General features: G+C 33.1%; 5 protein-coding genes and 2 pseudogenes across 6 annotated transcripts in view; 4 read left to right on the top strand and 3 right to left on the bottom strand.

Moving 5' to 3' along the window:
• LOC115961999 (TMV resistance protein N-like) overlaps window positions 1–1,121 on the top strand; it is a 3,487-nt gene extending 2,366 nt beyond the window's left edge. The window contains exons 4-6 of the mRNA XM_031080876.1: window positions 1–312; window positions 484–816; window positions 1,029–1,121. The exon at window positions 1–312 is cut by the window's left edge and continues 270 nt beyond it. Of these exons, the coding sequence (XP_030936736.1) occupies window positions 1–312; window positions 484–816; window positions 1,029–1,121 (738 nt within the window). The remainder of the gene's footprint in view (window positions 313–483; window positions 817–1,028) is intronic.
• An 8,869-nt stretch (window positions 1,122–9,990) lies between these two features.
• LOC115962000 lies at window positions 9,991–12,237 on the top strand (annotated as a pseudogene).
• A 15,973-nt stretch (window positions 12,238–28,210) lies between these two features.
• Window positions 28,211–33,298, top strand: LOC115962001 (annotated as a pseudogene).
• An 18,756-nt stretch (window positions 33,299–52,054) lies between these two features.
• LOC115962002 (ejaculatory bulb-specific protein 1-like) lies at window positions 52,055–53,204 on the top strand. Its single transcript, XM_031080879.1, has 2 exons — window positions 52,055–52,065; window positions 52,697–53,204. Exons 1-2 carry the CDS (start codon window positions 52,055–52,057, stop codon window positions 53,202–53,204), a joined length of 519 nt encoding a protein of 172 aa, XP_030936739.1.
• Window positions 53,205–56,925: 3,721 nt separating this feature from the next.
• On the bottom strand, window positions 56,926–62,947 carry LOC115961022 (E3 ubiquitin-protein ligase RNF4-like). The gene is made up of 6 exons (XM_031080073.1): window positions 62,833–62,947; window positions 61,210–61,469; window positions 61,041–61,095; window positions 59,926–60,038; window positions 58,707–58,959; window positions 56,926–57,362 (listed from the first exon to the last, which is right to left on the bottom strand). Exons 2-5 carry the CDS (start codon window positions 61,450–61,452, stop codon window positions 58,726–58,728), a joined length of 645 nt encoding a protein of 214 aa, XP_030935933.1. The 5' UTR covers window positions 61,453–61,469; window positions 62,833–62,947; the 3' UTR covers window positions 56,926–57,362; window positions 58,707–58,725.
• Window positions 62,948–66,229: 3,282 nt separating this feature from the next.
• LOC115959127 (cell division control protein 45 homolog) lies at window positions 66,230–69,111 on the bottom strand. Its single transcript, XM_031077433.1, has 2 exons — window positions 68,980–69,111; window positions 66,230–68,475 (listed from the first exon to the last, which is right to left on the bottom strand). The coding sequence occupies exon 2, from the start codon at window positions 68,269–68,271 to the stop codon at window positions 66,493–66,495; it is 1,779 nt and encodes a 592-aa protein (XP_030933293.1). The 5' UTR covers window positions 68,272–68,475; window positions 68,980–69,111; the 3' UTR covers window positions 66,230–66,492.
• Window positions 69,112–83,351: 14,240 nt separating this feature from the next.
• On the bottom strand, window positions 83,352–89,727 carry LOC115960712 (RPM1-interacting protein 4-like). Of its 2 annotated transcripts, XM_031079687.1 has the most exons (5): window positions 89,414–89,727; window positions 86,083–86,177; window positions 84,467–85,042; window positions 83,806–83,994; window positions 83,352–83,694 (listed from the first exon to the last, which is right to left on the bottom strand). In XM_031079687.1, the coding sequence occupies exons 2-5, from the start codon at window positions 86,092–86,094 to the stop codon at window positions 83,662–83,664; spliced, it is 810 nt and encodes a 269-aa protein (XP_030935547.1). In that variant the 5' UTR covers window positions 86,095–86,177; window positions 89,414–89,727; the 3' UTR covers window positions 83,352–83,661. The 2 variants fall into 2 exon arrangements, with proteins under 2 accessions (XP_030935547.1, XP_030935548.1); XM_031079688.1 differs by lacking the exon at window positions 86,083–86,177 and having other exon boundaries at window positions 89,414–89,724.
• Window positions 89,728–118,119: the final 28,392 nt, after the last annotated feature.

Genomic DNA, 118,119 nt, shown 5'->3' on the forward strand with positions numbered 1-118,119 from the left:
GAAATTTTTGGATATATGCCACGTTTGTCAAAACTTTGTTTGAGCGGGACTGCTATAAAAGATTTATCATTATCAACAGAGTATTTAACTGGACTTATTAAATTGGATCTAAGAGACTGCAAAAACCTTTCAAGTCTTTCAAATGCCTGTTGTTGTTCGATGTCTCTAAAAATTCTCACTTTATCTGGGTGCTCAAAACTTAATGAACTACCAGAGAATTTGGGGAATATCAAAGGTCTTGAGGAGCTAGATGTGAGTGAAACTGCTATAACAGAATTACCTTCTTCGTTTGTTCTCTTAAAAAATCTCAAAGTACTATCTCTTCGTGGATGTAAGGGCTTATCATCTATATCGTCAAATAAACTTATCAGCTTTCCTTTAATGCGAAAAAGAAGAGTAGAATATCCCATGGGCATGTTAGGGCATTCTTTTTCTAATTTATGGTCTTTGACGAAATTGAATCTAAGTTATTGCAATCTTCAGGCAATCCCTGATGGTCTTGGTTGTTTGTCCTCTTTAACAAAATTAGATCTTAGGGGAAATAATTTTGTTTGCCTTCCTGAGAGTACCACTCAACTATCTAATATGGAGACTCTTCTTCTGAGTGGTTGCACACATCTTCGATCTTTGCCAGAGCTTCCATTAAATATTAAGGGTATTGATGCAGATGGTTGTACCTCACTAGAAATATTACCATTAAGACTTGAAGAAGGTCCTTGTCCAATACTCTGTCTTCTCAATTGTGTTAAATTGATTAACAATGAAGACTACGATGACATGTTATTAACAACGCTTAGACATCACATTCAATTTAAGGTCTCTCTCTATTTCCCTCTCTCTCTCTCTTGCTTGTGAGGTTCTAAATATAACGATTTTGTAATTTTGTAAGTTTCAGGGAGATGAACCCATTTATCATATTATAATTCCTGGAAGAGAAATTCCAAAATGGTTTAGGCATCAAAGTGTGGGGACTTCAATGAATTTGCAAGTGCCTTTAGATAAATTGAAGGGGTTTGTTGTGTGTGCAGTTTTTGTACTCCGCCAACATCATCCACTTCACCAACGTTGTTCATATGATAATGGTAGTTATAGATTTACGCATTGGCTTGGGTGGTACTTGAAAGCCAATGGGTATAAAAGCCAACTCTCTGAGTTTCCTTTTTCAGAACAATTTGGAAAGATTGAATCGTATCATCTTTACCTAGATTACTATTGAATCGTATCATCTTTACCTAGATTACTATCCCCATAAATATTTCAATCAGAAATTGAATAGATATTGGAGTCAAATAGATGCTAATGGATTGGGTCAAATTAAGATTGGATTTCAAACCAAAGGTCCAGGACTAGAGGTTACAAAATGTGGGGCCCGTTGGGTATACGAGCAAGAAATTGAAGATCTAAACCAAACTGTGCGTGGGTGTAGCAACAGCAGCAGCTGTAGCATCACTCCTTATGAGGATGATTTGGAAGATTCAGCAAAAGATACCAAAACTAAGTGAAAGCCACAATGAGTATGATAGGGGTGAGAATGGAACTAGTGGAGAAGGTACTTCTAATCTAATTGAAAGACACGTTTGGGAAATTGGATTGGGAATTTAAGCACACAAGGACAATGTAACTTTGGTTGAAAGGAAGAGAAATCCCAGTGAAAGTGGTGGCTTTGATGAATTTGTAAAGTTGATAATCTTTTTCCTCTGAATTTTTTGTAAGTCACTGATATCTTTCTCCCTTTTATAGATCTTTTTCTGTAGCTATTTATTTCTTTTTTAAATTCATTGGCATATGCTTTCATTTGAGTTCAATAATACTGGTGAGCAGAAACTGTCGCATTGCCAGGATTGGAGAAATATGTGCAATAGGTATTATGCTCATCATTTTTTGTTCACTTATGTAGTGGGAAAAAGAAATCACATGGCTGGCCTGAGAAAAGGATGTCCTCTCAGGTGAAAAATGTCCCAAATTACTTCTTTCCATTTGATTTTACAACAATACTAGAATTGGAAAAATGTAGTAAATGCCATAAAGAGAAAACTCACCCCATTTAATTCATTTTGATTTTTTATTTTTTAATGAATAAGAATAATGTTACGATGCGAATGCTCTTAACTCTTAAGCCATATTAGTGGAAAGATTTTGTGGACGAGGGTGTTCTTGTATGAGGAAGAGGAAGTGGAGGAACACATTGACTGAAGTTGGAGACAGTAAGAGGGACGAGGTGGCCATAGAGGCCAAGAATGAGGCAGCCTAAGAGGAAGGATTCAGTGCAGAGAAGAGTGGAGGGGTCAGGGGAGAGAGTTGGGTTGGTGTTGGGGAGGAAATTGGTGGGGTAGAGGCTGAAGTCCATGAAGATAAGGTCGGTGATAGTGGTGTCAAGTGGAGGAGAGGCTAGTGAGGGTGGTGGAGGAGTGGTGGTGATGAGGAAGAGTGAAGTGGTGGAGAGGAGGAGGGAGAGGCGGGTGATTATGGGGTTGAGGTGGAAAGGAGGAGGAGAGTGGTGGTTGTGGTGGGGGTAGGGGTGGGAGAGGAGGAGATGGGATTGGGGTGTTAAAGAGCGGGCCATGATGGTGGAGTGAACATGTTGTTTTTTGTTTGTGGATGGGAATCATGATGGGTGGGAGGGAGGGAGGAAGGGAGGGTGAGATTGGTTTTTGTTGGAGGCTTGGGGTCTACTCATTTACAATTTGGATAGAATATGAGTTGTTCTAAACTTCTAAAAATTACACTTTTTTACTATTCAAGTGTGGCATTGTTATAATTTTTGGTTTAATTTTTGTCTATAAAATCTGATTCTGTTTTCAAAATATTCTTTTTGTCCATATCAGTAACTAGTATAGCTTAAGAGTTAAGAGCATTCGCATTGTGGTTCCAAAATTTTTTGTCCATCTAAAGAACCCTTGTTTTATTTTTATGTTTGTTGTATTAAGAAATATATAGCCTAAGGTATTTCTTGTTGACAGTTTGGAATTTGAAACTTTTCATCGTTTTACTTGTCTGTCACTAGGAAACTAATGTCATGTTTTTCCATCTAGGTGAATGGATGTGGCTGTCCTATATATCATATATATGGTGTGCATCACTTTCAGATTGGTTGAATCAATGCAGTTGCATTGAAGCCTTCAATTGCTAGCATTTGCCCAAGCTTTGCAGTAAAGAAGTGTGGGCTTTGTCTCATAAGTCATAACAGAATGATGATATGCAAAGTTCTAGCAAACAGTAAGGCACTACATGGCTTCTTTATCTTACAATTGGGGTCTCATTTATTATTTTATAATTCACATTAGGGAAAGAAATAAGCAAAACTACAATGGTGTAATAAGACCCAGTAGAACTAGAAGTTGTAATTGAGAATTATAACCTGAAAGATTGAAGATATTCGTTGATCCCATGCTTAGGGGAAAAGGGAAAACAAGAATAATTTTGCCTCTACTTTCACTGCTTCCTTTGTGACTTTTGAGATATTCTTAAGTTAATGGTATGTCATCCACCTCCTAGTCTTCTGTCAATAGATTTATTTAAAAGAGTTTTTTTTTTTTTTTTTTTTTGAGTAGAATGGTAAGATTTTACATCTCTTTTATGTGACATGCTACAAACAAAAAACTGGTTGTTGTATCTTTTCCAAACATGACTAGAAGACCAAGACATCCACTTGGGCTCCTTAAATATGTTGGATGTCCTTTTGGGTATCATTTGTAGTATTCTTCTAAAGAAGAGGGAGGTCTTATCTCTATTTTATCTTTTGGCCCGAGGACTATTCATAGAAATCGGAGATATCCACTACGTGTTGGCACTCATTAATTTGTCATCAGCAAATAAAAGATGTGAAATTGTCAGTCCACCCCAACATGTATTGATATCATGAATCCTTTCCTCTGTCTTCACCTCCCTCAATAGGACTGACATCCCTTCTACACATAGGAGCAATAAGTATGGTTGTATAAATACTTTGGGCTCACGCACTCCATAGTGAGCGCTATCTACCCTATCAAAACCTGGCTTGTGCATGAATTTCTCCAGAAAGCCCTATTCCATCCAGTTATAGGCCTTCCTCATATTAAGCTTCAACGCCACCTATCCCTATTTCCTTATTGTTTTTGTTCTCAAGCTATTCAACACTTCAAAAGCTACAGTTATGTTATTAGTAATCAATCTCCCTAGTACAAATGCACTTTGGGAGTGAACAATGAATGGAAGAACAAACTTTAAGATCACTTATTATTACATTACATATGCTAACAGGTCTAAAATCCGCTTCTAGTTGTGGATTTTAGACCTGTTTTTAGGAATTGGGACTATATGAGTGTAGTTTATCTTTTTTAAGCATATGGCTTGAGTTTATTATGGATAACACAGCCTCTACAACATCATCTCCTACAATATGCCAAAAATTGTGGTAAAAGAAATTTGACATATCATATGGGTCTAGTGCATTGGATGAGTGCATCTGAATAATGCTAGTTTGATCCCTGTTGTAGTAAATGTTTAGTGTATTCTCCTATTCATCTCATCCCTGACTACCCTCTCTGCTGCCTCCATAGTTGAATCAATTCTCTGTGGATTTGATGTTAGGAGCAGTTCCTTGAAGTACTTATCTGTTATATACTTCAGCTAGTCCTCTTCTTGCACCACCCCCCTTCCCCCCCCCCCCCCCCCCAAGAGCTTATTCTTCCTCCTCTAATTCACTTTCTGGTGGAAAAATTTTGTATTCTTGTCTTCAGCCTTCAGCCTTCAGCCATACTGCTCTCAACCTTTGTCTCCAATGCACCTCTTCAGGTAACAGAAGGTTATTAATTTCTATTTTTAAGGCTGACATTTTCTACCCATGACGCCCATTAATTTGTGATTATCATGCCGTAGGGATTCTAGTGACACTAGTTTCTCCTTTGTTTGGCTTTGCGTAGCCCCAAAAGTTTGTTGGCTCCACTTTCCTAATGCCTTTCAGCAAGTTTTGATCTACTTAGCACATACATCAGACTCCCCCAGCATGCCATTTGCTTTCATGTTTCCCCCATAATCTTTTTACATTCATGATGCCCCATCTACTTCTCTTAATGCCATTATACTCTCTTCACATTTGGTTTGCATATCTAGTTATTGTGGTGCTGATCAAAAAAGGAGTGTGGGATTTGTATGACCTACTCTCATTAAACCATGCCATTCATGATAGAGTAGCTAGGGCCTTGTCAAGTCTCTCTTGGATGTTCTCCACCCCTTCTTGGTTATTATTCCACTTAAATTCCACCCCTTTGAAACCTAGGACCACAACCTGACATCGGTTAATTACTTCTTGAAAATCCATCATCATCTTCAATGGTCTCACATGTGTACCTTGTGAGAAAAGTTTTATATGCATAGCCAAGGAGTAGAACCCATCCTGCTAAGACAATTTAGTGGGGCCCAAGAGTCCCCTCTCTGTTGATGTTCGGGGTGATAGAATTTCATTAGCCTCCCTTTCTCTGATATTACCATTGAGTATTTAGTGCTATGAGTAGTATTGGATTTCAAATCTGGTTTCCTCCTTCCACAACAATGCTAAACCCCCACTCCTCCCAATACTTGGCACCATAAATAGTCTTTCCATCCTACTTCCATCTAGTTTTGTCTCTATAGAAAGCAAAACTCTGGGATTGTGCATCTTCACTAAGTTGTGATTAGATTAAATATAACTTTCCATCCCATGAATAACTTCAATGCACATTAGCATTGCCTCTTAAAAAAAATAAATAAATAAAATTTGAAGGATGAATACCTTCTTTTTTTTTTTTTTTTTTTTTTTGGTTAAAGAAGGATGAATATTTTAACAGTTAGCAAAAATTATTATAACCAAATTGATGTCTTTTCTCTATTTAACTTTCTTGTCAATCAAATTTTCCCAAGTCCGAATCCTACATGATCTTGGACTTAGTTTTCATTGGTTGATTTCTTATGTGTCATTTTAATTTAGAAGAAGTGGTTCTGGCTGGGTCAATATGCATTTGAATTTAGATCAATCTAAACTTGATGATTGTGATTAGATAAGTCCATTTGTAGACCCACTTTTGTCTGTTAATTTGTGTTATTTCTTTCTGCTAGTTTGCAATAGGGAGGACCAAAGTTGGAGCAGTTATTGGTGTTGCTGGCAAGGACTGTCATTGGATTGATAGGATGTAAGCAAAACATTGTCATTGATTAAGAACTTATACTTCTTCCTTTAATAATCTAACTGGTTCTATTGGAATATATTGTGATGTAATTTGTATTTTTCTACTGTTTGCTGTCAAATTCATTCTAATTGTGTAATCAGATGTAAGAAGATATGTGCAACAGATAGCACGCTCATCATTATTTTGGGTTTAAAATAGATACTCTTGTTGCTCTTTTGGTATTCACTACAAATTTCCAACTCCAGTGTTATTGTAAAATCAAACGAAAGGAAAGAAAATTTGTAACATTTTCATCAAAGAGGTTGCCTTCTCTCAGGCCAGCCATGTGTTTGTGTTATTTTTCCCTCACTTCATCAATCATTTCAAAGGTAGATTCAAGAGATTCTTCCTTTTGCTTCGTCTAGTTAATTTTTATAGCACTAGGTGGGGGCTTTAGGGGGTTTAAATTGTAAAAAAAAAGGTGATGAAATTATTTGCAAAGTTTTCTTGTTGAATGCAATAGACCTTGAATTTCATTATGCTGTTATATTTGAATACATATGTCAAGTAAAGACACAATTAATTCATTAGTTAAACTAATGCAAATTTTTTTTTATGAAAAAGAATAATTTATTACGAAACAGGAGGAAGGGACCCAACTTTTTTGTTTGATTTATTTTTATGTTTATTGTATTAAGAAAAATAGAGCCTATGGTATTCTTGTTGAAATTTTGGAATTAGAAACTTTTCATTGTCTTATATGTTTGTCACTTGGAAATGAATATTGTAAAGTTGTGATTTGAGCTTTCAAATATCATGTTGTTCCATCTAGGTGAATGGATGTGGCAGTTACATTGAAGCTGTAAGTTGCAAGATGTTGCTTGAGCTTGGTAGTGCAGAAGTGTGGGCTTTGTCACATGACAGCATGATAATATGTAGAGTTCAAGCAAACAGTAAGGCACTACATGGCTTCTTTAGTAATTGATGATTGATAGTATTAGGGATAGAAATAGGCAAAATTGTAATTGAAAAGATTACACGTGTAAATATAACATTAGGCTATAGATTTTTGAACTAATATACCATTTTCCACACCATAGCATTACAGCCCTTATTCTTAGTTCATTAGCCCCATCATATCAGGACAACCAATTTGGGTTTATTGCAGTTGGCCTCGCATGTTGGCTTACTGGGAGTCTTTCAATAAACTCAGCCCCACTTCCAGAATTTGCTGCAATGACGTCTGCATTTGGCAAATCTTTGTTAGGGCTAGAAAGCAAAATTCTAATAAAATATGAAGTATGTAGAATTTTTTTTGGTTCTTCGAAAATTTGATGGACAAATACTTTTAACAGTTACCAAAAACTTATCATACCCAAATTGATGTATTTTCTCTATTTAACTTTCTTTTCAATCAATTTTTCCAAAGTCTACATACTATCCTTAGTATCCTTTATTACCTTGGACTAAACATTAGTTGATTTCATATGTATGTCACTTTCATTAAGAAGTGGTTCTGGCTGAGTCAATATGCATTTGAGTTTTTATTCAATCTAAACTTGATGTTTGTAATTAGATATAAGTCCATTTCTAGACCCACTTTTGTATATTAACTTGTGTTATTTCTTTTTGCTGGTTTGCAATAGGGAGGATTGAAGTTGGAGCAGTTATTGGTGTTGCTAGAAAGGACTGTCATTGGATTGATAGGACGCACGGAAAGCATTGTCATTGATTATGAACAATTTACTTCTTCCCTTGTAATCAAATTTGTTGGGATGGACCTTGATAAGTTTAGCGTGATGTAATTTGTTTTTTTCTTCTATTTGTTGTCAAATGCATGCTAATTATGTAATCACATGAAAGAGTTGTATAATACTAATACTATAATCTATCTTGGACAAATATTTCCTACCCTTTACCACATTGAAGTTATACATTATTGTAATTAGAAGAATAGAGAGTATTTTAATGTAAAATTAAACTGAATTTTATTTTCTCTAGCAAAATTTAGTTTTGCTCAGGTGATTTAAAGTTCCACTCCAACAAAGGACAAGCAAACTTTCTGGAAAGACCTTGCTTGAGTGAGAGATAAGTGAGACTTTTAGTCTAAATTTTTTTTTCTGTTATTGAAGAATTTACTCAAGTAAGAAGGGTCGTTCACTCAAGAAACAACTGCAAAAAAAAAAAAAACAAGTTTACTAGAAAAATTTGTAGAAGAACAAGAGAGCTTTGGCAACATTTTAGAGTGTTTGTTTCAGCATAAGTGACCTTTCAAATGTGTATTTTCTTTGGCAATGAAGGCATAAGTCACCTTTCAAATGTGTTCTTTTTATTATTATTACAACTCTTCATTGCTTATAAATAAACAAACCATATTTAGGGGTTCAAAATTTGTTCTCCATATAATGAAATTCACAAAATTCCCCAATTTTGTTATTTGTAGAATCTTGTTGTCTCGAAATGCTAGGATGCATGATACATAACACTTAGACATGCTAATATGCTATAAATATCTTGGTCTCCTAAGAGAAGTTAAGGGAGTTATAAGGCTTTTGGTCCTATATATACCATATAACTAAAGACAAACTACTCATATTTTTCATAATTTCATGATAGTAAGTTAGAAACAGCAACTTTGATAAGATGATTTTGCAGAAAATTAGATTACAAAAATGAGAGAGAGAATACAATAAGCATCATCAAAACAACTATTTCCTTGTATCTCCATCTACTCATCAGAAGGCTCTTTGATGCTATGAGAGGTATGGTGCCCGATGGTACCTATGAGAGGTAGGGTGCCCAATCAGTTCAAAATCGTCATTTCAAGTTCTTAGTCTTAATTTTTTTTTTAATATTTATAAAGATGTGATAAAAATTAAAACATTTGAAAATATATTATACCCTCAAAATATATATATATATATATACACACACACACCAAAGATGTTTCTCTTATCAAAGGAATAAGTCTGGTGGCATAGATTTTCAAGTATTTTTGCATTCTACACTTGGATACCGATAGGTCCAAGCAAAGAATCTACCATAATCACTTCTTCCATTGATGCAAGTGAGTTCATTCTTTTCAATTGTTTAATTACATTATCTTTCATTTTTTGTTCTTTCTATTTACATTTGTTGTATTAAATCACGAACACCCTTTTAACTGATACATAACCAAACCTCAGACTAGTAACATTTATCTCACAGGAAAAATTAGTAAACAAAATTATGATATCTGTTCCAGAAAACTGAAAGAGAAGATATAGTGGGTATCAACTAGAACAACATTGAGGTGGACTAACTAAAATTTCAATAACAGTGGACCAAAAAAGAAACCTATTCCATATCCACTTTTCCCAATGGCAGGGCCGAATAAATAAAGACCATTTCCTTGAAACAAGGGACTTTTCATCAACGTCACTAGTGACCAAAATTAACTGCCAAGACTAAACCTTGGTGTCTTTTAGAATTAAGTCCTATCTATATCCCATAGCCTGTGTCTGAAGATTTTGGTTGTCTTCTAATAGACGGTCGTATTCAAAAAGGACGTAGGTCTGCGGCTTGTTTTTGCCGCAACGGCAAAATTTGGTATTTAGACTGTTTTCAGAAAAAAAATTTGTGAACAGCATGCGCTTCAAACTATTTAGTAAGTTGGACTGATTTTGCCAAACTCGAGTTCCGGCCCAAAATTCAAACTATAGTGGCGTTTTTTTTTTACAAACGCCACTATATGCACCCTATAGTGGCGTGCTATAGTGGCGTTTTATATAAACGCTACTATAGGTACAAAAAACGCCACTATAGGGTAGCCCAAAATCGAGTTTGGCAAACTCGAGATCCAAAAAAGTCCAACTAACTTATTCAACTCTCTTATCTTTCTCTTCAGATTCTAGCTTCACCTTCTTCAAATTCTCTGATACACAACCTATTTCTTCTTGCACCCGCTTTATCTCCTTGGAAGCTCTGTTCACCTTCTTCAAATTCTTTGATAGGCGACATTGAAGCTGCCCGAAAAGTATTTGGTGTATTGCCTGAAAGAGGCATAGATGCATGGAATGCCATGATAATAGCCTATTCACGTAGAGAGTATCCAGATGAAGTTCTAAATCTATTTTGTCAGATGATCTTGGAAGGTGTTAGAACTGATAACGATATCTTGACTTTCATGGTGGCCCTCATGGCATGTACGAGGTTGTCAGATTTGAAAACGGGGGAGGAAATTTGGTGTACAGTAATGGATTGTGGGTTTGAGTTTCATGCGTTAGTTGGGTCTTCAGTTTTGAATTTGTATGCAAAGTGTCAGAAGGGATCTTTTTTGTTGGACAACTATGATAAGTGGGTTTGCAAAGAGTGGGATGCCAATAGAAGCGTTTAATATGTATAGGCAAATGCAAAAGGGGGGAATGTAAGGAGATGGGGTTGTGGTGGTGGGGTTGACACAGGCTTGTACAAATCTTGGGGACTTAAAAACTGGGCCTTTCTGTTCATGGGAATTTGATTCAGAAAGATCATTCTATGGATGTTGAAGTTCAAACTAGCTTGTGGAAATGTATGCCAGAAATGGACATTTGAAGCTTGCTTGTCATGTTTTCAAGAAGATGCCTTATAAGAATGTCATATTTTGAGGTGCATTGATTTCTGGCTTTGCTCAAAATGTTTTTGCAAGGAATGCACTTGATTTATTGAATGAGATGCAGGGTTGTGGATACAGACCAGATTTAGTGTCTCTTGTGAGTGCACTTCTAGCATGTTCCCAAGTTGGGTATTTGAAATTGGGTAAATCTATACATGGATATATTGTGAGTAGGTCTAATTTTGATAGAGTTTTAGGTACTGCAGTGATTGAAATGTCTTCAAAATGTGGAGCCCTTTCTTGGGCACGCAATCTCTTTGTCAGATAAATTCCAAAGACCTAATCTCTTGGAATGCAATGATTACCAGCTATGGAATTCATGGGCATGGAAAAGAAGCTGTCACTCTTCCTAGAGATGAAAAAAACAAATCTAAAACCAGATCATGCTATTCTTCCCTTCTCTCGGCCTTCAGTCACTCAGGTCTGGTGGAAGAAAGTTGATACTGGTTTAATTGCACGGTTAGTGAATATAAGGTCCCTCCAACTGAAAAGCATTATGTTTGTATGGCTGATCTTTTAGCTCGTGCAGGTCCAGTTGTAGAGGCTTGTGAGCTAATAGATTCCATTAATGCTGAATCAGGGCTTGCTATTTGGGTTGCTTTCCTTGCAAAATGGCAAGTTGTTGATTGGAGAGGTGGCCGCAAAGAAGGTTCCTGAGTTAAATCCAGATGATTTGGGAACTTATACTTTGATCTAAAACTACTATGCAAAGGCGAGGGGATGATGTAGCACTAGTGTTAGAAAAAAGACGGCCATGAAGAAAGTGCCAAGGTACAGTGTAGTGGAAGTGAATGGAAATCTTCATGCTTTTCTTATGGAGGATAAGAGCCGTTATCAATATGAGAATATGATGCAAATTTTGGATAAGTTGAATCATGAAATGAGAGCTGTTGGATATGTCCCAAAGACTGAATTTGTGTTGCTATTGCTTTTGGTCTCTTAAACACACGGGCTGGAACCAGATTACTGATCATAAAGAACCTTAGGGTGTCTGGGGATTGCCATGAAGCAACCAAGTTCATTACGAAAATTGTGAACAGGGAGATTGTTATGAGGGATGTAAAGCGATTTCATCACTTCAAGGATGGGATCTGCTCATGTGGTGACTATTGGTGAAGCTAATGTGCTTAGATTTCCTTTCTCTTTGCTGGATTTGTCACAGCTGAGGTGTTGAAATATCAGGGTAGGATCTGACATCTCTGTAGGAAAGCAAGTTGCTAATATTACAATGGGGTAATGGAAGAGACATCAGACAAGCAAGCTAACAACTCAATTGCATACTTCAATCTTTAAGGAGTGTATAGATGCAGCATGGCAACCAGTACAATGCTTCCAGATGGTCCCGTCCAACATATCCATATGCAGCTGGGTTGCTGGCAGAAATTGGGTGTTGATATACATCCGCTACTTTATCAATTTCCCCATTATCCTATATACTTTAGCCAAGTTCAATGAGCTTTTGTCAAAAATGATACACTTTCTTTATTGCTCACGACAGAAGCAGATTGTTCGAAAGGATTTAATTATGATTGAAATGCCAAAGAAAAGGACTTGGGCGATATTTTTTTAATCCAAATGTCTTCCAGCATGCTTTGCATCAGCACACCTGATTTGCTTCTAACAGCTCCGGTATTTAATGTGCTTGAACCTTCTTCGTTTTTCCCTTCTCTTGCTCCTAGCATCAAAGGCGACACACTTTTTTGTTTCATTTCATAATATGGTGGGTTTTATTTCTGCTGCATGAATATCCATAATTTTTGAGGATATTATTTGGTTTGACATTTAAAACATGGATTCTCTGACAAAAGCAAAATTGGGAGTATAAACACAACTTAGGGTGTTTCATATGTTTATTATTTCTGAATACAGTTCACATCCTCTAGTATCTACTTGAGAATATAGACCATAATAGAATGGTCTGAAGAGCAGCCCTTTTCCAATTGTGTCTGGTAACCCATTTTAGTACATCACTTGTCATACTTTGGCTACATATATACAAACACATATAATTGTATAATTGATTGTAGTTGCTAATTGATGTTGTGAGCTCTTCAGATGAAGATTCTGTGTATTTTCTTCCCTGTTCTGAGGAAGAATGCCAGAGTTCTGAGCTTCTGCAGAGGGTACAATTCCCATCTCTTCTTGTAGTTATGGACTGAAGGATAAGTGAGGATTGGCATATGCTCAAGTTTCTAGAAGTGTTCATTGAAATTCTGGGCAACATCAAGAAGTTCTTGCGGAACACTTGATGGTTGCTTGCTCATACCTTTTGTCATTTCAGGGTTGCTAAGGGTTTGTTTTCACTTTTCCTCTACTTTTGTTGTGTTTATTCTACCGAGTTAGATCTTCTGAAGTAACTGTGTCAGCATGGACAGAGGGCTGGGTCGGTGGGCTGCAATTTCCTAAATCTGTGAATTCACATTTCAAGAACCTCATAAAATTCTTGTGCTTTTCAGTTACCGCTTCTATTTCGTTTTCCTGAATCTCTGAACTCACTTTTCAATCACATCCCTCTCCTTAATTTCATTATCATTATTCTCAAGAGATAACACTTCATCAAGTTGGTGCTTGATTGAACTAACAAAGATCGTTTCTGGATGGGATTTACACGCTAAGTAAGGTTTTTTTCTGAAAAATGAAACTTATCGTTACCTTAATTTCGTCAAAGTCCAAAGTTGGTATTATCTGGAACCTAATAGGGTACTTAATAATACAGAGCAAAAGCAAACTTAGGTGTCAACGAGCTTAAATATTTATTTTTCATTTTTGGGTTGGGAATAATGAGTGTACATTTTAATACAACAGAAAAACAAGCAGCTTAAGCTGCAGAAAGTAAATATAACAATAAGAGACAAAGCCGAATCTTATGGCATCCTTTATGAATTAAAAAATGGCTTCTTCATCTTTGAAATTTTGAGCATGGCATCTCTGATTTTCTTTATATATGATAGATTTTAGCTGAGTAGGCTACTTTTAGAAGTGTAGGTGTAAAGCCGCTTCCTTGCATGGCTTGTATAGCACACTCTGCTTCCCAATGATCAATCCATCTACAAATATAGAAAATGTAGGCACAAAAAAATGTTCTCAGCATTGTTGGAAAAATTTTCATTAGACATAGTATTTCTGTAATATCCCCTCTGAACTTGGCAGTACTTGGTAGTTGATTTTAAAAAAAAAAAAATTTATGGTCAACTAAGCTATAAAAGAATGCTTTTGCATTTGAATTTTTTTTTTTTTAAAAACCAATCTAGGACTGGAAGAGAATTTTTGATTGCATACTAAGTATATTTACAAATGTCTTTGTAGTATTGAAGTCCAAATGAGAAAATATATGTGTGGACATATTTGGAAACTTTTACACATCTCTAGTGATTCCAACTTGATTCTTTGATCTAGCATTAGTCCATCAAGCACATCATTAGTTTGTCGGGATCCATAGTTCACCCACAGTTTTTGGAATTAAGGATTTTTGGTTGTTGTTTGAAAGCAATCTTAAAATGGTGCCAAATTCTTTTAGATCCTATTTGTGTGTTTGTAAAATGTCTTGTAGGGAGGTTCCAATGGATTTAGGGCCTCAAATTACAATTTTAAAATGCCACATGCTCCTGGAATGTCAAATCCGGTAGTTGATAATGATACAGATTGCAGTTTTAAAAGATCAAAAAGTGAATATCATGCAAGCAAATTGTTGCCACCTGTAGTAATCTCTACTACTGGTGGCACAGCCACACAGGATTTGTGAATTCAAGAGATATCAGCTACATCTGAAGATTGCAAGCATATTTTAGCTAAGTGTGGATGAATTATTGATGTTTATCTGCTGAAGGTAGGGATTATTTTCACCAGCAGTGCAGCTGTAATTGATGTAATTTAGTTATTTTATTTTCTTCTTTATGTTAATATTTTTTGTGGTGGTGCCATGGTGGTGTTCAACTTCAAGGCTATGTTCTCCTGCAGGATAATACAACTGTATAATTTTTACAGTTTTAACTAACTTTTTTTCTATTCATGCCATTTGTTCTGGTATGTGCAGGATGTGAAGAAAATTTGTCATAGAGGCTTTGGGTTTGTGACCTTTGCAGATGATTCTTCACTATCTTGGTTGCCTGACAAAAACATTTAATACATGGTCAAGAGGTATCCTTCACTTGTTCTTTGTGCTTTGCCCATATTTTTTGGCTTATAATGAAACTAATATCATGATGCATTTTGCTTTAGGTTGAAAGAAAAACTTGTCATAGAGGGTTTGGTTATATGACATTTGCATTGAAGACAATAATAAAACAACTTGTTCTCATTTTATTTTTGGTGCACTAGTAATCTTGAATTCTGTTTCTTGCAGATTGTATTAGAGAATGCTGCTCCTATTACAAATGATATGGTGGCTGCAGATCCCTCCTCCACCGTGGTGCATTCAATGAGAAGGAATGATTTAGAGTTCCAAATCAGCTAACTTTTAAATGGTAGCATGCGTTTTTTTTTTTCCCCTGAAAAGGTTGAATTTCTGCCTTGTGTCCTGCTTATTTACAAAGGAATCAGAATGCTTCTTATTTAGCTTGTTGGTACTAGTACCACATTTAGGCTTTATGTCCTCACCCTCACACATGACTGTTGCACTGCCTAACTCCTATTCTCATCATTCTTCTATTAGTACTAGATTATCAATACAAAAGCAATAGTGTGAACCGATCAAAAAAAAAAACAAAAGCAATATCGTGAAGAAGGCATGGTTAAATTCAACATGAACTGCTCTACTCTAATATTCCATTTTTGCTGATGTCCTAAAGAATCCAAACATATTGGACATGATTAAATGATTAAATTCACAATTTTTTAACAGTTTAAGTTTTTTGGACAATTAGTAATTTAACACTTTAAAATGATAATGACAAAAACAGAAGAATCATTGAGTGCGCTGGTTTTTGATTGCTTAGGTATTGGGATTTTGAATTCGATTGGCATATAGTTCTTTATGTGAAATTTCATTTTATTTTTATTTTTTTCCTTCTATGCCTATTGGTAATATATTTTGTTATCATTTTGGAATTGATACTGAATTTTGTAGAGCATAATTGGAGATCCTGGTTTCTATGTATATCCTAACGAATTTGAAGTGAACTTTAATAGTATATTCCAAGAATCCATGTAAATCAATGTTAAATAAGAGGAAGATTACGGTATCTGATTTGTAAACTAAAATCTAGCTTTAAAGAAACAAAATTATGCCAGTTTGCACAATAACATGTTTGTGTTTATGTGAGTACTAATGTTTTTTAAAAAATGATTAATAGGTTAATATTTCAAACCTATAGCATTTGTTCCATGAAAATATTTTTTTGGTCGAACTAAGACATTAATTGGTTTTTAAAGCCTCCTTCCTCTATACTTTGTTGGATTGGAGTGCTACTTCTCCCCCCCCCCCCCTTATTTTTCTCTCTTACACTTGTTTGACCATTGTATTTTGAATTGATTGTACTTCTCTCGTTGTTCACCACCGGTGTATTAGGTTTTTTTTTTCTAATAAAATTTTCCATTACTAAAAAAGAAATGGTTTTTAGTTAGAGAGGACTAAAACTGAGAATCCTTATTCAAGAATAATAAAAGGTTGAGAAGAATGCTATGTTAAATAATTAATAATGTGATGTAACACAACTATGGTTAGTGCATGTGGTTACTAGTTAGAAATTTCTTTTCACGGCATTGACTGAATAAAATATATTAATTCTTTTCCACAGAATGCTTATATTTTTATGGTGCGATTTAGCTATTATTAGTATGGTTTCATCTGTTTTTGCAAACGATTTGAGATCTGCAAAAAAATTGGCATTCGGTGCTTGCAAATGCCATTGGGGCGTGGTGAGTCTGGTGACCCAACAACGCAACAACTTGAGTAGTCATAGGGTTTTAGAAATAGACAATATTGCGTCACCTCAACCTTAAACATATACAACCCTGTTTCGATTGCATTATGTTGGTAATCATAGGGTTTTAGAAATAGTCTATCATTCATAGGATTTCTCTTTTTGTATTTTTATTATAGAAGAAGTTATTTAGAATTTGTGACGGTCTCATGTATAATATATGTAACATATTATAAAGTCTTCGCCTTCCTTGATTGTGATCACAACAATAACTATCAATAGTTGTTATTTAGGGCTAGTGAAAGCACATTTACACAAAAAATAATATAAAACAACCACATAAAACAACAATATTTAATGTAATTTGGGCAATTCCAAGCCCATGTCCACAAGAAATGCTTAACAAAATTCATTATCAACAATATGGATTACAACTAAACTCAATCTAACCTCGTAAACCAAACTCACAAACTCTCACAAACAACACTCACATACCTTACAAAAACAAACATAAACAAAATCTCTCACCAAAAAAAAAACTATGTCATGAACCTCACACACACACACACACAAATAAACAAGCACTCAAATTACTTTTCGAAGAAACCTAGTCTATTTTTTATTTTAAAGAGTTCTTTCTTCTCTCAATGTGGAAGGACCCTTAGCTAAAAGTCACCCAATCCTTTCCAACTATACCTACAATACCTATATATAAGGCTCAAATTCTGTTCATTGATGGACAAGGACTATCCAATTACTTTTATAATAGGGAATATTTTTTTCATTCTATACTAAGGAGAATTGTTTTCTTCTACCATAGGGAAAAACTTTTCCTCTCTTACCAAAGAAATCTAATAGTGAAGCCAAAATCCAAATAGGAATTTGAGATAATTTCTAACACCCTAAACCTATAGGAAATCTGTATTCTCTTGGGCATTCACAGCTGGAAAAGCAAGAAGGCTAGTTGCCCTGTAGCCCTCCTATTCCATATGCTTATAATTGTTAAGACTGAGCACATGCACAGTTCCATATGCTTGTTTATTGTCGATTTTCAAATGAAGATCTTTTGTTCCCAATTAACTGCTCCAAACATAGACTTCCATATGTTTTGAGTGAAGTCAACAATTCAATTTTTGAACAATGTAGGCATGCACCTTGCCCTGTCCTTCTTCCTTGAATCTTCAAGGCAAAACAAAGACTTGAAATTATTAATTGAGTAGTGTCTATTACACACATTTCAGTTTTTGAACTGAAATTATCACGATTTAGTTCAAATATGGTGTGTGCAAGAAAGTGTGTGTAAACTAACAATTACCCTTATCAAATTATATAGCATAAAATAAAGATGAAGATAATTATTGTCAAAGGAGAACAATGAGTATTGGAATCAATCAATGAGGAAGATAATTATGCTCAATTTGCAGTGAGGTCAACTACTGATTGTTGAAACAAAGTAGGTGTGTGTGCAAGATTCAGAAGCTTAGAATTTTATTCGTTGTGGCATTTTTTATTTATTAAATTGCTTATATGACGTTTTTTAAATGCCAAATAATTTTATTAATATTATAATAATGACTACATCAGCTTCACGCATGTCAACGGTGTACCCTGTGTGCCATGTAGGCACTTTCAGTAGGGATTAAAATGAAAATAATTTTTTAGTTTTGAAAAAAAAAAAAAGGCATGGACCAAAATAGAAATCAACCGAAAATGTAGGAACAAAATGGTATCTATGCCGTATCTAATTCATATTTTTTCTTGAACGAATTTGATAACAAAAGATAAAGTATTCAAGGCATGGATGAGATTAGGATTTCATCTTTGAGGACTAAAATATGGGGGGGAAATCACGATTTAAGAATGAGAAACAAACAAGAAAAATAAAGCTGAAATTAATACCTGAAAATTAAAAATCGTCTGATTAAATCCATGATAGGAAATATAACACCCTTTTCTTTATCTATTCATTCTGAAGTCTTAAAAATATATATAAATAAAAGAAAACACACAATAATTATTTCTTAACTCATTTCAATCGAGTCATATATTAAAACATAAATCAACATTATTTTATAAAAAAAAAAAAAAAAAAAAAAATCTCAATGGTTGATTCTATGAAAAATTTTGCAACAATTTCCCTTGACTTGAAAGCAAGAAGATGCTTACATTATCCTCTATAAAAAAAAAAAATTACGTTGTTGTATCCTATTTAATACCTAATTCTAAACCCAACAAGTTATTAAAAAAAAAAATTAGCTTTGAAAAAAAAAAATGATGAATTGATGACTGATGATGAGACATATAATTTTTAAGAAATCAAACAATATAACATGAAAATAATTATTTCAATTCAAATCTATCGAAGCTACTCAATATTATATTTTATTCACCTCCATAATGAAGAAAAAAGATTTGATATTATATTATATTTACCAAAACCATAATGAAAAAAAAAAAAAAAAAAAAAAAAAAAAAGAAGAAGATGAAGAAAATTGTTAGAATCCAAGTGTCCCACATGGCTAAACTAAGTTTAACCATATGTATCTAAGCTTCCGAGCACCCTTTCTATGCTAGTTAGTTTTCAAGTATGAGTTTGACCTATGGGTTTATTAACATTTGGTATTAAAGCCAACCAACATGGTGGTATATTATGATCCAAATGTCCCACATGATTTAAGTACAAACTTAATAATGTTTATATAAGTTCTTAGACACTATTCTCTTGCAAGCCAATTTTCAAGGGTGAGTATCTACTCATGAGTTTCTTAACACAAACATATATAACTAGTCGCTAACCGGTGCGATGCACGGAAAAACTATTGATTCTGAAAAAAAAAATAAAAAAAAAAATCCAACAATTAGTAATTCGACATTTTGCTAGTTAGTATTTTTTTTTTTTTAAATGAAGAAATAGTTAACTTCTATATTTTTTCATAGTTTAGAAGTGTTGTCTAACCGTGAATGTTATTGAGTTGCAAGTGCAAAGTTACTGAAACCTAAAAAGTAATTTACAATTCTTAAATTAATAAAACAAAACTTCCAATAATTATATATACACACATACTGAAAACTAATATAAACTATAAATATTTAAATAAAGACCATGATGTGAGGAAGAAACACCGAGTTTCAAATTTGAGTAGTAATATGACTTTCTCATAATAATAACAATATAGACAATTCAAAACATGGAACAATATCAAAATTATAATACCTAAAAAAAAAAAAAATCACATGAACCTAAATAAAAAACATTTTAGGTGAAGAATCAAGATCAACCTAAGACGCAAATACCAAAAACCCCAAGACTTAAAACTTCAAAATTTATAGAATCCCTAAATTCTACTTCAAAACCAAACCAAATTCAACAAATTTATATATAACATACCAAATAAAAATTTATCGTTAAGTGAACATGCTTTTGAGATCAAACTAAAGAATTAGAAAACAGAGATTATGTACTCTATTATATGTGACATTAAGTGAAGAATACTGTAAAACATTATTGCATCTAAAAGAAAAATTAGATTAAAAAAAAAAAAACTACTAATTCTCTTACCTGCTAGGTTGTGTTCCTAGGAAACCTACAAAATCAAAAGAAAAAAGAAAAAAAAAAAGAAAAGAAAAAAAACAACAACAACATGAAGAACCGTCAAATAAACAATTTTTTATTCAATGGATGGTGAGTTCTTCAAACATGCGTCAAAGTCCATTAATAGTTGTGTCAGAATTGGGGTTAGCCAAATCCACCAAAAAAATAGTGTTTGATAATAGATTAAGTGTGGTCTTGAAAGCAGCTCTCCCAATATCTATTGCCTCACTGCTTTGATGAGTATCAGCTAGGGCGTCTTGCACTTTCTTGTGCCTTATAGCTTGGTTAGCATCAAGTGTCTTGTTGGCGAATAGTTGTTCCATGCATATTCTGCAAAGGTTTCTCCACCGGGTTGAAACAAATGCCTTGCGTAGGTTCTTAGGGGATGGGAAGAGTTCTAGGGTTTTTATATTTTAGTAGTAGCAAAATAGCGTGTAGTAATTTTATTTAAATATATTTTATTTAAATATTGTGCTGACGTGGAAAATATATTTTATTTAAATAGTGTGCTGACGTGGAAAATTGTGAGAGTTTCAAAAGTTTCGGTTTTATATATATATATATATAGATTAGCCACCACTTTCTTTGGGAGAGGAAGGAGGGACGGGGCACCTTAAAATATTGTGGAAGTCTCAAGGAAGTCGATACAATATTGTACCGGCCGGTACGGCCGATATATTCCTTACCGGAGCTTAAAACGGTACAAAAACACATGTGTTTCGTTCCGGTTCAAATACTGGTCATACCGGGTTGTTCCGGCTATGCCGGACGAAATATCATGCTTCGGCCGAAAAAATCATATCGTACAGGAACATGACTTTCAGATCAAAAAGAAAGAAAAATTTTCAAATCCAGTATCTCTCTCCTCTTTCAGTAACATATTAACTTACAGTCCCTCACTATGCTGCTGCCGCCGCCAGAAAGTCACCGCCACGTTGCCGGAATCCCATTTTGCCAATCTTATTCTCCTCCCACTTCTTCTTCTTCGTTAAATAACCCAGACCCTCTTTCTTCAGTTCTTGGCTTTTGTTTTGTTTTAGTTTGTCTTTTCAGTTTCTTTTGTTTTGAGCTTTTTGTTTTATCTGCTTGACAGCTTTACCCAACTTTGCTTCTAACTTCAGCAGTTCAGCCCCATAATTATTATTAATTTATTTGAATAAAATAATTTATATTTTTTTTTATTGTTTTGCGTGTCATACACCCACTCACGTGAAGATGAATTCAATCTTAACTTCCTTTTATTAAGTTTTTTATTTATTTCTTATTTATGTATTTTATTTTTAACTTGAACTACGGTACACCAATTACCAAATATATCAATTTCTAATGGATTTATTATAATAATAGTAATAATAATAATAATTAACAAAACCTACTACCATGTGTCATCCAAAAAAAATTTGTATTATTAACAATAATAATTAAAAATAATATCAATGTATAATGAATTTTAAAAGATAGTATTTTAACTAAAACTTAAGGATCAAAGATATTTAAATGAGTTTTTTTTACACTTTGACTTTTACTAACATAATTTTTACACCCATGTTAGTAAAATAGCGATAAACCCGAAACGGTACACTAGCATTGACCGATATCCGAAATATATCGTACCGCTGACCAAACCGGTACAGTCTCCGATACAGTATTGACTCCCTTGGGAAGTCTACACTTTTAATTTTGAAAGGGACAATTTTTTTCTCCCCCCAAAATTTTTTCTTAGAACAACATGCAGCTTATAGATGCAACTCAGCTAAGGCTATAAATGAACCAAGCTGATCATGAACAACTCGGGCTCGACTTGATAAAAAACTTGTTCATGTTTGTTTGTTTATAAATAAGCCAAATTTAAGCCTTAGTTTTAGGCTCGTTTAATAAACAAGCCGAGCCCAAGCAAAAAAATTTGTTCACGAACAAACTCGTGAGCTATTAGGCTTGATACACAACAATTCAAGTATAGATTCATTTATAAGTTTATATGTGTTAGCTAAATATACTCATTACACATATCTTAATAATGGCATGACCAACATGAGACCACTACCTATATTACCTTAATTTTTTCCTTCCCTTTAAACTAATCAAGAACCACTTTATACTATAGTTACATTTAAAAATAAATAAATAATTAAGTAGGCCACATATGATCCTTCCCTATCAATCATCTAAAATAAAGTTATGAAACATGTTAGTATTTTCTCATTCATAATAGTTACAAATAGGTATTTTTCTAGTTCTTTACCATCTAACGTGAATGTAAAAATTGTATTTTGTACAATTGCTGAAGCTGTAGAAAGAAACAATGAATGAATAATTTAATTATGTAAATTATTAATTTGAATAATGGCTAATCATAAGTAAGACTAGGTGCATGATAAAATGAGTATACTATTTTCTTTTTCTTGTTTCTTAATTTTAGATATTTAAGCATTTAATAATGTAATTTGTTTAGATCTCAAGCTCAAAAACTTGACTTGAGCTCGAGTTTGAGCTTGATATTAAGCTAAAGTTTGGTTTGACTAATTAATCAAGCCAAGCCAAGCCAAGCTCAAGCTTTTTGGCTTTCCCACAAGCTCAAGCTCAAACACTATCTTTAAGCTTGTCACAAGCTCAAGCCAAGCTCAAGCTTTTAATTTTTCCTGACGAACCAAGCTTGAACATGCACTACTCGACAAAGCTCAGCTCGTTTACAGCCCTACTCAGCCTTCAGAGCAAAGAAATAAATAAAAGAAAAATACAAAATTTCCTAAAGCTCATTTTACAAGGATCACAGTACAAAGCTTGAATTTCATCTATAAAAAAATATGCATCGAAGAGGGATCCAGATGCACACAAAGATTTCACAATATTTGTTTTGCTAGAAAGATGCCTTGAAGAGGGGTCCACATTTACTCTTTTGTATAAAAGTAATGTTACATACACAATTTTCATAATTGTTATGAGTGGTGAACATAATTTACACTTACGAAACCACTGTTTTTTCTATTCACGAGTCATGGCCACTTCAACCATTTTGAAATTAGTTGTAAACATCAATATCTAGGCCAAAATGGGCAAATGCCCCTTTCACACAAAAAATCCAGTATTTTTCCCTATTTCTTAAACTAATTAGGGAAATGCCCCTGTTTTGAAACTCGATTTTCTAAAAAACGAGTTCCAAATGTAAAACTCAATTTTTGGAACATCAAGTTTTAGCGAACGTGGACTTAGGAAATTTTTTTTTTTTTTGGAACTCGAGTTCTAGGAACTCAAGTACCATGTGAAGTACTCGAGTTCCACTTGAATTTTTTTCAAGGAACTCGAGTTCCATGGACTCGAGTACTTCACATGGTACCCGAGTTCATGGAACTCGACTACTTTACATCACATGGTACTCAAGTTCATGGAACTCGAGTACTTTACATGGAACTCGAGTTCCATGAACTCGTGTTCCAAAAAAAAATTACACGTCAACAATCATGTCATTATTATCTTTTTTGTTTCCAATTTTTCCTATATATATTTTTAAACATTTTTTTCATTTATGGTAACTTAAAAACTCCATTATTTAAAAATTAAAATATCTTTTAACCTTTATTTTTATTATTAATTTTCCAAAACTCTCCCCCCATTTTACCTCTTCATCTCCCTACTACTTTCTACCTTATATCATTCTCTCTCTATCCTTTCATCTTTTTTTATTTTGACTATTCTTATTCTCAACATCTTGCTATAAATTTGACATTTTCTTTTCCATTTTATGCATAGTTTTCTCATACAAAAATGGTTAATTCTCTCTCTCTCTCTCTCTCTCTCTCTCACTCACAATTTGTTTTTCATTTTTTGTTTGATTTTTTCTTTTTATTGTATCCATGTTTTAGGTTAATGAATTTCTGTGTTAATTAGAATTCTACTTTGGGTTGATGTGATTTAGTTTTGTATTTTAAGTTGTTATCTTTTTTATTCTCTTTGATTATTAAATATTATCCTACTGTATTATACATATAGTATATATAATAATATAATGCTTCTATTATATTAATAATATAGTTTTAACCTTTCATATAATTTTACCTTTACATATTCATCTATTTTAATTAGATTTTTCTATTAAAAAAAAAACTTTAATTTAGATATTTATAAGTAAACAATGAAATAATGATTCTTGAATAATCAAAAACCAAAAAAAAATTATTTATACATATTTATCTTGTGTGATTGTAACTTTACATATAATATTGCATTTATATATTTATCTACTTTAATTTAGATGTTTATATCTAAATAATGAAATCAATAAACGGTAATTAAAACAATCTTATTTCTACAATTTAAAAAGTCACAATTTCTTTTTTCAAAAAAAGACCTTTTACATTCCTTGGAATTTTTTTTTTTTTTAATTACTTTGACATACCACTAACCTAACCACTTCATACATTAAAAAAATAAAATAAAATTTAAGACTCATTACTACTTCCGTTAAAATATTATGGATGTCTTAATTGATTGAGACCAAACTAGAGAAATGCCTTTCATATTTCCTTGAAAATTCAGAAAGGGGAAAAGAACCTTTGACATACCACTAATGTAACTACATCTATAATTATTTAAGTCATCCATAATATCTATTTCTTATTGATAACCAAAAAAATTATAACTAGCAAGGGAACATACAAAGTAATAAAGAATAAATGAAGAAAGAAAAAAAATCAAACGTCAATTAGTAACCGTTACTTGGAAAATAAAAAAGTGGTCAAGAGGAGTAAGAAATAAAATAGAGATGACTGTATAAAGGATATTGAAAACTTTATAGTGCAATAAAATCAACCATTACATTCACTTAATTAAATCAATAATCAACAATTAAATATAATAATATAAATTTTAAACTTAAAACTAATCAAACTCTAACTAGGGAAATTATATTTCCTATCATAACTAAAAATGAGATGTTCTTCAGTAATTTAGAAATTAAATTAGAAATAAGGTAGGAAAATTTTATAATCTCATTTTTTGACATTTCATTTAACCTTTTATATATATAATCATAATCTTCATATACCATGACTTTAAAAAATCTAATGAACAATTCTACCTCTTATTTAATGTCTATATTATGCAAATCATCAACCAGTAAATATATGACAATGGTAAAAAAAACGTTATAGACAAGATTATAAAAAATATGATAAAACTATATATAATTCTTTATAAATTTTAGGGACTAAAATAGTAACTATATAAAAAATTATCACACGCAATACACGGGTCTACGACTAGTAATAATAATAATTATGCTGGTAGCATTATTGCTTATGCAAAAAGTTTCTTTATCTGAAACGGCTAAGCAAACCGTGTGATTACAATTACTTCCAACAGACGATGTTAACTGCTTGCCCCTTTCACCGTGTCTATTATTGCATTCATCTCATCTCTTCTCTTCTCTTCTCTCTCTCTCTCTCTCTCTCTCTCTCTCTCTCTCTTTATTTTTTTTATACAAGATGGAAATTTTATTCTAATCTAATCTAAGTGTGTATGTATGTGGAGCTCCCCCTTGGAGATTGAACCCGGGCCCTTACCCCCCATACTCCACAAGCACTTATACTTGTAGAGTGACCATTACACCAAGAGTGTACGGTGCTATCTCTTCTCTTCTCTATATATTAAGAGGATTCAAAAAGTTAGTTATAACTTCAAAAAAATGTCAAAAATACCCCTAATCTAATTAGATAATTCTTATTCTTAAAAAAATTAAAAATAGGATTAAAATTGTAATTCAACAAAATTCAATAAAAAAATAATAATAATAAAAAAAAAAAAAAAAACCTACCATAGAAACTTTTTTCCTAAGAATTAGCACTCACTATTTAAATAAAGCAAGGTGCTACATCTACAACATTTTCACAACAAATCATAGGTGATTAGTTGTTATTGATTCAAATTTAAATCTAACATTAAGATTACTTTTTTGTCCCAACTATAACAACCAGTAACAACTTGCCACTTAAGATTTGTTGTAAAAATATTATGAAAATGTTGTGGACATATCATTTCTCTTAAATATATCTCACACTGGTTTGATACATTTTTCCCTAAAAATTAGCACATACTAACGTTCTTTTGGTTTTGGCAATAATGTTTTCCAGAAAATGAGTCATTTTCCAAAAAATATTTTTTATAAAATTATCTCATTTTTCTATGTTTGCTAGCTGTGAGATATAGTTGTTTTCTAAAAAAATTAGTGAAAAACAACTCTAAAAATTAGCCATACTTTTTATGTTGACAAAAAATCATTTTCTTTTGAATCATTTTTTTTTTATGCTACTAAATATTGGAAAAAATAGAAAACAATCTTTATACAAGGTATTCTGCAAGATTCCGTGTGCAAGTGGCCCTTAGAGCATCTCCAGCAGCTTCTCCAAATTTTTGTACTGTTTGGAGAATGAACAGTGACATTTAACTTTTACCTACTCATTTTTTCAAATACACTTTCCAACAGATTCTCTATCACATTCTCTATCTCATTTAAATATTATTTCTTCATTCATTGTTTATTCTTTTTTAATTATCATTTATTCTTTTTTTAACAACTATATTTTTCAATGAGAAGTGTTATATTCACAACATTTTACGCAATAATTTCACAACAAAATTTATATGGAAAGTTGTTACTAGTTCTAATTTGAACCCACTACTGAAATTATTTTTTTACTTGCCAATATTATCTAATAACAATCCGTTACTTAAAATTTATTGTGAAAATATTATGGTAGCATTTCTTAATTACAATTTCTTATTTTTTATATTATTTTTCCCTTCACACCATTTGGACACGTTTCTTCTTCTTTTTTCTTTTTCTTTTTTTTTTTCTCTTGGTTTTTTCTCCACCACCCACGTATCCCACTCCTTTCCTCTATCTACCTTCTTTTTCTTTTTCTTCTAGCTCATTCCGAATCATTTCTTCAGCTCTCTCTCTCTCTCTCTCTCTCTCTCTCTCTCTCTCTCTCTCTCTCTCTCTCTCTCTTTTTACTTTTTCTATTTCTACTTCTATTTTCTTTCCCCTTCAGCTCACTTCACACACACACACACACAGCCGACATGGCCTTCATCTATTTTTTTTTTTTATCTTGTTCTGATTCACTTTGTTGTTACAATGGAGCTTAGATAGGCTTTCATGCTCTTGATCTGTTGTTTTTGTTTTGATTTTAGATTTTTTGTTCTAATTAAATTTGTATTTTTCCCTATTCTTGATCTGTTATTGTGTTTTGATCTATTATTGTGTTTGTGTTTTGATTGTGTTACCGTTTGAGAGAGAGACAGATGATCAAGGAAGAGAGGAGGAAAGAGAAAGAATATTTTTTTATTCAACCGGGTATTTTTTTTTAAGAGAAAATAATGATTTGGAGTTGCTACAGTATTCTCTAAATTAAGAGAATTACTGTAGCAACTCCAAAAAAAATTTTGGAGAATTTGTGTGTTTAGAGAAGCTGTTGGGGCGTGAACAGTAGCTGTTAGTGGTCCAAAAATAGCTTTACAGTGACTGTTGGAGATGCTCTTACCTCCAGGTATTCTGTTGTGCACATGGAGGTCTGCGCAAATGGAGGTATTTTGCTATGAAAAAAACAAAAGTTGGTTTGATAATGAAATAAAGAAATATTTTATGCAACAATTTATAGTGGGATGCCCACTTGCCCACCAACTAAAATAAAAAATAAAAAAATTAATTGATGGGTCTTAGAAAATAACTTTTGACCCATCTTCTCACTCTTAGGGCCTATATGGGAGAGTAGTTTGAGTTATATTGTTTGGGTGTTTTGATATACGTGTGAATGAAAAACTACGTGGAAATATGTATAATGTTGTTTAAAATGTGTAGTTTTGTGTTTGAACATGCTTGCCAAACAGGCCCTTAAAGTTATAAACATAGACTTCCATATGCGTTCACCAAGACGCCTTTTTTAGGGTTTTCAGTCAAACTTGCAACTTCAAGAAACTGTAATCTCAATGCTCATCCATTTCCTTTATGGCTCTTCTTCCATCCGCATCTTCTTCTTCTTTCAAAAGATGGAAATATGATGTATTTCTTAGTTTCAAAGGCGAAGACACCCGCACAAAATTTACAGATCATCTATACACTGGTTTGAAACAAAAAGATATATCTACTTTTAGTGACGATGAAAAACTCAAGCAAGGAACATCTATTACCTCAAAGCTTTTGAAAGCAATAGAAGAATCGAGATTTGCTATCGTTATTCTATCAAGAGACTACAACTCTTCAAAGTGGTGTTTGATTGAACTAACAAAGATCGTTGAGTGCATGGAAAAGACAGGATTGGTAGTTCTACCTATTTTTCATTACGTAGATCCTAGTGATGTGCAAAATCTTGGGGGGACTTTTGGAGAAGCCTTTGCTAAACATGAAGAGAATTTCAAGGATAACATAGAAAATGTACAAACGTGGAAAGCTACTCTGATAAAAGTTGCTAATCTTGTTGGATGGGATTTAAAGGATAGGTATGAATTTCTTTGAAATAATGTTATTTATGGTCAACTCTTTTTTTTTTTCTAGAATTTATTTATTATTACTCTTTTTTTTTGTTACTTGGCCACCTGATAAGAGAGTATTTAACTCTTTGTAGAATAACCTTGACTAACCCTGATAGTTTTTAGACCCCTTAAAAACACAATTAGCCAAGTTGTTACTTAGTCCAATTTAACAAATCTAGGTTATCACAATCACAAATAACATATCATGCAAAGCAGCGGAAAGATAAATAATACAAGATATGATCACCCAGGAAACCAAACCGGTAAAAACCTGGGGAGGATTTGACCTAGCTATCCTCAAGGTAAACTTGAATCCACTATCTTGAAAGAATCGAAGTTCATACAATAAGATTTACAAGTCCCCACGCTCAACTTCTTATTGCTACCAACCAGTAGAACTTACTGACACGACCACGTGCAAACTCCGAATCCACGGACTCCTTCTTTCTTGGATTCACCACCAGATACAAGCACACCAGCTTGTGTTTTCTTTAAGCTTCAATGGCAGCAACCGAATTGATCATCAAGGTGTAGATAATATCTCCTCCTTGAAAATCCTAAGTTTGTATAAATGAAAACTTCTCTAGATCTCACAAGAGATTTACACAAACAGCAATATGAGCAACACTAAAACGTGGCTAGGGTTTGCCTTTTATACTTATGACAAATTAGAAAACCCTAAAACGTTTTAAACAACTAGGACTGAGTTGGAAATCTGAAAAAAAAAAAAAAAAAAAAAAAAAAAAAAAAAAAAACATTCTGCCCGAGATTCGATCGATCGAGCCAAGCCAAAATGCATAATACTTTCTACATTAGCTCGATTCCAACTTTACATAAAACGTACAACTTTGAGCAAGACTAAAACACTTCTAAACACATTGTTTTGATCATGGTTTGCCAACAATACACATTAGAGTTGTAAATACATAAATACCTAAGTCTTTAGAACCTAACAAACCCTATTCTAATCCTAGTAGAACTAGATTCTAATCATGCAAGTATATACTTTACAACCTTGCAATAAATTTGGCCCCTAATAGCTCTAAAATTGGCCCCATAATACATAGTAATGAATTTCTAAATATAATTAGGCACTAGTTATGCGGCTAAACGAAGCTAAGATTATGTCTATGGTGAATGTTTTGTCTTTAATGCGTCTAGCTCTATGTCATCAAAATTATTGTTTTGCTATTTTCTTTGTAGGCATGAATCAATAGTTATCCAAAAAATCATTGGAAGGATATTTAGTGAGTTGTATCACAAACTCCCATGTGCTTCTAAGGACCTTGTTGGAATGGACTCCTGTGTGGAGAAAATATTAGATTCATACTTAAGTGAAGGATTGGGCGGTGTTCACTTTGTTGGGATATGTGGGATGGGCGGAATGGGCAAAACAACTCTTGCACAAGAAATTTATAGAAGAATTTTTGGTAACTTTGAAGCTAGTAACTTTATTGCTAATGTTAGAGAAGAAACTAAAAATCAAGATCTAGTTTCTTTACAAAAACAACTTCTTTCTAAGATCCTCATGGAAAGTGAAATAAATATATGGAATGTTTGTGAGGGAATCAATGTTATAAGGAATACACTACATAATAAAAAGGTCTTTATTGTTCTTGATGATGTAGATGGAGAAGAACAATTAGGAGCATTAGTAGGGAAACATGATTGGTTTGGTCCAGGGAGTAGAATCATTGAATCATTGTAACAAGCAGAGATAGTCATTTATTGACAAGATGTGGTGTGAATGATATATATACATCCAAGGGGTTGAGTGACAATGATGCTTTAAAGCTTTTTAGTTGGAAAGCTTTCCATAAACCTCATCCTGGCAAAAATTTTGTAAATTTGTCTAAGGACTTTGTGAATTATGCTAAAGGCCTTCCTTTAGCTCTTAAAGTTTTAAGTTCTTTGTTGTTTGATAAAACAATGGATGAATGGAAAAGTGCCCTAAATAAACTAAAAGCAGAATTTGATGAAAATGTTATGGATATACTTCAAATAAGTTTTAATGGGCTAATGGATACGCAGAAAGAATTATTTTTAGATATTGCATGTTTTTTCAAAGGAGAGAACAAAGATTGCATAAGAGATGTACTACAAAATTTTGGTTACTATCCAGACTACAATATTGGTGTTCTTATGAAAAAATCTCTCATAACCATTGATGAAAATGGTGCTTTAGAGATGCATGATTTGCTACAAGATATGGGTCAAGAAATCGTTCGTCGCAAATCCCCTAGAGAGCCTGGTGGATATAGTAGGTTATGGATTTGTAAGGATGTCATTCGTGTATTGAAGAATAATATTGTAAGTTGACTAGTATAAACCAGAACTTTAAGAAGTATATATGTTACTATATAATTTTCCAAGAATTTACCAATTATTCTAAATTCATTGTTTTCATTTATTAGGGAACAGAGGCAATTGAAGGCATAATGCTAAAACTACCTATTCAAAAAATGGAACACTTGCATGCTGAAGCCTTCTCAAAGATGAAAAATTTGAGATTGCTTAAAATTGGAAATGAGAAATTTCCACAATACTTCATAAATGGTACTATGCAACTTCCGAAAAGCTTTAATTATCTTCCTGATGAGTTACGCATTATAGAATGGCATGGATATCCTTTTAAATCCATGCCAACTAGTTTTCAACTAAACAAACTTGTTGAACTCAGAATGCATTGCAGTTGCGTCAAACAACTGTGTAAAGGAATTATGGTAAGATTTTCACTCAAGCAAATGTGTTTCTTCTTCCTTTTCATTAATACTTGAGTTTATCTAATAATTTTTTTGGTTTATAACAAAATTTAGACGAGTTAAGATTTATTGACCTAAGTGACTCCCAAAACTTGATTGAGGTGCCAAACCTTAGTGGAGCCCCAATTCTTAAGCAGCTGATTCTTCAACGTTGTATAAGACTATCTAAGATTCATGCATCTCTTGGAAATCTCAAATGGCTTATTCAATTGGATTTGAATGGTTGCAAGTGCCTTAAGAGCCTGCCACCCAAGAACAACTTGGAATCTCTTGAAATTTTTATTCATTCTAGTTGTTCAAGACTAAAGAAGTTTCCAAAGGTTGTGGGAAATATGTCAAGTTTGCAGAACTTTATTTGAATGAGACTGCCATAAAAGAACTACCATTGTCAGTGGAGCATTTAACTGGCCTTATTAAGTTGGATCTAAGAGACTACAAAAACCTTTTAAGTCTTCCAAATGTTTGTTGTTATTTGATGTCTCTAAAAATTCTCACTTTGTCCAGCTGCTCAAAAATCAATAAACTGCCAGAGAATTTGGGGAATATCAAAGGTCTGGAGGAGCTAGATGTAAGTGAAACTGCTATAATAGAATTACCTTCTTCATTTGTTCTCTTAAAAAATCTCAAAGTACTATCTCTTCGTGGATGTGAAGGCTTATCATCTGTATCATCAAATAAACTCTTCAGTTTTACTTTAATGCAAAAAAGAAGAGTAGATCCCACGGGCATGTTAGGGCATTCTCTTTCTGATTTATGGTCTTTGACCCAATTGAATCTAAGTTATTGCAATCTTTAGGCAATCCCTGATGGTCTTGGTTGTTTGCATTCTTTAAGTCATTTGGATCTTAGGGGAAATAATTTTGTTGGCCTTCCTAAAAGTATCACTGGACTATCTAATATGAAGTCTCTTCTTCTAAGTGGTTGCACACATCTTCGATCTTTGCCACAGCTTCCATTAAATATTGAAGATATATATGCTGATGGTTGTACCTCATTGGATACATTACCATTAAGACTTGATGCCAATTTTCATCCGTTTATTCATCTTATCAATTGTATCAAACTGATTGACTATCAAGACTACCCTGACATGTGTTTAGCAATGCTAAGAAATTACTTTCAGTCTCAGGTCTGTCTGTCTATCTCTCTCTCTCTCTCTCTCTCTCTCTCTCTCTCTCCCCCCCCCCCCCCCCCCCCTAAATATCATGACTTTGTAATTTTGTAAGTTTCAGAGGAAAAGAAGTCATCAGTTCGCTATTCCTGGAAGAGAAATTCCGAAATGGTTCACCCATCAAAGCGTAGGGGCTTCAATGAATCTGCAAGTGCCTTCAAATTTATGTAATAAATTGATGGGAGTCACTGTGTGCGCTGTTTTTGTATTCTGCCAGCATCATCCATTTCCCCAACTTAATTCATTGTTCAACTTTAGAAGTTATAGAGCTACACATATACTTCGGTGTTCATTGAAAAGCGATAAATTTGTGGTTAGTGACTTTTGTTTTTCGGAAGAATTTGGTGAGGTTGAAACGTATCACTTATTGCAGAATTACCATCCCATTGTTCAATCATTCAATAAGGAATGGAAAGAAAAATTGAGTCAAGCAGAAGTTGATATATTCACACAGATTGAGATTAAATTTACACACAATGGTCCAGGATTGGAGGTTATGAAATGCGGGGGCCGTTTGATATTCGAGCAAGACGTTGAAGATCTGAACCAAACTATGCCCGGTGCAGCAGCAGCTGTAGCAGCACTCCTTATGAGTATGATTCGAAGGTTTAGCAAAAGATACCAAAACTAATACCAAAACTAAGCGAAGCCGTGATGACTATGATGGAACCAATGGAGAAGGTACCTCTAATGAGGTAGATGTACCACACCCAAAGAGGATATAGCTCCCTAATCTAATTGAAAGATCCATTCGACATTTGGGAAATTGGATTGAAAATTTAAGAACACAAGGACAAGGTAACACTGATTCCGAAAAAGAGGAATCCCAGTGAAAGTAGTAGCCTTGATGAATCTGTACAGCTGATAATATCCTTTTTCTCTGAAGTTTTTGTAAGTCCATATCTCTCTCCCTTTTACGGATTTTTTTTTTTTGGCAGCAGTATATTTATTTTTTAAAATTCATTAATTAGTCTCATATTCTTTCATTTGAGTCCAGTAATTTGTGATTCTTTTTTCTGCTAGTTGCCCCCCATACTGGATACGATTATTGGACTTTGTAGTTTATTGGCGAGGAGAGATTGTCCAACTCCAGTGTTGTAAAATCATAAGGAAAGAAGAAAATTTGGACCATTTTTCACCAAAGAGGCTGTTTTCTCTCAGGCTAGCCATGTGATTTTTTTCCCCCACTGCATCAACTATTTCAAAGGTAGATTCAAGAGAGTTTTTCTTTTGCTTCTTTTAATTAATTTTTATTGCACTGCCGTGGTGGCTTACAATTGTAAAAAGGATGATGAAATCATTTGCATAGTTTTCTTGTTGAGTCTAATAGACCTCGAATATTATTAAGCTGCTATATTTGAAATTTGAATACATATGTGAAGGAAAGACCCAAAAAACTTAATAATTAAACTAATGCAACTTTTTTCATTTTTGATGGTGAAGATTAATGTATTAAGAAAAAGGAGGAAAGAGAATTCATCTAAAGAAACAGTTTCGTTTTTATGTTTGTTGTATTAAGAAAAATAGGGCCTGAGGTATTTCTTGTTGACAATTTGGAATTATAAACTTTCAATTGTCTTATTTGGAACTTGGAAACAGATGTCATGTTGTTCCATCTAGGTGAATTGATGTGGTTGTCCCATATATACGGTGTGTGTCACTTTCAGATTGTTTGATGCAATTGCATTGAAGCTTTTTAATTGCTAGCTGTTGCCCAAGCTTGGCAGTGCAGTAATGTAGGCTTTGTCTTATAACATCATGATGATATGCAGAGTACGGACAAACAGTAAGGCACTACATGGCTTCTTTATCTTACAATTGGGGTCTCCTTTGTTAATTGATAATTGATATTAGGGAAAGAAATAGGCAAAATTGTAATGGTGAAGTAAGACCCAGTAGAACTATAAAGTTGTAATCAGGAATTTTAACCTGAAACGCTAATGACATCTGTTGATCCCATGCTTGAAGAAAAGGTTTAACAAGTTGTAGAAAAGGCTCTCCTCTACTTGTACTACCCTTTGTGCCTTTTGAGCTCTTCCTCAGTTACTGGTTTTTTAGTAGAAAGGTAAGATTTTATACACTATTGGAAAGATTACATGTATAAATATAACTTTTTTCTACAACCACTCAATTTGCCTCCACTTTTACCATAACTTGAAGTAGTCGACTATGAATGGTGAACAATCACTTTCACATGAACTCGCCACATTTTCTCTTCTACTCACTGTCGACCACTTTAAAGTTGTAGCAAAAGTTGTGCATGTAAAAACTTATAGAACTCTCTAAATAAACTCTCTCAGATATTATTGATTTTGAGAAAAATGAATACAAGCAACTGAGTAACACATAGCACCTAATTCTATATATACACTCTCTGCATGATGCTTTGGATTGTCGCTTTCAATTTCAACGGTGCGCCTAAACTTTCTCTTTAATATAATATTGGTCTACTGGTTGTTTAACCGTTATACTCTGTTCCACACCACAGCATTACAGGCTGTGAGATATTGTCCAACTGATTTCGAAGCTTTTTGTAATATAATTTGTCCAACTGCTGTAAGCTTCAATCATTGCCAGAGCTTCCATCAACTGTTAGATATATAAATGCTGAAGGATGTTATTCCCTCAAACCATTACTAGGACTGCCAAAACCATCACCAGGACCGTTTGTAAGACAACAACCTTGGTCCAAGAGGCATTATTATAATGAGAGCAACGGTGGAGTGGCATTTAAAATATTGAACCGTTACCTACAAGTTATCTCCTCTCTCTCTCATGAATTGTTAACATCTTTTCCCGTTCATTATAAAGATTTTTTTTTTTTTGGGTGTAGGGACTCCTTCATTCAAAAACTGGATATGAAACTCCTACCGAAAAGAAAAAGGAAGGATCAAGAACAAGAACTGAATTTCAAATAATTATTCCTGCATTTGAAATTCCTCGGTGGTTAACTCATCAACGTGTGGGGAACTCAGTAAGTATAGACCTGCCTCCAAATTGGTGTAATAGTAGGTGGATGGGATTCGCTCTCTGTGCTAAGTTGGAAGGATATGACTTTCTTTTTGAATTAAATTCCAACAAAACATTTGGTTTTAGAGCTCGTGTGATAGCCTTTGGTGATTCACTTCACGGTCAACTCAACTCTGAAAATTTCTTTGGAGTGTCATTTGGTGCAGGTGACATTTGGATATTGTATTTGTCTCGTGATGATTGGTTTGCTACTTTTCCGAATGGTGAATACAATCAGATTAAGGTTGTATTTGAGAGCTGTGGCTCAATGGAGAAGTGCGCAAATGTGGGGTCAGTTTGGTATACGAGCAGAGTGTGGAAGGGTTCTACCAAACAATTACACAACGCAGCAGAAACAGCATTATTGCTAATGAGGGTTGGGATGGTGTCCTTCATGATGAAATGAAGCTTAGTGAGTTCCGGAGTTTTAAGAAAGAACTTGAGAAATTTAGGGAAATTAATAGATTCGTCTCTTCATTCAGTGGTAATGACGATTTTAACGATCCAGGACCTAGTGCATCTAGGAGCTTGCTGTCGGACTAAATTGAAAGATTCATCTTTTTATTCAGGTGGTAACGACTATCTCAAACATCCTTGTTACAATTCTAGATGCTATTTTCTTTTCTTTTCTTTTAAGCTACACAGTTGGTTTTGTTACTCACTACGCTCTCATGGTTAATAATTCAATCTATCATTCATATTTAGAGAGTCTTGAGAGAAAGGAATAGTGAAAATAAGAGCTTCTCTGAGATTCATCCATGGCATCCGCCAATCAATCTAATACTCAAATCTCCAAATTCTATGGCAGATTATTTGAATTCCAATCCCCACTACACCTCAGTAATCATGATGGCCCTGGGAGCTCTCTTGTCACACAGCCACTGATTTGTAGTGATAACTATTCCTCTTGGGCAAGATCTATGATCGTTGCACTTACAGCAACGAACAAAATTGGTTTCATTAATGGCGAGATCACCATGACATAAACTACTGCTCCTTTGTTCAATGCTTGGATTTGTTGTAACACGACAGTACTGTCCTGTCTCATTAATTCAATCCAGAAGAGCATAGCTTACAGTGTGATGTATACCGAGACTGCCAGACAAATCTTGTTGGATTTGAAGCACAGGTAATCTCGAGGAAATTCCCTGAGAATATATGAATTACACAAAGGAATTTCTCACATTTCTCAAAACAACCTTTCAATCTGTGACTATTTTGCTAATTTCAAATCAAATTGGGATGAATTGGTTAACTAAGATCCAGTGCCTGAATGTTCTTGTGAAGCAATGAAAAACAAGATTATGTGATGAGGTTTCTCATGGGCTTGAATGAGAATTATGGTATAGTGGCTAAACCCTCATGAGTGAGTCAGTATCATCTATCAGCAAGGTGTACTCTCTTTTTTCTCTATTCAAACTGCAAGCCCAATCCTGGAGGAAGATACAATAACAAGAAAAAAGGTCAATTTGTAGTCATTGTGGATAAATGCTACAAACTTCATGAATATCCACCGGGTTAAAAGTCCAGATCTAAGTCCTCAATGAACCAGGTTTCTAGATCCAATGGAAATGGTGGACCTCCAGTGCAGGCTAACACCAATTCCACCAATTCTCCATCTGTTGAAAATCTGGATTTCAATGTCCAATAACCCAAGAACAATGCCACCATCTGTTGGATTTCGCAGTGCTCAGTATATTGGGGAATCCAGGATTGAAGCTCCTCATCAAGCAGCCAATATCATGATCTCTCGATCTCATCTTCAATCTGCACCTCAAAGTTCCCTTATGCATAATTTCTCAGGTACTCCTCTTCTATATCATCCAAATCAAAATCCTAATGTTGACCTGAGTCATTCAGTTTTTCTTCTCAAATAGTATAAAGAACAGCCTTTGATTGCACTTCTTGGATTATTGACACTGTGCAACATATCATATGGTTATAGACACCTCATTTTGCATATTATCATCACATCACATCACAGGGGTAAAACTAAACTTCTGATCATTTGATTTCCAATTGCATTACATAAACTAAATCTTGAAGTCATAATGAACAAAACGACAATTCATGAACTTTAATAGAAGACCACCGGATTGAAAGATATCAAGAAAACATGTTTAAAAGTTAATGTGTACTTGCTTGAATTAAGTTCGAATCACACATGATTATGAACTCTTAATTTTAATTAGTCTATTTTAGTCCAAATTAAGTTTAATTAATAAGATATCATAATACTATTGGTTGTAGATTTAATTTATTGTGGAGTTGCATGCACCTTATTCAATCCAAGAGAAAAAAACATTAATTAATTCCTAAAATTTGGTTAAAATTGATTAAATTAAATTTTGAAAATGTTTATTAAATTATTTTAGAGTTGATTTGCTAAAATTGAGGTCTTAGGAATTCTAAGAAAAGGTGAAAATTCGGAGTAATTTGTGAGTATGGTGGTATGTCTAATGTGTTAAATGTGATATTTGAGCCCATATGATATTTATATAAATTATTTGAAGAGTAAAATGTTTTACATTTTGTAAATATATACATGAAAATTGAGGAAAATTCATATGTGAGTAATTTGGATTATCATTATTGAAAGTGTGGGGCTATTATGATATAAAAAAATTATTAAATTTTGAAATTATTAAACACAACTTTAAATTAATAATTTCATATTTAGTTATTTCTTGAAGCATTATTTGGATTAAAATATGTGTAAATCAAATAATTCATTGCGTAAATCAAAACACATGAATCCACTACCTAAGAACCCTTCCACAAAGAGTACAAATGGAGATAGGTTTTCTTCTCTTTCTCATATTTAAAATTTCAAATACATTCACATACCCACATCCCTCCATTACCCACGCGGGCATATTACCCCTACTTACAGTTTTTTGTTATAGATAGTTATTTGTAGGGAATCAAGGGAGTCAATTGGTTATAGATTGGACCATCTAGCTCATTGTGGACCCACTTTTTCGTTGGCCTGGTCCAGTATTTTGAATATATATAGTGCTCTCAACACTAAAGATATAATTTTGTAAGACTTTATGTAGTGAATGTAAGACCCCGTTTGTTTCCACTTTTTGAGCCCAAAAAGGGCGTTTTCAAAAATGCTAAACCAAAAAATGCGTTTGGTAAGCCCAAAACGTAACTTTTTTATAAAAGTTGCGTTTTTGAGCATTGAGAAAAAATGAAGGAGAAACGCGCAAGGGCTTATGGACCCCCGAGGGTCCATAAATGAAAACGCGCTATGCGCGTTATTACCGTTGCAAACGCGAAAATACCGAAATACCCATCAGTTCTCTCACGCTCTCATCTCTCATCTGTCTCTTTTTTCTTCGTCTTCCTTTTCTTCTTCCTCTTCGTCTTCCTCTGCTTCTTCACAAGTCTACCCCCACAATCAACAAAACCCATTTCAACATTTGATATTCCGAACACAGAATCAACAAAACCAAACCAAAAATAACTCAAAATCAACACAAAAACAACTTAAAATCAACTCAAATCCGAAAAACCCATCCCAAACCCAACTCAAAATCAACCCAAAATCCATAGAAAAAAAAAAACCCAAAATCCCAAAATCCTTATGTTTCAATCATCTTCATCATCATCATCATCTTCTTCTCTGGAGTGTGAAAAAAAAAAGAATAAAGAAGGAAAGACAAAATAAGGAAATAAAGAGAAATGACAAAAAAAGAGATGCAGAGATGCAGAGACTTCTTCATCATCATCATCATCTTCATCTTCTTCATCATCATCATTAGCTTTTGAAGTGTCAAAAAAAAAAAAAAAGAGATGCAGAGACCTTGAGCCGGCTTGAGGGATGAGAGGGGTTTGAAGTGTGTGGAAGATTCTGGAGTGGAGTGGAGTGTGAAGTGGAAGGGAGAAATAAGGAAATAAAGAAAAAAAAAAGTAGGGGCACGTGTGTGGAGGAAGTGGCAGGGAAAGAGAGGAAATAAGGAAATAAAGAAAAAAAAAAATGAAGGGTATGTGTGTGGTGGAGAAAAAAAGAGGGAAAAAAAAGAAAGAAATATGGATAAAAAAATAAAATAAAATAAGAGAAACATAAAATAAAGAATAAGAAATTAAAATTGAGAAATACTGTTACAATATTTTCACAATAAATTTTAAGTAGTATGTTATTATTAGTTAATATTGGTGAGAAAAAAATAATTTGTTTAGAAATTGAAAAAAAAATAATTATAATAGCACGTTCAAATTAAAATCAGTATAAATTATCACAATACTTTTACAATAAATCTTAAGTGGTAGGTTATTATTAGCTAATATTGGTGAGAAAAAAATAATTTCACAATATTGATTTAAGTATGAAATAAACTCTCTTATATACATTGTCATTTTTGGTAATTTATCTTTCAAACTCTCACTTTTATAAGTGTTAGCCAAACACTCAGTTTTTTCAAAAAACACTTTTTAACAGTTTTTACCAAACACTCAGCTTTTTGAAAAAGCACTTTTTCATTATGCACTTTTTGAAAACTCCACTTTTTCATTATGCACTTTTTCAAAAAGCTGAACCAAACTCACCCTAAATTGTGGGAGGACAGATTTCGGCCCATACCAAACTTAGGCCAAGGATCACTAATCCCAAGCCCGTCCCATACGCAAGAGGCCCGAGTTGAATTACATGTAAGCCATTGCATTCTTTATGGTATTCGAACAAACCTCATTTGTCCCCCAAGGAAGGAAAGTAATGTCTTAGGGGAGTCCACTAGCCAAGCATGAGATTCAGCGTCAGGCTCAAGTTACTACGAAATCATTTCAACAACAAAACAACAAATCTCACTCCCTAACACAAGATTAGACATGTTAAAACAATAGCCTAGACCCAAAGAGCCACCCAAACACCATGGGTGGAAAGACCCACATGCCAACAGAATATTCTCTCATCATTATGGGTCCACTAACAGAAAGGTATAAAAAAGAAGGAAGGGGCCGGTGAACAGGGGTTGAAACATTTTCAGGGGAGAGAAACACAAGAAACGGAGAGAAACATCAACTAATATTTAGGGAAGGACCTAGCTAAAGATGCCTAAGGGATACCTCAATTATCTAAAATCCTCCTCGAGTAGTCAAACTTTTAGCAACAAACCACCTTACAATTGTTTATCACCCCCCAATTAATTTGTATGCAGCCCACAACCGTTTATCACCACCATACCCTTAAGTAGCATACAAATTAGTTGGGGGTCCAAACCCAACAAATCCAAAATTATTGTGGGCTGCACTATCACATAAACTATCCAGGTTAATAATCATATTAATTCTTTATTTTCTTTCTCTCTCTCAATTAATTTTTATTTATTCTTAATGTCTTTTTCAATAGATTTTAGTAAGAACGAAATGAGCCATTAGCTCTCAATATAAAATGTAACAAAATCTCTATACTAAAAAATCATGAAGTTTTATGGTCCATTACACCTCCATACGGATATTTGCTCACATAATCCTCAAATACGTATACTCAGGGCCTTACCCAAGGCTGTCTAAATTTGACCAGCCGATCTATTACTTACTATATATGTTTAAAGTGAACTCCGAAAATGTTAAAAATTACAACGCTAAAGCTAAAGGGGTCTTAATTAAGTTTTGGGCTTTCTTGTGATAAAGCAACATAATATATAGCTTCTAAAATATAAGAACCGTAACAAAAATGTTTTTGTACGCACCAATGGCAGGGACGGACTCAGGAGCTCAATCTAAAGGGGCCAAGTATAAACAATTTTTTTTTTTATGAATATTTGAAATAACATTCATTTAGTATTAAACTATTAACAAAATACTAACAACAAAAAAGATAACTTTTTAAATACATTACAACCCAATTTTCTAAAAGAATTTGGGAGAGCCAGGCGCGCCCATTTGCTCTATGAAAAGCTCCCTACCACGTATACTACTACGAAAAATTTCAAGAGGTCGAGACTATGAGTATGAGTTATGTATCCTCTGCTGTTCAACTTTTCCGCTAATGTTCAATATTTACCCATTGAGAGACTTAGAAAATATAGTTGGGAATGAATAAAGAAAGATTAAAAAAATGAAGAAATAATGAAGAAGAAATATTTAAATGAGGTAGAGAAAAGATAGAGAGTTTATTAGAAAGTGTATTTGAAAAAATAAGTAGGTAAAGAAAAATGTAACTGTTCACTTTTCAAACAGTATAAAAATTTGAAAAAGCTGCTGAAAATGCTCTTATAACACATTTCTCTACCTTCTCTCCAAATTTTGAGCAAAAGAGTGCTTTAAGAATAGTTGATCTCTATTCTCATAAGGACAGGAGAACTACATAGCCATATGGCAAGTCCTGCCCAATTATCTATATCTAGCCAGCGAGTGGTGAAGACAGAATTTTAGTTCAAAGGAAGCAATATTAAATTAAAAAGATTGAGCAAAAAATAATTCCAAAGTTTTCCATTAATATAAGTAAAATGAATTAATCAAGCCAAAAAGTTAATCAACATATAATATATATATATATATATATGCATACACACAAATACCCTATTTGGTTTTCAACATTTTGTGTACTAAAATACCCTCACACAAATTCTTAAATTCACTAGAATACCCCTGTTTTTTAGTTAAATAATTTTAAATTAAAAAACGCAAACAGTTAAAAAAGTAATTTATTATTCCTAAGTTTTAAGCTTTTTACTTTCTATATCTTCTACATTCAGCCTAAAACTTAGGACACTCTCACTATTTCATTTTTAAACATTATTCCACATTATCTTACCTCTTTCTTTAAAAAAAAAAAAACCATGGATTATATAGCACTTTTAAACATTATAACACTAAACCAAAAAAACAAATAATTAAATAAAAATGTATTATTGCATGCGCAAAGCACATGTAATGAATCTAGTATATGTGTGTGTGTAATTTTTTTTTTTTCGTATTTGATTTCAATTTATTTTTTGTGGTTTGTGTTATTAGAGTTGAAAATCAGTATTACTATTGTTATCCTTAAAATACTTTTACTCTAAGGTCACCATAAGTATATATTTCAAACAATTAAATTACATAAATCAAAATAATTAATATTTAGTCATTATTAGATATAGTTAAAAAGATTAACTTAAATATAAAAGCTATTATCAGGAGCAGACATTATAAGTTGAAATTCTCTAAAAAAAATATATATAAGATATTGAGAAGTTCTGGTGCCACAAACTATTGCACAACTTTTTCCACAACTTGTCCATGTGACAAATTGTGGTTGGTGGAGGAGTGATGGTGGGTCACCCTTCCACCAACCACAACTCACCACATAAGCGATTTGTGCACTAATTTGTGGCACCAGAATTTTTCTAAGATATTCATTACAAGTCATTGATTACAGTAAATTAAAAATAAATTAAATTATAAATTTCATATATATGATAATACCCTTGAAATTTTAAAATGTTCTCTATATGCCTTGATTTCTAAAAAGACTGTACAATATTTTTAATTTTTAAATTAACTTAAATTAAAGTATCAATGATTATTCTTTTACTTTAAATTTCATTTCCAACTATTCAGAAGATGGATATTGCCAAAAACAAACTATTAAAAAAAGAAAGAAAAGAAAAACAACAAAAAATAAAATTTAATTTGTAGATCGGTAATAGGATGTTCTAATAATATATCATTTTATAATCCCAAGCTAGACATGGCTAAGGAGAAAAATTGTAGACTATTTGAGAGAATTAGAAATATCCATATATAAAAAAATTCCATATCTTAATTGCTATTTTTTAAAAAAAATAGATAACAAGAAAGGTAGGGGAAGTTTTGGGTGGGGTAAGGGGGCAAGTTCTATATTCAAGTTGATAACGCTGAGTTTTTCTTTAGAAAAAAAATAATAGTGATGACAAAAATATTAGTTGGTCTCTGCCCTAACTCAAAGATTTGTCGAACCAACCTGTATCAAGAGCTTGAATATAACTCGGGTCAGTTGAGCTCTAATGAGGGCTGAGTTCACCGTGGACTTCAAGAACAACCAATAATAAAACATGAAAAGAAAAGAATGATATTGCTATAATTTTCTTTTCTATTCTATTTATGAAAAGTGTGTGTAACTGTGTATATATATATACAATTTCTTTTTCTCTCTTTCTTTGGCAAAAATTCAAATTATACCTTTCAAGTTTAGTCAATTGTCATTTTGGTATTGAAAATTTCATTTTGTAATTTTAGTCCGGTATTAAAATTTCATTTGTAATATTAATCCTTTTGTTCATAACTAACTATTAAAAAAAAAATTAATAGTAAAAAGCTGTTTAAATTTCTTCTAAAAAAACAAAATTAAAATTTACACCTCTTAAATTTGGCCCATTGTCATTTTCATCTTATAAATTTTAATTTGTTGTTTGTCATTTTAATCATGGAATTTTACATTTCGCCCACGGTAATTTTTTTAACGCAATTGAAGGAAAGGCTAATTGTGACATCATATGTGATCTTACAATACCAAAATAACAAAAATAAATCTTACAGGACCAAAATGTAATTTTCATTACTTTTTATTTTATATTTTCTAAATACTATATATTATATGGGTAGTACGCATATATAGTATCTTTATGCATGACACAGCAGCTAAACTTTTACAGCTCCACCTACTCAACCTCTCTACTTATGCTCTGATGCATCAGATTGTTCTTTAAAATGAATTCTCAACCCGAGTCATTAACTTCATGGGGGCCTGATGCCATAAATAAATACACTAATTATTCTCATTTGTGACAATCAGAAGATTCAGAGCAAATACCCGAAATATTAAAGAAATTATGGTCCATGCAAAATTGATTTATCACCTATATTACCATGGGCCATCTTATTGATTATTCATTCCCAAAAAAAGTTACGTAAGTACCTTACATTTTCACAAGTTGCACTATAAATTTGGGTGACCGTGAAGCAATTCTTTCCATACTAAAAGCAAATACAAAAGATAAAAATATAATGGAGAAAACTACTAAGGCAGTGCTCGTTTTCACTCTATTTCTTATGGCATTTCTCATTGGTGCTGAAGGAGGAAGAGATGTGCCAAAGAAAGATGATCAGGTCTATGAGCCCCAGACTCTCTGGCCATTTTGCTTATGTCCTGGTTTTAAAGGCTTTCCTGGTTTTGGTTTTGGTTCTGGTTCTGCAGGTTCTGGTTCTGGTTCTGGTCCTGGTGATGGTCATGTTGGTGGTGGTATTGGAGACCCCCTCAAGCTCATACCGATTTCAAAGAAATGGCAGAAGGCAAAGACGTGTATGGGGACATTCCTAATGCTGCTCATATTGGAGCTGGCCGCATATCTCCATGACCAAATGGAGCTAGCATGTTTCTAAGGTGCCTAACAGAATAAGGGTGTGGTTATATAATACTAAATAATAAATGAGTCTTGAATAGGCAGTGCCCCATTTGTAGTTGTTCAGGCATCTCCGTCTACTGATATGTAATGAGACATACTTACTGAAATAAATGTTTCTTAGCTATATGCTACCTCTTCCACACAGACACACAATTAATTAGGACCCTGATGCAAGGGGTCATTCCAGTCACAATGCAGCTCTATATATACTATTACACACATTTTTTGAACTAAAATCGTGAGTTGAAAACACAATTTTAAAAACTAAAATTATGTCTTCAACTCACAATTTCAATCCAAAAAAATAAGTGTGTAATAGTTTGTGTGTAATAAACACTACTCTTGACATATAGTCAAGGGCAAAACCTAGACTATACCAGGATAGCAAGACAGTTAAACAAACTAACTCCAAACACAATTCTAATTCAACCGAGCTCAGAACTAATGATAGGAACAAACTAATAATAAGGGATCACTAATTTCTCTTCCAAATTCTTTGAGTAAAAGAGCACTTGAAGAATAGGTGATCTCTCAGAACAGGAGATACAAAGCACACATAACAAGTCCTGCGCCCAATTCCTCATTTAGCCAATCTCTCTTTAGTAGATAATCTATTCTCCATTGCCATCCAACTTATAGAAGTATACCTTGGTACAGCTCTAAGAAACAAAATAATCTTCCATCATCAAACTACTAGGCGGTTCTAAATCTAGGCTTGTCCCAAGCAAGAACATGAAAAGGAACTTGATGCAAATAAGGTCCTAGAAGATTTATCCATTTCACCAATCTTTATCAATAGCAGCTTACTTTGGATGGTAATAAGGTCTTTAGATCTTGCAGCTTTCCAACACCAAGCTTTATCACGAATTTCACCGGTCATATTTTAAGTAGGGAGAACAAGATATATTATTTAAATTTTAAAAATAAAAAAATTTTAAAAAAAAAACCAAATAAACAAACAAATATAATGGGAGAATCATGGCATTATGTTTGGATAAAGGATTAGAAGACTCACCTCTTTAATGAAAATTGAAATTGAAATTCAACTTTCTTATACCGTGACAATTTTTAAATCTAAATCTAAATTCATCTTTCTCAAATATAAAAATTATCTTTCTCAGTTAACACAAAGACTCAAAGTAGTGGACCAATATTTTAAACTTAAAATAACTTTTTAAAAAACACTCACACACGACACTGTCTCCTATTGCCTCTATCCCTCCACTGATTTTTTTTCACATTCTTTGGACTTTTACTTAATGAACTCTAGGTTTTTGTTGAAAACTCAAAATTTAAATATTAAGAAGAATAGTGAAAGAAAGTTGAAGTTTACATTTTATTTAATTAAAGTAAATAAGGAAATGAGGTGATATACAATTTTCGAGGAATATTGCTGTACTTTTTATCCTTTTTACTTTCTTTTTTTTCAATTTATATTGAGTAATTAAACTACATACTTGAATTTACGTACATTAATCTTATAAATTTATTCTTATTAGCCATATGAAAAATAAATTGTTCATTGACATATACATTATTATATAATTGTCATTTTTTTTGTTAATGTCAATTAGTTTTATTTGGTATTAACTTTGCTTTTATGTTTGTCTTTTAATAGTGCCCCCAAAATTAAAATCATGGCTTCTTTACTGCGAAAATGTATAAGATTTTATCTTATAACTGTAAAGTACTAAAGTGTCAAAATGAATCACATTAATAATTTATTTTCTTTCTCTCCCAATTAATTTAATTTCTTTTTAATATCTTCTTCTTATATTTTAGTAAGATTGTAAGAACACTATGAACCATTATCTCTCATTTAAAATCTCTAAACTAATAAACCATGAGGTTTTATGTTTTATAACACGTCCATTGGTATATATGCTCACATAACCCTCAAATACTCGGGGTCCCTTCTGATTGAACGGGGTTCATACCCAAGGATTGTTTCATGGAAAATTTCAACAACATTTATTACTAATTATGTTTAAAGTGTACTCCACAAGTTTTAAAAATTACAACCCTAAGGCTAAAGGAGACTTTAATTTTGGATTTCTTGCTATAAACCATACAAATGACTTCTAAAACATTAACACCGGATCTAACAAACATGTGTTTTTAATGCACCTCTGCTTTGAGATACGTACTCTACCAAAATATACATGCATATATTTTGGTGCATTAATTTCTTCCCAGAATTTTCAAAATTTTTATTTTTTCACGTAAAAACAATCAGAACATCCCATTCTAATAAAATAAATAAGAACATCCCATTCTTTCTTTTTTTTTCTTTTTTTGAGGAAAAAGAACATCCCATTCTAAGAGCAAATTAATGTCATGTGGACCCATGGTTAAATCCTTGGAAACTTTTGAGTCATGAAGCCACGGATAATTTTACTAAATCATCTACTTTCATCAGACGTGCAACCTATCACAAAAAACAATAGAAGTAATCATGGCCCATGCAAGATTCAAACACCATAATTCTCATTGGACCATCATATTCAAGTTGTTAGGTTACATATATAATTAAATACTGCTTAGTTTTTCTTTATATAATAATAATAATGATGAGAAAAGGCTTAATTGGTCTGCGACGTAACTCAAGATTGGTCTAAATTATCACCATGAACTTGAAGATGAACAAAACATGAAAGCAAAAGAATAATGCTGCATTTTTCTTTCCTTTTTTAAAAGATGAAAATTTTAGGGATTTACATAAATTCCTAGATTTGAAAGAGGCAGAAAACATAAAGAAAAATAACAACACACGTAAAGGCAATCACACAAAACAAGAAATTAATTACATTCGGAAACTTGTCTACATCTACAAAGTTGCAATGATTTCACTACTTTTAGGGAAAATATATAAGATCGATGCAGTAATACATTTTTTTTCTCTCTAAAACAAAATGACCAACCCTAATTTGAAGCAACAGTATTTATATCCCACATATATAGTGGATCCACAATGGACTAAAAACTATAACACTTCTATATCTTATGTGGTCAAATCATAATCTGAATCAAATACAAACTAGGCTCTATATAACCCCAAAGAAATATTAAATCAACCATCCAATATAGCTTCTTGCTTTTCTGTAATTAATTATGTAAAAATTTTGCTTTTATTGACCTTGAAATTATGATTTCTGATACAAATTTTATTTGTAATCCGATTTCGATCTTACCGTAAAAACTTGGTTAAATAGGTCATTTTGCCTATATCACTCTAACTCTCATATTTATAACGTGTATTCCTACATATGCTTGTATGACTGTTTTTTTTATATTAGAATATTCTCTATTTAAAATTGATTGATTTATAATTCATATTAAATTTTATAAATTTAAAGGTATTGAATGTGATGTAAAATTTGTAAATCAAACCCAAGAACTAGTTTCTAAAAATAAATAAACCTAAGAGCTAAAATCTTAACAGTGAATTGAATATTCTCATTTCACTTGAAATTCAGAGATCATGTTTCCTACACCTAATTAACCCCTTTACTTATACTCTAATCCATCAAATTATTCCACTTAAATGTAATTTATGCTTCAAAATGAATTCGCAGCCTGATGCATTAATCATGGGGTCATGATGTGATTAATAAAGACACTAATTATAACTATTTTTGGAGAAAATTATTCAATTCTTCCAAAGTGCAGTGACATGATTCTTTTTCAACTCACATAAATTGTAAATTCTAATATAAATTTAATTGGTGACGGTGAGATCCATCATTCAAGTAATTAAGAGAAGAGTATTAATCAGGTGGCTATACTCTAAAGGTAGTGAACATTTAGTCCACTTCACTATCGAAATTCAGAACCTGCGACCAAAACGATTAAAGAAATTATAGCCCATTCAAATTTAATTTATCAATTAAATATTACGATGGGCCGCCCATTATTTTTTTCCTAGAACAACCAAGCCTCCCATGCATAAGCCATTTTCATTCACAAACCATATATGCAAGTAACTTAAGGAACTCTCATTGTCTCGTTGTCACGACTTGCACTATAAATTCGGGTGGCCATGAAGCAATTCTCTCCACATTAAACACAAAGACAAAAAGATAAAGATATAATGGAGAAAACTACTAAGGCATTGCTGGTTTTCAGTTTATTTGTTATGGCAATTGTCATTGGTGCTGAAGGAGGAAGAGATGTGCATGCCAAAGACATATGATCAGGTCTACCAGCAGTCTCAGACTATCTGGAACCATTTAGGCTTTGGTTGGCCATTTGGCTATGCTCCTTTCTCGAGATCTGTGTTCAATTTCCCTGGTTATGGAGGCTTTCCCCTTGGAGGCTTTCCTCTTTTTGGTCCTGGTCCTGGCGTTGGTCCAGTTATTAGTAATGGAGGCCATGGCATATCTCCTTAATTGATCGACCAAATGGAGCAAGCATGTCATAGGGGTGTGTTTGTAGTAGTAAATAAAGAATGAACCTGTGTGTTTGGTCAGTCATCTCGGTCATAAGGGTGTGTTTATAATAGTGAATTAATAAAGAATGAACCTTTGTGTTTGTTCAGTCATCTCAGTCTATACATGTGGCTAGTACTGATATGTAATGATACATATGTACTGAAATAAATCTGCTTTACTTATCCAAAACCAGAAATAAATGTGCTTAGCTTTTGTTAACTCTTCCATACACAATAACGCAATGGACCATTTATGTCATAATGTAGCTCAAAGCATAGCCAACTATCGATATTTGGAATTAGGATCGGCTATATTTCTTACTATTACATCCATAATGGAGTTCTAAAACATTGACTATCTCCCATTTACATAGTATCTATACAAATTATTAGTAGCGTGACAAAATTTAATATATTCATTTTAAAATAAATAATCAGAAATTTATAAATTTTAGAGTAAAGTTATCCCGATAACTCTAAAATATCCTAATTTATGCTTTTATATCATCAAAATCAATGGAGAAATTCGCTCCCACTTGGACCAGTATGCAGACTGGACTTCTTGTACAATTATGTGAGAAGATTATTTATAAAACATGCACTTATGTGGGAATATAAAAGGATTAGGTTAATGTTAATTTGCACACAGCTTGTTGCACACATTTGTACACATAATTTTAGAAATTAGGTGTTCAAAACTTGATTTTAGTTATAATTTTGAAATCATAGATTGTATCTTGAACACATGATTTCACAAGTTAAATGAAATTATGTTTAGAACACAATTTCAGCTGAAGTGGTATACACATTATGTACATAGTGTGTGTAATAATCAACGCTTAAAGAATTAATAAATAATACAATCAACTTCTTTTCATTTTCTTTTTTTCTATTTTCAATCGAATTATTTGTAGCTTAATACTCAATCAATTCCTTTAAAAAAATAGATTATTTATCAATCAAGAGTAGCAAAGGCAAGAACTACTTTAGTCTGAGCCATTGATATATACATAATTATATTTAATCACTCCCAAGATTTGGAAGTTGGTTCTAAGAAACCAAAAAGTAAAATGGTTTATTTTGGCTAATAACTATGACCCTCCCAGAACTAAAAAGTAAAAACAAAAAATAACTTTTTACCTTTAACAAATCTCTAAAATATTGCTCATAAAAAATAAAAATTTCCAAAAATTTAATATCGAAATGATCAGAAGTGTTAATCTCTAAAATATTGCTCATAAAAAATAAAAATTTCCAAAAATTTAATATCGAAATGATCAGAAGTGTTGTAGCTGCTGCTTGCCACTAGTCCTGAGCTCATCCACAACCTCTAATTAATATTTGCTCTATTCTTAATTCTTCACTTTCACCAAGCAAAAGATTAAAATTGAGGAAGTCGCGAAAATTTACCGACCCGTCTCCTTCCATATATATCTGTACGTGTATAGAGATTACAAATCTGATGATTTCTACAATCAGTTACAGATGCTATCTAAAACAAAAAGTGCTAAATGAGATAATGGACATCTAAGTTTAGCCTTATGATTGAATAAGATTAAGAAAAGATGAGATTTGCATAATAGACCTCTAAATATCATCAGCTTGTGATAATCTGATGAAGTTAATCTGTGACTGTCTACCATAACACTATATTGTAGTTTGTTTTTTCTTTATTTTTTTTAGTTTCTATTTCTTCATTTCTAGAGAATGTTTTGGGTGTACATGCATGTATCAAAAAGCATTCATGAGGGCGGATAAAGTTAGAATAAGATTGAGTTTGAACAACAACGAAGCCAGCTTGCTTCACAAGTTCACATATCCCACACGCATCCTTCAATTAATTATTGGCAAAACAAGGAAACCAATATGTTCCAGAGTTCAGAAGTTCTGCACAGACGAAACCATGGCTTAATAATCTGCTGTGAGGCCATGGCTAACCTTCTGTCTCCACCTACTGATCCCCTAAACTTTTAAAGAGTCCGATCCTTCACAGAATTCCCACTTAAAACGAAATGCTTAAAAAAAATTCACAGGTTGAGCCATTTAATACATGGGGTCATAAGGCCGAATAAGTTACCAAGTATTACCATTTGTGGCCATCAGAATAACCTAATATCAAAACGAATTAAGTAAATAATGGGCCATGCAAAATTAACGCCATGTTTCACCGGCCACCTAATTGTATCAACAACAATCCAAGCGGCCTCATTCATACACCATTTAATTGCGTTGCCTTACCATGTCTCAAAAGTTGCCCCAATTAATACAACATATAGAGACACAATTTAACCCAAAAGGCCTAAGCCCAATGGGTATGTGCTCAATTATGTTATATTAACCACTCATTCTTCTCATATTTATTCAATGTGGGACTTCACTCACATGTGTAATCTAACAAATCTCCCCCTCACGTGTGAGTCTGCCTCTTTATGGGTTTCAAGACCTCTTTATGGGCCATGAATAAGTCCTACTCACTCCCCCTTGCCTAATGACTTTTTCACTTCATCAACGCGTCATCCATGGGTCTCTCATACGCCATCTATGGGAACCATATGTCAACCCCGCACGCACATCCATGGAAACCCCGTACGTCCATGTCCATAGGAACCTCGCACCACACCATTATTTAACACCATTAGCAATATTCCTTTGTTGGGCTTTTTTTCTTTTTTCTTCTCCAGGATCTTTATGTGTGGGCCATTTAGGCTTTCTCTGTCCCCGCTGGGTAGGGATCATGAACACCTCACTACCTTCGCCACACACCACCATGGGCTCTGATACCACTTGTCGAGGGAATAAACACTTTGGAGAGGTTCCTTCAGTAATTAATATAACATATAGAGACACTTTAACCCAAAAGGCCTAAACCCAATGGGTATGTGCTCAATTATGTTGTATTAACCACTCATTCTTCTCATATTTATTCAATGTGGAACTTCACTCACACGTGTAATCCAACATTCTCTTCCATTGAAAACACAGAGACTAAAATAGAGCTTACTATGGAGAGCAGTAGTACCACTAAAGTATCGTTTATTCTCATTTTCTTCCTCGTGGCATTTCTTGTAAGAACTAAAGGAAGAAATGAAGTGCCATTGAAAAATGAGAACTACCAAACTTAGCATTTCTTGGGTGGGCCTTTTGTTGGATGCCCTTCCTATGCGCCGAGGTTTGGATTCACATGTTGTATTTTCATTCCTATTGGGCCTAATCTTAGTGGACCTAATCCTGGTGGTCCTAATCCTGGAGGACCTAATCCTAATGGCCCTAATCCTAGCGAACCTAATCCTGGCGGATCATATCTTGGTGGATCATTTGGCTTTGGTCTTGGAGGAGGCAATCCTAGTCTTGGAGGACCCAATCCTGGCAGGCCTAATCCTAGTAGATCGTATGGCTTTGGTCCTAAAGGAGGTAATCCTGGTTCTGGAGGAATCCCAACCCTTGGTGGGCCTAATCTTGAAGGACCCAATCCTGGGGGGCCTAATCCTAGCGGATCTAGTCCTAGCAGGCCTAATCCTGGCAGATCGTATGGCTTTGGTCCTGGAGGAGGCATTCCTGGTTCTAGAGGAATCCCAAACCCTGGTGGACCCAACCCTGGTGGGCCTAATCCTGGAGAACCCAATCCTGGTGGACCTAGTCCTAGTGGACCTAGTCCTGGTGGATCATATGTCTTTGGTCCTAGAGGAGGCATTTCTGGTTCTAAAGGAATCCCAAAATCCTGGTGATCCCAATCCTAGTGGGCCTAATCTTGGAGGACCTAGTCTTGGTAAGTCATATGGCTTTGGCCCTGGAGGAGGTATTCCTGGTTTTGGAGGAATCCCAAGCCCTAGTAGGCCTAATCCTAGAAGGCCTAATCCTAGGGGATCTAATGGTTTTGGTCCTAGAGGAGACAATCCTAGTTCTGGAGGAACCCCAAACCCTAGCAAACCAAATCCTAATGGACCATATGGTTTTGGTCCTTGAGGTATCTCAAACCCCAGTGGGTCAAAACACAAAGGTGCAAAGCATCATTCCTAAAGCCAATGATGGGACAAATGGCAAATCTCCATAACTAAAATAATATCCTCGTCCTATCTGATACATGTCTTTATGTAAGATAATAAAATCAAAACCAATATACATATCCATATATCCTTTATATAAAATAAGGACACTTACATACGGTTCAGCTGTTGTGGGAATGTGTTATCTTTGTGTTTTCTGCCATGTAATGGCATGGTAATGAAAGTGATTTTGAATCTTTTAATATATTTTTAAAACTCTCTCTATCTTTCTCTCTCTCAAACTAAGTTGAGACCCATTAATGAAGACATTTTTTGCATTATGGATTTAAGTTTTATCATATCCAGAAAAAAATAAATAAATAAATAAATCTCATAAAGAAATAAGTAGGCTCTGAACACTCAATCAAGACATGGGACCAATTTTTATGATAAATTATCCAAACGGAATTTTTTGTAAAAATAGTTGGTAGAAATAAGCTTATAATAAGACATGACAGAAAGTTGTGATACTTTAGACAATGAATGACTCCAGAAAAATTATGTGCTTCCATGATTGGTTTTTACACTAAGTCATCGACCACATCAAGGATCCGTATAATTCCATTGGCTAAACTCCTCTATAGTCTAGTTTTGGCCAGTTTCATGTAACAAGGACACCGCATCTATAGTTAATTTAGTGACTTTGAACTATATTGTCTGTTATTAGACGACCTTATTTTGGGCTAACGCCTGTGTTAAATGGTGTCAAATGTTTCTTCTATTGGTAGCAGGAAAAAAAAGTAATTTTAAAAATAAAAATAAAAAATCCCACCAAGATTATATCCACAGGTTGTGGCCCTTAAATTTTTAGAAGCATGGATATTCCATCTCCTTTGAACTCTTTGCTTCAAACTCTCTAATTAGTTGAGTTAATTATGATCAAGAATTTGACCTTCAGCTAGCCTTCTATATATATATATATATATATATATATATTGAGAAATAAACTAACTGCTAAATATACACACTTAATTACACTTTCTCACTAAACTCAAACACATTACTTAATCCAAAGTACCACTACAAAATGCCCTAGATAGCCTTCTATATTGATCTAGGTGTTTTGTCTCAACAATCAAAGCAAAAGTTTTTTTGCGCATTTAGCTGCAAATTGTTTGGATTCTCTCATATCAATGATGGTTGAATTTCTTATAAGTTTTAATCATCACATTTAGCATGTTCTATATTGCTTCAAAATTCGAATATAGTCTAGGGTGATCTCTATAGAAGGAAGTTAACAGAACTACAATAGGAAAAAAAAAATGTTGATTATTATCATGTTTAGCATGGAAGTCTTGCACCCTTGTCTTTCCGGATGACATGGGTGATAAATTACCTAAGCCCATGTTAAATATACATGGAAGAAAATTGTCGATATGCAACTTGTTGCCCGAGTCCAAATCAAGGTTGTCCAATGCACACCCAAACCTAAGAGTCCACCCAACTCAAACGTACCCAAGTTGACTACCACTCAATTCAAGTGTAAATAGTTAGTCAACGACAAGTCTCTCATCCATGTAACCAAATGATCTCAAGACAAATGGCGTGAATCTAGAAACTCGATTAATCCAACCCACCTAAAATTGTCAATTTTTAAAACTACAAGTTCTTTAATAAATATTTTAATATAAAAATTTAGAATAAAGTCAAAAGTGGGTTTAAGTTTAACAATAACTTTTTATCAAAAACTGGCAAAAACATTAAATTGGCAACTACCATAACTTGAGGGATTAGGGACTAAATTATCAAGAATGAAACTTAGGAGATAAAAACAATAATTCACCAAATTTATAAAATGTAATTTGAATTTTTGCCCCAAAAAAAAATTAATAATAAATTCCAATCTCTAGAACAGGTCATACAATTTTTCAACTCTCATTCTTTGATTATTTGTAAGCTTAATCATCTTAATTCACCGAAATCCAGTTTATCAACTCTAGCCCTCACCAACTTTGCCATACAAATGACCAACTCGTTAGTTGTTTTCAGTTCTACAGGCTTCTTTTTTTTTCGAACCAAAGAGATTAGTCAAGGTCAACTTTTTGTGATAAGCCTACACCCCCTTGTTCATTGTATCCGGACACGCACTCCAAACTCCAGTCTTCTATACTATATTCAGGAGGTCCTCAGCCGCCTATATTGACCCATGCCCCCTTTCGCATCAAATAGCAAACTTTTCTTTCCCTTGTTCCTTGTAAATTTTCTTGAGATTTTTTAATAAAAAAATTTATTCCAATTAGATTATGCATGTTTTTTTAAATACTACTATCAATACAGTTAGATTAGATGATTCCAACCAGTTGATTTTGTTGGGATTCGGGAGAGAGAATCACCATTCTTCTTTTCTTTTTTCTTTGATAATAAAAATAATAATAAAAATAAAATAAATAAATAAAAAAGAGGTATTTGGTGTAAACTTATCAATCCCACGACCATTACAAAAAATAGTTTCCATTTAAACCTTACTATAACTATCACCTGAACCACTCTTCTTTGAGTATTGAGACAAAGACTTCTACCATTAAGCCATAACCCCATGTGATGAGAATTCAAATCTGGAATTTTAAAATCCATTTTTGAAAATGAAAATGAAAAACTCACTACTGCATCTAGAAGAGAAAGGGTTGGAAAAGTTTCCATATGCATGAAAGTTTTTCTTATAACACTTATGCTCTTCTCATTTGAATTATAAAGGTATGTTTGAATACTATTTATTTTGCTGAAACTGAAAAATTATTACTAAAAGTACTGTATATAAAAGTAAAAGTTAATTGAAATAGTAAAGTAAAATTTATAAATAATACTAAAAAGTACAGTAAAACTCATAAATAATAGCAAAAATAAACTAAACAGTGAAATAATTTTAATTTTTCATTTTTATCCAAACACCCACTAAGTCTTACTTTCTCCAATCTCGGCTTGGTAGCAGTAACTTTCTAATACCAAACAACCAATTATGCATAAATGTTAGTATTCCTTAACTCCTTACTAATATACTAACTTCAATAGGGCTGCATAAAGATAAGTGACACCCAACCCAAGCCACCTCGATCCCACCGGCCATTGCAAAGTAGAATATGGGATGCCAAAGTTTGTCTACGGACATGAAGATCCAACCATGGGAGGATGCAACACTTGCTACCTTCTCTTTTTCAACACATTACACCTACCAAGTCTAATCAACGATCCAAAGAGATGCGATCTTCCTCACACTACCCTTCTCTCAAACAAATCTAATCAACAATCCAAAGAGACCAGTTAATCAAATGGAGTCTGGCAACAACTTTTTCCGGTACCCCAAACACATTGCTCACCCTAGACTAGAAGATAAAAATTCTTAACTTGCATTAAATGGGAGATAGCTCTTGGAACTAGTACAAATAAAGTAAGGCCAAGAAAGAGGTAAGGAAGGGAACGGTATAATACACAGTATTGCTTCATTGTAGGATATGAACTGTTTTGAGACTGACAACTAAATCAACAAAGGCAATTTAGTTTCCTCTAGACTTGAAGAAATATAAATATAACTTAATATATATAACTCTACGACGCTCTGACATTCCAAACACTAATTCCAATTAATACCTAAACAAGACGGCTTATACAGTACCAGATTTTAAACATCTAACGACATCAATAAAGATATATAAGCATACATTAAGGGGTTTATCCAACAAGAGTACCCACACTGTTCTTGACCGAACCCCACCATTGTCATTAGTAAAATTAGCTTGAACTACACAATATTTTTAGACAATTCCAGAAGTATGAAAGATTGTCTACTAACATGCCAAAACAATTGTTGCATTTCCCTTTCCCTCCAAGCATTTTGTATAAACCCTGTTGAAGGCAAAGGAGAAACACTGTATGTCAGCAATTTTGGACGAACATGCGTATAATTCCCAATCTTAATCAATGAGATTGAGAATGCACTATATGTCATCTTAAGCCCCTAAACCGGGGGAAAAATACGGAGAAATAGGTTATATGTGTGCTGAAATATCATTTACTTTCTGTTTTCAAGTGAAACTTTGTTTCAGAGCACATACATGCATATTTCTCCAGACCATAATCTTTTTTGAAATCTGCTCATTCAATAAGGAAAAAAAACAAATAAATAAATAAAAACCTTTTAAAAGTTTCCATTTTCATCACCTATCAGGCTATCACCTACATACTGAAATAACCTTTTGGCACAATGGCACTACTACACTAAGGCATCAGTTCTTGGGGTAAATCATACACTTAGTAATTATATTTGGAAGTGATTTAGCATCCTAAAAAAAATTTCAAATAAATTTAAATCATTCCCCCCTTTGTTTAAAAACCAATATTTGGCTGAGCACAAAAACCACACCATACATGTGCTAAATACATGCATTATATTTCCAATCTGGCCATAACATGTTCACAAAAAGAGTGTAGTTATAACTGAAATGAAAAGTGGTGAATAAGTGGAAATACAGGTAAAGAGGAAGTTCGCTTATAGATAGGGGTGACCCCTATTGATGAAAAAATGAGGAAAATTTACTAGAGATAGTTTGGTCACGTGCTGGGGAATGGGATTCACGCGCCAATGAAAAGTGAATTGATCCAAGCCAAAGAACGGGAAAATGTAAAGAAAGACCTAAATAATATTAGTGATAAATGACATGTTAATTAGGGAAGTCACAAATAATATGATTTCGGATAAATGTGACTTGAACCCTAACTAGTCTATTGAGAATCCATAGCTGACACCAAAATTTTGAAATTAAGGCCTGGCCATTGTTCTAGTAGTTTTTGAGATTATCATCCTCATAGCTTATTCATCACCTATTAAAACCATCTTTTGAAATAATGTAACTATGCTGAATCATCAATTCTTGTGGTAAATCATACAATTGCAAAGTTAATTTAACACCCTAAAAAAATTCAAATAAAATTTTACACTATCTTGCTTTCTTTAAAAGTTGGTATTTGATTGTGCACTAACACACCTAAAGCAATTTGATTTTCACAAGATTTCATTTCTTTTCCTGAATGGATTTTAAACATAATTTGATGTTCACTATATTATATTTCCTTTCTAGTGTGCATGGCAGTACTACCAATACAAATGGTGCCATAAACATACACATTCCCCACAATGTCCTAATCTGGCAGTACTATAAATTCAAAGAGATTGCACCTGAGAAAACTTACATAATCTAAAGCCTCAGCCTCAACTCAAACTGGTTGAAGGTAGAAAGACTCTAATGAGTTCTTTCACAGTGATATGTTTCCTACAGGTGGGGCATTTACTCTGCGCACTTATTGCAGTCTTAATACATGTCTTGCAGAATATGTGACCACACCTTGTCGACATTTCCTCAACTAATGCGCCCATGCAAATTGGACAGCTAAAAGTAGGCTCCTTTGGTGGTGGTGGTGGAGGTGGCTTTAGCACACTCTCTCTCTGCAAATAAAATATTAGAGTCAAACTTTAATCCCAAACAGACAGACCAAAGCACATCAATTCTGTGACAACTATTTAGCAATGCAACTCTAAACAAATCAAACAGTAGAAGCTCTAAATTAAACAAAGTTTAGATACTTCTTGTCCACAATATAACTTGAAAGTCCAATAAGTATTATATTGAATGGCTCATAACTAGTGTCTAACATTCCAAGAAGAAAATGGATGCATCATGAACTCAATCTGGAATGGCTTTTGAAATCACTTAAAACAGAAATTTTATTAACAATGTGGAGATCACTTACTGCATCTGTGCCATCAACCATGTCAAACATGGCATCAAATGGTGGCTAGATGGTATAGGTGCCCGCACACATTCCAGATGTGTATGATAAAAAGAGATGCATATTCAACTTTCATAGGCTTATTTGAAAGTTAAGAAGCATACACCAAGATGCACTGCATTAAATTAGTTTCAAAGTTGCAAAGGACGTGTACCTTACAGTTGCAATGTCTCGTGAAACAAAACCTTAGATCAGGTCAAAATCAAGCATATTTAGATGCAGACCCAACTAACCAAACACATTCTTGTAAAAGACAGGCATTCAACTTCGTTGTAACAAAAACCATTTCTGCGATACTAACCACTTTTTACTCCTTCAATTTATTACCAGTTTAATGGACCTGAAAGCCATACACTACATGTATTTTAACTCAAGAATTTTTACAGCAATGGCAACTTCAGTTATATTACTTAAGCCATTAGTTTTATTTTTCAAAAAAAAAAATGGGAACATGTAGATATGTCTTCATTACAGAGATGAGGATAAAAGTTTCAGCAAATACAGGAACAGAGATAAAAAAACGGAAACATAAACCATTACGGTCAACCCAAAAACATAAAATTAATAATTAATCAAATGATGATAAAATAATATAACATATAACAAGAAGGATTGCTATTACCGTAGAGCTGCCACTGCTTTCCAAATTAATAAAATCATCACTATTGACAATTGCTGGGTCCGGTGGAGCTCTTCTACGCTTGCGATTATTCTGGGTAACCCTAGTCCTTTCTTCTGTAGTGATCCAAGAGAGAGAGAAAAAGACGTGAGTAACGCTTGAAATACCAAATAAATATATGGATGCAGCTTAGAACAAAATGACCAATAGCCAATTTGGCAGCAAAAACATAATAAACATAGAGACAGAATGGGGCAACTATAAATTGATAGAAGGTCCAGCTCATTTGGTATCAAAGGCTCTTTAAAGATAGAATCCTGAAAAACAAGGCCATTCAAATATAAATAAAGAATTAATCAAACATGTTTTTTAAATTATATAGGGTAGTCAAATATAACATTGATCGTTTCTGTAACTCAAAACATAATGCTTCTCTCCCACCAAAAGCACACAAGAAATAAGGAAACCCCAGGATTCTACCCTTACTTCTCATAAGTTGCTCAATTAGAAATAAGTAAGTTCCATCAATGGTACAACAGAAAGTAGTGACTCAAAACAAAAACACAAAATGCATATACACAGAAGAATGGTGATGAAAAGGCTCATCTCTCTAAAGTGTACATTAAATCCAACTACTGATACCCTCTTTGTATATTCAGCTCCCCTTTTAGCTATTTTCTTCTTTTATAACTATGATAAAGGAAAGGGCAAGACAGAAAGAAAGATTCTGTTTTCTTTTTGTCCTACAGAAAGTCAATCCTGTCATGGCAAAGGCATTATTATATATATAAAGAGCATACTTTCAAGGGAAAAATAGAACAATAACATCTTAGGCCAAAACCTTCAGGATATCAGCTATGGACAAGATCATCAATAGACCAATTGAGATTAGCCACTAGGGGACACCCCAACTTCTATCTAACAGAAAGATTCATAAAAAAGTGACTAAATTTTACATTGATCATCAACGTGTCACAACCCTCTTCCTTGTTTCAAACTTGGGACGACTGATTGGGGGGAAAAATATACAACACTAAGTACTGTATAGCACAACAGAATAACAGAATATCCATAAGCCTCCAACTATGAAAGAGCAAAAATAACAGAATTAAGGTTACCTAATTCTACATCCACAACAGTCCTCAAATGGTTCCTTCTGGAATTGTTTTTGGCCTAACAAGAAAAATTACAGAGTTAGCAAGATTAGTTGAAAAACTATTGAACCACAAATACTAAAAAAATAAAATAAAAAATAAAACAAAATGACACAAAACCAAAGAGGCATACTTGAGCAAAAGCCGTGGGGGAGGATTCAATAACATCATCATCAAAGGCTTCCACATCAATAGTAGCAGGTGGTACAGACTGACCCACTTGACCAGCTTGAGTTTCATTATGCCCCACTTGAGTCGAAGTCCCCTCCTGGTCCCGATTCTCACTAGGTGGTGCACTGTTGAGGTCTAAATCCAGTCCTGCCTTCCTCCGACGATACCCTCTTACATGAGTCCCCTTGGCCATCCGAGTGCTCATGATAAAACCCAGAAAACCTAAAGCAGAAGAAAAATATCATCTTTTTCTGGAATGTACATACTAGAAACTTGTTTGTTATCATGAATTCATAAAAGCAGTATAGCCATTCCCTCAAGGCTACAAATTATAATTTGCATCTCTTCAAGCAGAAAACCCTATGTCAACGTTGGAAGATAAAACCCACGTCCCCAGAATGCCTATATCTATGTTTAGAGCTTTGACCCAATACTTGGCATGAGTTGAGTTCAAATTACACCCCAATTGTTATTGAGCCACTTAATAACTTTGCTTTAAATAAGGTTTTTGACAAATCCGTCATTTGATTACATTCTCCATATACCTTCAATGTTTGAAGATGATGATCAAAGATCAATAACTATTTCATCGGTTATACATAGAACATTAGATTATGAATTGATTAGAAAGACCATATTCGATTGACATGAAATTCAATGTACATGTTACAAACAAAATAGAACTTACAATCCAATGATGAGGTTTTCAAACTATTAATCCAACAAGCGTAACATGAACCTAACTCCTTTGACAAACAATACTATCACGATATACTTACTATTCACCCCCCATAAAATAATTAACGAATCTTTTTCTTTTTCAAAATCCCAAATCAACCCATTCACGAATATGCACGATTGATCCCATAAAACCCAAATAAAACGTAGTCCTTTCACGATTTCTAAAGTTCCAAACACCTAATCTGTACATTTATGCCTACATCACACAACCATCATTTCTAACTCATTGCTACTTCTCCATAACCCAACAACACACTTTAAAAACACAAACTTTATTCAATTTCACATACACACATCAAAAAAATAATAATAATAATAATAAAATTCCAAAACAGCCCAAACTCTGAGCTTTTTCCCAGAACTTTCTTGCTTCCACAATCTCCCCAAAAAAAAACACTAAGAAGGTCAACAAAATCAAACTAAAGTATAAAAAGATTATATTTTTTTGACAAAATATAATCTTTTTTTTCTTTTAATAAGCAAAAATCAAAGTCAAACAGTAGAAGTTTCCAATTCTTGATTCCACTTTTAAAAAAATTCAAAATTTTCCTTACATTTTCCAGATACAAAAAGCTCAGATGAGCACTGAAATTCAATCATCCAAGAAACAAAAAAATTCGAAATTTCACCACGAAATTGAAAAGCCCTAACACAGATACATCAAAAATCGAAACAAAAGCATCCAAAGTAATAAAATAAAAAACGCAAAACACAAAACCCTAACCTGATCAATTAAACACAATGCGATCGAATCAAAAACCCTAGCCGATTAATTGAAACTCAAAATCAAAGCAAAAAGCGAAAAATAGAGATTCGAATTTGGAATCGGAATAAGAAACCGTACCTTTACTCTGCGACTTTTTGAGAACCAAAAAACAAAAATGTTAAAAATAAACACTTACAATTTTTTTTCTATTTATAATTTTTTTTTTAATATTTGTATTTTTTTTTTTTTTTAGTGAGAGAAAGAGAGGTGTGTCATGTGTGTCTGAGAAATGGGAGAGGCATTTATAGGGAGAGAGAGAGAGAAAGAGAGGGGGTGACTTTAAAGTGCGAACCAGGGTGGTCGGTGTGGGCTGAGGGGTGACCACGTGGCCCTAGATCTGTAACTTGGACACGTGTTGTGTGTACAGTGAGAGTATACGCACAAATCGTGTTTTTCTTTCTTTCTTTCTTTCTATCACTTGCAGTGGTGGTGGGCGTCTGTTAAGTTTACTTACTGTAATTTTGAAAAAATAAATAAATAAATAATCATTTCTGAATTTTGGAGGGGAAAAATGAAATTTTTACATTTTTAAGGACATGGATTACAATTTTATGTCATCACTTTTGTTCATAATTTTGATATGGTTAAAAAAATTGGAAGTCTTCACGTGGAACAGTAAAAGTAATTATCCAATACTCATAATCAACTATTTTTTTAAGTTGACGTAAAAATTGTCATTGTAGAAAAATTAAATTGAATAATGTAATTTCTTATGTGTTTCGATATTAAATTTCTTTCTTTTTTTTTTATTTTTGTTAAATCTATTTCAGTAAAATTTTGAATAGAACTCTTAAATTATTATTTATAATCAAGGATATTATATAATGGAATTCCTTTATTTTTTATTTTTAGTTAAATCTGTGTGGTAAGAATTTCAAATAGGTTTCTTAAATCATTATTTATAATTTAAAATATTATCTGTAATAGTAAACTTCAATTTCGTTAGTAGATTCTACCATTGAGAGTAAGTGTTAGACCTCTGAATGATTTTTCTCATCAAAGGTTTCCCTTCATAACTACATTGTTGTCACATTTATATTTCTGTTATTGATTACTGCAATATTGGTTCTGTGCGAGGATTAATTTAATCTAAATCTCTAAAGCATAAATTGATTAATTATTGATTAGTATTAAATAGGTAAAAATAAAATCAATCAACAAGGGTCTAAACAATCTAACATATTTGAAAGTACACCTCTTCCCAAAAAAAAAAAAAAAAAAATGAAAGAAAAGAAAAAAGAGTACCTCAAATTGAGCTTTACTAGCAGCCACACTTGAAGTCTATCTTAACCTTGTGAGGCATTCCACAGGGTCATCATGAACGGTAGATCCAAATCTAAGCAAAAGTGCCCTAACAAAGGCATCCTATTTGCTGAAGACCCCTTTTTCTTTTGCATTTTAGAACTAAACCCATTCTTCTTTATCCTGAAAGACGCATGAGAGTCTTTTGATGTACTTGTGTGTTGTAGTACTAAAGAACTTTATTTTTTTTTCAAAATTGTAGTAATGAATAATCAATTGGCCTTAGAAACCCATCAAGATGGATTTTCACCTTTGAACTTGGGAAACTAATGCTTTGTTTTATTGAAAAAAAAAAAAAAAACCTCATATATGTTTGGTTGATGTGAAAAGTGGAAAGAGGAAAAACAATTTTTGTTTGATTTAGAAGAAAATGAAATGATAGAAAATACAATTTATTTAAATTTACTTTCATACAATTTTTTTATAAAAATATTTTATATGTATAAAAAAAAGTATTGTTAGGGTAAGAAAAAATACCAAATGTTTGATTTAAGAGAGGAAAAACGCACTCATAGTAGAAAAGGAATGACGAATGAGGTAGATGGGTAATTTCATATCAAACCCCTCTCCTCTCCTCTCCCCATTTTCTCTCCAATTTAGAGGGTAAAGATTTTGGTAAGCTTGAAGAGAAAACAACTGGCTCCCACCAAAATCTCATCCCCCATTTTCCTTTCTAATCAAACACCCCTCTCACCCAAAATGGCAAAATCCCCTATTATATTTTCCCTCCTTTTCCATCCATCTTAAATCACCCCATTTATTGCTATATGAGACAGGAACTTGATCTTCTTTTCTGCCACAATCTATAAGCCACTTCGCTGAAAATTGACACCAGGAATGAAGTGGCAGAACTGGATTATATTCACTCCAATGAAATCAGGTATTGCTTTTTCTTAATGGACTAAATAAATAAAATACCTACACTAAGTGTCCATACTCTTAATGCTTAATATAAAGGTCAAAACACAGTGTTGCAAGGATATTTCCTGAAAATTCGTTAATGAAAATGCTCAGTTCACCAAGCATGTTTTACTCCTACACCTGCAATTACTTCCACGGTTATATTGCTTCATACAATACAATTATACAGATATATGATTAAATGAACAAGTAAAACTTCTTTTTCTCTGAAAGTTAGAATGAAGCTATTATACATTAAAATTAACTAGATTCAAAACATGTCCAATAACAGTACCACTATTAGGTTTCTCTCTGGACGACGCAAAAGCATCTTCACAGCATTTTTAAAACTTGGGTAATGATATTGATTCTTTAAAGAGAAGAAGAAAAAGTCTCTTACCAGAAAACTATTGTTTCTACTTGCAATTGCCAAAGCAATAAGAAAGTAATAGACTATGTTGACACCAAAAACCATTGCAATTGCCAGAGCTATTGGAAAGTAAAAGATTATGTTGCCATTAAAAACCAGAGATCTTACAAGTAAAGTGGCGTGGGAGATTCTCAGCTTATTGCAGACATTCGTGTGCTGTTCACTTCTGCAAGTAATGATAACCAATTAACCATTTTGTTTTTTGCTGAGTTAGCATAAACTATAATTTAGCGGTTGATGATTCTCTTGCCAAATGGGCTTCTATTACAACAGGTTCCTGATGCAAATAGGTCTTCCTGAGGTAGTTACTACTAATGCTCTTGGTTCAGCTCCCTATTCTTTGGTATGTTTGTCTTTCTTTTCAATGGTGTATCCTTTTCTTACAGCCACCACAAGAACAAATACAGACCCTTACACTATTCGAAGTGTTTCTAGACGCAACAAGGAAATTACCATTCTTACCCTTTTGACACTGTTGAACATGTAACCAAAAGCAACACAAATGCGCGTGTGTGAGGGAGAGAGGAGGGATTACTGTTACCCTTTGAACATTCATATTGATCACTATTAATTTCACCAAGAAAATGGTAGTGTAACATAAGTGCTGCTTCAAGAAATATCCTCAATCATTACCTTCTATTAGCAAGACTCAGTGCACATCTCATTCACTTTCTGATGCGCAAATGTTTTACTGATTTCAATTCAAGTTTTTGGGCAGAATACTTCAATAGAATTCAATCAGGAAAGACATGAAAACATACAAAAATGAAACATTCAGCATTGCACAATGGCACTTAAAAGAGTTAATAATTAGAAAATTAATGGAATAAGTTTGTCCAGAAGACCACTTTTTTCTAAACTGGGGCACCCAGGTGTAATGAAAGATATCATATGCCAACATGGAAGAAATTCACAAAAAGGGCCTGAAAGCAGTACATTACATATCAGAAAAACTCAGCTGGGCAACAGTTAAATAATAATCATGATAAAAACAGAAGTAAACTTTGTCACACAAATAATCTGAAATGCTATAACATAAAACAAAAAGAAAAATGTTCAACAAAGCTGAAGGGTTGTGTTAGACATACATGCATTATAATTGTACATCAGAGTTTTTCTGTCAACCTGACCATAAATGAATTAACTGCAGCTGCATCCAAGAATATCCATGAAGAATCAAATAACTCATGGAAAAATTCCGATCCAATCTCCTCAGCTGCATTTCTAAATGCAATTCCAAATGCATTTCCTTGAACAGCCCCAAGTCGAGGCTTCCCACAAACTCCTACAACCAATACCTTATTGGGCTCTTGTGATAAGCAAGCACAGAGCAAAGGCTTCATTCTAGCTCCCTTCTCTCGCAAGGCATCCATCAGAAAATAACAAAATTTAGTCAATGCCTGGGGGTAACCCAGCAGCTTTGTATCCACTGAATCTTCAAGCTTTAACCACCGGAATTTTCTTCCACTTCTTATACAACCAGTCTTAGTTATTGCCGTGCTTCCTTGCCTAAGAATTGCCCTCTGAATCTTGATTGCATTTTGCATTCCAGCCTTCAGCTTATCAAGGTTACCCAAGGACAGTGCATCATAAGCTACACCAAACTGCTTTGAAGCACAAGAGCCATCTGTTTTGACAAATGATTCAAGCAGTGCAGTAACCCCATATACTACATCCGCTGCTGACACCCTTGAGCGATAACCATGTAACCGCAAGAAACTCCTGTAGTAGAAATCAGTAAGTCCATACTCAGGTAAAAACCGTTCAAACTCATCTTTCATCTTCCGCTTCACTTCAAGATTCATGTACTGAAACTTCTGTTGGCAATCCACAAGTGCAAATCCCATACGGGCTAGAAGCAGCTTGAGCTTTTTCATTCCATTGTCACTCCATGTTTTCAACTTAGTCGCAATGTATGAAGAGCACAACATTGAATCAAATAAAGTCCACTCTTGTAACAACATTAGTCTTGGCTCATCTTCATATGCAATTCTAGACGCATTAGGAGCTCGAATCTTTGTCCCATCTTTGAGGGTCACCGAATTCACTGCTTCCAAATTCCCCGAGCTGTTGATATGCTGCTCGAGCTCCATAACCCCAGCTTGGTACCTCTCATCAGTTAACCTTTCATGAACAAACTGATCCGTCAATGAAACACAAGCCAACCAAAGCAACTCATTCGTGTTCTTCCTCAAAGAATGAGACAAATCATACATCAAACACCCAGAAGGCTTTCCATGAAAAGTACCCATATGATAATACTCTTTCTTGAGCTTCCCAAAAAGCTGAACTGGATCTTCCTCATTTTCTCCCGCAACCTTCCTCCGCTTCCTCGATCCACTCCCATCCTCCTCTTCCTCACTGTCACTATCATTCTCATCTTCACTATCCAACTCATCAACCTCATCATCACTATTCAAATCACTAGCACTCGCCAAAGCCGAAACATCAAAATCATAAGCCAAATCAGCCTGGTGCTCATCATCCTGAGTATAAAGCACAACCACCCTATCATTCTGATCACTCAAATTATGCAAGTGAATCGGCCTATGACTATCCACCACAAAAACACGCGCCACGGGGCCTAAATTCAGGATCTTCCTTAAGTCCCTATGGCACCCCCAATTGATCAAAAGTATAGAGATGGGCTCATCAGAAGAACACAGATTAGGCCCGGCATACTTGTGAATCTCCTGAAACGAAGAGACTGGGTAACAAGCATACCGGATTGAATCAGATTCAAGGACATGGAAAACAATCTTGAGGGCACAGAGTGAGTCCACATCAGAGGTTGATGGGAATATAAGCAAAGGAGAGTATGAAGAAGCCGTCACCGATTCGCGAAGCTTTGAGTAAAACAAATCAACCCTTTGCTCCCTCACCATAATCACTCAATTGGGTATACAGATTTGAAGCAAAACCCAACACTTTCTGTACCCAATTTTCTTTTTTGAATGAAACAAAAACCCAAAATTACTCAATTGGGTACACAGATTTGAAGCTGTTTTCGGCTTTAATCACATAATTGCTCAAGTGGGTCCACGAGTTTCAGAGAAAATGGTAGATTTTCATAAAGAAACACCTGCAACCTATGAATTTCAAGCAAAACCAAAGCAAAAAAACCCAAAATCAGAACAAAATACCCACAAGCTGTTTCTGCTATTTTTCACATAAATGCTCAACTGGGTCTACGAATTGCTATGTGAGAACAAAGATTTTAAGGAAAAATAAGAAATTTTTACTGAGAACCCAATTCGTTGAACATGATGGATTAGCTAATTAAGCGATTTATTGATGAATGTATAGTAAACCTCTGCTAATTGTTAATTAAGATTCAGAAACAAAGCGAAACAGAGAGATAGAGAAAAGCATTTGCCAGAAATTAAAGAGAAGTGTATGGAAAAATAAGACATTTTTACTGAGAACCCAATTCGTTGAACATGATGAATAAGCTAATTAAGCGATTTATTGATGAATGTATAATAAACCTGTGCTAATTGTTAATTAAGATTCAGAAACAAAGCGAAAGAGAGAGAGAGAGAGAGAAGCATTTGCTAGAAATTAAAGAGAAGAGTTTTGAAATTGAGAAGTACCTGAGATTAGTAGGAATACGAAGGAAAATTGTGGAGCTTTTTCTCTCTGTGTTCAGTACTAGCTCCAAAACAATCAGATCTGATAGAGAGAGAGAGAGAGAGAGAGAGAGAGGTTGTAAATTAAAGTTGTGAATATTTTGATTTTGAATTTTGTTAGAAGAAGAAGAAGTTAGAAGTTTGGAAATGTTTTCAGTGAAAATTTTGAATGTTTTCGAAACGACCGCCAAATCTTCGCGCTTTTTTTGGGATTGTGATTTCGCGTGTCTGAACTTCATATTTTTATTTAAATTTTATTTATAATTTCTTAATTACAAATTTACAATGGACATATATGCTGAAGTTGAATCTTGAAAATATATGGGGATGTTTGGTATATGTGTTTGAAAACATGTATTTTGTTGTTTAAAAATATGTGTGAAAATATGTGTGGGTAATGAAGTGTATGTAAATACATGTAATGTTGTTTAAAAACTAAAAATGTGTGTTTAAGTGGATGTACCAAACACCACTTAAGGCTTTTAGCGAAAAAAAAAAATTTTAATAAATTATATAAATCAAACTAACAATATCCTACAACAACTGTTTTCATTTGATCGATAAAATAAAATATTTCCCATCAAAAAATAAATAAATAAAATATTTCGTATAAAATATCATAAATTATATATATATATATATATTTGAGTTGAGTTCAAGTTACACATAATATAACTCTAAATCGATGTTACACAACTTAATTTTATTTTGATTAGACATGAATTTTAATAAATCTATCGTTGGATTAGATTTTCTAATTACACTTTACATGCTTGTGAAATTTCAAGATGATTATAAATCAATAATTATGTCATTGATCGAATTTTAAATTTCAAGTTTTTGTATTTAAAATTATTCTTAAAATATGAGCTTTTAAATCGAATAGTAAAATTTTAAGTAATGTAACATTTTTTTTTAAATTACATCAGGTGTAACTTGAACACAACCTTATATACTCATAAAATGTACGTCAAATTTTGTCAAAAAATAAGATATTATTTAGTATTTGGTTCATAAACTCATTTTTTATACATAATTTTAAACTATAAGAACTTTGAAATTTAAATATTTGATCAATGGCATATCTATTGACTTTTTCATCGTCTTGAAAAATTTTAAGCATAAAAAATATATGAAGAAAATATAATTCAACAATAGATTTGTCAAAGTTCACATTTTATGAAAAGTATTGAGTAATATGACATTGCTTATGTTCAAGTTACACATACCTAATAACTTGTTATTGAGTTCATATTTTGAAAATCATACATTGGATTACATGTTCTATATGTTCTTAACAAGTATGCCAATTTTTGAATGTGTTTGACACCAGCTTTTAGCTTTTATATACAGTTTTTTAAAGCTCCACTTTTTTCTGTCTTTTCTCTCTTTTTCAATTTTTTTAAGGTACAAATATACTTTAATACACTTTCAGCAAAAAGTTTTCAGCAAAAAACTAGATAAGTTGTTCCTAAACAAATGATGTTAATTGGATGTATTCATTCCATAAACTCAACTTATATGCATTATTTTAAACTACTAAAACTTGAATTTAAACAATTGATTGATAATATAAATATTAATTTTTTATCATCTTAAAATTTTACAAGCATGATTATAGAGAATATACAAAAATAATGTAATCTAAGAAAATTTTAGGGCTGGTTTTCAATTTTGGAGGGAGCAGGTATATATATTTCGTCCAAAACCTTATAAGTATGATAAATTAGTATATCTCATTTAAGGCTGCGTTTGTTTTCATATTTTTGAAAATCACACATTGGATTACATGTTCTATATGTTCTTAATAAGTATGCCAATTTTTGAATGTGTTTGACACCAGCTTTTAGCTTTTATATACAGTTTTTTAAAGCTCCACTTTTTTCTCTCTTTTCTCTCTTTTTCAATTTTTTTCAAGGTACAAATATACTTTAGCACACTTTTAGCAAAAAGTTTTCAACAAAAAACTAGATAAGTTGTTCCTAAACAAATGATGTTAATTGGATGTATTCATTCCATAAACTCAACTTATATGCATTATTTTAAACTACTAAAACTTGAATTTAAATAATTGATTGATGATATAAATATTAATTTTTTATCATCTTAAAATTTTACAAGCATGATTATAGAGAATATACAAAAATAATGTAATCTAAGAAAATTTTAGGGCTGGTTTTCAATTTTGGAGGGAGCAGGTATATATATTTCGTCCAAAAGTATGATCAATTAGTATATCTCATTTAAGGCTGCATTTGTTTCAGTGTAAAATATTTTCCGAGTGTAAAATATTTTCAAGTGAAAATATTTTCGAGAAAGGAAAATATTTTCTAGTGTTTGGTTGTATTTTAAAAATTATATTAGAAAACTATTTTCAGTGTTTGGTAACATTCTGAAAATGTTATTTTCCTACAAATTTTTCACATTTTCTCAACTTCCAAACAAATTTTATATCACAAAATCCACCACCACCCACAGAAAATGCACCACTATCCACACAAAACCCACCACCACACAACACAAAAACCACCAAAATGCCACCACCCACACCACCACAACAACAACAACAACAAAAAAAAAAGAAAAAAAAAAAAAGAATCAAAAATCAAAGAGAGAAAGCAAATCGGTGATGAGATCGACCTAGAGGAGGAAATAGATCGATGAGTGGCGGACGACGAGATCGACCTAGAGGAGGAGATGATCTGACCTAGAGGAGGACGAGACCGGTCAAGCGGCGGCAGGCTTCATGTGGCGCGATTTCGGCAGGACGATCTTGGCAGCGCGAAGTCGGCAACGCGATCTTGCCGGCGCGTCTAGGTTTGGGGCGTGATCTCGTAGGCGTGTTTGGTTGCGTGAAGTCGAAGACTCTCTACTCTCTCTCTCTTTGCGTGTCTGAGTCCAAAAATGGTTTGAAGTGAAAATAAAAACGTAAAATAATTTCTGGGTCAAAGCCTTTATTTTACGGTCAAATGAAATGCTTTTCCAGAAAATTCTATTTTCCATGTGCAATCAAACACACAGTGAGGTGTAAAATGATTTCCTGAAATGGTTTGAAGCCAAAACAAACGCACCCTAAATATTTTTAAATTTCCAGGGGGCACGAGCCTAGTCATAGTTTGTCCTTGAGCTATAAAGTGTAAAGAACAATAAATAAATAAAATAGGGAAGCAGGTCATGAAGTCTTGTATAGACTATAGAGAAAGGTGGATCTTACTTACACTTAGCTCAAATGTAAATAAGGAAAGTTGTACTCTACTCGTACAGCTTCAAGATCTTTAGTTGAAGGAGAGCTAAGGGATGCAGTCAGAGACGAAGCCATTAATTACCTCACAAAATATTGCCAATTAGTCTAACCCCACTCCTCCTCTCTCTTTATATAATTAATTTCAATAAAAAGAAAAAAAAATTGGATCAATTTTATTAATGATTTTTTTTTCTTGACCATAAATTACTTAAACTTAAGAATTGAAGAAGTATATTATTTGTTTAATTTTCTCTTAGTTAAATTACTAAATTCCATTGTAAGAATAATTTTTTAAAAAAAATTATAAAAGTGTATGTTAACTATGTATGTATGTTGCTCATCAAAAAAAAGAAGAAAACTATGTATGTATGTTTAGGTGTTAATATAATTATCTAAGAGAATAGAGAACATTTATGATTTGAAAAAAAAAAAAAAAAAAAAAAAAAAAACCATCTTCATCTTCTTCTTTTTTAATGTAATTTTGGTGAGTATATCATAATGTTACGTAATTCCGATAGTGTCAAATTGTATGCGGAATTTTATATCAAATTGCTTGGTTTTATTTGTCTTCTCAAATTTAATTTCTCTCTTATCAGCATACTCATCAATTTATCAATTTTTTTTATGGTTCTCAAAGTTTTTTTTTTGGGACAAAATTATGGTTCTCAAAGTTGATTTTTGTTTTTCATTCTCAAATTTTTTTAAAAATAAATTTTGTGTGCGTTTGAAATTAGATGTCAAATAGGATATGAATAACATAATTTTATCTGTATAAGAGAATTTATTGTTACCTCTGGCTTATAGAGTAAGGGAAACCACTATAAAATTTAATACAACTTGATAGATGGATGATTAATCTCTTTGTATTGGACTGTTCTTGTTTTTTTTTGATAACCTGGACTGTTCTTGTTAGAATTGTATCTCGAGTGTGGCTTATTATCAAGCTGTGTTGTTATCCCCGTATTGTTTTCCAGCATGATTTCAATAAAGCTAATTCTTGTTTCCCCCCCTGGAGTTTCACTATGATTTATTGAAAGTGTGGAAGACTTAACATGGCTTGGAGTTTCAAATGGTTAGGCTATTGATTTTCTAGTCCTTATTAGTCATAGACACATTTCCAAAAAGAAATAAATAAAGAAAGAAACAAGAAGAAAAGAGAAGAAGAAGTCTAGATGTCAAATTACTTTATGCTCATAATGGTGAATTTTCTATTTTTTTTTTCAGTTTTTTTTTTTTTTATTTGTGATGTCTTTGTCAATAAAACTTGTTTAGTAACAATCAAATTTCATCAATTCTGAAAAAATTCATATGCTTCTTGAGGATCCAAAAATGATTTAACAATAAGCAACTTTACTACATGGTTACTTAATCAATGATTCGATCATTATGTGGGTTCCAGTTAGTTCAACTGGTAAAGTTTTTGATGGTTGAATAAGAAATTTGAGGTCAATTCCCTCCTACACCAAAAACTGATTGGTATCCTGATTTGATGATAAAGAGCTATTATCAGAAATGGACGTTATAGGTTGAAACTCTCTAAAAAAAATAAAAATTGATTCAATCATTATAATTGATAATTTATTGCAACATAAAAGAAAAATAAAAAACTTTAACCCGATAGTGTTACTTATAATTGTAAAGTCATCTTACTAATGGTGGTGGAGGGAGGAACATGCACCTTAATCTTTTCAGTGGAGGTAGATAACACGATAGCACTGAAATCCAAAATTCTTAGATTTTTTTTTTCTTTTTTTTTGGACCTGAAAAAACAAACAACCAAAGTGTTACACGTTTTCAAGAGGCATAAAATCATTTCCTCTTTTTAGCATTTTTATTTATTTATTATAAGGCATTAGGGATTTTTTTTTTGAGAAAGAAGACATTAGGGATTTGGTTTTGTTTTATTAGTAATAATGGATTTTTGTTTTGTTTTGGAATGGGACCATAGACCATAGATATTATGAGCTAATGAACACTTTAATTTTTAAGTATTTTGGGCGAACCTTAAGGAAAGTTTTGGGGCTGGTTTTCAATTTTGGAGGGGAGCAGGTATATTCATTTTGTCCAAAAACTTTTAAGTATGATCAATTAGTATATGTTCTTTAAATATTTTTAAATTCCAGGGGACATGACCCCCCTTAGCCTAGTCATAGTTTGTCCTTGAGCTTTAAAGTGCGAAGAACAATAAATAAGAACTATAGGGAAGCAGGTGAAGTATTGTTTAGAGAGAAATGGTGGATCTTACACTTGCTCAAATGTAAATAAGGAAAGCTGTACTTGTACTAGATGGGGGCACCTTCAAGATCTCACAAAATATTGCCAAATCCTCTACTAACTAGCAATGCCCAAAATATTGCCAACTCCTCTGCTTACTAGCAATATTGTTGGTGGGGGTAAGCAGTGACGGAGCCCGAAAATTTTCTTAAGCAGGGTCAAGTTAAATGTATCATTGTATTCAAGTAGTTTTAGTTCTCTATATAAGTTCATATGGTTTTATTTTTTAAAAACAACAAAAATCTTTTGCTAAAGAGATTTACTTATATATTTTTTATTAACTTATACTTTAAATGCTCCTGAAATTAATGACTTATATATTACAAAAAAGTCAATATTAAAAGGAAAATAAATGAAACAACAATAAGTTAAAGAGTATTTATACTTTTATTTTAGATGAAAGGGGATCATCACCTAAAATTTATTCAATATTTTAAAATTTTAATGTTAAATAGAGGGAGAAGTGACATTCTTAGAAATTTTGGGGGGGGGGGGAGGGGGATTCCTCCTCTCTCTTTATAATTAATTTTGATAAAAAGAAAAAAAAAAAGGATCAATTTTATTAATGATTTTATTTCCTGACCATAAATTACTTAAACTTAAGGATTGAAAATTTTATTATTTGTTAAACTTTTTCTTAGTTAATTTACCAAAATCCGTTGTAAGAGTAAAATTTTTTATAAAATTATAAAAGTGTAGGTTAATTATGTATGTATATTTGGGTGTTAATATAATTATCTAAGAGAATAGAGAACAATTATGATTTGAAAATCATCTTCATCTTTTTTTTCAATGTAATTTTGGTGGTTATAACATAATGTTACATAATTCCGATAGTGTCAAATTGTATGCACAATTTTATATCAAATTGCTTGGCTTTATTTGTCTTCTCAAATTTAATTTCTCTCTAATTAGCATAGTCATCAATTTATCAATTTTTTTTATGGTTCTCAAAGTTGATTTTTGTTTTTTGTTCTCAAATATTTTTTAAAAAAATAAATTTTGTGTGTGTTTGAAATTAGATGTCAAATAGGATATGAATAACATAATTTTATCTATATAAGAGAATTTCTTGTAACCTCTGGCTTATAGAGTAAGGGAAACCATTATAAAATTAAATACACCTTGATAGATATGGATGATTAATCTCTTTGTATTGGACTGTTCTTGTTAGAATTGTATCTCGAGTGTGGCTTATTATCTAGCTGTGTTGTTATCCTCGTATTGTCTGCCTAGGTTGTATATACCTGTTGGTTTCCAGCATGATTTCTGTGGGGCCAGAGAACTTATGACCCGGCCCACTTTCCATTAGGACCCAGGGCCCGCGCCGAGAAGAGTAGTTGTCGAGGACAAGTAGTGAAATACCAAATAGTTTAGAGATGCAGCCGAGGATGACCTTGTCCTCGGCATCCCAAGACTTCAAAGGGAAGAGCGACATGTAGTCAAAGGCAGCCTCCAAAGCGCCCCCAGAAGAAAAGGCGAGTAGAATGGGGCTCACATGAGAGTACGGAGTGGGAGTGGTTCAAGGAAAAGACGTCACCTCCCCATTGAATGTGCCCACAAACGTCCTAGCCATATTGATGGGAAAAGACTCCTGAACAGTGTGGTTTCGGTTATTGTGACTAACAGAAAGTAGGGGGAGGCGGCTGATGGGACAGGTACTCGAATAAGTACCTGCCCGATCAACAGATGGAGGGTCAGGATCAACCGAGAAGGGCTATATAATGTAAAGGCTTATGCGCCAAAATAGGGGGGGCCAAGAACCAGGGTACCCAAAAAAGGGAGAGGAAGAATAAGAACATGAAACTTCATGGACAAGATCCACGGACAACCTTAGCTCGTCTCTACGCGTCCACCATGAGTACCATGATTAACTACCGTCCAGTGATCAAGGCCTAACCTTTCAAACCTACGCTCTACAAATTATATTGTTTGGGCCCTTAACATGCGAACCTAACATCATTTTGGGGCCGTCACAAATTAAGTCCTTACAATTTCAATAAAGCTAATTCTTGTTTATCCCAAAAGAAAAAAAAAACCATGGCTTGGAGTTCAACTATGACAGGAACCCCATGAGTCAGGGTCCTGATTTATTGAAAGTGTGGAAGAGTTAACATAGCTAAAGCACAATTTTTATTTAATATAACATAACATTGTTACACTAGCCCACATGCATAGATATATGACTGAACAAGCACAAATAGGGCATGTAAGGACTCAATTTGTAACGATCCCCAAACTGGTGTGTTGGGTTCGTACGTTAAAGGCTCAAACAATAAAATTTGTAGAGAGTAGGCTGAAAGGCTAGGCCTTGGTCACCGAACGGTGGTTGATCATGGTTTTCATAGTGGACGCACGGAGTTGAACATAGTGTATTTAATAAGACTTTTTTTCGGCGTGACCTGAATGGCTTCGGTCCTTAAACCTCGTCCGAGGAGCTTCATGGAGCTTCATGTTCTTATTATTCTCCTTTTTTTAGGGCACCATGGTTCGGGAGACCATCTATCCCCCCCCCTTCTTGGTTGCTTCTTCCTCCTATTACTAGTTTTTCCCCTCTCTTATGGGTCCACATGTAGGTTTCGCTTTTTAGGGGTGGTAGGTTTCGCTTTTTAGGGGTGGTAGGTTTCGCTTTTTAGGGGTGGTACTTGTCTTTTTAGCCCATACCCAAAGTAGTTGGGGGTGGTTGTAAAAACTGAAGAGCATGGTGGAGAGTATGGATCTGTCAAGCACAGAGTACTTAATTGCAGTGTTGGCAACCTTTTACTTGGGCCGCTCTTACACTGTGCTCGCTCTTTCTTTTAGGAGCGCTCTAGGATGCCGAGGACAAAATCGTCCTCAGCTATATCCCTAGGCCATTTGGACCTTCAATGTATGTCCTCGGCAATGCCTCTCCTCGGCTCAGGTTTTGGACCCTAATGTGAAGTGGACCGGGGTCATAAATTCTCTGGCCCCACAACACCGTTGGATTACATTATCTTCATATATTCTTCATACTTTTAAAATTTCAAGATGATCAAAGTTTAATATCCATGTCATCAATCAATTGTTTAAATTCAAGTTTTTGTAGTTTAAAATAACACATTTAAGTTAAGTTTATGAATCAAATAGTAAATAACATCAAATTAACATGAAAATTGGCTTGTGAGTCAAATTTGATTATTTTTCTATTAAAAAAAAGGGATAAAGAAGATATTTATTGATTATAGTGTTGAAGATCAATGTGACCGAACAACATTACCTTATATGGGCTCTTTAATAAGACAAATTTTTATTAGCATAATTATAGTAAACCATCTCAGAAAGTTGTGAAAAATAGTCAATAATAAATTTTGAGTCTCTCAACTTATTATAATGTTGTTCACAAGTTAGTTCGTCATACTATTTATGTTTCGGATTTTGCAGTGTGGATGGAGGATGTTCCACTACTTTTATTTCCTGTTGTATTGGCTGACATAGCTGATTTTACTTAATAAAATAAGGTACGTTCTTCCTCAAAAACTTATTATAGTGTATTCTAATCCAATAATTATGGTATCCAAATAGGAAAAAAAAAAAATCCAATAATTATGATTCATGGACTGTCTTTTTATTTTATATTCAAAGTGCATCATTTTGTTGCACTAGTCCTCATTCCTGCTGACGAGTAAACCCCTAATCTCTACCAAAATTATCAATATCGCGCCTTAAGTATACCCAATTATTGTGGGAAAAAAATACTCATTCTACAGATATAATAAACAAATGGTTAGGCTATTGATTTTCTAGTCCTTATTAGTCATAGACACATTTCCAAAAAGAAATAAAGAAATAAAGAAATAAGAAGAAAAGAGAATAAGAAGTCTAGATGTCAAATTATTTTATGCTCATAAAAGTGAAATTTAAAAAAAAAAAAAAAAAAAAGTAGTTTTTCTTGATTTGTGATGTCTTGTCAATAAAACTTGTATAGTGACAATCAAATTTCATCAATTCTGAAAAAATTCATATGCTTCTTGAGGATCTAAAAATTATTTAACAATAAGCAACTCCCCTGCATGGTTACTTAATCAATGATTTAATTATTATGTGGGTTTCAGTTATTTCAACTTAAAAAGTCTCTGATTGTTGAATAAGAGATGTGGAGTTCAAACTCCGCCTATACCAAAAACTGATTGGTGTCTTGGTTTGATAATAAAAAGCTATCATCAGAAGCGAATGTCATAAGTTGAAACTCTCTATAAAAAAAATTTATTTTAGTCATTATAATTGATAATTTATTGCAACATAAAAGGAAAAAAAAAAAAAAAACTGTAATTGATAGTGTTACTTATAATTGTAAAGTCATTTTACTAATGGTGGTGGAGGGGGAACATGCACCTCAACAATCTTTTCAGTGGAGGCAGACAACAATGATAGCACTGAAATCCAAAATTCGTAATTTTTTTTTTTTTTTTTGGTTTGGTCCTAGAAAAACAAGCAATCAGAGTGTTATAGAAAACACGTTTTCAAGGGGCATAAAATCATTTCCTCTTTTTAGCATTTTTATTTATTTATTATAAGGCATAAGGGATTTGTTTTTGTTTTATTAGTAATAATGGATTTTTGTTTTGTTTTGGAATGGGACCATAGAACACAGATATGAGCTAATGAACACTTTAATTTTTAAGTATTTTGGGCTAACCTTAAGGAAAGTTTTGGGGCTGGTTTTCAATTTTGGAGGGAGCAGGTATATACATTTTGTCCAAAAACTTTTAAGTATGATCAATTAGTATATATTCAGCAACAAAAAAAAAAAAAAAAAAAAAAAAAAAAAAAAAAAAAAAAAAATTAGTATATCTTCTTTAAATATTTTTAAATTCCGGGGACATGATCCTCCTTAGCCTAGTCATAGTTTGTCCTTGAGCTTTAAAGTGCGAAGAACAATAAATAAAAACTATAGGGAAGCAGGTGAAGTATTGTTTAGAGAGAAATAATGGATCTTACACTTGCTCAAATGTAAATAAGGAAAGTTGTACTTGTACTAGATAGGGGCGCCTTCAAGATCTCACAAAATATTGCCAACTCCTCTACTAACTAGCAATGCACAAAATATTGCCAACTCCTCTGCTAACTAGCAATGTTGGTGGGGGTAAGCAGTGGTGCAGTCAAAAAATTTTCTTAAGAAGGGTCAAGTTAAATGTATCATTGTATTCAGGTAACTTTAGCTCTCTATATAAGTCCATATGGCTTTGTTTTTTAAAAACAACAAAAAATTTTCGCTAAAAAGATTTACTTATATATTTTTTTATTAACTTATACTTTAAATGCTCCTGAAATTAATGACTTATATATTACAAAAAAGTCAATATTAAAAGGAAAATAAATGAAACAACAATAAATTAAAGAGTATTTATATCACCTAAAATTTATTCAATATTTTAAAATTTTAACGTTGAATAGAGGGGGAAGTGGCATTCTTAGAAAATTGGGGGGGGGGGATTCCTTCTCTCTCTTTATAATTAATTTCGATAAAAAGAAAAAAAAATTGGATCAATTTTATTAATGATTTTATTTCTTGACCATAAATTATTTAAACTTAAGAATTGAAAATTATATTGTTTGTTTAACTTTTTCTTAGTTAATTTACTAAATTCCGTTGTAAGAATAAATTTTTTATAAAATTATAAAGGTGTAGGTTAACAATGTATGTATGTATGTTTGGGTGTTAATATAATTATCTAAGAGAATAGAGAACAATTATGATTTGAAAATCATCTTCATCTTCTTCTTTTTTAATGTAATTTTGGTGAGTATAACATAATGTATATTGTCAAATTGTATGTGCAATTTTATATCAAATTGCTTGGTTTTATTTGTCTTCTTAAATTTAATTTCTCTCTTATCACCAAAGTCATCACTTTATCAATTTTTTTATGGTTCTCAAAGTTGATTTTTGTATTTTGTTCTCAAATATTTTTTTAAAAAATAAATTTTGTGTGTGTTTGAAATTAGATGTCAAATAGTATATGAATAACATAATTTTATCTATATAAGAGAATTTATTGTAACTTCTGGCTTATAGAGTAAGGGAAACCACTATAAAACCCTTATAGATGGATGATTAATCTCTTTGTATTGGACTGTTCTTGTTAGAATTTTATCTCGAGTGTGGCTTATTATCTAGCTGTGTTGTTATCCTCGTATTGTCTGCCTAGGATGTATATAGCTGCTGGTTTCCAGCATGATTTCAATAAAGCTAATTCTTGTTTACAAACCCCCACCCCCCCCCCCCCCCCCCCCCCCCAAAAAAAAAAAAAAAAAAAGCATAGCTTGGAGTTTCACTATGACAGAAACCCCATGAGTCAGGGTCCTAATTTATTGGAAGTGTGGAAGACATTTTTTTTTTTTTTTTTTTGGATCAGGAAGTGTGGAAGACTTAACATAGCTAAAGCACACTTCTTATTTCATAAAATATGACACTGTTACACTAGCCCACATGCATAGATATATAACTGAACAAGCACAAATAGGGCACACAGCCTATTTGAGGCTCATCGTTTATTTAGAATTATAAAACACACCCTCATATTAAACAACTTAGAAACATGCATGGTAGCTCCCAATCCCATTTGGTCAATTAAGGAGATTTGGCTTGGGCCATTTCTTTGAATTCTGTATGAGCTTGAGGGCCTCCAATACCATATTTAGGAGCAGAGGGAGGAGGAGGAAATGCAAAAGTAGGAAAGTTTAGAGGACCTAAGCCAGGAATGCCTTCAAAAGGTTGTAAACCAGGAGGAGTATTGCCTCCAAAACCAGGCAAAGGCAAAGGAAAGAAGGGCCAAATTAAGCCCCAAGGACCCTGAGGCTGCTGATAGACCTGATCGTATGACTTTGGCATGTCTCTTCCTCCTTCAGCTCCAACGGCAATTGCCATGACAAATAGACTGAAAAGCAGCAATGCCTTACTAGTACTCTTCTCCATTATATTCTATCTTTCTAATTTCTTTGTGTTTAATGTGGAGAGAACTGCTTCATGACCACTCTAATTTATAGTGCAGCTTGTGAAAATGAGGGGTTTCTTACTTGTTTTGGGAATGAAATTTAATGGTCTATGCATGGGAGGCTTGGTGCTTTTAGAAAAGAATAATGAGGTGGACCATGGTAATATAGTTGAGAAACTGATCTTGGAACTAGCTTGGAACTAGCTAAGAGGTTGTTGTAAATCAGTAACCTAAGAACTTGAATATGATGAGAAATATGGTGTATATATTTTGCATGGGCCATGATTTCTTCTGCTGTTTTTGTAACAAGTTGCACTATATTCTGATGGCAAATACATGAAAGTAGTAAATTTATTGGTGGCTTCATGACCCCACGGATTTAAATGGGTGAACATGACATTTCCTTTGAGAATGAGATGTTCTGATTGCTTCTACGTAAAAGAGAGATATTTAGCGGAAAAGTTGAACTGCAGAAAGGAATCCACTCTAGCATGTGGACGACCAAAAATCATGATACGTATTGATGGTATTTTGAAACTTTAATGTTGATTTCAAGCATACAATTACTGTGAAATTTAAGACTAGGGAGATGGATTTGTAAAATTACCATGCATGTGTGTCTTGAACTTAATACTATCTAGCCTAGCTAGTTTGTTCATTGAAGTTACCATCCACCTTATACAGTATGTTTGGGCTTCTTGAACATGACTCTAGTTTATAGGCTAGATAAGAGTCGGGCCACCCTCCAAAATATTGGAGTGAGAAAGGTTTATAATTAACTAAGGTTCGATAATAGTCAATCATCCTTCTAAATATTAAAAAAAGAGAGCTTATAATTGAGGCTAAGAGCTGAGCCACTCTTCAAAATATTGGAAAAGCTACCACCTCACTACCACAGTTCAAAAGTATGGCAAGTTCATTCATGTATACACGATCCAACGTTACTAATTTTTAATTATATATATTTAATTATAATGTCATCATAATCTATTGAGATTTATTTTAAAAGAAATACGGTATTCATCCTAATATTAATTTATTAATACAATATTTTATGGTTACAATACAATAATAAAATTTCATTTCTTAAATAATAGGGGTGTAATAGTAATATACATATTTTCCTCTCAACTAAACAATGAAATGTATATTAATTTTCTATCTTATCCCTTCAACCAAACACATACAAAGAAAACACATTTTCCTTCATTTATTTTTTATCGTTCCTTTATTTTCCATCATTCTTACCTTACATACCCTTATATATATCACCCCCTTTTTTAAGAGGGTTCACCCGAAAATCCATTTTGCCACATTTTATCTAGGGATATAAAAGTGGGGTGAAATTAGAGAAAATTATTGGGTAAAATGCACTTGAGCATCTTAACTTGGAGTTGTTGCACTTACCCTCTATACTTTTAACTTAGCCAATTTAGTACTTAAACTTTAGCTCTGCACACCAACTAGCCCAAATAGACGCTTGCGGCCCTTTTGCCGTCCAAAAGGTAACGTCCTCCGGCGAGTTTGTGACACTCGCACGGGACTGGTATTGGAAAAAAAAAAAAAAAATTGTAATTGGCTGGAGAAATGCCAACCTGCAACTAAATAATAAGATAAACCCTATCTACAACAAACCATCCATATGCCAACTAGCTGATGCCATCCCTATAAAATTCCATCAAAATGATAAATTGTGGACACTGGCACGAGAAAATAAGGGTTGCTTTCGGTCTAGTAACATGATAAATAGGTCAAGTTGGAAACACTAGAACTGACACTCTTAGCAAAACTTCAATTTAAAAGCAGGTCATAGGAGATTGGTTTTAAAGTACGTTAACAAGATTTTACAAAAGATCATCAAATTAAGAACAGGTTTAATGATCACTTCAATATATGAGCAATATAATAAAAGAATGTGTATCCGTTTTTTTTCCCCCATCCAAATAAAACAGAAAAACTGAACATAAATAGTACACCTTAAAGAAGCTAAGGGTAAAAAAAAAGAGCAGCAAGACGGCATGCTTTTCCATCAGAAATACATGTTTATTAATACAAGTAGCGCACTTAGCGAATATAATTGCACTGCAAAGAAGAAACTCAGCTTGGAGAGAGCATTTTAAAGGTATTTACAGGTCCACACACCTCATATTTATCCACAAATTCGAAGACAAATCACTTTCTGCGCCGCCATGGAAAGCAGCAACTCTGGAACATTGAGCAAGAAAATAGAAAAGCAAAAGATCAGCTCCGTGAAAACCAAAATGCACAAGAACATACACCATTTACAAAAAGCAGGAGTTGATGAGTGATAACAACCTTAACACTGTCTTTAGCATCTTGCCTCCGCGTGTTGGCATAAGGTGTCTCATTAGGCCCTGGGGCACTTCCTACCCCACTCTGCCTCTCCTCCCGCACTTTGTTAAAAATATGAGTAAAACCATCAGCTGATGCAGGGTTATTCTCATCCCACTCACCAAATTTTGGAACAGCAGCACCTTTTTCAGGCTGCCAGACAAGAACCCAAATAGGAATAAGTTCTAACAAAAGACTGAATATATCTAGGAAAGAGTAAAATAAAATAAAAAGATTGTATGAAACTAAAATTTCCAGTCTCTGTCAGAATAGGAATCATGTACCTGTAGAATTTGAGAAAAGGCCATACATAATTGGTTGTTTCAAAATGCAAATGGTAAAACCATAATGATTCCCGTGTCAAATCAAATGTTTAAGTTTTAAAGAAAGAGTTATCCTCTATATTAAGAAAGAACAGTATAAGATAATTTAAGAGGTAAGCTAAGTTTAAGCATTTTAACTTATTTTCTGAGAAAAATGAAACTAAACTACTCTAGAAACCTACTTCATGATCTATCATTCCTTTCTTTCTTTTCTTTCAGCTAGTCACATAAAAATGCTCAAACACACATTTCAAGTTTATGCTACTTTTGGCTGTAAATAATAGGAGAGGAAGAAAGTTCACTGTTTCATCGCCACGAGTCACTGGTTTCATTCGGGATCTTCCAGGAGTACCATGAGTGCTATCATATGAAGCCTTTCCTTCCCAGGAGGGTGAATTGACCCCACTATCTCTTGCTGAAGCCCTTGCCTGGCGATGGAGTGGTGATCGTTCAACACTGTGCTCAGATCCAGTACTAGGCCTTGAAGCTCTTCTATTGGCTTCACCAGGTCCAACTCCACGCCCTCCATGGCGTTGATAAGCAGACTCGTTGGTAGCTCTGGTCCCCAAATTGTCATTATGGGCTGGAGATTCAGTGAACTGCCTGAGGTCACCATCTTCCCTACTTGTGCCCCGTTCATGCGATGATATTCCTGCTCCCTGTCTTATAGGTTCTGCTGGTTCGGCTCTGCCTCTGGAAGTAGGACCTTGAGTTGATGCTGAATTATAATTAAGTATATCAGGATTCTCTTGAGGGTCATTTGGATTTATCATCTTGCCCCCAGAAGTTCGACCCTTGCGAGCCTTATCAAAAAAGGCTGTGTAAGGAACATTCTCTTCACTTTCCCAATTGCCAAACTTTGGTACATGTGAACGTTGCTGCCACATTGAAAAGAGCTTGTTATATCTACCAGTGCATCATATATAAGCCAATCCCATTATTTTATCTATCTACACATTCCTTTTCGTCAACCATTATCACATTCATTAGGCAGAAAAGGATGATATTGATCTTTGTCCTCCCAATTTTATAAGAGGGGAAAGGGATTGGTAAGTCATTGCAGCCAAGCAAGCAAAAGAAACCAGGAACTGGGACAAGACATAATCTACCAATTCCCCCCCCCCCCCCAACAAAAAAAAGCCCAAAAAAGAAGAAAAGCAAAATAAGTGGGCATGGCCGAAACCATAAATCATGTCGTGACAACGACAAAACACATACAGATGGGTATTTAACTCTGAATCTCTGGGTTATGAAGCACACAAATGGACATGAACAAAAACACACTAAGACATGGAAAAATCCTAAAAACTAGGGACTAAAATGGCCAAGATAAAGGAGCAAATAAATGTCTTTTTTTTTTAATACATATGATATCATGGTATGTGATATGTACACAACTCTATTTTAATCAATTCTTAAGTTACAATTTATGTTTAAATTATTTGATATCCAATACTGAAAATAAAGAAATGATAAATAAAAGATATAAAACAAAATCCAATAAAATCCAATAAAATAAAAGAAAAACCATTATTAAAGTTGGTTAATTAATGTTTAGAGTGTGTTCAGACCATGTTTCAGGTGTGCAGCTCATTTTCAACTATTATCTTCTTCTTTCTTTTTAAATTTGTGTGAAAGAAGCGTCTGACAAGTCTCAAACCCAATAGTTGTTGAAGTGTCAATACACACAAACATAAAAACCTCTCTGAAATGATGCTCCTACCATTTCACTACGACAACATTGGCAAAAACAGTATAACAATGGTTCTACACTTATGAGCAGTATAAGACATTTGATTCATTATAATGTTCTGCTTGTAGAAAAGAGCCATCTTGTTGATCACTTAATATCTATAAAAAAAATCTCAATTACAAAATGAGAACCAGTCCACTTATGTAGCAACAAACACTAGATTACCTCATTCAACATTGAGAAGGGACTGTATTAAATACTACATTTATTCTTTAATGGACAGTGGGTGCACATATGGTAGATTGAAAGATGCATTAGACCTGCAAATTACATTGCTAAAATACTGAGCAAACAAAACCAAATTGCATTATGCCATATAGTTGTAGACAAGTTTTATGCATTTCTAACGTCCTTATGCATGTAAAAAACATATTTAGATGACTTCAACTTACAATGACTGTATCCTAGCCCCTAACAATAAAAATTGTAAAATATAAGATTATTCCACATATCTGTGACATCTTAAATTCAGCAAAAAGGAACAGATACAAAGGAATACAAATTGACCTTCAAACAATGTGCTTAAAGTCTACCTGAAGTCGTGCCATCAACACACCAAGAGAGTATTTACAAATTTTTTAAGTGTCATATTAAAAGAATCTCATACAGACAAAAAAGAACGATCATGAACAAAGAGACATAGTTATCGCTTCTTCCTTACAAAGTTATCCCTCATCACTCTTTATATCACTATGACCTCAACTTCTTGTAGTTATGCATCAAGATCCTTTCAACACACCACGTTTGAGAAGTCATACCAACTCAAATAATTGGATATTTTGACTGCCCATTGAGTTAAACCAGGGCAAAAAGACTAGCTAGATGACTATATGAGAAGTCATACCAACTCGATAACTATTAAGTTGTGTAGAGTAAACAAACTTGACAACAAATTTAATCATCTCTGAGCCAAGAAGAAATACCCCAATCAGACAAATTGTTATTAAATAATTCAAAACTATCAAGCTCGATGTTCTTCAACCTTAATGTTAGACATACTCTTTATTGGCACAGAATTAAACCAGATGGCTCCAATCATTTTATTTCTTTGCATGTGCAAATATCTCATAGAGGATTTTGCAGTCAACCTTGTAACTTTAAACTAAACAGTATCAAAAGAGTAAAACAAATATGCTACTCAAAATTAAATCATAATATAGAAGGAACAACTATATAATGAACAAGGCATTAGATAGCAATATGTTATCCATCATCCATCACATAATTAATAGCCCAAGCAATCAGTATGATGCTTAAAATTGGCTTCAAAAGATTAGATTAACATAGTATGTTTGCAGTCTGTATGAAATACAGAATTACAATATTAAATTTTAAAATTTTAAATCATTAGTATTTTGTGATTTTATTTCTTCTTTTTTAGAGGCTGGACCTTGGAATGCTGGCAAGTGCCCTATACACAAGCAATGTGTCAAAGGTGAGATAAGGAATCAATCTCTCCAACCTATTCTTTTGTGATTTATTTTTTTCTGTGTGGACAACAAGAAGTTAATAACCAACAAATGGTACCTTAATTTTTCATTTAGTTAAAAAGAAACCATTAAATGAGATAAAGAATAATTAAAAACAAATAAAGGGTGGTTCATCCAAAACGGAAAAACAAATCAAGGGTGAGCTGAAAGGGTTCTTGATTACAATAGGAAAGGGTGTCAAGGCCATAGACCTTTGCATCCATTATGGAAGAACAACAGCTTTGCATGAAGAGACTTCCCTAAAAATATAAAGGGTTAGGAGGTTATTCTTGGCTGCATATTTTGTCAAGTCCAAGTCCAGGTTAGGAGGTTATTCTAGATGGAGGCTAGCAGATACAGTAACTTCAGCCACAAAATAGATATCTTGACATTTTGAGGGACACTTTTTCCTCTCCATTGTTTACAGAAATATATGTAAAGCAATTGACTAAGCTTTCTCAAGCTTTACTGATTGGTTACAGATATTCACCAAAATTTGCATTTATAACCCTATATTTCCAATAAAAATCTAAATTGAGTCCTTCGCCTCTAAGGGAGTGAATATAGAATGAGCACAGGGCAAGAATTCCATATTTCGGTTCCATGATACTCAAGTCAGATAGCATTGCTAAGAAATCAATCAATTTTAGTACCAAAAAGGAAGTTCCTAATGAAAAGGGAGTGGGAGTGGTTTGCCACAGTAGCATGGGACAATGACCACAGTTGAGACTGCAGGTTAGTAGAAAACATAGTAGAGTACAGGGTACATAATTTCCTATGACCAACTAATTAGGAAGAAGAAAATTTTTTCTATATTTCACCATAACTCTTAGAAATAAGATCATTCTATAAAAACCTCAAACAAAAACATCCCACATTGTAAACCAAATGCAATGCAATCCCATAATGACTCAACCTGAGCTTCAATTTCCAAGAACGAAACAGTAAAAACTGTTACATGTCAACTTATATTATTAATATAACAAATCCAAATAAATCAATAAGCCTGCTTAACTGCATAGCTGCTTACTTAAACCTACAAAATCAATTAAGCAAGCACATCAAGCAATACAGCAAAACTCAAAACACCCCAACTGCCAGATGTGTTTTTCTGTTTTTAGCTTAATCCACACACATTCATCATTCAAGCAAGAGTACGTACTTCTTTTCTTTTGTTATGAAAGACTAAAAGAATTTGAACTTTTAACCTTTTATTAACATAACTATAGCTTAAATTGAAGAAAGATTTGAGAAAGCAACAGTGATTGATTATTTCCTTGATCCGTATTTTCCAAAATATTTGAAACCAAAAATCCATAAACAAAACAAACCCAGATCAATAGAATCCCCAATTTTGATAATACTACAATAATAACAAAATTATACAAGTCCCAGCGTTGCTAACCAAAACAAAACAGCACAAACACAAAGGAGTCTACCCTTTGAAAATCTAATAAAACAATCACACAAAATCCATTTCCACACAATATCAACAATAAAATAAAAAAAAAAAGCAAAGAACAGAATTACATATGGCCTACTGGGGGGCTAGTTTGACAGAGGATAAGAACAGATGACAAATTTACAATTTTGAAAACTTATCAGACTCTGTAGAAAACACATAAAAGCTCCATTCAACTAAGTAGTCTATGCCTAAGAGAACACAATGCAAAAAGATTCAATTCTCTCATCAATCAAGCAGAAACTAATGCATTCAAAACAAAAACACAATGACCCAAAAAAGCAAAAGGCTAAACTTTACTGCCATTGCTCTATCCACCAAACTTGGAATGGAAAAGGCAAAAATCTTTAAGAATCCAACACCCACCACAAAAAACTCACACAAACCAATCAAAAATCCTTTCTTTTCTTTTTATTTTTTTTTTTCCTTCAAGATGTTCACACAGAACCCTTTAAGGAAAAAGACTCAATCTTCAAATTTCTTTTCTTTCCCTGAGTTCTCTCAAACTAATGCATTCAAAACAAAAATAGAATTACTTTAAAAGGCAAAAGACCAATAAACTTACTGCCATTGCTCTCTATCCACCAAACTTGGAAAGGAAAAGGCACAATTCTTCCAGAAATTCCAGCTCTTGGGCTCAAACCCACCACAAAAAACTCAGACAAACCAATCAAAAAGTAAAAAAAAATTTCCTTCTTGTTCCTTGTTTTGGCTTCTGAAAGTTCACACAGGACCCTTTTAAGGAGAGAAAGAGAGACAGAAAGGCAGAGAGAGAGAGAGAGAGAGTTGTGTTTTGTAGAGAGGTTTATCAACCATTGACCGGCGCCACCGGTCATGTTTGACCATTCTCTTCTTATGGCTGTTTATTGATTTTCACTCTCTCTCTCTGTTAAAAGTCTCTCTTTCTTCTCAGTTTCAAACGTCTCTCTCAGACTCTCCGTCCACCTCATCCCTCCGTACCTATTATTTTTTAATATAATAAAAATATTTGAGTCATATTTATCGGTGAAAACACAAGACTATAGGACTAATGAAAAGGTGAGGAATGAGCCAATTGAACTCATTTTTTAAACTAGAACCAATGAGTAACCAACAATCCTTATAGGTTAATAGTAATCGGTTGAAACTTCAAAAATCAAAAGATAAAGGGAATAAAAGTGTTCATTGAAATTTTAAGAACCAATAAGCTCAGAGCATTTGAAAAAATGCAAAGCTTTTTATTTCAAATCTTTTTACTTAAAATTTAACTTTTAATATTTTTAATAATAAATTAATCTTTAGATTTTTATCACACATTTAATATTAAATTTATAGCAAATTACATCTTCTAGTAATAAATATTAGAATTTAAATAAATTACCGAATATTTGCAAAGTACCCAAATGAACACACACTAAAAGTTCGTGTGTGTATTAAAATATTTAGTATTTTTAAAAGAAAAAATAATGAATTAATCTTACATCGAAAAATGAGTGTGAGTTAAAAAAGTTTAAAATTTGTGTTGTGTATTCAAGAGTTCGGTCATTTTAGATATATATATTATTGTCAATTTCTTTAAAACCTCCTTACATTTTCCTATGTTTATTAAAATATTTAGTATTCTAAAAAAAAATTAGACAATAATTATATTTGGGCTCTAAGTAAAAAAGAAAAAAAAAAGTATTTCTGCTATTATTTCAATTCATATTTTTAAACGTGAATTGCTTTTGCTGGAAAGGGTTTTACTGAATCTAGAGGAATTTAAAGTTGACTAATGCAATGACACGCTGAGACTGACGCGGAAGGAACCGGAATTGAATATGGCAATTATAAGTTTAGGTTCCTATTTCTTTTTTTCTTTTTCTTTTTTATTTTCCATTTTGGATGAGTCACCCTTGGCCTTTTTGGTGGTTGGACTTTCTTTTTCCATTTAATAGTAGTAAATTGAGAAGATGGCTTAGCTGGGGTGGTGTCTTCCATGCAATGCAGTGACCCTCAAGCACACCTTTTCAAGTTTTGGGTCTCTAAAAACCCTATTTAAAGTAACTATAATAAATCTTATATATTGAGTAGGAATTAATGCAAAGATACGCTTACTTGTTGAGGAAAGAACTAGGTTTAATTGTAATCTTTCTTTCTTTTTTAATGAACTAGAAAGATTTTAATCATAATCTAAATTTTTTTTTTTTAATGAAGCATGGCGAATTTGAATCTTAGCTATTTCATTGAAAATAATAAAAAGTACTAATTCAATTACAAAACTCTTAAAAATGTAATTTACTTTTGTTTTTGGTAAACATCTAATTTTGGTTTTAGTAGCATAACATAATATACATTTGCAATTAAAGTTACCTATCAGTCTTTCACACTTTTATATCTTACTAATATATCCTTTTTTTCCCATATTAAAGTGCACTTTAGGCTATGTTTAGTTCGCGTAAAACCATTTCCGGAAAATATTCTATTTTCCAGAAATGCTATTTTCCGAAAAGGAAAACGTTTTCATGTGTTTGGCTGTCACAAAATTCATTTTACGGAAAATTAATTTTGGTGTTTGGTTCATTTTACCAGAAAATGTATTAAATCCGGCAAAACGCTCGTCCGACGAGCGGTGCGATCGACGATCGCGATCGCGTTGCTCGTCGATCGACAAGCGGTGCAATCGTCCGATGAGAGACGAGCGCGCTCGTCGATCACGCCGCTTGATCGACGATCGCACAGCGCTATCTTATCAATCGCGATCGTGCACCGCGCCGCTCGTCGGCGTGGTGCGATTGTCAGACGAGCGGTGCGATTGTCGATCGCGCCACTCGTCGGCGCGGCGCAGTGCGATCTGGGCTCTCTCTTCTCTGTCTCTATCTCTGTCTCTGTCTCTCTCTCTCTCTCTCTCTCTCTCTCTCTCTCTCTCTCTCTCTCTCTCTCTCTCTCTCTCTCTCTCTCTCTCTCTCTCTCTCTCTCTTTCCGGAAGTGATTTGAAGTGAAAATGAGGGGAGAAAATGATTTCCGGGTCAAAGGTGAAAATATTGGTCAACTGGAAGTCATTTGCCGGAAAATGATATTTTCCGTGACAGCCAAACACTCCGGTTTTATGGAAAATGATTTCCGGAAACAGTTTTCACCCAATTCAAACACACCCTTAGGCTCTCTTTTTTTTCCTTCATCTTTGACTATGTTTTCATATTAGTTCTGTTATCTATTTTCATTTGTGATTTGAGCATCCATAATAGTATTATTTTTTGTCTACAATGATGAAATTTCTGCATTACACAACATTGTAGAAATAGTATTTAATAAAATAATTAAACATAAAGAGTGTAAGGATTGAATTTGGATTTGACCCAATATAGGATTGAGTTTTAGCCCAAACAATAAATTTGTAGAGCGTGAATGAAAGAACTAGTTCTAGTGAATAGGAAAGACAGTAACAGTTGTTTATTTAAAAAAATCAAACACAAGTAAGGTAAGAAAAGTTTATCCTCGGCACAGTCCGAGGAGCTCTGTTATAATGTCCAGTTGATGATCAAGGTTACAAGAGTTAAAAGGTTCATTACAGTGATTTCTCTCTCTCTCTCACCTTTCAAGCCACCTTTCCATGCTATATACTATAATTTTTGGCATCATCCCCACCATACAAGTGAAATTAGATTTCAGGAACTTCTTCTTGTCCCATCCAACACCTCCCAAAACCTTCAACTATAGCTGCTTCACCACTGTTCAGGTATCACCTCTACATTAATGCGGCCAAAGAGTTAGCTGAGATGCATTTAATGTGGAGGTAGTAACTTTTGAAGATATTTGTTGCCTTCCTCTACTCCTCTCTTATCCAATGTCTGACTTCTAACCGTGATGCAACCTGGAAGAATGTTCAAAACAATAGGACATTTCTATTGATCTCGGATCCACACTTTCGATATGACTTTTCTCCTCGAACATCATTTGAACTATCATGTACAATCCTTGTCTCTTCCTTTTCTACCATTCTTATAGTAACATTATTTGACCATCCTCAAACAAGCAAATATCCTCGGACTGGGCCATAGGCCCAATATATACAGTTTTAACAGTACCTTCTGGCTATCTGGCCCCCATAAAGAGTATTAAGGGTTAAATTATGAACAAAAATGGACAGTAAGGCGAATATGATGAATTAAAAGATGAATGGCTAAAGTAACTATTTTGAAATGTAAATGATCAAAATGAAAATAACTCCAAAATTTAAGAGAAAAGTTCACTTTAGTCTTTTTTTTTTTTTTCCTTTTTCATTTTAAACAATTTAGTTATTTTATAAGGAAAAAAGAGAGGCGGGGACGTGCATTTGGTGGAACATAATCCTCTCTATTTCACTTGAAATGACATATTTTATTTCTAATATAACAATATAAACTCTATTACATTATTTAAAATTTTATAAGTGTCTGTTTGGTATTCCATAGGTTTTTTGCTAGCTTACTTATTAAATACGAGACAATATATATATATATATATATATATATTTTTAGTAACTTTTATGTTAGATATATAACAACAACAAAACTAAAAGTTAAATTAAAAAAAAAAAAAAAAAACTAGTTTTGTTACATTTTTTATTAAAAAAGAAGATGCGACAAAAAGTAAAAGAAAGAAGCTAAAAACTTTTTGTATAACGGAAACTCGGGGTTTACTGGGCTCTAACTTATTTGATTTTTTTTGTAATTACCTTTTGTCTCAGTTTTTTTTTTTTTTTTTTTTTTGTGTGCAAATAATTTAACTTTTAAACTTTTGGTAATAAATTAACTTTTAGCTTTTTGTCATACATTTAATATAAAAGTTACCAAAAAATACTTTATTTAACTAATACTATGCAAATAAGCTACCACAAATAAACGGTTTCCAATCTCACCCTTTATGTTACACTTAATATATATTTAGATTTATAATATCTAATCTAATCATAAAATAAACTAAAGAATCATTTATGATTCCTACACTTCCTAGGTGTTGCATTTAGAGAGAAGAGTACTCGCATCAGCTCGTGAAAGAATTCCTACATAGTTTAACATAAGAATTTTTTTTTTTTTTTTTAATTTTATGTAACCACTTTTTAAAAACACTTATATCAAATTATATATTTTACACTACATTTTATTAAAATATTATCTCTTTATCAAATTTTTTTATTACTCTTTTGAATCAAGTCTTTTTCTTATGTATATGAGTAAAGAAGTATTAAAAAATAAATTTGCAAGTGAATAGTAATTGTGCATATTTACGCGATTACTGTAGCTCACATTTTATTTTACACAAATTGATAGGAGTGATTTTGAAGTTGAATATCCAAAATTTACCTATCATACTACACTTTGATTAATGCAAGTGCAGTTAAACCATGACGTGGTAGCTAAGACAAGCACTCACATCCTAATCACGTAAACCGTAAGGGCCTATATAGATTAAGAAGAAGGGGAAACGGAGAGGCCTATATAGATTAAGAAGAAGGGGAAACGGAGAGAAATAAAGTAAAATTAGCTGAAAATATATTAATTTTAGACCAATTCTATTCTCTCTCTTCTCTTTCTTTTAATTCAAACGGACCATAAAACTAAACTAATATTTATTTATTTATTATTATAGTTAATGAAGTAAAAGCAAGAAAAATCATGGTATTTATGATATATTTTATGGTACCATTTAATAAAACAGAGAGACGGTTTGTTGGTTGTTGGAGTTTGGATGGGGATGAAGAGAGAGTTAACGCCGTCACTGTTAGTGGCGGCCGACTTTTTGTTAACCGTTGAGGTGCGGTTTTTATAGCTGTATTTGTGTGTCTTCTTCTGCTTCAATGGGATCCCTTTTTGTCTTCTTCCATTGAAACATTTTCTGACTGCTTTTACGTGGGCTCTTTTTTTTTTTTTTTTTTTTTTTTTTTTTTTTTAAGCTTTATAATTTAGCCAACAGCAATTGTTGCCTCTTTAGAATTTTTGACTTCTTGAAAGAATCAAAGGGGTCAAGGAAAATTAGACCTAATAAAAAAAAATAGCACATGTTCTAAGAAGATTTAGACTTCTTCAAAATAAGAGGTCAATCTATGCGGATTGAATGGAGTTTTTTTTTTTTTTTTTTTTTTTTTTTTTTTTTTAATTAATTTACAGAGAAGAGATATGCTACATACATATATTACTTGCATGAGGCTAAATTGAAATGAAAGTGATATTTCTTTGTTCTTTGAAATGTAATAATATCACCTCTCTTTTTCCCCTTCTACTGGCTTTTTTTTTTTTTTTAAAGCAAGTGGGCAAAGTTCATCTTCTTCTTATTTTTTCTACTTAATTTTTATATTTGTGTAGGTTTCATACGAGCCTCATTTTAATTTAATTTGATTGTGGCACAGAGTTGACCTTATAACATTTTAGGTATAAAGCAACAATTTTAAGTGAAACATGAAAAATCTTATAATACCCCAACAGCACTAGCATTGAAAAATACTAAAGTCATATTTAAGGTTGTAAGGACGCGATTCGTGGCGGACCGTAACAGTGTCGGGTTCGCACGTAAAAAGGCCCCTAACAATATCATTTGTAGAGCGTGGGTTTGGAAGGCTAGGCCTTGATTGACAGGCGGCGGGTTTTCGCGTTGTTCGTACGAGTTTAAGTTTTCCTTCACCCCTGGAGACTTTCTCCTGGAGGTGGGCTGGGAGGCTCTGGTTTTTTGCCATTTTTCCCACCCCCTCTCTATAGATTACTTACTTTTCCTTTTATACTAGCTCGCGTCCACTGTCCTTCGTCCACGCGTAGGGTTAAACTTTCCAAGATTGATACTTGTCCCATCAGTCCATACTCAAAGTCGTTAGGGATGGTTGTAAAAGCCAAAGAATGCGGCTCTGTCAGGTTCAGAGCATTAAATGGCAGTAACAGCAGCTTTCCCTGGATATTTTAGATCTTTCTTCCAAGTTTCAGTCCTATACCGTCTTTACCTCTCTTTCAGGGGGGGAACTTTGGGTCTGCCGAGGACTGAGCTGTCCTCGGCGGTATCCATAGGCTATTTTGTCGAGCTTGGGCCATAACCCTCCTCGGCTTGGGCCTTCGGATTCTCCCCGGGTAGATAGGCCTGGCCCATAAATCATTTGGGCCCCACAATAGCCCCTCAAAACCCGGCTGTCCAACCTCTTGGTTGGAAAGGAGGGTTTTGGTGATGCCGAACCTCTTCCTACGGCCCAATCAATTTGGCCCATTAATAATGCTGGCTTCTCTTCATCTGTCCAAGAAATGCGCCGGTCTATGAGACAGTTTTTGACTTCGCGCTTAATGCGCTCTTATCGTTTGGGTTTCCCAAAACGTGCTTTTAATGACCACTATTTACGAGACCACTTTAATTCGGCGGTTTGTTTTGGTGGGGTGGAGAAACGGAACCGGCATGTTGGTGTTGGCAGATTCCTTTGGAGATCTGAACCTATTAAATGTCTCCCGCTCCACCCTCTGTATAAGAAGAAAAGGAGGAGGTTATTGTTTTCGTAAAGAATTCCTTCTCATCCTTCTGAGATTTGAAATACTTGGCCTCCCCTAGGGTTCATTTTACCCACTGGTTCACAAACTAAATCGTGGTATTCTTTATCATAACAACGAGTGATGCGGAAGCCAGACCCCTCCCATAAACGTCATGTTCCAATAAAACTCATTATAGCTCGATCGGGACAGGGATGGCGAAGACTCAAAATCAACCTCATCCTTCTTTCAATCAAAATCCGAAGCAGGGACTCGTCACGTCAAACTTTTGGCGTGATCGAGTCGAGGACACCCATCATCAGTACCAACCGCTCTCCTATGAGCATACCTAGTATGGCTCCAGTGTGTTGGGAGTCAGGATCGAGGCAGGGACTAAGTGTCTCTACTTCTTCCTCTCTTCCTTCACTGGTGCTATCCTCTGTCTCCCTTTCTTAGTCTTCCCAGCACCAGATCCATCCTGGTGCTTTCACTTCTCCCTCTTTTGCTCCTTTTTCTTTCTTTTCATCTCTTCTCTCTTCTTCTCCTCCTTCTTTACTCATGTCCTCCATCTTCTTCATTCATCTCCTCCATCTTCTTCATTGATTTCTTCCTTACTATTTCCTTCTCCGCCATTTTTTCTTCTTCTTCTTCTTTTTTAAAGCATGTTCTTATCGTAATATGAGCAGTATTGAGACAGAGATTGGAGGGATTTTGAAGACGAGTTTAAAAGACGCCTGACAGTTTACTTATATGTACTACGGATGTAATTGTTGCTTAGGCAGTTCTCATTTTGTATAGGCTCGTTTGAGCCCCTCTTTGTACGTTGTAATAATTTTTCGTATTAATAAAAATTGTTGTTATTTTATCTCGCATGTTTTGTCTCTATGCCTTTTCTTTTTTTTTTAAATTTACAAACGCTGCTCGGCACAATAATATAGCATCTAAATCAATGACGACTAAGACCAAAATACTTGATAATAAAAAGATATCGCCATAACTTTAATAGAAATGCTTGGCACAATAAGGCCGACCAGTGAAAAGTAATACTTACCCCATGCTAGCCGAGGAGTAAAACGAATGTTTGATGCCGTGTGAGGAATAACCCTTTGAAGATATATCACCCACCAAATGAACAGCCTTCTTATACGACTAAATGCTGGGGCGTTCCACCACCTTCCTTACAACTTTGTTAGTCTTAACCTTTTATGGTGTTTAAGCCGTGGATGAAATGACCTGACATTTTTATCAAGTAACTCATCTTACGAAATTCAAACCCTTTCTTATCCAAGTATTTGGTTTCCCCATTGGCTTGGGTCCGAGGACCATACAAGGCCTTGGTTCTGTCTAAAACTTGTAATAATTATAATTTTTGTACTTGGTTTCCCCATAGGCTTGAGTCCGAGGACCATGCAAGGCCTTGGTTCTGTCCAAAACTTGTGATTTTTTCTTTTTTGTACTTGGTTTCCCCATAGGCTTGAGTCCGAGGACCATGCAAGGCCTTGGTTCTGTCCAAAACTTGTAATTTTTTCTTTTTTGTACTTGGTTTCCCCATAGGCTTGAGTCCGAGGACCATGCAAGGCCTTGGTTCTGTCCCTGGGCCCATATGCTGAACGGGCCTGGGCTGCGAATTTACTGGGCCCACGAATTGAGAGGTATTTCCATAGTCTTAGATCACGCGGTATTTTTTGGCGTCCCAGTGTTCGAGGTGCGCCTTCTCGAGACTCCTTTAACCTCAGGGTTGCAGATGACGTGGGAAATCGAGTCAGAGACGTTTTGTCTATAGCGTTCCTTGGGACGCTGCGTGAATTAAATGCCACCGGTTTACTTCTGGGTATAAATGGGATAGAGGATCACTTCCCTTGCACATGACCTTTCCTGTTCCCTTCAGAACCATATTTCTTCCATATCCGCGATCTCTCTTTCTAGTGCCACTGCCTCAAAGCAAGATGTTTGAGGCGCGGATGGGGATGAAAGGTCTCCGCACGCTCCAAAGGCACCGAATCCTCAAGGTGATATGGTACGGACAAGGACGGCACAGATTCAAGCCAGTCCTCCGTCTTGACAGGAGGAAGATGGTATTCCTCTTTCTTTTAGTCAAAATCCGAAGCAGGTTCTGGTCACGCCAGATTTTTGGTAGGTCAAAAAAGGAATTTCCGCGATCAGCGCCGTCTGCCCTGTGGCAGGCAAATTTTTGCGGGGGTTCCCCAACTTCCGGCTCCCTGCACCCTTTCTGTAGATGGTGTTAGCCTGAGGTCAGGTTCCCTGCACCTTTTCTCCACCGGTGCAGGCCCCGAGTTGGGTTCTTTTGCTGCCTGAGTTATGGGTGTGCAAAGGCATTGAGGAGGAATAAGGTCTCGAGGCAGTAGCCAACTTCTCCTCTGTGCTACCTCCTCGGCTTTATCTTCACTCTCTTGTATTTTTCGTTACATACGTAGTTAGCTTCAGTGTAGGCTTTGTTTCAGCTTTTCATTGTACACTGTACTGTTCCTTTGTCTTAATAAAATATGTGTCTATTTCTCTATACATATCTTTCTTCTCCGTAACAACTACTTTATGCATGAATATTAAATATAAGCTTGCCCTTAATGATACTCCGGGCAGAAAAATGCTTTAACACAGATTCCTATTGGTTTAAACTCACAAGTATTATCAAGTATAACAATGGTAATCCTCAGTAAATTAAACTCTTAGAACTAACCGGGATAACTGCTGAGTGCTGCGCGATGCACGCTAGACCAATGTCCAAAACTTAGCTTTCCTCCTCCAAGTAGTTGGTTTCCCCATAGGCTTGAGTCCGTGGACCATACAATGCCCTGGTTCTGTCCAAAACCTAGTTTTCCATCATCCAGGTAGTTGGTTTCCCCATAGGCTTGAGTCCGAGGACTTTACAATGCCCTGATTCTGTCCAAAACCTAGTTTTCCTCATCCAGGTAATTGGTTTCCCCATAGGCTTAAGTCCGTGGACCATACAATGCCCTGGTTCTGTCCAAAACCTAGTTTTTCATCATCCAGGTAGTTGGTTTCCCCATAGGCTTGAGTCCGTGGACCATACAATGCCCTGGTTCTGTCCAAAACCTAGTTTTCCATCATCCAGGTAGTTGGTTTCCCCATTGGCTTGAGTCCGAGGACTTTACAATGCCCTGGTTCTGTCCAAAACCTAGTTTTCCATCATCCAGGTAGTTGGTTTCCCCATAGGCTTGAGTCCGTGGACTATACAATGCCCTGGTTCTGTCCAAAACCTAGGTAGTTGGTTTCCCCATAGGCTTGAGTCCGTGGACATACAATGCCCTGGTTCTGTCCAAAACCTAGTTTTCCATCATCCAGGTAGTTGGTTTCCCCATAGGCTTGAGTCCGTGGACCATACAATGCCCTGGTTCTGTCCAAAACCTAGTTTTCCATCATCCAGGTAGTTGGTTTCCCCATAGGCTTGAGTCCGTGGACCATACAATGCCCTGGTTCTGTCCAAAACCTAGTTTTTCATCATCCAGGTAGTTGGTTTCCCCATAAGCTTGAGTCCGTGGACCATACAATGCCCTGGTTCTGTCCAAAACCTAGTTTTCTCATCGTGTGGGATCTTGGCTTTAGGGGAGTTAGCTCCTCAACCAAGCCCCTAGAGTTTATCCATACGATTAACGCTATCAAGTGCCTAGTTTGCTCTTTACGGGAGACCTTGGCTTTAAGGGAGTTAGCTCCTCAGCCAAGCCCCTAGTCAAGAAACGTAGCCCCTAGCAGAACTTTATACTAGAACTCTATAACCAACGGTTAGAAATAACGAAGAAACTCTATCGACCCACATCCTATACCAACACATAAGCCTTTCCCACAGACGGCGCCAATTGTAAGGACGCGATTCGTGGCGGACCGTAACAGTGTCGGGTTCGCACGTAAAAAGGCCCCTAACAATATCATTTGTAGAGCGTGGGTTTGGAAGGCTAGGCCTTGATTGACAGGCGGCGGGTTTTCGCGTTGTTCGTACGAGTTTAAGTTTTCCTTCACCCCTGGAGACTTTCTCCTGGAGGTGGGCTGGGAGGCTCTGGTTTTTGGCCATTTTTCCCACCCCTCTCTATAGATTACTTACTTTTCCTTTTATACTAGCTCGCGTCCACTGTCCTTCGTCCACGCGTAGGGTTAAACTTTCCAAGATTGATACTTGTCCCATCAGTCCATACTCAAAGTCGTTAGGGATGGTTGTAAAAGCCAAAGAATGCGGCTCTGTCAGGTTCAGAGCATTAAATGGCAGTAACAGCAGCTTTCCCTGGATATTTTAGATCTTTTTTCCAAGTTTCAGTCCTATACCGTCTTTACCTCTCTTTCAGGGGGGGAACTTTGGGTCTGCAGAGGACTGAGCTGTCCTCGACGGTATCCATAGGCTATTTTGTCGAGCTTGGGCCATAACCCTCCTCGGCTTGGGCCTTCGGATTCTCCCCGGGTAGATAGGCCTGGCCCATAAATCATTTGGGCCCCACAAAGGTATTTTTGACATTTTAGAGGGTAAAAACACTTGCATCAAACAATGCTAAATCACACTATTGCAAAATTTTTTGCAATAGTGCTACAGTACAATTCTAAACTTAGAATTGTACTGTAGCAGAATGTTAAAAAAAATATATATATATTTTATTCAGTTCGATTTTTTCCCACAACCCACAATTCTTTTCTCTCTCTTCCTTCTCTTCTCTTTTCTCAGCTCGCCGCTTCGGTTCGGCTTACTTGGACAGAAAGAGTCAGTTCAGACACCAATACGACACGTCGTAGAGGACCAAGCCTGGCTGGACCACCTCGAGGAGAACCTGAAGCTAAGCTGGATCCTTATCAACCCAACCCGAAACATTGCCGCGAACGTCTCGAGTAGGAGCCTCGTCTCGGTCCAGCGACAGTGGCTGACCGGAGAAGTGCAACTCCGGTACTCGATGGTCATCTCCGGCGGCGAGGACTTGTCGGAGGCAGTCCAGTGTGCAGTGGTAGTCACGTGCGAGGGAAAGGTGGGAGGGGCGATGCAGGTGTTGGAAGTGAACATGCAAGTGGAGGACTTGGAGGGGAAGCATTTGAAGGGGAAGGATGGCTTGGTAATTTTGCAAGGGGCGATGGAAAGTGGGAAGAGGAAGATTATGGCTTCCCACTGATGGCCAGGACGCCTGTAGTTCACACAAATCTACTTCCTAGATCGGGGATCAACCTGTGAAGTTTGATCACACATCCTCTAAAGATTAAGTTAGAAGTCTATATTTTGTGAGTGGAAAGAAACAGAGCAATGCTAGCAGCTTTTATTAAAATCAATTTCCCTTTTTTTTTTTTATTAAATTCGGCTTAGGGCTTTTATTAGAGAGATTTTCTGGTATTGCTTATGAAGAGAGAGAGAAAGGAAAGAAAGCAGAGGATGTGTGTGTGGCTCTGGTTTGATGGTTTGTGTGTGTGTGGCTTTGTTGATGGGTCTCTGTGTGTGTGGTTCTGCGAGATGAACTGGTGCTAGAGGTTGAGGGAGGTTGAGGGAAAAAAAAAAAAAAACGGTTGGAAAACCTAGGAAAGTGGAACTGAAAAAAAAATATTGGTTAAAAAGAAATAATAAAAAAAGATTAAAGAATAATATTTTAATAAGAATAGAGTTTTAGGATGTGAGAAGTATTGTAAAATGGGATGGTATAAGTAATAAAGTGGTTTTTTGAGATGGTATAATAGTATAGCATAGCATTTTTCAATGCTAGTCAAATCAATGGATTACACTTTATCAACAACAACAACAACAACAACCACTTCAAAAAAAAAAAAGAACAACAACAACAACCAAAAAAAAAAAAATCAATGGATTACAAGGATTCTTCTTTTAATTTTTTTGAAGGGAGCAAGTTTTGTTACTAATAAAAGAAAATGTATAGATGAGATGGAATGTGCATTATGTAATGCAGGGGAGGAGATTCTTGAGCAACAGTTCATCAAGTATCCTATAACAAGAAGAATTATGTGGGTTCAATGCCTCAATCTCCATGCCTAATCAGGTTAGAAGGGTTGAACGTTGCCAAAAAGTTTAGGCTAAAAGAAAATTCACACCTTTTGCGGCAATCAGAAGTGACATGATAGAAATGGTCAGAAACAAAATTCTCAAGCAGCAATAAAGGGTACTACTTGATCCTTTACTCTTAATTTTCCAAATAAAAAAAAAGGTATCCATTGATCATATATCTTTTTGGGAATTTGAGTGTGGTGATAATAACTAGAAGCAACATTGGATCCACCCATTCCCTCGCATGTCAAAATAAATTTTGATGCCCCAGTAAGACAGGAGAGACATAGTTTTTGCTTGGACAAAAGTAATGAAGATTCAAGATCTAATTAGAAATAAAGCGAGTGCAATAACCTTATTAGCCATTTAGGCATTTGATTTGGGATATATATAAGGGATTTGATTTACTTTTAGTACTTTTTTTAATTGAAATTTTCTTTTATTTTAATGAAAAACTGTCACATTATTCACTAACTAAATAAAATGTAGAAATTAAAATCCACTATTATTTTTCATTATATATTTAAAACAAAATGAAACCTCCAATTAAAAAAATACTAGAGCTAAACCAAACTCATAAATAAGTAACTTGAACATCTAATAAAAGAAGCCAAAAGCATAGATCTTTAACACATTTACAGGGTGGGTATTTTTTTTTTTTTTGGTCCATAGCTTAAGAGAAGCAAATTTTGTTGCCCCAAATATTGGACCTTTTTTGTAATTATAAGGGATTGGTCCCCATTTCATCTATTACTGATTGTTGTTTTATTCCCCACAAGATAGAGACGGCAGTAAATCCCCTCTTTTTTGGCACTATCATATCATTTTCTCTTCCTTATCAATGAAAGAATTACTCAGAAGAAAAAAAAAATGAAAGAATTACTCAGAAAAAATAAAAAGGCGTTACTCAAATCTAGACTCTATAGTTAACAATCAAACACATAATGCAACCATGAGTATGTCATCACAATCCAAAAGCAATAAAGATAATAAAATAAAAAAACAAACACATAGATTTTATGACAAAGTGATTTTTTATTTTTTATAATAAACATTTAAAAGGAAAGACCACTCCGAGGCAATCTTCTCACATAAAATTTTACACTAGAAGAAACAATTATAATATTCTAAACTTACAAAACCTTTACAAATATAGATAGAATAGTGGCTCCATGCCTTAAGAACTCTCTTGAGAACTTCCATGAACGAACTTGTCTACAACCACCAGAAATCTGATAATCCAAAAAAAAAAAAAAAAAAAACTCTTTGTGGTGGTGTGGCAATGGTGAATGAACACAATAGTAAAGGGTATGCAAATCTATGGTTTAAATGAGAAACTCTAAAATAAACTTTGTAATGTACTCACAATTAGATTACTCAAGGGAGAGGGTAGTTTGAAGTTTTGGCTTAAGAAAGTTAGGCTCTCACAAAGGTAGTGTGGTAGCCTCTCCCCTATAAAATTTATGCATTAACGGTTAGTTTTATATATATAGGCAAAAAGTAGGTTAAAATGTGAATTTGATAAAGTTGGTTTACTGTTTATTGCAATCTCACCTGAGCAAACTTATAGATTGAGTTTGCTCGAACGAGAGTAAAGTGCCTTGAGCAAGTCTTTCGAAACTCGGGACCCGTTTGGTAAGAAATTTCTAATAATGTTGTTTATATTTTTTGAAAATACGAATAAGTAAAAATGTGTGTGAAAATACGTATAATGTTGTTTAAACACTAAAAATTGTTGTTTAAACAACAATAACAAATGGGCCCTTGATTTTTTCAATAATGCTTATTGATCCAACTCAATACATAACCAAATTAATTGAATAAAACCCTAAATACGTGTTTTGACAAAGGAATTAATTAACATGATTTAAAACCTAAGAAGTTTTTATTTTTTATTTTTTTTATATCTAAATAATTTTATTTAAAATCTATTCTTCCTGCATTCTTAAATCCTAAATTTTTTATTCAAGTTTTGCTAACATCTTATTTTTAATTGATGATATGAATTTATTTAATCTTTATTGTGACATAATCAACCTTAGGTAGAATATTACCAATTTTAGTTTTCAAACTTCTATCTACTTAAATTATTGTAACAAGTATTATTAATAGAGTTTTGTATGCGATACATACATTTAGAAAAAAAAACCTAATCTATACACACATATATATTAGTAAATTATTTTCTATTTGTAAAACTTATTTAGAAAAAATTATATTTGAAAACAAATCTAAATACCCAATATCATATCTGAAAATTTATTGGAGATATAAGACTTTTTTTTTCCCCAATCTAGCATCATTTAGTATGAATCTATTTTGGGGCCTTCTTCCATATTTAGAAGTTAGGTAATGACCTATGAACACATGTGATTTCAATTTTTTTTTTTTTTTTTTTTTTTTTTTAGAATCATGCGATTTCAATTAAAGAATAATGTAATAGATCACATTTCTCAACCAAAAAAAAAAAAGAAAAAAGAAAAAAAAGCACGAATATGATTATATCAAAAGATTCCTTACATATATCACAATTTTGATGGTCCCACACGGCCAGCTTAGGCCTACCCCTAAGGTCTCCACTACAAAAAGGCCCCTCCGCTTTATAAAACAGCTTCACCCCTCGAGACTATAAATTTTATTATAATAATTGATTTTAAAAAAATGGTTGTACACTATTTTTTACATTTCTAATAAAAGCCTAAAAATATTGGACCAGTAGAAACCTACTTGAAACCATTTTAGAGAAAAAAGTATTAAATGTGCTATATTATCGATGATAATTAATTTCAAAGTTTAAACATATTCTCTCTTATATTCTAAATATTTTGTATATGGAGATGTGTTATTTCAACTACAAAACCCTTAACTATAAATATCCTACTTAAATATATTACCTTATCTTGGTACCATTGTTTAAACAATAACTTTTATTGTTTAAACAATAATAACATTTTTAACATATATTTATATAATACTTAAATACATATTTCTAAAATATTAAAAATTGAATAATAATTCCTAAACACTGTTACCAAATGGCCATAATGTTAAAACTTATAAGCTAAAGCTCTGAAGTCTGAACACACCTCAAAAGAAATATTTTCAAAAACAAAGGAAGCTTGAAAATACAAAGAGCACGCATTTCTTTGAGGTGTGTTCAGACTACTTTTTTTTTTTTTTTTTTTTTTCATTTGTTCAGACTACTTTTTAATAGTCAATTACGCAAATGATTTGACTCTATCGTATCAATGTCACATTAACATGAAGGAGAGAAAAAAAAAAAAAAAATACTGAATAGAATATCTGAATATGCTTGATGATTTTTGTATTTTGCACATATTAATCCAAATCTTTTTGGCCCGTTTAATGAGAGATTTTTTGTAATGTTATTTATATCTTTCAGAAATATGTGTGAATAAAAAAGTGTGTAAAAATAAGTATAATATTATTTAAAAATTAAAAATTGTTGTTTAAATAACAATAACAAATAGGTTCCGATTCCAAAACGTTATTTACCCATCAATAAATAATATAAATTGAAATATCCTCAAGTTGATTGGTAAGAATAAACTATGGTTCAAAGATGAATGAAATAAAAAGTCATTGATGAGATTATCATTGATTTTATTTCTATTTTTTTAATGGGATGATTTTAAGGTATTCTTCAAACAAATATAACTTGTCCATCAAAGTGGTTTGATGCTTCCTATGGTTGAATAGATAAAATGAATGAAGGATCAAAAGAAATAAATAAATAAGTAATGATCTCGTTAACGTCAAAGATATTGTAGTCCAATGGCAAATGGTCGATCTATATGGGGATTGATAACTTCATATAGTAAATAATAAATTAAAAAATAAAAATATAAATGAATGCTCTAGGGGGCATTGGTTTAGGAACTACTCCAAAGGTCAACACTTTTTTTGTTTAATCCAAAAATACTTAGTTGCCATTAGCCCATTAATAATGTTTTTATATTAAATAATGTGAATGAAGCAATTAGGCATAGAACATTCCATTCTATATAATAGTATATATAGTAAGCACAGTGCTGCTACTGCCGACAACCTTATTTATTATTTTTTTTGGGGTAATTTTACTTTAATATTTAACATTAAATTTAAATTACAAATGTGTACCTATATAAAATATTGGTTCGGTTAACGAGTCTGAAGGTGTTTATTAATTAACTATTTTACAAATGTTTTGATATTACTTTCATGAAAAATATTAAAAGAAATCATTAAAATTGATTGTTAACTTTTCCTTGCTGCCATAAAATAATATCTAAAACCTCCTGTATTATGATTTAATGCCAATTTGGATATAGTTCTTTAAGTAGGTTTTAATTAGCTCTACTAGTAAAGTTCCTGATAGTTGAATAGGAGATCTAAAGTATACTAAAAACCGATTGGTGTTTTAGTCTGATGATAGCTCATAAGCTGAAACTCTCTAAAAAAAATAAAAAAAGTATAGTAATACATTGAGTTTTTTTTTTTTTTTTTTAATGAAATTCAAACACACTTGGTATTATTGACTAATGAAGTGGGCAAAACTTAGGAATAACTTCTTAGTTACATTGTATTAAATTCAATCATGGAAAAAAGTTCTCTAATTAAATGCAAATACATAACTTCATTTAATTTAATTCTTTAGAAAAATATAATATTGTTTGTGTTTTATTGGTTAATGCAACTATATGTTTAAATCAATCTAACATACTGCACCTAAGAAATTATAACTAAATTTTGTCCATGAATTAAATAATTAACATTTTGATGAGGAACTGCAATTATTACTCTAAATATTTTCTAAACTTGGATGGAACCCATCATTGGTCCTTACTTCTCAATCGCTTTAAGTTTTCAAAATCTATAATTACAAGAAACTTATAATTAAAATATTACCAAGAGTCTATTTGGTACATTTTGATATTTTTAACAAGGACATCTAAAGTTTAAATTCTCCCATATCAATTAAAAAATGATTTTTTTTTTTTTATAAAAATTATATTTAGAAAATATGCGATAGTTAGAATGCTAAGAGAGAGAGAGAGAGAGAGAGAGAGAGAGAGAGAAACTATGGGTATTCAACTTGTCCATCAAAGTGGTTTAATGCTTCCTATGGTAGAATAGATAAAATGAATGAAGGATCAAAAGAAATAAATAAAAAAGTAATGATCTCGTTAATGTCAAAGATATTGTAGTCTAATGGCAAATGGTCGATCTATATGGGGATTGATAACTTCATATAGCAAATAATAAATTAAAAAATGAAAATATTAATGAATGCTCTAGGGGGCATTGGTTTAAGAACTACTTTTAAAAACATTTTATAGAAAAATAATAAATATTTATGACAATTTTTTATATTTCTCATGAAAATTGTGTTAAGAATTTTCTAATATAATTTATTAACAATTGATTTAAGGATATCCGTTAACATGACCTATTAAAAAAAGGCATCATAGACTTCTAAGTTTTATATATTTTTTTGAAAGTTCATCCTATCGTGGGTTTGCAATTTGAATTTTAAAAGGGATGGTATGCATTTCATAAAAACTGGTCCATTAGGAACATAACAATAGTTTTTAATTTTGTTAACTTTGTTGTTCATTAAGCTGGTTCACAATCAGACCAGATATATTCCCCAAAAAACTATTTTTAGATTTTGTTTATTTCAAATACACATTCCGTTCTAAAAATAAGTTTTTAAATTTGAAATTTTTATATATATACTCCTTCAAAATTCGTTCCATAGTATTCTAAACAAAGAAAATAATTATTCTATAAGATAACTTGTTAAAATACTATTTTGAAAAGGCTCAAGTGATAATTTAGTGGTAATGACATTTCTTGTATTGTTTTATATTAGTAATTTTAAATTTTAAAACCCTACCTATCTCTCTTCATCTACCAAAAGAAGAAGAAGAAGAAGAAGCTATTTTGAAGAAATGCAAAGACAAAAATTTAAACCCTCTCTCCCTTTTGTGGATTATACAACTCTCAAATAATCTTAATTTGTGCCATTTGATACATATTAAAAAATCAAAAAATATATAATTTTTTTTTCTTTTTTGGCCGAATAAGAATATAAAGCCTTCCAATTTACAAAAAATATATCCGAAATATTATTCAGTATTTCACAAATATAATTTTTCTAATCCTTTCTAAAGTTGTCAGTTAAAATGGGTAAATGAGTTTTATATACCCAACTTAATTATGTTCACCTCAAATACACCCGTTTGATCACCCTAGTCAAAAAAGGCCGGCTTGTTTGACAGATCACATTGCCACTTTTTTTTTAAGACCTACGTGCTATGCACCAAGTTTGATTGTTTTTATTTTTATTTAATAGAAAGTTGGTTTCATCCTCAGAAAGTCAATGCAATATTGCCATGTTGTGCTAGCTCCTGGCTGGCATTTGGTACGAAAAACCTAAATAGCGCACCAGCTCTCTTGGTTTTAATGTTAAACCATGTCACCTTTTCATGTACTCTGATATGATTTTAGAGAATACTTTGATGTGATTCATAGAAACGCATTGTTTATAATATTTTCATTATAAATTTTAAGTGGTAGATTGTCACTTACTGTTATTAGTGAGCAAAAAAAGTAGTTTCAAACGTAAGATTTATTGTGAAGATATTATGAACATAGCATTTGTCTATATTTTATGAATATACCTTTAATTTCTTATACTTTTTCATATACATTGATATGTTTTAGCTGGAATGTGTTAGAAAGACTAAAATGACTGACTTGTTTAATTATAAAAACCTTTTGGTCTTTTTAAAAAAAATAATAATAATTTCACTTTTAATTTTTTTAATAAACTAATTTTTTTATTTTTTATCAAACATTTATAGTAAACATTACCAAAAACTATATATTTTAATAAACACTATACAAATAAATTACCGCAAATAAACTGTTGCTAAACAAACTTTTAAATAATTTTTATGTGAATTTATCATTGCCACCACCACATATCACAACAGTTTTTTTTTTTTTTTTTGGTAGTATAAATAAATAATTTTGTAGTGGAACATCAATTTCAAGATTCTTAATCCACGAATATGACAACAGATCAAATCAACTTTTATGAAAAAAAATGTTGGCTTTTAGTCTTATTTTGTTTTCCTTCATTTAATGAAATATTTTATACCATGAATGATATGGAATGGAGAAATGTTTTCGGAGAAAATGCACCAGTGCCTCAGAAGTCTCACAAAAATAAAAATCTTGGAGTTCCATTATCTATATATCTATATAGATATATAGTTTTTAAGTAGTAGTTTAATATGGCATCTGTTAACCTGGCAATAATGCTTTCATAATTAAAAAATAAGATTAGTTTTAATGTTTTAAATCCCAACTTGTTTGGAAAGGCTACAAGTTAGTGTTAGGTCGTTCTAAACTTCTAGTTCCGACAATTGGGCAAATAAATAATGCAATTTAAAAAAAAAAATGTTATGTAATTTAAAATGTATGGATTTAGCTTCTCAAATGAAAGTTAAGAAGACTAATGAGAAAAGAGCACAACTTGCATTCTATCTTGTACTTATTAGGAAGCAAGTTGGATCACCAAGTTAGCATAATATGGGTTCTAGACTAGAGACCTTAAAATTTTGATATATTGAGTGAATATATAGTTCATAAGCTCCATTTAGTAATTAACAAATGATTATTAAAAAAAGTTAATTAGTAATTAACAAATGAGTTGTTGATATCCCCCTAAGTGGACTAATAAGGATGAACTTTTTAGTCAATCTCAAGGCTTGGACTTATTAATCCTACTCTCTAGAAAGTAGGATTAATTTGAATCACAATAAATCTTCATAATGACAATAAATTTACCTACAAAATTCAAATCAATCCAATTGTTCCTCAAAGCCCAACTTCTTGAATTCGGGTCAAATTTAGAAACAAAACATAAAAGTTTTCCTTCATGTATTGGAAACTATCACACATCACCATCAATCAAGCACTGTTGTTTTTGCGGCAAATGAAATGAATAATGGTCTTCTTTTTTTGAGAAAGAAATACTGGTCTTCTTGTGTCCCCATTGTGCAACAATATTTGCACACCTTATTAAATAGTGACACACAGGATGCCACAAACTATATATTAGCCAATATATTGTAACACAAAGAGAACCATGACTTCATCGAAACACAATAGCCTTTTTTTTATAGTTGACTTCAATGATTAATGTTGGAGATATATATATATATATATATATTTATATATTTTAAATCATATCTTTTAACAATTTGTTAAGGTGCAGTTATAATTGGTAGAATATCATCTTTACATGAATTTATTATTATTATTAACACAATTTTTTATTGCACAATATTGTCATCTCAAACATTATATATCTATAAATTATATCCTAATCTCAATTTCTAATGAGAATGAAGCACATATGACATATCATAAAGCACTATGCTCAACTACGTTGTACATAGTGGACTTTTTTTGGGTAGAATATATGTAGTGGAATAATTATATATATTGGCTCCACTTTTGTATTCTATTTAAGCGCTAGTTGCCAAAAGCTTTGTAATTGAATTGACATATTCTCATGCAGTGCTTGATAATTTAGGGAGGAAAGAATTTGAGCAGCATGTTGTAATTATATCTCAAAATAATTTAAGGGCTAACTAGTTTGTATATATTTTATTAAAAAAGAAAAGAAAAAAAGAAACCAGCTTGTATGTCTTTTAAAATACCTCAATAGTCAATACACTTGGCTTCATTTCTAGATATATACTAAATAAAAATGTGTCAAATATGGCTCCACCAAACCTATTTTTTTCTTGGACGAAATGTTTTTAGTAGTTTAATATTCTTTCTACTACTCTATCATATAAGCTTTACCTATTGCTTCATGTATTTAATTCCTATACCTAAAAAAAAGAAGAACATTCTAAACCTAAATTATATATGGAGTAAATTATGTTTAAGAGAATATTCAACGAAGAAAGTGTGCCCCAACCTCTCTCCCATTGTATCAAGTCGCATGTATTCTGTTCACACTGAAAATAATGAACAACTTATTATTATTATTATTATTATTATTATTATTTTAATCTTTATGTTCATGCATGGGTGAGGATCGAATGAAAGAGCTTTGCACGCATTTTAGATATCATTATAACTAGGCTGCAATAACATTGACTTATATATTTTTGTTTTCTAGTTCTTTTATTAATATAAATTAAACTGGGTTAGATCCATTAAAAGAAACATTAATTGTCAATGGTCTTTAATCTTTATGACTAAGAAATAAATCTTCCCTTCTAAAACAGCTGTTCGGGATTTACAACCTTTTAATGATGGCTTTGGTAAAACTTGATTTTTTTTGGGTTAATATAAATTTTTTTTTTGAGAAGGAATATAATATTTATTTAGTCAAAGTTATTAAAAGGTAAATTTTGAACATTTACCATATTATGAGTCATAAGACAAGCTTGCGTTGCGTACAAATGTTTCGGCTAATTAAAGTGCAAGTTTGGATTAGCCTACATATATATGTAGAATATTCTCAGCTTTGAATTTGCTTATGTTTGACCAATTTCAGCAATAACAAAATGACTGAGCTACCATTCGATCAGACTCCTGCATTGATTATCCCTTTTTTATTTGGGGATTAAGTGTGAACTTAGAGGTTGAAGAATTAAAAGTTAAAAGTCATGGTTTGCAGTTCACAGACGAAATTTTACTATTTTAGACTAATTATGTTCAACTAAAACATATAGATTTGACTTACCATAATCAAGTATCAAAAGGAAATTATTATAAAAAAAAAAAGGTATTAGAAGGAAACACAATAATTGTTAAATGATTAAACTGGAACAAAGTCATCTTACCAAAAGAAATGGAGGGCTTGGGCTCCACTCGGCTTAAGCAAGAAATGCATAAACTCATGTATCATCAAGGCTAATAAACCAGGGAGCTAGATGCCTTATAAGTTCATTAAATCAAGGCTAAGTATTTGACCCAACAGAGATTAAGCCTTATTGCAGATCTAGTGATGCTTCTTTTAGATTTTGGGCTGCCTGTAAAGCAGGAAATTCATTATGGTAATTTGGTCTTTTTGAGAAGACAATTGGGTTGTCTCATTAGTGTTAGACTTAGAGATATAATAGCCCAACAGAGCAGGTACAAGCTCAATCCAACTTTGTGTGCAAGCTGAGTCTTTATTACAAGTCTATTAATCATAGTTAATGTATGGTTAGTCTAGGATTTAACTTTTTATATATACTCATGTTGGTTCTATTATAACACGATATTTGTACTTCACTCTTATAATAAGACATAGTCATTATGGTAGGTTCCAGTTAGTTTAATTGGTAAAGTTTTTGATAGTTGAATAAAAGATCTGGGGTTCAATTCCCGCCTTCACCAAATTAAAATTGATTGGTGTCTTAGTCTGATAATAAAGATCTATTATCATGAATGGACGCCATAGGTTGAAATTCTTTCTAAAAAAAAAGAAGAAGATATAATCCTTAAGGGTTTTCTTCGTAACTATAGTCTATTAAGTTAAACCACGTAACTTTTGTGTTCTTGTATTACTTTCTATTTTATGTTTCCGCTTCTACATATATTTTAGCATATTTATCATGGTATCAAAGTTAATATTTAACAACTAGCAGTAGCAAATTTTTCAAGGATACGTGCATACGACATGTTAGATAAAAGATTAAATTTACTATTTCTTAACGGTTTAGATTTTTGAGACAAACAATAATTTATCAAAATGAAAGTAATTTCCAACTTTAAGTGAGGCAACTTTTTATAGTTGATCGAAGATGGAATTGTGGACATAGGGCTCTCTCTATGGTCTTTATAGATAGGTGAGATAGAAAATAGGAATCGCAATAGGGAATCTAGCCAATATAGAGGTTATACGTGTTGAGGTTCATCAATGGGCAATCTGAAGAAGAGTAGCCTAATCGCTAGACCGGAGGCCAACTGGTAGAATTGGTTGGGAAAATTTCGACGAGCAAGTTAGTAAAGAAGAACATAGAGCCAACTTAAAGAAAAATAATAGAGATATGAGAACAAATGGTGCATACATTTCTTACTATTTTTAAGGAGTATTTATGGGATTATGTTAGTGGAGTTGGTGAAAATTTCCCCATGAACTCAAGATAACATCCTAATGACATGCCTTTCTCAGAGCTCGGAGGTCGACTTAGGGACACGATCTGAAGGTCCATGTTCCCTCACATTTAATGCAAATGATGGTTGATGGAATGTAATAAATGCGAATGTAAATGAGTGATGGTCTTCTTCAGGCTTGACCGGCCCTACCCTTAGGCAAGTTAAGCAATTGCGTAAAGCCCCAAATATTAGCTAATTAAATTATCCATTTACTTAGAAATTTTCATTAAGCATCTATCTCTCTCTCAACAATTCCGAGACAAATTAAAATAAAGAAAATAAGTAAATCAATCACAAACCTTAATTATTTTGTGCTCATTCTAGAAACTTTGCCTTCATGTTTTTTTTGAAGCTCTTTTCCATTTGTTTTTGTCCATATAACCCGTATAATGAGATTGTATTTATATTTTATGTGTGTAAAAAGAAGCCATGTAGGTTTGTTTTTGTCTATGTTACTATGTAAAGGCTGTGTGGACCACTTTACATGGACGTGACAATTTAATAGATGTAACAATCGCATACTGCAGTGAAGTTACTAAATGACAAAAACTTTTGATTCCTTCAATTATTTGGTTTTTTTTTAAAAAAAAAAAATTATTTTTCATTTTATATATATATATATATATATATACTCTTAAAATTTGGAGTAATTTTGATTTCGCACTTTAAAGTTTCAAAATTTATATGTTATATATAATTTGGATTTAAGCCTTCATGTTTATGTATTAGGATGTAGTGTCCGTTAAATGTCACTTCAACTCAAAATGGCATAGTTTTACTATAATTCGCAAATCTTTTGTAAATCTCATTAGCCTATATATAAATAAGCCTATTTGTACTATTCCTTTAAAAAACAAAAAAAAACACTACAATAGATATATCAAGTGAATTATATATAATACAAAGGTATGCATTGGGAATGTTTGGGGCAAAGAAAGATAGTTTTATTTGGTGGAGTTTTGGGATAAATCATTATTGTAAAATTAGTTTAAGTCGTAATATGATTTAGTTGGGTATTGTATTTTGGAGGGTACAGGTGAAATGAGGATCAAATGTATCAGTTTGTAGGCTTTGCCAATGATATAATGCTTATCTCCTTTAAAATAGAAAGATTTCCATACTTAAGTAATTGGTTTTGTTCTAATTTTTATTTTCATGCTTCTAATCTAATTGATTTTGTTATGATTTTGAATTTCTTACAATTTCTAGTTATATTTTAGTTTATAAACAGTTTATCACTAGCTGATGGTATAGGAATATCAAGGGTAAAAAAAGAAAAAGAAAAAGGAGTCAAGATGAATATTACAATTGACTAATTAAGAGAAATGTTTGATCAAGCAGAGGTTTAGGTTTGAATACATATGATATGCCCAAACCATAAGTGGACTGGACCTGCTTTCTCGGTTCAAATCACATTCTTTGAGATTCTGGCTAAGCCGCTAAAAGATATGCATAATGTGTAGTGCTTGTGGTGTACGCATTTTTTTTCTTCTTTGTTGTTAACATGACCAAACAAACTAAGTTATTTTAATTTATAACTTATAGCGTTTGGTTTGCGGTGATGTACCTTTAATGTGATGCACATTACAATGATTTGACATAAAATTTTTTTTTTGTTTATTTTATTTTTTCTAACATTACAATTTTTTAAAATTATGAAATATATCATATTATCTTAATCTCATCACCTTCATAAAGAATTTGATGTTGTATTCTTGTATTGAGATTACAATAACGTAATATTAAGGTATAAGGTAACATCATGGTGAACCAAACGCACCCTTTTTATATTTATTAAATCACAAGTAGAACTAAAATCTCTTAAATTCTATGGGAAAATTCATGTAAAGTTTGATTAATCTTCATTTTTAAAAATATAATTAGCAAATGGATCAAATAAATCGGGTATATGTCTTAAATTTATTGGAATAAAATAAGTTGGTATTCTATATTCCTATGATCTTTATTAGGACTTTGAAGGATAGGGTCAGCTTGAAAGGGCTCGTAATTTTTTTTTTTTTGGCATAAAAAAATTCTTTAACATACTTTCTAATTTCTTTTTATGTGTTTATTTTCATATAAATAAAAGATTAAAAAACCACTAAAAAATAAATGTTGAATAAAAAAAATTATAGTCGGATAGTTAATTTAGGATAGTCCACTACTATGGTAATTAATTATACAAAAGAAGAAAAATAAAACATGTATACATGTTATACATGAAACATGATAAAAAGTTAATAGAAAACCCAAAAGCCCTCCTTGCATCTATGACTTATTAATTATTTCATATCTTTGGGTTATTTTTTTAAGGCCTTATGACAAAAATTGTGTTCCAAAAATTGGTTCTCTTACACACAATTATGTCAAAAGGCTTTATTTAGAAAAAAAGTTGTGTAAGAGATACAAAATTTGCCTGTTCCACAACTATTTTCACTTTCATATTATGTTAATTTAGTCTATGAATTTAGTAATTTAAGTGGAATTTTGGCTATACTCAGCCCAGAAAAGAAAAGAGAAAAAAGAAAGAAAAAAGAAGAAGACATTTGGCAAGAATTCTACAAATGACGGGTGCTCTCTGCTAGTGCTAGTCATTCCGCTTGTCCAATTGCTGTATCCAGTAGCCCATTGGGCTCCTTGTTACTTGTCCATATGGGTCTACCAAATATCTGTAGGCCCTTTATTTGAGCCCATTCCTCCCGCCCTCCCCCAAATATTTTGAAACAAAATATTGAATTAGGTATTATAACGTATAAATTGAGTTATAAAACTCGGGGCATATATTGTACATTAATAAACTGTATTGATGTCTTTAATGCTAAGATTTAAAAAAAAAAAAAAAAACTAGAAAAAGCTAAAGACTTGAGAAGATGTTAGTTTGTCATTATGTAATGTATGATTAAAGATGGAAAATAAGTATAAGCCGATCTCTAACTAAGAAAATGATAGAAAGAATTTAATAACAAATATTTATTTATGATATATATTTAACTAATAAGTCTCGATAAATAAAAATTTAAATCAGATAAATTTGTAGAAAAATAAAATGATTACATTAATTAATTAGAATGTGATTGAATAAGAAAAAAAAAATTAATTTAATCAGATTTCTTTTAATTTTTGGATTGCTTTGATCATAATGTCAAGTTCTCATTAGTTTAAATTAACATATGAATTAGTATTATTTGTAACTTTAAAAATTAATTTTTTTTTTAAAAAAAATCGAATGTTATCTTTGAAAAATATAGCTTTCAAAACTTTTTTATTTCACTTCTGTATATGACCATAACATGTTCACGGTTTTTTTAATGTATAAACTGAGTCACATTCATTTCATTTTATGAAAACAAAATTATTTCAATAAATATAAGACTAATTCTTACAGAAACTTGCTCACATCAAAAGATGGAGTTTAGCTTAGGATAAGAGAAAAGTATTCTGTGGTTCAACTATAAGATAAAAATGTTAGAAAACGAAGGCCCCAGTACTATAATATTAGCTATGCAAAAGGAAAATTAGGGGAAAATTACTCTGGTGAAAAATAAGAAGAAAAAATGAAGAGGAAACTCAATGTCTCTAATGATTTTGCATTTGAAACAATTGAAAAGTGGATTAATGAAACAAAATTAAGTTAACTAAGAACACTGATTGCAGCTACTTAATTCTTTGATGAAGACTCCCTTAAGGCTTTAGCTTTAAGCACTGTGCAAAGAGATGATAACCTTAAGCAATTTATTACCACTATGACCACTATTGCGCCTATAATTGCTATCTCTAATCCTAACTGCTTACAATTAATTAACCTGTAGTTTCCACTCCGGATCTTGCAATAATGTTTACTAGAATCATCACCCACTTAATCAATTGAAAAAAAATGGCAAATATTATATATATATATATATATATATGAAGATATTTGTTATTATTATTTCTCTCTAATAAACATGTTTTTTTTGAAGACTTTACTAGAATAAAAATAGAATATAGGAATAAAATATATCATTTTTCAGAAAAAAAAATTATTTTATAGAATAATTATATAAAATAGTCTTTAAAAGAAGGCATTTCCTAGGGAAAAAAAATCAAAAAATTGAAATACAAAAATAATGTTACGTTTCTTTTTGAAAATAAATGGTTGTCAAGAATAACTTGTTCTACTTTGTTTATAAACTAATGCCAAAGGGATTTGCTCAAATTACTAATTTACCATAGAAAAAGGTGATTAGGTCTATTTTTGTTTAATTTTTTTTTTTGTGGACCCACCAGAAAGAAACTCACAAAAGAAGATAAGAAAGAAAAAAAAAGAAAGAAAAGACAACATAGTAAGTAGCAACCCTGGCATTCGCCAATGACATTATGGCTTATTGCCTAATGTTTTTTAGAGGACTTGGTATTAATAGGTGAGATTAATTTCAAAAGCAACCCTTGGTATTAAGGAAAATAAAAAGGGCTTAGTCTTAGTCCTTAAGGCAAAACATTGGGCTTTAGATTAATGTGAAGCTTCCTGCCACAAATATATATCATATAGTTCGGGTTTGTTTAAGATCCGTTTATTTTGTTGAAATTGAAAACTTTTTGTTGAAAATATTGTAGATAAATGTAAACATTAGCTAAAATAGTACAATGACATTTATAAATAGTATCAAAAGTGCTGTAAGA

Source organism: Quercus lobata, chromosome 9 (genome assembly GCF_001633185.2).
Source record: "Quercus lobata isolate SW786 chromosome 9, ValleyOak3.0 Primary Assembly, whole genome shotgun sequence".
NCBI classification, from domain to species: Eukaryota; Viridiplantae; Streptophyta; class Magnoliopsida; order Fagales; family Fagaceae; genus Quercus; species Quercus lobata.

Excerpts from the sequence above, each read along its gene's own strand:
- LOC115960712 (XM_031079687.1), bottom strand. Across the intron at positions 83,995-84,466 it reads TGACTCGTGGCGATGAAACA|CCTGAAAAAGGTGCTGCTGT; the intron begins GTGAACTTTCTT and ends CTTGTCTGGCAG. Across the intron at positions 83,695-83,805 it reads ATGCTAAAGACAGTGTTAAG|AGTTGCTGCTTTCCATGGCG; the intron begins GTTGTTATCACT and ends TCAATGTTCCAG.
- LOC115961022 (XM_031080073.1), bottom strand. The coding sequence starts at position 61,452 with ATGAGCACTCGGATGGCCAAGGGGACTCATGTAAGAGGGTATCGTCGG. Across the intron at positions 61,096-61,209 it reads CCCCCACGGCTTTTGCTCAA|GCCAAAAACAATTCCAGAAG; the intron begins GTATGCCTCTTT and ends TTTTCTTGTTAG. Across the intron at positions 58,960-59,925 it reads AAAGCAGTGGCAGCTCTACG|AGAGAGAGTGTGCTAAAGCC; the intron begins GTAATAGCAATC and ends TTTTATTTGCAG.
- LOC115959127 (XM_031077433.1), bottom strand. The coding sequence starts at position 68,271 with ATGGTGAGGGAGCAAAGGGTTGATTTGTTTTACTCAAAGCTTCGCGAA.